At 44.0% G+C, this 144,179-nt stretch overlaps 1 protein-coding gene across 1 annotated transcript; it reads left to right on the top strand.

The window, feature by feature from the left end:
• Window positions 1–85,104: 85,104 nt before the first annotated feature.
• Window positions 85,105–137,591, top strand: LOC146008322 (serine/threonine-protein kinase 17A-like). Its single transcript, XM_083147501.1, has 7 exons — window positions 85,105–85,733; window positions 117,792–118,004; window positions 128,710–128,854; window positions 129,071–129,197; window positions 130,977–131,025; window positions 131,956–132,135; window positions 133,966–137,591. Exons 1-7 carry the CDS (start codon window positions 85,636–85,638, stop codon window positions 134,216–134,218), a joined length of 1,065 nt encoding a protein of 354 aa, XP_083003627.1. The 5' UTR covers window positions 85,105–85,635; the 3' UTR covers window positions 134,219–137,591.
• The last annotated feature ends 6,588 nt before the right edge of the window (window positions 137,592–144,179 follow it).

Genomic DNA, 144,179 nt, shown 5'->3' with positions numbered 1-144,179 from the left:
AAAGAAAGTTCTACAATAGCCAAATCTGTGTTGAAATGTCAATTCAATAGAATCCAATCTCAATCCAAACAATGTGACACTATTTAAAAATTGCCATTCACAAGCATCATCCAATTTAGCGCAAATCTGCAATAAAGAATGGGCAAAAATCACTACTATGAGAAGTGTGCCAACCTGATAGAAAATTACCCCAACAGAATTAAAACTTAAAACTTATGCGGTACTTGTTTCCTAGCACGGCCACACCGATTTACATCGGGGTGGTCGTGTCGGAAAAATCTGGTCGATCGCATCGCATGCGATTTGGTCGCATGCGATGCGATCGACGCGACCGACCGATTTTGGACCCGATTTTTTTTTTTTATCAAATGTAAATCGGGTCCCTGGGACCCGATTTTACATTGGATTCAATGTAAAATACTCCCAACCCCCCCAAATGTCACGGCGTACACCCCACCCCACGATAGACGCCAACCCGAAGCGTGGCGAGCGCAGCGAGCCCGCGAGGGGCGGCGGTGCGCGTCCTCCGACCTTTTCATTCCCCTACTATCCACGTCGGCGTGGAGTTGAGAATAGAATAGTGTGGCGAGCGCAGCGAGCCACCGAGCCCGAAGCGTGGCGAGCGCAGCGAGCCCCGCGAGGGGACGCGTATACCTGTGAAGTTATACACGTCCCCTCGCGGGGCTCGCTGCGCTCGCCGCGCTTCGGGCTCGGTGGCTCGCTGCGCTCGCCACACTATTCTATTCTCAACTCCACGCCGACGTGGATAGTAGGGGTATGAAAAGGTCGGAGGACGCGCACCGCCGCCCCTCACGGGCTCGCTGCGCTCGCCACGCTTCGGGTTGGCGTCAATAGTGGGGTGGCGTTTAAAATGTGGGGCCATATACAATGAGAAATGGCCCATATTGGCCCCTTTCCCATTGATTACTATGTTAAGATGGACTTAATCAAGTCCATTATAATGGCACAAGACCGACACGACCGACGCGATTTCAATGTTAAAAATATTTTAACATTGAAGCCTATGGAGAAATCGGGTCCATCGCGTCGGTCGCGTCGTGTGCCATGTTAAGGCACACGACGCGACCGACGCGATGGACCCGATGGACGCGATTTCTCCATAGGCTTCAATGTTAAAATATTTTTAACATTGAAGCCTATGGAGAATCGGGTCCATCGCGTCGGTCGCGTCGTGTGCCTTATTAAAGGCACACGACCGACGCGATGGACCCGATTTTCCATTTGCCGGTAAAATGGACCTGATTTGAAAGAAAATCGGGTCCATCGTGGGCATCGTGTGCCTTAAAGTTAAGGCACACGACCAAGAAGATTGTGGCCGTGCTAGGAAACAAGTACCACTTATGCAAGTAGCATTTTTCAGTTTTCACTAATAAAATAAATCTACAGACATAATTAATTATGACTTTGAAGGTTTACTTTAAGAACCTATGATTCATAATGAGTCTATGATTCACAATGTTGTCTGAAACAATCTGTCCTTTGCAGTGCGTGCTTGTAATGTATGTTTATGTGTGTGTGTGTGTGTGTGTGTGTGTGTAGTATCCAGTCAGAATGTCAACAGTCACAATAAAAACATGCACATAGTTATTTTGTAGCAGAATAAGCAGCCCCAAAAAAATGCCATCTGAATCTTTATGACACCAAGATATGAACTCTTACTTTAGTATTAATTGAGAAAGCAGCAATTAAAGTGTTCTCAAACAGTCTGTGTATCTATTATATAACTGTCTGGCATTTCACAAGTGAATCCAGGATGAGGTGACGTGTAGGAAGTAGATTGATGCAGTAAGGCAGGGATATATTTTCTGTTCTGTTTTCACAACAAAGCTATTATTATGTGCAGTGGCGTAACTATATATTTTGCGCCCCCCCGCCAAATTTTTTCGGCGCCCCCCCCCCCCATACTCTTACCTGACGGTCACTGTCCCGTCCAGTCTCCCTCAGTCACCGCTGCGCTGCTGCCCGGCCGCATCTGCATCACTGTCCCGTCACTCGCTCCCGGCGCCGGCTCCTGCTGATAATGAAAAGTGACTCTTAGAAAATGGCTGCCAAAACTGTCTGCAATACGGGGGCAGCCATTTTCTAAGTGTCACTTTTCATTATCAGCAGGAGCCGGCGCCGGGAGCGAGTGACGGGACAGTGACCGCAGATGCGGCCGGGCAGCAGCGCAGCGGGTAACTATAGCACCGCAGCCCCCCAGGCGCCCATAGTTACTCTGCGCCTCCCCGCCATGGCGGGGGCTGCGGAGGCTTAGTTACGCCCCTGATTATGTGGTACATAATGTCCTTTTCTTAAATGTTCTCCTAAACATCTAGTAAAATATGGAGACCACTAACACGACTAAACTAAGATGTAGAGTATAATGGCATATGCAGAGGACCATCTGGTCATTCAGGAATACTGGTAACAGGTAGTGTAAGGGGATATCACTGGAAATAAGTACTACAAAGCCATGCATTACATTGACGTTCACAGTAACAAGAAGACACAGCGCCTGTACAGATGCATCCTCAGCATCTTGGTAAAGAACTATTAGTGGCCTCACTGGTGAAGATGGAGGCAACACTGAAGCACACTCTTCTCCAACACAAACACAAATGTGCTTGTGTTTATAATGCCTTCATTATTAACAGTTTCTTATATAGTGCACACAGATTCCGCAGCGCTTTACAGAGAATATTTGAACATTCACATCAGTCCCTGCCCCAGTGGAGCTTACAATCTATATTCCCTCATACAGATAGTGGTAGATGCTCAAATTAGTTCAGTAAAACTTTTCAGGTGCATGCAAGGGAGGGGTTAATACTTAGTAAGTAACAAGACATTGGTTCCCCCGGCACACTGAATAGTTTTAGCAACCAATCTTGAACACTACATGATAATAGAATTCAGAGATATTGGTTACATATACCTGCGCAGGTGTAAGATATGCCCCCAAGCCGCGTCAAGGCTTCTCTGTATATTGGGGGTCCCTAGCACTATATCTAGGTGCAGGGTATATTCCCTACCACATGTACACGCACACACAGACATTCTAGGGTTAATTTTGTTAGGAGACAATTAGCCTACAAGTATATTTTTGGATTGTGGGAGTAAACTGGCAGTGGTGGAACTCCCGGAGGCAATGGAGTCATCTCCCGCCGGGCCAGCCTTACAGGGGGCACTGACTCCATTGCCTCCTGATGTTCCATTTTCACAGCTGGGCAGGAGACTCTGCAGTTAGCCTAAGTGCCCCGGGACCCAACACAAACGGCACCTGCTAATTATATGCTCAGCTGGTCCCCGGTCATTAGACATGCAGGGGCTCCAGGCTCACTGCTACCCACTCATTTCGTATGCATATCTCTGGGTTCCCGCTCATTAAATATGCATGGGCAGGGACCCAGCGCAGGGCATACTGAATAAGCGGGTCCCCTTCAGGCACAGATGTGGATGTGGGGGCGGGGTGGGGGGAAGGTCCATCCTTGTAGCGGAGTCACTGGCTTCCTGCTGCCCAGGACTTGGGAGGTGCTGCTGACTCCGTCCTGCTGCTACCGCCGCGATTACCATGACAACCGCCAGCCAGGGGGGCTGCTGCTGCAGCCACCACCAGGATGAGGGTCTCCATGCAAAGAGCGTGGAGGTAATGTGCTGAGGGTGGGGTGGATGTATACAGCAGCTCCAAGATTTGGGGATGAGGAGGACCTGGAACTTCCTCCTTCCCTAGGCTCCAGGGTCACTATATTTTCATACATGTGTAGATAGATATATGTGTGTGTTGTGTGTATATATATATATATATATATATATATATATACACACACACACATATATATTTATTTATATATATATATATATATATATATATATATATATATATATATATATATATATATATATATATATATGATGTAGTCTAGGCGGCTTCACTCAACCAAATAAAACAGGGTCCCCAAAGGAGTTAACCAACGTTTCAATGCTTTATTGCATTTTTGGCACACATATATATATATATATATCAGCCAGTTAAGGAGCTTGGAACATATACTACACTGTGGTGATTATCTGAGAGGTGATATTCGCAATTGGATCTCCCACTGGACCTATAAGGTCCATCCGTACAAATACGGCCCTGTGAGCCCAATACCCCAGGATTTCACCCTTACAGAAATTATCCAGCACATTAAGCCAGATTTACTTCCCCCAAATCCATCTCTTTATTGGCCCTGTGAGCTCGATATTCAAGGACCTCATTCCATACAGTACTTGTCTGACATACTGAGCCAGACCGGCTTCCCCCAAATCTATCATCTTATTGGCCCTGTGAGCCCAATATTCAAGAACCTCATCCCTACAGGAATTATTAAGTACACTAAGCCGGACTGGCTTTCTGAAATCTATCACCTTACTGATTTTACCTTGTCCTGAATGAATTGTTAGCTGCCATACAGGCCTAATAATAAAATTATTTTGTCACACCCCTGATGAAGTCGTTCTGACGAAACGCGTTGGGTTTTAATAAAGAACTTTGATCTTGAACGAATCTCACATATCATTCTGGAAGGGGACAAAGAATTGTCATATGAAATGTGATTGGTGTTTCATTCAATAACCAGTGTATGATTGACTAGGTGGTACTAAGTCTAGCACTCTCCAATAAATTCTTGTTCATATATATATATATATATATATATTTGTGTGTGTGTATTCATAACAGTAAGTCAGTACCAAATTAGGTATGGGGAGGGGGACACCAACATGTATCTTGCCTCCGGGCAACTGGGATGAACTTACGCCACTGTACACCGGAGTACCCGGAGTAAACCCACGCAAGTACGGGGAGAATATACAAACTCTGCACAGTTAGGGCCATGGTGGGAATCAAACCCATGACCTCAGTGCTGTGAGGCAATAATGCTAACCATTACACCATCCATACCATTATGGTGTCTTAGACATGTGAGCGCCCTGTGTGGGAAGCAGGTGAGCAGCTAGCTTCCGCTGACATCACCCACCAACCTCCCGCTTCATTGGGGAATTACCATGGGAGCTCCCTGCGTTCTCATGGGAAAGCCCCTGAAATGCTGGGCGTTCCCATAGGCCCATCGCCCCACCACGCCCAGACTTCTGTGTGCAAGTGCTGTGGGCACTGGCACACAATGGCTGCACATAAAAACCTATGCGCATGTGCAGTCGCAAACAATCGGTCCCCTGTGCGAATGCACAGGGGAAAAATTAAATTAGAATAACCCCCATGTGTACTGGCAGCCCTACTAGGTAACATCATGTAAACTAGGGAATTACAATGGTTCATTTAATAAACTATGGCAGAAAATGAACTAGAGGACTAGTATGGGACATAAAATGAAAAACTACTGCAGAGAGATGTCTCTCTAGAAGCAATGGGGCAGGAGCCCCATTCAATATTTTGCTATAGGGCCCACAAAGTTCTGGCGATGCCCCATGCAACTGAGTTGTATTTTTATTTTTGTTAATCCCGCACTGTAGCTGCTCTTAATGCCCATTGCAGCTATTCCATTTACATACCTCCCAACTTTTTCAATTGAAGAATATGGACATGAGCGAGCGCCCGCAAAGAGGGCTTGGCACATGAAAATGCGGGTGTGGCTTAGGCAAATTATGCCGTGCCCCTGTTTACGGCCACTGCGCCACTGAATAGACGCTGTGTGCGCATGCGCACAGCATCTATTCTGTCAGATTGGGGGGGGACGGCAAACTGCCTCCCCCCCCCCCCCCCGCAGCGGGACACAGGAGGGACGCCAGAACGTCCCCAAAAACCGGGATGTTCCCACGTTTAGCGGGACAGTTGGGAGGTATGCATTTAGCATATGCATGATCGTGTCCGAGCTAGGCAGTAAAGTTACAGTGTTAGATATCCCTTTGCCCTTTATTCATCACTGGGATTGTCGCTCTTCGGAGCCTGGCTGTGTCCCTTTAATGAGCTCTCAAAATATTTCAAAATTCCTCAATATGAGCATAAAAAAATGTAGTTTTGGTGGCATTTAGTGTTGAACAGACTCCTAAATGCAGATTTTAAAAAAGAGAAATCATTTTGTAAAAATCTGAAACCTGCAGAAAGTTACTTCTAGTGATATCTTGTACCAGCAGGAAAGGCTTAATAAATAGCCAGAAGCCTTATTATACACACTTACCAATAAACTGAGTTGGTTATAAGATACTGGCAGTTAGGATGCTTGCAGTGAGAATACAGATATGATATCATAACTGCTTAAAATTGAGTGGGGCTCCTTTGAACTAACCCTAACCTTCCCCCTCCTCACGTAGCCTAACCCCCACCCCTGCAGACTAACTGTGATCTCCCCCGCCACCAGCAGCCTAACTCTAACCCCAGCACAGCAGCAAAATCATATGCATACTTATGGTTGGGATTTGGGCTGTCGAAATTCTAGCTTCATCACTCTGACAGGTGTCAAGATTCCGGAGCCAGCATTAGGATCATTAGGATCCTATCCATGCGGGATGCCAACTTCATCCCCTGTACAGACATCACAACATTAAATTTGCCAGCCCAGCTGTGACATCATTGTCAGTTGTTCCTGCAGCCAGCATATGGGACTGTTGGCAGGTTGGCTGTACACACTGTCAGGCGTGTGGATGTATCTGCAAGATATATCAGCATCAGCTGTGCTGCAGGGCTTACCTGATAGATCCGTTAACAATGTCAGTCAAAGACATATAGGGTGTAAACAACTGCCAATAAACTACAAATATATAATTTGTTGATCAAACAAACAATTTATCATTCATGTGTGTACGCAACCGTAAGGAAATTTCACATAATAAATCTCCTGGCATGCAGGCAGGGAAGTACTTAGCTGCATGGTTATATATAATGTTAAACTTAAGGGAATTCTAAGAGCCAGCCAGTCTGCAGCACTGCACTCAAGTCTTCCTTCTTACAAAGAGAATACAACTGCAGGCATTATCTCAGCCTATCAGAAACAAGCTCTCACAGTCCCTACTTGAACTTTCGTGCTGATCTGGAACTGGCATTTTCCTGGCACCTAGAAATGAAGGACTCTGAATGTAGACCGGGGTTATCTTTAATAACCCATTCTTCTTGCCATTTTTTTTAACTGCAGGAAATTCCACAGAATACAAAGTGTATCACTCTTTAAAGCTGACATTGCTAATTATCCTGAAAAGGACAATAATGGGAAAATAATATTCATGGCAGGACACACCGGCAAGCTATAAAAATACAATATGCAATAGAAGGGTGATAAAGTCATCCTTTTAAATTCCTGGATTATTGTAATTAGAGCTACATTACCACTAATGTAGAACTATGCACTTGTATAAACATTTAACAATTATTCATATAGTACACACAAATTAGGATGCACTTTACATAATTCAACTTGTGGTTGAATCTTGTGGTGGTGTTCCTGGGGGAAGAGTATTTCTCACACTGAGGATCACGATAAACACTTCAGAACCATCTCTATAATGTTTAGCTAAATAGTGCTTTGCAGAACCTACTACCCGTTCTATTAAGGCCCCATACACAGGTCAGATTTGACCAGTTTTCATCCGATTTCATGAGATCGGGATGATATATCAGATGAAAATAGGCCAAATCAGATGTGTTTGACATCCGAACCAATGAGCATACCTGTGAGCATTGGATCAGAGCTTATAGAGTATATGTGCAGCACATACTATCTGTCAGATTGGATGCGCCTGCTCTGCGTGGCCAGGACCCGCCCTTTCCTTCCCCACACTGCTATGGTAGTATGAAGCGGCGTGCGGGCAGGAGATTTGAAAACTCCCATTTAAAAGAATGGGGGCCGCTGATTGGCTGAGGGAGCTCTCTTTGCTAATCAGTGCCCCCCATTCTTTTGAATGGCAGTTTTCAAATGTCCACCCTGCCGGCAGCTCCCCGGTAATCCTTTATATGCAATTAACGGCTTGCGATTTATTGCATGTATAAAATGGCACATCAAGTGCCAAATCGCATGCAACCCTTCCGGGGAAGCTGCCTGGGGAGTTGAAGGGAAATCAGTTCTGACTTGTGTATGGGGACCTTTAGTCCAATGGACTGTGGATAGCAAGGAGTGCTGGTGATGTTTGAGATGACCCATGCACTGATGAAAGTCTGGCACTCACCACTCATGGACTGCAGGGCATTGTCAGTATGTAGCTTGCATGGTATGCCATGTACAGAAAGGGTATTTTGTTGATGACTCTGGCACTTTTCAGTTTGGAAAGATAATCTATCTCTAACAATGGATTTAGTAATCCACAAGGTGCTCTTTCCGCCTACATTTAAAGAGATCTGCAACAACGATGGATTAACGGAGATCAGGAAACTCATAGAGAGTAAGTGGTTTCTTGACATGATTGGCTCATTAACCATTGCAGGTGGCATATCTCATTTTACATTTTTGCTGTTGGAGGTTTTTACTTATCTTTAGCAATTCTACAATTTCAAGATGAGAGAATGCAGTTCTAATCCACATTATCAAATTATTTAATTGGGCCAACAATTTTTTTATGCCATTTTTGGACAAGATCACAAATGTAATTAATAGAGAAGTTAGTCAGTGTCCAGCTCACTGAAGACGGAACATTCGAATTGTGGATCAGTGCCTGATCTCAGGGATCTTGGATCATGGGAACTTGGCCATCTGCAAGAAGCTCGTCAACATTCAGCTACCTAATAAATGACATCTGGGGGGATGGAATGTAAATGCTACAGGACATCTTGTCATTACATTTCACGACATATATAGAAAGCGGAGCCCAATGTGATCTTGCTGTTTGGGTCAAAGGTTCAGACCACTGAGAATTATGAAATGCTTCTCTTTTTGGCACTGTCTATATGATGACAGCCTTGACTTGTAGGGGAATCACTACACATTTGTTCTTTAATGTCAGGTTTTAAGTGCAAACATATATATCTCCATGTAGTCCAACAGATTAACACTCTGAAGTTTGGAACCCATAAAATTATAATTAAAAAAAGTGTTAAAAGATTTCAGACTTTAATTCTGCTGAAAAAAGAAAACTGAGTAGAGAAGGAAATAATATCAGCACAAATGTTACTTCGCATCAGTGAGAGTACCCATCATGATGTTAACTAGGAATACAGGGAAGGCTTATCAGAACAAGTTGGGATAAATCATATTTTCCTACTGTCTCAGAACCTCTGGGAGACTCCTGGATTTTTTGAGTCCTGCAGTCATCGGGTACATTTCCAGTAATGTAGAAAGGAACTGGCTTTCTTATATCATGAGTTTTGTGGTTTGTATAATTATTTAATGAAAACTGGGACACAGGTAACAGAAGCCATTTTTTCCATTTTCTAAAACTATTGCAGATTGGTTGCTATATGTTACACTACATTTCGTTTGGTAAGCTGTGTGGCACTTTTCATAAAAGTCCCAAGTTTGTTACATATTCATTTGTTTTTAGAAGTACAGTATTTATTTACCTGTAAATAAGTACTGTAGCTGGAAAGTTGCATATTTGTCTATAAGTGGCAATATAACCCTGATAATTATAAGTTCTTATCACATATAGCCATATGTTGCAACAAGAAGAAATGACAATGTATCAAAAAACATCTGCAGGGACAGACAAGCTCTCTTAGGATCTTCTGGTCCCATCTAAGCCTAAAGCTGGGAACACATTACGATTTGTACCCAACATAACATTGACATTGGCAAGTTTACACATACACTGTGGGGGCCATGCTGCATTCAGCAGCATGGCCCTCGCTAACAAAATCCCCCAACGGCCCTGCATGTACGGCAAAAGGAGGAAGTCAAAGACAACCGACTACAGCACGTATTATCAGCAACATAGTGGGTACACACTACACAATGCGCCAGATATGTTGGCCTGATTTGCCGAAACAGTCAACTTATCGTCTAATGTGTACCAATCAACTTATCGTCTAATGTGTACATTATACTCAAACTTAAAGTTTTTACTGCACAAGAGCAAGCTGCAGTTAACAGATCCCTCTCCTGAAAATGTTGTGTAAAAGGCTGTTTTCAGGTTTTAGTCGGCAAAATATAGTAAATGAATACATTTTCTATGGCAGTCTATAGCAGTTTTAGAAAATCAGTTATTATCATTATTTCACAATAAACCATCACTGATAATGGCTAGCAACAATAAGAGTTCTCCTAATGTTTCCCCCACCAGTCCTGGATCCATCTACAAATGCAGAAACAGACTGATCCACTCTAAGGCAAAACATTTTATACAGTATGTGTAGACAACCCACAATGCTATAGAAAAAATAACATAAAAGGTATTGGGACAAACACGTCAACTCAATCAACAGGACATTCCATCAATCATACATCTACTACTACACACACCCAAATAACATCCATATAAACTTTGCTATTGTGTAATACAAACATGTTAACGTCATCTTTTTTTTAAAGCAGGATTACTTTTAGAACAAAATGTACCTTTTTTATATTTAAAATGTTAAAATATTAATATGAAAAGAAGAAATATTCCCCCTTTTGTAAGCATTAGATAATTCCTTTCTGATGTTGCAAGAAACCCTCTGGCCTATGCCCTCAGCTCCTGACAAAGCCCAGAAGATTTCCACTAAAGATTCCAAGGGAAGGGGTGAAAATGCTACTCAGGAAATGCCTAGGAATCAGTGCAAGTCCCATATTAACTCTTTCCCTGTCCATCTGGCTTTGGACAGCTTATTATATTCTCCCCTCAAGCTCATTCCCATATGCTCTACTGACAACAAAGATGGAATAGCTTGTGGATTTATCAAAGTGTCACATTGCCTCTCAGGTGATGACAGTTATTTAAGCCATGTAGTCTCGGAGTGATAGTTTATCTAGATCAATGTTTCAGAACATCGGTCCTCGAGGCACCTCAAAAATCCAGGTTTTAGTGATATTTATGCTGTATCACAGATGATTTAATCAAAATAACCAGGGCACTAGTTAAGCCACCTGTGCTCAAGTATGGTTCACCTTTAAAGCTGGACTCTAAGGGGAAAATTTGCTAAAGCTTCCAAATATAAAAAGAGGTAATGTTGCCCATTGCAACAAATCAGATTCTCTATTGCATCCTGGAGAATGACAGACAGAATCTGATTTGTCGCCATGGAAAACATCACCTCTCTTTCATTTTTAGAAGCATTAGTAAATGTATCCATTAGTGTACCTTGAGATCTAATCTAGATCAAAGGTTCTAACACTTTTTCCTCAAGAATGCGAATAGTTCAGGTTTTCAGGCCTCCTCACAGAATCCCAAGTTAATGTGTATTACATGTGACTATTGGAAATGTAATGTGAGGGCTGATAAGCAGGAAACAGGCCTATTTATAAAATATTGAAAAATAAATTTGTGCGTGACTGAAAGTTTGCGCTGAAGCAGCTGTGCGTGGTATCTGGAACTCAATAGGACTTACACCAGAAGTCCTTACAGTAGAACAGAAACAAAAGGATTTTGAGTTCCAAACAATTTAAATACATAAAATAGTGTGAACTGGTGATAAACAATTCAATGTGCTCAAAATAAACAGGAAAGTACTTCCCTTCTGTATATTCCAAAAAAGGTAAGTATAGCGATCCTTTTTCAAATGAATAAAAGAAATCTCAAGGTGTATAGTCCGTTTTTCTCATAAGTGTCCCAATATGATCATGAAAAATGAAATAACTATACATTTGTGTGAACAAGTGAAAAAAATAAAGTAATTTCGTTCTAAGGTGTTTTGAAGTAAGAATATTCTTCTTTATCCTATAGAGTACAGATCTCTGTAGAATATTTGTGAGATATTTGTTTTATAGGAGATATACTCCAGGGGGAGTATCTCTACTCACATAGATATTATACGATAAACTCCCATAAAGGTTTCTTTCAATAAGGCCCCTTAAACTTCTCAGGCAGGGAAGATAAATAAGCGTACCCCCACTCACTGGTTGCTGGGTAGAGTAACTCCTATAAAGGTATCTTTCGTAGAGATTTTTTTGAAAGGTGTGTTCTAGATAGTAGGGACAATAATTTTATGTTGGCGTACCCCTACTCACATCCAAAGTGGCAGATGGAAACACATAAAGGTATCTTTTTATTCCTGATTCAAAAGGGTTACCCAAAGGAAATGGCGTACCACACTCACAATGTTTTAGAATGGAGCCAGACACATCAAGGTGTCTTTTAGTATCCAAAAAAAACCTTGTATAGTGAACAGGCTTAGGTCTCTCAATGTGGATTTTTTGTAGAACCCAACAAAGGAGGAAAAATGGTATGTAGACTAAAAAATTTTAATTTAACATAAAGTTCATAGTTGGACTATAGATACATTCAGAATGCATATGTACAAAAATGCATAAGAACATTCAAGATAAAAAAATCTAAAAATAAAAAATGCAAAAAGGAGCTGATAGACCCAGGGGGCAATGTGAACACTTCAAACACATTCACAAAAAACAATAGATGGTACAAGTCCGGACAGAGTAAAAGGTTAGGGTATCCAATGTTACCTCCGTAGGTCAGGCAGGTCCAAGATGCAGAGGGTCACCTAGTGTCAAAGTGTTTCGGCTCTCTAAGAGCCTTTTTCAAGGCAGGTCCAAGATGCAGAGGGTCCCCTAGTGTCAAGACATGTCTTGAAAAAGGCTCTTAGAGAGCCGAAACACGTTGACACTAGGGGACCCTCTGCATCTTGGATTTGCCTGACCTACGGAGGTAACGTTGGATACCCTAACCTTTCACTCTGTCCGGACTTGTACCATCTATTGTTTTTTGTGAATGTGTTTGAAGTGTTCACGTTGCCTCCTTTTTGCATTTTTTATTTTTTTGATTTTTTTATCTTGAATGTTCTTATGCATTTTTTGAATATGCATTCTGAATGTATGTATCTATAGTCCAACTATGGACTTTATGTTAAATTAAACATTTTTATTCTACATACCATTTTTCCTCCTTTTTTGGGTTCTACAAAAAATCCACATTGAGATACCTAAGCCTGTTCACTATACAAGGTTTTTTTTGGATACTTAAAGATACCTTGATGCTCAAAAGACACAACTTAGTCCAACTTAAGGCAGGGCTGCAGACAGCCTGAGCAGGCCCTGGTAAATCCAGGGACATGGTCTAATCAGGGATTTTTCCAAAACCCCTCTTTAAAACCACCCCAAAAATCTGAGGCCTCATATTCAGGAGGTGAGGGGGCACTATCAGTGAGAATGATAACACCCCTCAGTGGTAGATGTATGAAGCAGTGATAAAGGAGAAGTGATAAAGTACCTGGTCAGCTCCTAACTGTTAATTTACAGGTTGGATTTAAAAAGGGACAGTTACTGTAGGTGCTGATTAGCCAGTGATAAACTTTATCACTTTTCCTCCCATATCACTGCTTCATACATCTTCCCCCCAGTAACAGCAGCCTTCCTGCACCCACAGCAGCATGTGCTGGGCTAGAGAGAGAGAGAAAGAGAGAGTCAAAGAGGAGGGTGAGAGGGGATCAGGTACCCAGGCTCAGCCAGGCCCCTCCATCAAGCCTGAATAATTCGTACTGGCTCCCACCATGAACCCCCCCTCCTCTTGGCACCACTGAGTGAAGGTACAGGCCTAAGCTTTTTTCTTCCCAAGTTTTCCACAACCACACACCTCCCAACATGACCCATTCCAGGAGGGACAAAATGCTTTGTTCCTTTGATTCCTTGCCAGTTGTAGCTGCTTGCGGTGCTTGCCCAGGGGTCAGTGTGAGTGTGGGGAGCAGCTCCCTCCCCATCTCCTGTCTGCTTTTAATGTGTAGCTCCTATTAATAGCAGCAGGCTGCCTGTGACCATGGCCGAGTGGAATAGAGCAGGCAGCAATGATTTTTCATATCGCCGCAGTCCCCCTGTGCCCCCTCTCAGCATGTATCCTCCCCTCAGGACCGGCGCGGTGATACACAGCTTTGCAGCTGTCAGCACCAGGCTTGACACTTAAGCATCATAAAGCAGCCCAGTGACGCCAGCTGCGTAGCTGTATCACCGCGCCGGTCCTGAGGGGAGGATACATGCTGACAGAGGAGAGGGAACACAGGCGAGCCACGGCGATACGAAAAATCACTGCTGCCTGCTCCATTCCACTCGGCCATGGTCACAGGCAGCCTGCCGCAATTAATAAGACCCATGCCATTGCTGCGCATTTAAAAAAAAAGTGACAGCATACAGGGCGGACGGCAAAGTAGTAGGAGGACTGACTGGTGATTCAAGGGGCACATTCGTTTCCCCCAGAGATGAGGCCGCCTGGTAGTGAGTCCAGTGACTGATCTCCTACTTCAGTAATGAAGGCGCCGGAACTTGATTATCAGTTTCCGTGTGGCCGCTCCTACTTCCTGGCACCTGTCTGATCTGTCTTACGACCAATTGCATGTGCTTAAAAGCACATGCAATCAGGTCACAATCCCAACTGATCAGACGTGCTCTAGGCCCTCAGGATCTGTTGTGCTGCCATCGAGTCACTCACAATATTATGGATGTCTATGAGGAAGATATACATGTTGTACCTAATGCAGGTGCTGCTGTTGAACTTCTAAGATGCCATCCCCATACATTAACTTGAGGGACTGGAAAGTGGGCATCGGTGGACGAGATGGGTTTATGGAGGAGTAGATTGAGGTTATGCTTAAGGTTCCAGAAAGTCTTACTATGGCCCAGTATGGGTGTGTATACTAATATATTACTGATAAACCCTTTCTCCGACAAAAATAAAAAATATCTACTCTACAACTGAGACAAATAATCAGGAATGTGATCTCATAGGAAAAAGGAGACATTTTCTAGAACTCCCTTTAAATTCTTGAGATGACTTGAATGTTGTGGTTTCCCAGTTGAGCATATTCTTTATTTAAACCACTTGCAACTTAACTGCTCATAGTTTACAATCACTGTGGCAACACCAAAAAATGCTGCTTAGGTCAAACAAGTTACCTCCCTAAATGTTATTACAAAGGCAGAGAAAATAATGACTTCATTACTTTAGGAATAAACAAGGTAATCATTTTAATGAATGTTTTCATTAGAGAGAATCTCAGCATTACTTATAAATAGGAGCTGAATATATATATAGTGTTTGCCTTATTAGGTGACATGGGGCCTTATTTTGGTTCACTCTTTCTGACAAAATACTTCTTAGATGGACAAAACCATGTGCACTGCAGGGGGGGGGGGGCAGATGTAACATGTGCAGAGAGAATTAGATTTGGGTGAGTAATTTTGTTTCTGTGCAGGGAAAATACTGACTGCTTTATTCTGACACTGCAATATAGATCTCACTTTGAAGTAAAACCCCACCCAAATCTAACTCTCTCTGCACATTTTGCATATGCTCCCCTGCAGTGCACATGGTTTTGTCCATCTAAGAAGGATTTTGTCAGAAAGAGTGAACCAAAATAAGGCCCATGGTGCATTGTGAACCTGGATCTAATTAAAATGATTCAGAAACAAAGTACAGATGAAGCATATATACTAGGTGTCTAGGGAATACAATGACAGGTAGGTTATGCCAGAGAGCATGCCCTATACTTAAGTGGTGAAAGATGCCGATTTTTAACGACAAGACTCGGTACTATTGTCGGAAAGAATGGGATTAACAAATAATCTCTGTCTACATTGCTTTACTTGACATTATGGCTGGTTTAATTCTGATGAGGTTTCCTGACATGCTCTGACTCTTCTGTGCATGTTGTAGTATGGATTAAATTACTGTTAGTAAAACGAAGATTCAAATGAGAAAACACCTTTGGCATTTTACATTGTCCAGGTAGGAGAGTTCCACCTGATTACACCTAGGGCGTTGTATAACCCTAGAGCGCTAATGCATTCTCAATTTCTTTATATATAAAACTGAAACAAGAGTGATCTCTGGAAAAAGTAGAGTTGCAAAACGAAGGCCTTTTTTTTAAAGGTGTCAAACTGAAAAGCAATATATTGTCATAAAAACATAGAATTAGACGGCAGAGAAGAACTATTTAACCCATCTAGTCTGCCTCTTTTTATCATTTAAGTATTATCTCAACCCTTTTTGATCCTAAAGGCCCCCATACACTAGGGCGACTTGTCCTTAGGACAAGGACAAGTCGCCCCCGACTTCCCCCTGAGCTTCCCACGGCTGCTCCCCGGGGGAGCTTGATTAGATTGGCACTTGATGTGCCATTTTTTATATGTGATAAATCGTCTCGATTTATCACATGTAAAAAACCCGGGGAGCAGGGGGGGGGGGCTACAGAGCAGGGCTGCTGGTGGGAGAAGGGGGGGCTGGGGACGCTGCGGGGGACACAGGCGGCATAGAGCCGGGCAGAGGGAGCCGGGAGCTGTCAGTGCTAGAAAAAAAAAGCCTATACAATGAATGGGCAGCCTGTGATTGGCTGAGCGCTCTCTCAGCCAATTGCTGACTGGCTGAGAGAGCGCTCAGCCAATCACAGGCCGCCCATTCATTGTATGGGCTTTTTTTTTTTTATTCAGTACTGACAGCTCCCGGCTTCCCCTGCCCGGCTCTATGCCGCCTGTGTCCCCCACAGCGTCCCCAGCCCCCCCTGCTCCCTCCACCACCACGCTGCCCCACTAGGTCCCAAGTCGGGTGGTCAGACGTGCAGCAGGTCCGACCACCCGACGCAGATCCGATGCGCACGGGACCGCGCATCGGATCTGAGGGGACATCAAAACTAGCCGATTTTGGTTTGATTTCGGCCAGATCCGACTGATCTGGCCGAAATCGGACCAAAATCGGCTAGTGTATGGGGGCCTTTAGTTCTTTGCAAGACTCATATGCACAACCCAAGTATGTTTCATTTCCTGTACTGTCTTCCTCTACCACCTCTGATGCGAGGTTATCCACCACGCAATAGCAGCCTGATTCAGGCTTGTACAGAAGGGCCCAATTCCGATGGTGGGCATATATACGATGCCTAGCAAGCGGGTCTGAATTAAACCCTATGTGAAGTAATTTTTTTTATTAAATTTAACCTTAACCTACCACCCTCCAGTTTCAGTGCTTGTGTTTGATTTCTAATACTTATCTTCTTATAAATAATGTTCCCCTTCCTTAGCTTTTTAAAATGTTTTGTACATTTCAGTCTCTATTATTTATTTATTTATTTATTAATTAACAGCTTCTTAAACAATGCTGCAGGTTCAATTGAGCTTTACAATTGGAAATTGGGATAAAACAGGTAGTTACAGACAGTCAAAATGTCTGCCGGCAAGTTTACAATCTATAGGAAAGAAAATGCATTGATACACAAGGATAGGTGTTATCTATTGCATAATGGTCCACCAAATTGCAAAGGTTCTTGGTGGGCTAAAAGATACAGTGACCCATCCTGAGGTCAGGAGAATGGAAATGAGAGATAGAAAATAAGTGAGGATATGTTTGTTCTGTACAGTGGGGATGTAATTGAATAGGAAAGGTAGGTTATGTTGGCAGTTCTGAAATTTGTTGAGCTTGCCTGAAGAGGTGAGTTTTCAGAGAATGCTTGAAGGTTTGGGGACTATAGGATAGTCTTATTGTGTGTGGGAGGGCATTCTACAGAGAAAGACCTGCCATTATGAATGGGAGCAAATAATGCGTGTGGGTGCGAGACGTAGATCTCGTGAAGAGCGAAGAGGTCAGGTTGGAAGATATTTTGAGAAAAGAGAAGAGGTGTATTTTTGGTTTATGGCTTTGTGCGTAATTAAAATTATTTTATATTGAATACTTTAGAAAACAGGTAATCACTGGAGGGACTGACAGAGCAGATTTGCAGACGCTGAATGTCTGGTTAGGAAGATTAGCCTTGCAGCTGAGATGGATTGTAGTAGTGAGAGTCTGTATTGGGGAAGACCAGTATGGTAACCATTGCAATAATCAATGTAGGAGATGATGAGAGTATGGATTAGAGTTTTAGCAGTGTCTTATGTAAGGTATGGTTGTGTTTTGTATATTATTTTAGATGTATGTGATAAGATTTTGAGACTGATTGAATGTGTGATGTCCCCACTTTTCTTTCTCCTTTCTCTGCTACAAACAATGCATATCAACCCTTTGCAGTGCAAACTATTCTTTTGTTTGCAATTCAAACAGTCTGGTTTAAATGTTTAAATTAATTGTAATTGTTTTTTTTATTCAAAATTGGTCTACATGGAATGTTGAATGAGGTTAATGTTCTTATTTTAAAGTGGCTCACCATTGAATCCGGTGCTAGGGCTGTTGTGCCTGACTAGACATTGGACCTGATCTTTTAGTCTTTCCTGGTAAGTTTTGTGGTATAGGCTATGCAACAATTTCGTTGACCTTCTTTGTATGCTCGCTAATGGATTCATATCCCCTTGGAGATATGGGCACCAGAACTTTATACAGTAATTTAGATGAGGTCATACCAATGACCGGGTATGGATTGTTTGGTCTACAACAACTAGGTTGACAAGCATTGGGTCGACACTACTAGGTCGACATGCAGTAATGTCGACATGGATTAAGGTCAACATGGCTCAAGGTCAACATGGAACTAGGTCGACATGGGTCTAGGTCGATATGACATTAGGTCAATACAAGCGTTAGGTCGACATGGGTCTAGGTCGACAGTGAAAAGGTCGACATGGGGTTTTTCACTGTTAGCATTCTGCAAAGTATACTCATGCTGTTTGGGATCCTGTAACCGTTGCTTGATTTAAGATATTCCACAACTCTTTCTTTTAAGGGTGTTGCCATGACTTTCCCTACTACTGGTCATGCCGGTCAGTGCACATACTGCAGGCTTCATTTGTGCATACTTCCCTGAGACAGTGGTGATCTGCCATTGCTCTTATTTGTGCGTTGAAATGTAATTACACATAAACACAAACAATAAATACAACTCAGATATCTCATGGTTGCCAACACATATTAAACATTCTAAAACTTATAGCCAATTATCAGCATTTTACAAGATGAAAAGGAGAATGGTAGTTAAGAAGAATGGTTCAACATTGATTGTAAGCATTATAAAGAGACCTCTTAACTTTTTCTGATTATGGACCACAATAACACACGTTGTAAGGATCAGCATCCTCCTAGGAACACTGAAATGGGGGGTAGAGGGTAATTAGGCAAATGTGCTCAAAAATAGGCTCTGTGCCTCGTTGTTTTTCATTACAACCATGGCCCCCAGGGGAGCAAAGAACTGCATGTTCAGGGAGTTCCATAACAACTGGCTTAGTTTTGTGATGGTACATGGAATGCTCACACCAAATCTGGAAATAGAAGTCAGGGCACAGCATCCAAAGTTGTGTCATTGTTGTTCCATGGATTCCAGGAAACAAGTGCAGGGGATCACTGAAATAAACCTACCGCTACCACAACAATAAGAATAAGCACAAAAAACACTTCATGAGGTCCCTTGGGAAAACCGCTGTACAGTTCCTCAGAGAGTCATTAGAGGAGATCTGTTATATAAGACACATTCTGTGCCAATTAAGGCCTGCCTTACACAGCGAACAAACCGTTCTTAGTAACTTCACTGCGCTCCATGGGTCAAGTCATGTTCCTTTTTTATTATGAGGAACATAGTTGCAAGATTCCAGGATGAAGTTTGCCAAGAGATGTTTTTTGAGATGAATACAAGTGTATATCTGCCTAAATCAATATTAGGACTCACAGATAAAATAAACATTGTCAAAAGTCATTTTCGGAAAATGATTTCTTTGTTTAAATGTTTTGATCACTTTAATTGTTATGACAGGTTTTCCAGTATTATTTACCATAGAGGGAAACAAAATGTTGCTGTTGAGTTCTCCTACTTTTAGCTGTCAGTGGTTCTCAACCTCGGTCCTCAGACCCCCCCCAACAGTTCACGTTTTCCAGGTCACCCTGTAGGTGAACAGGTGCACTCATTATTCACTGACACATTTAAAAAAACTCTATTACAAGATGTTGGAGAATTACAGTCAGTGGCTTAATGTAGCTCATGTAGTACAGTACCCATTTTATATCCAAATGATAGTAGAGGCAAGTGCAGCAGGGATGGATTTTTGCAGGAGGCAGCTAGGTGGCATGTGAGGTACTGCTAATTTGACAAGTGTGTTTGGAGATATTTATGTAAACGAAAGAGAAATATTCCATGGATTTTGGGAGAAGCGTGTCTCTAAGCACTTTGCCAACAGAATCAGGAACAGGTTACAAACACCAACTATCCTTCACGGCAACCCCAGAGCGCTAGCACCACCCAAAAACTTGTACAACAGAGGTTGAGAAGACTTGGATCCTGGTGGAGAACATAAACAATTTAAGTAAAGTTTGAAACTTGAAGCTTATCAGCTCTGGATGTGGTAATAATCCAGTTCTACTTCTTCAGAATCAAAGAACAAATAAACGACAGTTGCAGCATATGTTTAACCTGAGACAGCAATGACTTACAAATATGTTAGAACTTGCCGCTAGGGACAGATTGGGGCTGTAATTTGGCCTACAAGCTTGCCCATGGAGGGATGTCATCAAGCCTTACAGGGCGAGTCATGGGGGCAGAGCGCCATGACAGATTCCATCTCTCGTTCTGCATGCTTGCCCAGCAGAGCACCAGAAAGTGGAGTTGTTCGGCCAGGCTTTTGAGTTGGGCTGGCTCACCGGGACATCAGCTCTTCTGTCATGAATCCCTATAATTCAGAAACCATAATCAAAATCAACCATAACTAGATCCCATCTTCCATGATACATTAACTGTTTTCTACAAAAAATCTCTATTGAAAGACTCTGCTCTTTTCTCACAGCACTCTATGGGGTAAATTTACTAATATGGAAGTTCTATCGAAGATGAGATGTTGCCCATAGCAACCAATCAAATACTACTTCTTATTTATGTACCATCTTCTAGAAGATATTAGATAGAATATGATTTGTTGTCATCCCATTTTCAATAGAACTCCCATCTTAGTAAATTAACCCCTAATTGTCTGGATAGTGCAGGTGTTGGAGTTCGGTGTGGCATGTGGTAAAAAGCCCATAGGTTTCTATAGGGTAACGCAAGAAAAATCTGGTGTTACCTTCCGCACCAAAAATGCAGCGGTCCTGTGTTGCTACATTTGAACATGCAATAAAAGTTTTTTACAGCACTTTTCATTTTATACATCCCGGTGTGTGTGCCTGCAGGTGTCCGATGATACATCTGATGTAATCGCATATTGCAATGTGATCCTGAGAGCTACTACAGCACCCAGAACACATTGAATATGTGATCAATAACACTGGTCAACAAAAAAATATTTTTGAGCATTTATTTAATGACTATTTTCTGATTCTCTATATTGAAAAAAATAACATAAGCCTTCATTTGTATATTTTTAAAACTTTGCTTTTGGCCCTTTTAAAATAATCAATAAGTATTATGTTTTTGAATGACCATACAAGGAGAAGTGTGTTTTAGTAAGTAAGGGAGGGGACGAGCAGGGTGAAAGCAAGGTGAACGTTTTCATCAAGATGTGATGGACTTTGAACGTCGTTATCAGAGGCAATACAAAGAGAGTATGATGGGGATTATACTATATTTGGGGGCTAATATGAGAAAGTCTATACAATCACAAAAGAAATATGAACAATATTCAACTTGTTTTATATATTCTGGTACAGTAGGTGTTTGCTTTTAAAAAATTGAAAATAAAAGTAATTAAAATTCATAACAAAGTTTGTGTTATTTTTACATACAATAAAGGTATGAAAACAGGGACATTTTCTTTAAAAGCCGCAATTTCATTCTGTTAGCTACAAAAGCAAACTTTTACCTGTACATTTTTTTTTCTTTAATTGGTAATGTGTGGGAAAAAAATCAGATATGCAGAACCCAGACTCAAAATTTGTGTTGACCATTTAGGGAGTATGGACCCCTAAAGCTGAAACAATACAGTACAGCACCTCTAAATCACAGCAGCACAATAAAGGCCAGGGCTGCCATCAGAAATTGTGGGGCCCGGGACTGACAAAATCCCCCCCCCCCCCTTCCCCTTCCACCACCACCAGCGCGCTTCCCGACATGTATTATAATGATACCTGTGGCGGTAGCAGCGGCTTCTTAGCTTCTTCTCCCGAGTCCTCCGTCATCTGGCATGCTGGGCGCCCGCAATGTAAGCTGCGCAATGTCATGCACGGCTTACAGTGTGGGCGCCCAGCATTCCTGCTTTCTGATGCACTTCCTGTGTATGTGTACAAGCAGCGGGCAGCAGGAGGATCCAGCCGGGCCTGGGGACTATCTATGTGTGGCGGGCTGCGGAGGACCTGCGGCCCATCACTGTGTAATGGGGGAGGGCGGCTGCAGTGAATGGGGGTGCTGGCTGCTGCCCGGGCCCTACCTCTGTCAGTGTGGCCGGGACAGTTGTACCCATAGCACCACCCTGTCAGCGGCCTTGATAAAGGTTAAATATATATATATATATATATACTCTAAACATCGGCACTCACCTTTCCTAGTTTTGGGGTGCTCTATGGCTTGTGACCACATTGTTTAAATAGACATTGTAGGGGCTCTGCACACACTAAATTAACTGATAATAAATAGTGGAGATTTGGTTCATGAATTGATCAATGCATTTAAGCCTGCAGCCCCCTTCACGGGACCCCACTTTTCTGCAGGTCCTAACACTATCGCTCACCTAAAACTAGGAAAGGTGAGTGCCGATGTTTAGTGTATATATTGTTTATTAGACTAATTTTTTTAATTAGTCTTATTGTGGTCACATTCTCTCATGCACCCTGTTTTAACCTATAGTGCAAAGCTTATGTTAACCAGTTCTGTAAATGATTAGTGGCAGGTGTGTTGGTAACTGCTCACCTATAAAAGCATAGTCTGCTGTGAGCTTTAGACCAGATAGCATGCCTGGAATCAAGCATTAATATGATAGCTGTGTGTATTGTAGCCATTTTGAGCGATAGTGTTAGGACCTGCAGAAAAGTGGGGTCCCGTGAAGGGGGCTGCAGGCTTAAATGCATTGATCAATTCATGAACCAAATCTCCACTATTTATTATCAGTTAATTTAGTGTGTGCAGATCCCCTACAATGTCTATATATATATATATATATATATATATATATATATATATATATATATATATATATATATAAATACAAAGAGCTTTGGCACTCTGGAGGAAGGGTATCAGCTGTGGCGGTGCCTTACTGACAAAGTCAATATACAGGGAAGATGTTTCTGCGTGAGCAAAAAATCAGAGTCGGCACTCTCCAATAAAGGTATAAATTCTTTAGTAAAAGGAATACATCACAAATGCTCCAAAGATCATCAACGTTTCATGGCCCAACCGGCCATTTCTTCAGGATGTGGGCTGCGGGTAGAGGGTGTGCAGGTGCCAGGGTGGTGTGCACCACCCTGGCACCTGCACACCCTCTACCCGCAGCCCACATCCTGAAGAAATGGCCGGTTGGGCCATGAAACGTTGATGATCTTTGGAGCATTTGTGATGTATTCCTTTTACTAAAGAATTTATACCTTTATTGGAGAGTGCCGACTCTGATTTTTTGCTCACGCAGAAACATCTTCCCTGTATATATATATATATATATATATATATATATATATATATATATATATATATATATATATATATATATATATATATATATATATATATATATATATATGGTAGTGGGGGTGACGGCGGCACTCTGAAAAAAACGACAGAACTGCAGCGGTGTATACCGATGTTTCAAGGCTGTGAGCCTTTTTATCAAGGTGCTGGATATCCAGCACCTTGATAAAAAGGCTCACAGCCTTGAAACATCGGTATACACCGCTGCAGTCCTGTCGTTTTTTTCAGAGTGCCGCCGTCACCCCCACTACCATACATAGGGTGGTCGACATCGGCCACTTCTCAGGAAGGCACCTGATATAGATTGTCTCCGGACATACTGCACCTCTCCTGGAGTGCCACCCTACATCTCTCTCTCTCTCTCTCTCTCTCTCTCTCTCTCTCTCTCTCTCTCTATATATATATATGGAACATATCAACAAACTAGAATTTTGATTCTACAGAGACCTGCATATCTACTATTCCAAGTCAGATAACGAGTAAACTTGTTAGCTGAGATTCTTTCTGGAACTCAATACAATATACTTCAGTTATACTAATTGTCTGGAAAGTTAGAAAGTAACAATAGTGTCTGCCTGGGAGCTGCAAAATGGTTACTTTTCAATGAAGGGGAATGTGCATTGCAAACTTGTGATCTTTAATATATAACTTTGAAAAACCCAGGCAATACACCAAGGAATACTACAACTGGATTTATTCAGTGGACCTATGTACCTGTCCATACACACTGGGTGATTTTGGCCAGCGTGTATGAACAGGGATAATGTGAAAATCACTGGGCCGAAAATTGCTCAGTGCATACACACTGAGAGATTTCCCCCCTAGCCAGCGATTTTCACAAGGGGGGACTTCTTTCCATAGCAGGACAAAATGGAAAGCCATCAATACCATCTTATATCTGCTGGCAATGCTGCTGGCAATGATGTGGGAGCGCACATCACCGCACATCTCTGGCCTATACACACTTTTGTAACGCAGCTCGAATTACAAAACTAAGCTGCTTTCAGAACAAAATCACGCAGTGTGTATGGGCCTTTACTGTAATGCCTGTAATAGTTTGTCAAATTGACATGTGCTTAATAAAAATTGTATTTCTTTTTTTAATTAACTAAACACTGTTGTCATTTTAATCCAGTTGGTTAGTGAAAGACTCAGAAACCTGTTTGAAAGTCTACTCAAACCTGATTGTAGTCAAGAAAGCAAGCCATCATCTAAATGGATTAGTCATAACAATTGTGAGTCATGGGAGGCCATTCTGGTTGATTCGCTCCCCGGGCACTTGGGGAGCGATGCTTTGCTTCTGCGCATGTGCATAACCATTTATACGCATGTGCATGCTATGTTTGCGACCAGATGTGGCGACTTGCATAGCCGCAGGCCCGTTCACATGGAGCAATGCAGGTGTGGGGTGGGGGGCAAGGCTTGGGCCCATGGGAACACCCAGTGTTTCAAGGGCATCCCATGCAAACGCTTGGTGATTCCATGCAAATAGCGGCATGATGCAGTTGCCGGATGTCAGCTGCCCGCCCTGTTCATGCTGCAAATCTGAGTCATTAGAGAGTAACTTAGATTCGCTTAAGAAATCATTTGGCCCCGCACGCAAGGCTGCAAATGGATCTTTGTGCAAAACATCCATTTACATGCCTACAGGGACATCGCCGTGAGAGCAGGGGGCGGGTCTTCCTTCCAGTGGCGTTTAGTTGGCTCGTAGAGCTGAGAAATGTGCAGCTTTGCGAGTCAACCAGAATGACCTCCATGGTATAACTTGTCCCCTCTCTGAGAGGGAGCAGTGAACCCATGGCGGACTATACAGCCAGTTCTGGTAAGGAGTACGTTGGATATCCTACGCTTTCCCATACTTACCTGGGTATCACATATGGAATATACACTGCTATACTGATTTCTGTTTGTCAAGTCACCGGGTTAAGTATATGTTATTGGCTGCGAGTGCTAGTTCAAGTGTATTATATTTAATCCATTCATGGCCCAAGTTGTTCCATGGAAGTAATCTGGGAGCTAAAATAATATTTATAGACAACTTTCCATTTGCTCTAAACAAAAGTGGAACATTTCCTTCCTGGTAGAGTGTGGATTCCTTTAAACGTTTCCTGCTGTGATATTTTCTCTATAATCAAGATATTAATTTGGAACTGTAAGTGTTACAGACCACTCCTTTCTGTACTATGGTGGTTTTATCTAGAGAAAAACAGCACTGAATTGATTTATGAACTAAGGAGAATAACTCTCTTTCCCTGCAATAGGTAAAGCGGCAATTGCTATCACCATCACCACCACTGGCACCTAACAAGAGTTACAGCAGCAATTGCTATCACTACCACCACCAAGAATTACAGCGGCAATTACTATCACCACCACCACTGGCACCTAACAAGAATTACAAGTAGCAGATATTATAAAAAGAACCATTACGGCATTCAGAAAACCAATGCTGGCATCCTGATGAAGGGAAACCTGCCAGGGCTCAGGTCAGGGCCTGTTAAAGCCCAAAGGTCAACACACCCAAAAAGTCAACATGCATGCAAACTGTAGATACGTGGAAAAGGTCGACATGGAAAATGTTGATATGAGGTTTTTTATATTTTCGCTGTGTCTATGTCGACAAACGTTGACATGAATACTGTGTAAGTGTACTGCCATGCTTCCGGCACTATTATATTCCCCCTCTATATACACTGGGATGGTAAAGTATGAACAAGTCTTTAAAAAAAAAAACTCATGTAAAGTTCATGTCGACTTTTTTTTAATGTCAACCTTTTGCTTGTGTCTACATTGATCTAATGCATGTCGACTATTTTGATGTATCAACCTTTGGCCTGTCGACCAATAGTGGTCAACCTAACGACTATTAACCTTTTTGATGTTGACCATATGACTGCATCCCCTGCTCACGGTAGAATGCCATGAGTCATGGGTCTGGTCTCACAGCACACTCCCATCTTTCTTCAGTACATGCATCTAGGGCAGGAGAGTGGACAAATAGAGAGGCAGCAGGCTGTGTAGAATTGTGAAGTGGAGATAGCCAATGGCAATGCATCCAGCAGCTCTAACTGTTCTAGGATTGACCCCTTGGCCCTCTGGACTCACCACTGATCACGGGCACCAGAATGTTTTCAGGTTGGGGAGGGGTGGAGTCTCTGTCCATGCGCTGCCACAGAGGGAGATTGTGTGTTAGGGTGTTATGGTGATTACTATGAGTATGAGGCAAGGGTGAAACAAGACTGGAAGCCATTCACGTCTACCATCAATCCTGGGTTGTCCATTGTGGCAAGGTAGTGAACCTCTCGATAGTTCACAATGGGGAATGGTAAGCAAGTAATGGTGAGACAGGAATAGATAATGATGAGAAGGTGGGACGGTCAATAACTTGCTACACATACGGGCCCATATAGTGTACTGAAAAACCGTAGAGTACATAAAATGGATGATGAATAAAAAATGCTCAAACTGTATATAAAATGAACAGAACCAGAGCAGAACCATAAAAGTTTATATTTAGAACAGAGCGAAGTATACAGCAGTGATACCAGATGTCTGCTGCAGCAGAGGATGTTTATATTGCTTAAAGCATCTTTCTAATCAAATTATCACTGTAATAAAACCAGATTTGGTATTTTCAGCTTGTTGATCATTCCTCCCAAATAAAATCCAGCTTCAGGAGCTTTACACTGACATATTAAGGGCTTCTGATTAATCGTGCATCACGCTTGCATAATCTCCAGAGGACAGCTTTGCTATGTAAGTGAAAGTGAGAGGCGGCAATCCCAGATCCATTGTACAGTACTTGCGCAACTACAGTATCTCACTTTTAGGTTATTTTCCAATACATCCCGAGATAGAATCTTTTTTAGTATTAGTTCCTGTTACATGGGCTACTGACATTGGGGGGTAATTCAGATGTGGTTGTATTAGAGTTGCACGCGGCAAAGTACTGATTATCGGTACTTTGTGCATGTGCAGGACCCATTCTGTGCATGCAGTGGCGTAACTACATTTTGGGCGCCCCCCCGCCGTTAAAGGGAGGGCGCCCAGCCACTCACCCGCCCCTCCGCCCGCTGCACCAACCCCCGCAGTCTAGATGTTCAGATCCGATATATCTGTGGGTACCTGGGGGAGCGGCAGGCGAGGACCGCAGGCGGCGCAGATGGAGACCGGGGGCGCGGCGGGAGAATAGGAAGAAATCCTATTCAAAAGACCGGGCGGCCGCTGATTGGCTGAGCTCTCAGCCAATCAGCGGCCGCCCGGTCTTTTGAATAAGATTTCTTTATATTCTCCCGCCGCGCCCCCGGTCTCCATCTGCGCCGCCTGCCGCTCCCCCAGGTAGCCATCAATGCAGGTGGGGGGGACTCTGCGAGGCGGCTGGGGGGACGGACGCTGCGGGGGACGGACGCTGCGGGGGACACAGAGGCGGCAATTTCTTACAGCTGAGCCGGGCAGGGGGAGCCGGGAGCTGTCACTGTCAGTACGGAAGAAAAAAAAAAAAAGCCCATACAATGAATCGGCAGCCTGTGATTGGCTGAGCATTCTCTCAGCCAGTCAGCAATTGGCTGAGAGAGCGCTCAACAGCCAATCACAGGCTGCCCATTCATTGTATGGGCTTTTTTTCTTCAGTACAGACAGCTCCCGGCTCCCCCTGCCCGGCTCAGCTGTAAGTAATTGCCGCCTCTGTGTCCCCCGCAGCTTCCGTCCCCCGCAGCGTCCGTCCCCCCAGCCGCCTCAATGCCCCCCTGCCCCCTGCTCCCTTCACATTGCAGCTAACGTAACTATAGCACTGCAGCCCCCGGCGCCCGCACATGCATAGCGCCCCCTGCGGTCGCGGGGGCTGCGGTGCTATAATTACGCCCCTGTGTGCATGTGCAGAGAGCCACAGATGACAGACACAAGGCGACATCGGACTGTCAATAATTGACAGTCTCAAGCTTCCGTTCCTCCAATTGAGGCATGAGAGTTAGATTTGTGTGAGTTATTTTGTTTCTGTGCAGGGTAAATACTGGCTGCATTATTTTCACACTGCAATTTAGGGCAGTATTCAATGAGGTCAATTCGCCATGTTTCACGGCGAATTTGTGCTATTTTCACGTTGGAAGGTGATTTTTTGTATCAGAAACTGAATCACCCTATTCAACGTGCACTTTGCGCCATCTGCAAACAGTGAATGACGGACAATTCGCCGTCTGATAGTCTCCGCTGTGGTTTTTCAATGGGTTTTTCAATGTGATTCGCCGTGACTGTATTCAATGAGAAGATGGCGAATTGCTTTCTAAGTGATTTTCGCCGTGTGTCACCATGTAGCAATCACCATCTTTTCATGTTGAAGTGGAATGGGAACTTTTAAGGTTTTTTTTTTTTAATTTGGTGTACAAAAATCAGGAATTATATTATCTGAAGGGGGATGCCATTTTTATTCATGTACTTTTACACATAACAGCCAGCAGGAGGCCGGGAGCCGAGAGCCGCTCATTACATATTCATATATTCACTGCTCCCGATCATTACATATGCACGATCAGAAGCAGTGTTAGCGACTCCTATCCAGTCCCCTGCTAGCTCTCCCGGGGTGCAGCTTTTGCTGCCTGGGTCCCGGGTAGCCCTACTACCCCCACATACATTCTGGGGCAGGCAGGGAGACTTCCATCTCCCTGCCTGCCGCCGTCCCCCAGCTGCCTGCGGGGTTAAGATTCGCCATCAGGGGCAGCGAGCCCCTGCGGCATTGAATACTGGGACAGCGAAGGCTGGCTGCGAAGGCTCCAGCCCTCCGGAACACGGCAACAGTGCCGAATTTTGACATTGACTACTGCCCTTAGATTTCAGTTTCAACACACCAAACCCAAATGTAACTCTCTCTGCACGTTACATCTGCCCCACCTGCAGTGCACATGGTTTTTCCCATTTTGAGACCAAATTTGTACTGCGATCAGATCTGAATAAGGGCCTATGTCCTAGGACACAAATTGGATCAGAAATGCATGCGGAAGGCATGAGACCTGCCGCACTACCACAGTAGAGCTATCACTGCTGTTTCCAATAGCTATATTAACTTAAGCAAATGATGAATGTTATATTATTTTTCCAGTGTAGAATACAGCTGATATTCTTTACTGAGAGACCGTTGGCAGTCAGTGCCATTATGACTAATTACTCAATAGTTGTCTTTTGCAATCCAATTCCAGTATATATTAAGTAAAGTGTAGCTTTTTCTTTCTTGGCCATATGTGTGTCTACTGTCAAGGGCGTAACTACCATAGGTGCAGCTGCTATGGGGCCCAGAGCTGAGAGGGGCCCGCCCTGCCTGTCAAAGTATCATGTGCTATATACATATTTCAGCCTTAGGTGATGAATAGGGGCCCTTACACACTTTTGCTATGGGGCCCACATGTATATAGTTACGCCACTGTCTACGGTATATAATTATTGTAATTTCTAATACTGTACCTATTACTTAATGTGATGTACTCTGGTCTGCATGTGTTTTCACCATTACATAAATTCCTAGATTACAGTATAGCATATTATAAATAAAGAACATTACAAGCTTCATGGGAGAAATGTACATTGTGATGCACTGGAAGGATACAGTACATGCCTGGAGCAGGCAATCACACTGTACAAGGCGTTTCATAATGTCATCACCTGTCTCCTCCTCACACCCCAGGAAGTGTCAGCCAGGTGGCATCTTACTCTATTATTACACTGTTAATAGTATTTCCTGGATTAGTCACCATGACTTATAAACCAACATCTTGGATTCCATTTTACTGACATGTCAAAACCGTATGGTATTTGTTTCATATCACTTCATGAAAACAACACTTTTTTATATCAGTAATATCTTTTTATAGCTGCCCATCTGCTTTTTATAACAGCAAACATATTTTGATGAGTGGAGTGTTCTGTGAAATGCCAGTGTTTCGTATCAAACCCTCAAATATGATTAAGACGTTCTAAGTATGTTTAACTATGTAAGAAGCGGGCTGCTGCCTTGTATCTTTCCATTTAGATATTATATACTGGAGTAAACAGAGTAGTATGAACTAAATATTCCTGAGTTGGATCATAGCGTGTGTGGAGAACAGGGCTTAAAGTGGTCATGGATGTTGAGAAAACTACATCAGATGAGACTTAAGCTGCAATTACACTGGAGGGACAGCAGGCGGTGCTGTCACATTTGTGTTTGTGTGTCTTACAGTCTGTGATGTATGTATATACTTGTTTGTTGTTGTTTCCTGTGTCTGAAGGTTACATGAAGGAGAAAGACAGATGCAGCATGCAGTGAATGCACAGTTACCTTGTTCTCATTACAAGTTCATGTTATGACCAGTTCCAGTTTATATAAAACCAATCATACCACAAAGACCTTTCCAGTGTGTGTCTACTGAATGAAGCTTGATACAGAAGGTGATCCTGACTGCGTGGGTAAAACTCAATTGCCAACAGGTTATGGGCCCAGACACAGACAAGAGGATCCCAGTTACCAGGAGTAAAGCTTACAAGGATTAAGGCACCAGAAACATCTGGTGCCTGTGAGTAAACCCAGTATTACAGTATAACTCAAGGGGAATAGCAGATAAGCAGAAGAGATGGCAAGCAGCACAGATCTTAGACTTGCAGTAACCAAGCTGTCTAATGATAACTACCAACTGTGGAAATTTAAAGTTGAAATGCTGCTGACTAAAGATGATTTGTGGGAAGTCATAACTACAGACAGGCCAAGTGATAATTACCAGGAATGGGACAAGAAGAACAGACAAGCACGTGCAACTATAGGCTTATTAGTTGAGGATGATCAATTAGTCCATTTAAATGGAGAAAACACTTGGCAAAGGGCAGACTATGCAAGAGCATATAAGTAAACTGCTGGAAATGGTAGCAAAGCTCAGATCTATAGGAGAAGAGCTGAAATGCAGTCACATAGTAGCCATACTCCTGTGCAGTCTTCCAGACACATACAGTGCACTGATAAATGCCTTGGAAACAAGACCTGAAACAGAACTTACACTAGACTTTGTGAAAAATAGGCTTATAGATGAATATCAGCGCAGGAAAGAAATCACACAGGATTGTATGGACAGTGACTCTGAAAAATCTCTCAAAGTTACAGACATCAGGGTGCATAACAAAGAAACAAGAGCATGTTTTAGATGTAAGAAAATCGGGCATTTAAAAAGACAGTGTTCCATATGGAAAGAAGAACAGCAGAAACTACTTTTAAAAGGGTCCAAGCAGAAAGTGAAAGCTGCACTCACAGATATATGCACAGATAAGTGGAATGGAACTTTTAAAGCGACAGTAACACATACAAACTTTAGTTGGTTCATAGATTCAGGAGCAACAAGTCACATGACAAGCGACAGAGATTTCTTCACCGAGATTGACACAAGTCATAGAGAAGCAATCTATCTTGCAGATGGTACCAATATCACTGCAGAAGGTAAAGGGCATGGTATGCTCATATGCTCCAGTACTAATGAAAGTGACAAAACAATACCAATTAAAGATGTACTATATGTTCCCAGATTGGAAGGCGGATTAATATCTGTAAAGTGCTTAACGGATAAAGGACTTACTGTTAAATTCCAAGACAAGATGTGTCTTATCCAGAATGGAACAGAAACAGTAGCCACAGCCAAAGCAGAGAAACACCTGTATCGCTTAGACACGACAGTACAACAGGTGAGATTAAGCACACACGAACACAACGACTGTATTCACATGTGGCACAGACGACTAGGACATAGGCATCCAGACAGCATTAAGGAACTACAAAAGAGAGGTCTAACGAAGGATCTCACAGTATCAGACTGTTCAACAACCATGAGGTGTGAATGCTGTATAAAAGCCAAAGCCACAAGAATGACAGTTCCAAAACAAAGTGAGAACAGAGCCCAGAGACCTCTAGATCTCATACACAGCGACGTGTGTGGCCCAATGAAAGTACATACACCAAGCGGTAACAGATATATAGTGACTTTCACTGATGACTACTCCAGATACACAGTCACTTATCTCATCAAAAGCAAAGATGAAGTACTGGACAAGTTAAAGGATTATATAACAATGGCTACAAATAAATTTCAAAGAAATCCACTAGTGTTTCGTAGCGACAATGGAGGTGAATTCACAGGTCACAGAATAGAACACTTCCTGAGACAGCTCGGTATAGAGCACCACAAGACCGTACCCTATTCACCGGAACAGAATGGGGTAGCTGAAAGGAAGAATAGGACTCTGACAGAAATGATCAGATGCATGTTAACAGATTCAGGACTACCTGACAAATACTGGGGTGAAGCCGTAATGACAGCCACGTACTTACAAAACAGATTATTCTCAAGAACAGTGGAGAAAACACCATATGAGTTGTGGCATGGCAAGAAACCAAATGTGAAACACATAAGAGTCTTTGGATGTAAAGCATTTATGTACATTCCAGCAGAAAAACGAAGTAAACTGCAGAATCGCGCAGTAGAAGGAATCTTCGTTGGATACAGTGAATGTTCCAAAGGATACAGAATTCTGAACCCAAAGACAGATAAGATAACCATAAGCAACAGCGTGACCTTTGTGGAGGAACTAAGAAATGAAGTAATGATTCCAGCCGATCTGGATAAAGAAGACAACGCTGACTCTAGTGACACCACCACAACAGATACTATCAAAGAGGTTGAAGTCGGTCTGGAACCAATTACCAAAGTTATGGAAGAGTGCACAACAGGTGAAGTAAGGCGCTCGAGCAGAGAGAACAAAGGCAAACCACCAGTGCGTCTCTCATATAAAGCTAGCACCACTAGTATATGTGAACCCACATCCTGGGAAGAAATATCTAACTTACCAGAAAGGGAAGCTGAGAAATGGATAGAAGCAGCAAAAGAAGAAATTAAATCCATGCATGACAATCAGACATGGATACTAACAGAACTGCCATCAGGAAGGAAAACCATAGGCAGCAAATGGACATTCAAAGTTAAATACAACACAGATGGAAAAGTGGAGCGATACAAGGCCAGACTAGTAGCCAAAGGATACTCACAAAAATATGGAGAGGACTATGATGAGACATTTGCTCCAGTAGTAAAGCACACAACCATCAGGACATTGCTTACAGTAGCAGCCGCAAAGGATATGCAAGTAAGACACTTCGATGTAAAGACAGCGTTCTTACATGGGGAGCTAAAAGAGGATATTTACATGGAACAGCCACCGGGTTTCAAAGACCCTGAAAGTCCAGACCTAGTGTGCAAGCTCCAGAAAAGTATATATGGTCTGAAGCAGGCGGCAAGAGCCTGGAACACAAAACTAAACAAAATCCTCATACAGGAAGACTTCGTGAGAAGCAAAGCAGATCCCTGCCTATATGTCAAGAAGATAACTGACAGGTGGATCTACCTGTTAATCTATGTGGACGATCTTCTAGTATGTTTCGAGCAAGAAGGGGATAAAGTGGAATTACTGCAGATCCTGAATAAGGAATTTGAAACAAAAGACCTAGGAAATATAACACACTATTTAGGTATTCAAATATCAAGAGAAGAAAACGGCGACTTTACCTTAAACCAGAAACAAAAGATACAGGAAGCCATTGAAGAGTTTGGGATGCAAGATGCAAAACCGGCAAGTACTCCCATGGAAACCAACTACATAAAGGAAATGTACAATGAAGGTACATCATTACCAGATAATCACCAATACAGAAAGGCAATAGGAAAATTGCTGTACATTGCCACTATTACCAGACCTGACATCGCTACAGCAGTATCAACTCTAAGCAGAAAGGTCTCCAAGCCAAGTCAGATGGACTGGAATGCTGTGAAAAGGGTAATACGTTATTTAAAGGGAACCATTAACTTAGTGCTTAATCTTCCAGCAAGCAGAAATTGTGATCTGATTGGATACGTGGATGCAGATTGGGCTGGAGACTCTAATGACAGAAAGTCTACAAGTGGACACATATTTCTACTTGGTGAAGGACCGATCAGTTGGACAAGTAGGAAGCAATCATGCGTTGCACTTTCTTCAACAGAAGCAGAGTATGTTTCAGCAGCTCAAGCAAGTCAAGAGCTAATATGGCTGAGACAATTGTTAGCTGATTTGGGACAGAAACAAGTAGAATCTACAAAAATCTTTGAAGATAATCAAGGATGTCTCGCATTAGCTCAAACAGAACGGGTAAATCCAAGGACCAAGCACATCGATGTGAAATACCATTTCTTGAAGGATCTACAGGAACAAGGTCTTCTTAACTTGGAATATTGCCCAACAGAAGAGATGACTGCAGACATTCTCACCAAGCCATTGGTTGGAGAAAGACATCACAGACTATCCAGAAAGATGGGTCTCGTGGATCAAGCCTCATCTGTTGAGAAGGGGTGTTGAGAAAACTACATCAGATGAGACTTAAGCTGCAATTACACTGGAGGGACAGCAGGCGGTGCTGTCACATTTGTGTTTGTGTGTCTTACAGTCTGTGATGTATGTATATACTTGTTTGTTGTTGTTTCCTGTGTCTGAAGGTTACATGAAGGAGAAAGACAGATGCAGCATGCAGTGAATGCACAGTTACCTTGTTCTCATTACAAGTTCATGTTATGACCAGTTCCAGTTTATATAAAACCAATCATACCACAAAGACCTTTCCAGTGTGTGTCTACTGAATGAAGCTTGATACAGAAGGTGATCCTGACTGCGTGGGTAAAACTCAATTGCCAACAATGGAGAGGTGGTGGAACTCATTTCCCCTGCCATAGACACCCCCCCCCACCACCACCACCCCCCTGGGCCAGTGCTGGAGTTTTTGGCACCTACCTTCAAACTATAAGTTTATGCCTTACCTCCTGTACTTTATAAAGGGACAGTGGTCATACAATTGTACCCCCAATTTAAATTATTTCACACAGTAGCACAATCTCATTCACATTACACATTGCACCACATGTAGTGCCCCTTACTCACTTTTTCATGTTACCCTACACAGTAGTACTCTGTATACATGTATGCAACACAGCAGCATTGCTTATACACAATGCCCACAGTAGTAATGCCCCTTGCACCTAATGCCCACAGCAGTAGTACCTTGTGACAGCTTGAAATCTTATATGCTGTGCCAGAAAAGAAAGTTGCTGGGACAGTCTTTCCTGTTGGAATTACTGTTCAGGGCTGCAGTGGAGGTGGAACTAGTTCCCCCTTCCATTAGAGGTGGTGGAACTCAGTTCCCCCCAGTTCCCCCTCACTTTAACCCCTGGTGGAGAATGAGCTCTGGGCGCTGCTAGAGATGCGGGGGAGGCCAGAAAAACTAAAATGGGACCTGTGATCACCGCATAGATTCCCAGCTCCAGCAGCAGGGGATTATGGGTGTTACAGGGACAGAGACTAGAGGATCCATCTGCAAGAACTTGACATCGGAAATCCCACCATCAAATGAGGGCTGGGATTCAACCATGAAAAATTGGTCATGCTTTTTTCATGTTCAAAAGCGACACGTGGCTATTCTCAATTTTATGTATCTGAACTCAGCTGTATTTTAACAGTGAATGGGATCGCTTCAACACTATTTGGTGGCGACTACTATCAGAATGAAAGCCATAGTATAAAACACTACAATCACAAGAAAACATTGATGGTTTAAGACCATCCAACATCGATGTTCATCTCTACTTCCTGCTTCTGAGTCCTCCCTGGTGTTTTTCGTCACGTTGCTTCCTGCTACTGCATGTTATCCATCAATGAGATCCGGTCATCAACAGGTACTACAGTATATCTATCAGCCTCCCAAATCTACTTAGCACAGGCAGAGGATTTGTTCATTCCAGCATTCCTGAGGGTATGCTGTAAGGGATTATGGCATGCTAGTTCGAAATGCAACCGATCGACATCACTGAAAGGTCAACATACTCATGGTCGACAGGGTCTAAAGTTCGACACAAGCTTTAGGTCGATTGGGGATGGTCGACAGTCAAAAGGTCAACACTAAAGGTCGACACTACAAAAGTGCACAGCGTCTTCTCTCCATGCTTCGGGCACGGTGCCTCGCTACATACGGCACACTATTTTATTCTCCCACTATGCTCTAGTGAATGGTACGGCATGACATACCGCCTGTTGGCACATTTCAGCTAAAAAAAAGTGAACATTTCGTGTCAACTTTTGACTGTCGAACATCCCATGGTTCACCTAAAGCTGGTCCCTGTCGACCATGAGTATGTTGACCATTCAGTGGTGTCGACCTACTGACTGTCGACCATAGGGTGTCAATCTAATGAATGTCAACCCAGGCATTATTGACCTAGGGTTCGGATACCCCTGTAGGGAGTGTTGTGTGATGTGCTGCAGACTGTATGGAGAGTTTATCTGTTATGTGCTATACATGGGCGAACTTAGGAGTCAGGCCATCCCTAGGCACAACATTATTGTCTGCCCCATTATGTCACTGTCCCTTTTCCCTATTCATGTTGGGGTCAGTTCCGATGCCCAATTACCACCTAAGTAGACCACACCTACTGCCCATTGCCCCACAATCACCTGCCAATAGTCAGGATTCCGATGGTCATTAGACAGACGGAATTCTGACTGCCGGTACTCCAGCAGTGGGATGAGTACAAAGAAGTCCCTATGGGCTTCTATCACCGCCCGCCGTCCGCGTGTCACAGCCGGCAGGACATCTGGCTGCAGGGGGGAGGAGGAGACGCAGGGGGACACTGGCAGCTGACGGGATGTGACGGAGACCCCCGCAGACCACATCAAAGTTATCGTGGGGGTCTCCGTCACCGCACCCCGATGCTAGCCGCATATGTTAGTACATATGCGGCAGCATCGCGGCGGCTGTCAGGCGAAGGTCGGAGATGTATATTAATACATCCCGCCCTCAATGTTGGTCTGAAATTATAGTTCAAGTGTAAGATCACTACTGATCACTACTGTCAACTCCTCATCCGTCTATTGACATTTAAGCAGGACAAAAGAATGTGGCCCATTCATTGCTGAGTAGAGAGGAGGACATTCCCAGCTGATAAAACACCAGTACTGGCAGTCCAGTCTTCCTCCTCCTTGTCTCCCGAAGTCAGAGACTGCATGCTCTCAATGAAAAGAGAATGTGACAGAGTGGCACTGGCAGCATACACAGGAGGCCACACACTTGGCAGAACTATGTTCACACAGTTGGGAATGAGGCCATATGCAAAGTCTCATCAGCTCACCCCTATGCAGTCCCCGTACATTTGTTTGGTAGGCTGTTAATGTCAGTTTAAGGGCTAGATGTACTAAGCTTGAAAAGTGATAAAACGGAGAGTGATAATGCACCAGTCAATCAGCTCCTACCTGTCATTTTTTAAACCCAGTCTGTTACATAAGTAATTAGCTGATTGGTTGGTGGTTTATCACTCTCCTTTTTATCACTTTTCAAGGCTTAGTACATTTCCCCTTCAGTATGTAAATGAGGGCACAGTCACTGAGCATACATATGTATTTACACATACACATATGATGATATAATGTAGGATAACATGGTACCAATTTCAGTTACAGGAGTGACAAATGAGTGACCTTCTCTATAAGCAACATTATTCTAATGCACAGCCCCCATTGCCTCTTAATCAGTTTCTAGTCTTTTGGCCTCCAGACTCAATATAAATGCTCAAACTTTAGCTCAACCTGAAACTAACCTCCTGGGCAAACATCGCACACTCTACAGAGCACAACTATGCTCCTCAGTAGTAGACGTTACAGCTGCAGAGACATCTCATTGGCAGAGGCGCAAGTTCATCTCAGTCGCCCCGAGGCAAGTTGGAGTTGGTGACCACCACCCCAAATATATTGTGTGTCAAAATTTACCTGTGTATATCATCTCAGAGTCCGGCAGGATTGTTTGCTGCAGCACAGGCCGAGTGGTACCAGACAGGGCCATCCTGTCCCCTATTGCAGATGTTAGCATAGCTCCTGGTATAGAGCCAATTAACTGCAGGATTGCAACACAGTGCTGCTTTACATGCAGGTGCCCCTTTCAAGGCTTGGAGCCCAGAGGCTGGAGCTTCCATTGCCTCTGAGAGTTATGCTCCTGCTCATAGGCAGCAGCAGAGGTCATAACGTCCATAAGTATGTTCTCACTGCTGCCAGATATGGCTCCGGTTATTGGCAAAATATTTGGCTCTATATCTACATTAGTATAATTGAATGATGTTTGTGTGTGTGTGTGTGTGTGTGTGTGTGTGTGTGTGTGTGTGTGTATGGATGTGCCACAATAACTCTTGAACGCTTTAACTAGTCATCTTCAAACTTTGCACATTACCATATCATCTTAATGGTCAATATAATTTCGGAGATGGGTTTAATCGGATGATTACCAGGGCAGGTTTGTCCTGCCCCAGAAATACTCACCACAGAAGAGGCAGCTGCCTTCTGCAGCAGCCCCTGCTCCCTTGGGGCTGCTGCTACCGGCTTTGGCTGTTTACGGCCCCTTGGAGATGATTGGGGCCACTTTGGGAGGCTTGGGAGCACTTGGGTGCTCGGACATTCCTGTGTATGGATGCACACAACTTCGTCAGAGGGAGGTAACGGGTTGTGGTGTGGTAGCCAAAAAAAGAGGCATTTCATAGCGTTCTTTTTTGAAGTATCTGATCACGTATGTACAAAATCATGGTGCCACGGTTGCTAGTGTCATTTCCAGTGCATAGCCATAGGTCTACCCTGGCAGATGATGTTCCTCGTTATTGCGTATAAGCAGCATATGTGTACGTAGCTGCGAATGAGTTTGTGATGGTCCTGGTGGTGATTTATCTTCTGTCCTGGGTGGCAATTTCACTTGCAGTGATTAGAAATTCCTAACTGCAGTAGGCCCTATTTGCAGTTAGCATATTATTCTTGGTACCACATGGGGCAAAAGGGTATCACATATGGCTCAGAATATATTTCCATACACCTTACTGGAATTGCATATACTTTTTGGCAATATATATATGGTTCAAAATATAAATACCTTACGGCAGTGCATGAAATTGGGAGAGGGGATATACCAGTTTTCCTGCACATCTGTGAATCTGACTGATGAAAGGCTGTTCAAGAACCACCCTGGCCCATAGGCCAGTTGCCAGGACCTGAGACTGATACCCCTTTCACACCAGCCCAAATATCTGGGTTGGACACAGTGTGCAAGGATTTCCATGCCTAATTCCCAGGAAAATCAGCCTGGGTTACTGGCTGGTGTGAAAGGAACTTACCCGGGCAACGGGGTCCTGGTGGCCGGCAGCGGGGTCTGGGGTCCAGACTGCGGGGATCTGGGCAGCGGCAGCTGCGCGCTTGTAGCTCTATTTGCCGGGCAGCAGGGTGGGAAGGGCTGCTGGATTTGAAAACATATAGAAAAGACTGGCCGGATGCTCTCAGTCAATAGCGCTGCAAGCGCCCAGCCACCACTGACCAGATAACCACAGTGTGGACCCCGCTGCCCGCCACCCACTGTCCGGACCACGCTGCTTTGACATCGCTGCCCCCCTCACACTAGAAAATGCAGGGACTAAGCCGGCGTGAAAGGGGCCAACCCGGGAATGTCCCTGCTTGAGCCCTGGACTGTATTCCAGGGTAAATCCCTGCATTTTCTGGTGTGAAAGGGGTATGACAGGTGAGAGATTACACTTGAATCCTCACCCATCCCACCCCTATCCCCCACCTAACATACACCTGCCTGTCCATTAGAATAACTGAGCCAGCAGCTCTGCATAGTGATACAGTGGTTGGCTGTTAGAAAGGGGAAATAGTGATGGAGGCTATGAGAGGTGCAGGGCATAAGGAAGGAAAGAAAGTAGGAGCAAGATGTGCAGGGATGAGGGGAGGAGTTAGTGAGAGGTGAGAGATGGAAGGGGGAAGTGAGAGGTGTGGGTGGGCCGGGGTGAGAGGGAAGGAGAAGTGTGGGATGAGCAGGGCCGGCAACAGAAATCTTGGGGCCCGGTACACTGATATCTCTTTCGCGCCCCCCCCACCCTAACCACATCACCTTGAGCAGAACATTTTTAGTATACATTATTAGTATACTGCATATTATTAATGTGTTTTTTTATTGTTTCAAAATAAACTTAATTCATAATCACTAGGGGTGTCAAACTCAAATTCATCGGAGGCCGCATCAGCAGTTTGGTCACCCTCAAAGGGCCGCTGTATAATAATAATGCAATGACACCACAGGCTGCTCCCGCTGTATAATAATAATGCAATGACAGCACAGGCTGCTCCCGCTGTATAATATAACAATAGTAATGCCATGACACAAATTATTATACAAGGGGAGCAGCCTGTGGTGTCATTGCATTATTATTATACAGAGGCAGCAGCCTGTGGTGTCATGGCATTACTTTTATATTATACAGGGGGAGCAGCCTGTGGTGTCATGGCATTATTTTTATACAGGCTGCTCCCCCTGTACAATAATAATGACACCACAGGCTGCTCCCCCTGTATAATATAAAAGTAATGCCATGACACCACCACCAGATATATTGTTTTTTTTATGTAACTTACTGTATTTTATTCCTCAGGCTCCTTTACTGCTACTGCTGCTGCTGCTGCGGCTCCAGTAATTTCAATTCCACTCTCTGCGCCGCGGCCTGTCCTGCTGCGGCCCCCCGACTCGGCCTGCCTTCCTTCCTCTCTGCAGACGTGTGGGTGGGAGGCGTCATCGTCATAACGTCCCCACCCAGCATCTGCCACTGCCTCGATAAGAGGGAACAGGCTGCCGGGCCCTCCTCCACGTAGCCGTGGAGGCCGGCGGCCATGTTCCTGTGGCCGCAGACATCTTAAAAGACCACAGGAACATGGCCGCCGGCAGTGCAAAAAAAACCTCTCAAAAAAGATCTCAAAAAAGAGAATAAAAGGTGAAGGCTGGCGGCGGCGGCTGCGCGGGCCACATGACGAGGTCTGTCGGGCCGGATTTGGCCCGCGGGCCTTGTGTTTGACACCCGTGCCTTACAGGAATCCAGTCGGTGCCTTTATAAACCATTGCCAGGCACTGCACTGCCACAGCAATGCTTACAGCCCCATAGCCACTCAAAACTTTGGGGCCCCTCACAAGCTTGGGGCCGGTACAGGTGTCCCCTTTGACCCCCCTGTCGCCTGCCATGGGGAAGGAGAGGTGTAGTTGTTAGATAGGGAACGAGAGGTGTGGGGTGAGATAAGGTAGGAGAGGTGTAGTGATGAGATAGGGAAGGAGAGGTGTAGTGCTGAGATAGGGAAGGAGAGGTGTAGTACTGAGATAGGGAAGGAGAGGTGTAGTGGTGAGATAGGGAAGGAGAGGTGTAGTGATGAGATAGGGAAGGAGAGGTGTAGTGCTGAGATAGGGAAGGAGAGGTGCAGTGGTGAGATAGGGAAGGAGAGGTGTAGTGGTGAGATAGGGAAGGAGAGGTGTAGTGGTGAGATAGGGAAGGAGAGGTGCAGTGGTGAGATAGGGAAGGAGAGGTGTAGTGGTGAGATAGGGAAGGAGAGGTGTAGTGGTGAGATAGGGAAGGAGAGGTGCAGTGGTGAGATAGGGAAGGAGAGGTGTAGTGGTGAGATAGGGAAGGAGAGGCGCAGTGGTGAGATAGGGAAGGAGAGGTGTAGTGGTAAGATAGGGAAGGAGAGGTGCAGTGGTGAGATAGGGAAGGAGAGGTGTAGTGCTGAGATAGGGAAGAAGAGGTGCAGTGGTGAGATAGGGAAGGAGAGGTGCAGTGGTGAGATAGGGAAGGAGAGGTGCAGTGGTGAGATAGGGAAGGAGAGGTGTAGTGGTGAGATAGGGAAGGAGAGGTGCAGTGGTGAGATAGGGAAGGAGAGGTGTAGTGGTGAGATAGGGAAGGAGAGGTGTAGTGGTGAGATAGGGAAGGAGAGGTGCAGTGGTGAGATAGGGAAGGAGAGGTGTAGTGGTGAGATAGGGAAGGAGAGGTGCAGTGGTGAGATAGGGAAGTAGAGGTGTAGTGCTGAGATAGGGAAGGAGAGGTGCAGTGGTGAGAGAAGGAAGGAGAGGTATAGGGGTGATAGAGGGAATGCAGGAGTGAAACATTCAGGGGTAAAGAGGAATTAGAGGTATTAGAGTAGCAGAGCAGGAGTGTTCAAAAACTTTGTACCATATAATATATTTTTTTATAATGTGTAATGTTAAAAAGTATCTAACATTTATTGGTACTTAGGGGCTCTACGGGTCAAATGGACCGAAGATATCCCCCAGATTGATGAGAACGGATGGAGGGTGGCTCTGGCAAGTCCTCGGCAGTCAACTAATCTAATGCGGACACAACAGGTCCAATTTTATATTCTCCACAGGATATATATCACTCCGGTCAAATTAAAGAAATTTTCAGGGTCAGCATCAGACGGTTGCCCTAAGTGTGGGGCGGGGCTGGCCACATTTGACCACTTACTGTGGAGCTGTCGGGATGTTGCCAGGTTCTGGGGTGTGATAATGGAAACCTTAGTTCAGATAGGGGTCCAGAGAGCAGCTTTAACTAAAATAAACTTGGTCTTGGGTATTTGGAAGGAAGCAGTAATTAGTTGTGAGATGAGGCAGCTGGTAAGAAGTATTGTGGCCCTAGCTAAGGTGATAATAGCTCGACGGTGGATGTCCCCCCTGGCTCCGCAGTATGAAGAATGGGTCAACCTTGTAAACCAGACAAGTGAGCATGAAAAATATGTATATGCTTCTAGAGGCTCGTATGTTAAGTACCAGGCAATTTGGAGCCCCTGGAACAGGTCAGGCTACTTTAAAGTTCGTAGTAGTGAGAGGGCAAATATGTAAGGAAGAGGGGAAAAGTTAATTTTTTTTTTTTTTCTTTGACACTTTAGCTTAAAAGAGCACAGAAGGACACGATAGAGTACATGACCATTTTGAAATTAGGTTAGGGACACTCTTATAGGCTCTGCACTGAGCCATTGACAATATAGGCACTTGTACACTCAGGGTTCGAAGGGTCTGTAGGAGGATTAATATGGATGGATAGGGGAATGGGGGTCCCTTTCGGACCGTATGGAAAGGGGTAGGATGTCACGTATAGTTATTTTTTTATGATTCGCACGTTATCCCATACTAGTAGGAGTGGGAATAGGTATGGCTACACAAGAGACACTTGGGTACAGAGAGCTCTGAAGGTTTAGAATAGAAGGCTCTCGGAGAGGATACTGATCACACGTCCACATAGGGTTTGTAAGTAAAGGCCGACTCAAAATTAGCGTCAGGCTTTGACACACACGATTATTATTGTTTTTTTTTTTTTTTTTTTTAATCTCTCTTCTTTCTCTCCCTCTCTTCCTTCTTTTGTGGAGTCTAATCCTTTTGTATGGTGGGAAACTAAAATAAACTGGGCCTCAAAGGGCATTTGGTATGAAAAAGGTGAGGTTGGGGAGCCACATGGAACTAGAGGAACAAGGCGGTTCTATGATAGGGGGTCAAATTGGAAGAAGGAGGAATCTAGCAAAGAGTTGGGATGGCATGGAGTAAGGTGTAGGAGAAAAAAAAGAGGAGAAGGAGGGGGAAAGGGGGTAATCTTCTGGGCAGAGGGGATTCGAATAGAAATCCCGATAGCATAACGTAGTCAAGTAAACGGGGCGAGGGAGAAAGGGGGGTAGAGATGTTAAATTGGAGCTGTGAGTGTAAAAAACAGCTGGCGTGAACATTTTATGCTGTGATGTGTTATGTATGTATGTAGTGTGATGTATGTATTGTACTCTGTTTTCTGTGGTAAAAAAAGTAAATAAAAACGAAATTTAAAAAAAAACATTTATTGGTACTTGTTTCCTAGCACGGCGCCCCTGACTTTGATCGAAATGCATCTTATTGCATCGCTTGCAATATAGCGGCATGCGATGCATGCAATGCGATAAGATGCAATGCTATTTTTAATTGTACAAGCACCCTGATGGGTGCTTACAATGTTAAATGCACCCCCATTGTCAACGCCACCCGCACTATCAACGCCAACCCGAAGCGCGGCTAGCACAGCGAGCCCACGAGGGGCGGCTATACACATCCTCTGACCTTTTCATACCCTCACCAAGCCCGAAGCGTGTCGAGCGCAGCGAGCCCCGCAAATTACTTTACATTTATTCCGCATCCCCACACGGGGCTCGCTGCGCTTGCCACGCTTCGGGCTCATATTCCGCGTCCCCTCGTGGGGAAAGAGAGGTGCAGTGGTGAGATAGGGAAGGACTCGGACTCGAACTTGGTGGCTCGCTGCGCTCGGCACACTATGTAAAATCAACTCCACGTAACGTGGATAGTGGGGGTATGAAAAGGTTGGAGGACGCGTACCGCCACCCCTCGCGGGCTCGCTGCACTCGCCACGCTTTGGATTGGCGTTGATAGTGGGGGTGGCGTTGACAATGGGAGTGCATTTAACATTGTAAGCACCCATCAGGGTGCTTGTACAATTAAAAATCACATCGCATCGAATGCCATTTCATTGTACAAGCACTCCTGTTAATTTAACAGTAAGATGGTATCACATCGCACACCACTAAATACGGTATGCGATGGGCGCCATGCTAGGAAACAAGTACCCATTTATTTTACATGATCAAAATTCCTAAATCTTCCAGAGTTCTCGGTACCCCAGGATCCACAGCCATTCAGTTTCATTTTCCACACTCGCAATTCTAAATTCCAACTTCAAGCACTGCCTTGCTGTGGATCTGCTAAAACATTAAGCATGCTAACAAATATGGCTCATCTTTTAATAATATCTCCAGAACTGCCCCTACTATCGGAGTCATCCATCTATTTGTGGCTGTTCATCTTGTATCCCTATTACTCAGCTGTGTTTCTTTTTTTAATGTTTTTATCAGGCTGTGACTATTGGCATAGCTGGTAATGGGCATTACGGAGCACTGCATAATGTGTATGGCGCCTTGCGGTGTGTCGCACAATGTGTAAGGGTATTATGGTGTGTCGCATATTCTAAAAGGGGCATTACAGTGTGTCACATAATGTGTAATAGGCATTGCCAGGGGGCCCCATTATACATTTTGCTATGGTGCCCGCAAAGTTCTAGATACGCCTCTGGCAATATGCATAACAGTACTGACACCAACTTGAGCAAATCTTGCTGTTTCTGTGATAAGAAAATCTAGGCTACAGATGTCCAGTACTTCCATATTCCCTGCACCTAGTGTATAGTACATGCAAGGTAAGGGCTCTGCTTTCACTTCTTTATCCCTGGCTGATCTCATTTGGTAGAAATGCATGGCATGTGAGCTGATAACATTCTTAATCGGATTATAGGATAGCAATCATAGAAGGCTGACTATGGTCCTATCTGGGGCCTCAGATATGTATCAGGCTCTCTCACTGTTGCTGTGTAGAGCTGGTAAATAGTTCTTTGTTGGCATTAGTTACATACAATGTGTTACTACTGGTCCACAATGATCCAAAACATCACTTAAAAGTTTCCTTGTATGGCCATGCATTACCAAGATATTTTTTGTTACATGCAGTAAGGGTGACTGCTTTGTGGCTTAAGCCAATTAGTGTTTATTGCATGTTTTATATTGGAATATTTAACACTAAACTCATATTTAATATGGTATGACACTAGAAACCATTATTGGTCATCATTAACAATACTGCATTTTCTAGCATTGCGTGGTGCTCTGTATCCAGAACACACCATACCTGATGTGTAATCTTGTGAGTGTTGGATATTTTTTCTATAGGCCGCAGAACTGTAGACTACCACCAACCCCCCAGGTAAAATCCGCCAGTGAAGCCTAGAGATGGGCAACTCGGCTCTTTTCCGTGAGCATCTCTCAATGGCTCCACTCACGGAAAAGAGACTGTTCTTTTGGGCGTGGTGGATGAGGGTGATGGGCAGTGGGTGACAGCAGGGTGAAGGTGATGGGCAGTGGGTGATTATAATGGATTTTTGGTGACGGCAGCGTAAGGGTGGTCGTGTTGGTGACGGATAGTGGGTGACAGCAGCGTGAGGGTGATGGTAAGTGAGTGAGGGTGACTGGTAGTAGGTGAAAGCAGCACGAGGGTGATGGGCAGTGGATTATACTACACATATATACAGAATATGTACTGCAGTCCCAACTCCCAGTCTCCTCCCCCACCAGCTGCGATTACCTTGTTGAATGTTAGTAACAGTAACTTGTAACAGCGGGCTTCGGTGAGGACGGCACAAGGCTCAGGCTGGAGGTGAAGGAGATGCCGCGCAGGAGGGGGTAGTCAGCCAGCATTCTTTTCCTCCTGCGTGTGTGGCTCCCGGACATAGCTTGTGTTCAAGTTTGGCGGCAGCGGCGGTGCAGGGAGGAGTGAGCAGTGGTAACACACTCCCTGAATTTGCACCCTTCCCTGGCTGGTGCTCTGCACGGCACCCTCTGCAATTTTTGGCATCTGGAGAGTGCGTGCGCTCCACTGGAGCCACCCTCCACATGCTTCTCTGGAGCAGCTCACTGAAGCTGCTGACAGCTGCCGGCATCTAGTGAGTAATTATTGCATTAAGACGGCCCTGAATATATACATTGCTGGCCTGTGCCAGCAATGTATATATTACTGGCTAATACATAATCATTGGTGCCCAGTGGTACCAATAATATATACATTGCTGGTCTGTGCCAGCAATGTATATATTACTGGCTAATACATAATCATTGGTGCCCAGTGGTACCAATAATATATACATTGCTGGCCTGTGCCAGCAATGTATATATTACTGGCTAATACATAATCATTGGTGCCCAGTGGTACCAATAATATATACATTGCTGGTCTGTGCCAGCAATGTATACATTACTGGCTTAAAAATAAAACATTGGTGGCCAGGGTACGCTCCCTTCTGTGTTGAGCAGGCGGAGGGCGGGGAGAGCAGGCCGGGAGGGGCGGAGCCACAGGTTGTATCTGTGGCTGGGCGGGGAAGCAGTGCTGATTATCCGACCATGGGATGAGTGACAGCGGGAGCAGCAGTGGTGAATATGACGCTGCAGGCGGGGATTGGGAGGGCCGAGGAGGGAGGGGGCGGTGAGCCAGGCTGAAAGCTCCGCATCTTTCAGCCCGGCTGCTGTACACATTCAGCGATGATGGCTCAAATATGAGCCATCATCGCTACATCTGCTGGTAAAACCAGCAGATGGACCACCTCGTTGGCAATGATGCAGGAGCGCGCATTATCGCTAGTCGGGGATTGTTGGACCATACACACTAATCGATTTTCAGCTGAAAATCGGTCAAAACGGCAAAAATCGGTCAAAATCGCATATAGACAGGGAGGGCCACACAATTGATTGTATTCGTAATAAATTTAATTTATTAATAAACAAATGTATATAGTATAAAACTATACCAACAATATAGACTTTTGAAAAATATTAAAAAGAAAAGGTAACATACACATACAGTACATACACTCCTTTGAAATAATTTCAATTTGCGGTTGTCTTGTTAGTAGGCAGCACACATAAACGGCAGATTAGTTTCAGGCAAATGCAGATGGTTACACTGGCACAACCAGGGATAAATGTAGATGGGAGTATATGCCTCTTGGCACTCTCACAAGCTCTACCTCCAATAGCCCCATTTTCCCTGCGAAAAATGATCAGCAGACCTATTTTACTGGGTGTCCACTTGGTCCTGAAGTCCCTCAACCTTATCCCTGCAGAACTGGCTGGTGTCCACAGGGCATACAGTATTTACATTCTCTTTCGGATCCTGCAGGGGACTCTGACTTTTTAATGTAGTCCCCTGCATGCCCAGAACAGTGCTCTTCCTAGTGAAGTTGACAGAATGGGGAGCTTAATATCAGTGCAGAGGAGGAAGTCTGATGTCACAATTATATGATTATTGTCACATTTTAGCGCCGTCTCTATGCAAACTTGACTCAACTGCTGCATTTTCTTTGCAGAGGGGTGTGGCTTAATGATGCTATTCTCCAAGCCCCACCCCTCCAAACCAAACACAAGGAAACACTTGTGATTAGTGGACCTATGGTGATGGGCAGAGGTAAAAGAATGTCATTTATCCCCTCCCTTTTCGAGTAGCACCATGATTGCTGGTGAGTAAAATACAAGCTTCCTACCTTACCAGGACTGTAGGTGACCCCAAAATTAGGAGACTCCCACAGCTTCTGGGAAGCTAGGCAAGTATGCTTTAGGGCAGTGATTTTCAACCTTTTTACCTTGCGGCACACTAAATAAGATTTTAAAATTGCCAAGGCACACCATGAGATCCCCACAGGGCAAAACACATTGGCCCCCACAGAAAAAACCCAAACCCATTTCCCCCATATAAAAAAACAATCACACTGGTCCCCACAGGTAACAAATATAAAATACATTTGCACTTTAAATGAAAAGAAGAGACCAGTAAATAACACTTGAACTGGTGGTGGCTGTAAACTAGTTTTTGCATCTGTAGATCTGGGGGCACACTTGAGAACAGCTCAAGGCACACTAGTGTGCCACGGCACAGTGGTTGAAAAACACTGCTTTATGGTATCCACAAATGTCCAGATGCACCAAGCTTGAAAAAGTGATAAAGAGGAGAGTGATAAACCAACAGTCAACCAAATGCCCTGTGACAGGCTGCGTTTAAACAATGACAGCCAGGAGCTGATTGGCTGGTGGTTTGTCACTCTCCAGTTATCACTTGTTGTAGTTTGGTGCCAGTGGCGGAAATTGTGGTAAGCCCATGTGCAAATTCATAATTTGGGCCCTCCTCCTTCACCCCAACCCAAGTTCACAATATGCAACATGGCAGTAGGTGACAGGGAGAGGTAGGTGAAGGCAGAGAGTGACAGGGAAAACAGTGGGTGTCAGGGAAAGGGCGATAGGGGGAGCAGTATGCCTCTTAGTCCTCAGGTGCTGTGGTGCACTGGTGTAAAGTCCTTTTATGATGTGAAAATGCCTGTGTGCCCCACCTATTCAATACTATGTCATTTATTTTTATTAATCTTGCTGTGCAGAAATAAATATTGTGTCAACATTGCTCGACAAAGCAAAGCACAAAGGTTTCCCTTTGAAATGAACATGTTCACTCTGCCCTAATCTTCCCCTCTGCCTGTGCAAACTGCTGCTCCCTCCTTAGTAAACGTCTAGACGTATTTCTGCAAACCAGCGTGCACTGGACGTCCACAACTGCTTTTGCACAACACACCGGGTGTCAATGGCCTCTAATGTAATTGCTTTATTATCACTATCTAAAAGCTATTTTAAAAATGGAAAGTTTTCTTTAAAACCAAAAGCTTTTATTCTGAGAAACTGATGGAATCCAACTTAAATGAAAATAAATTTGCCCTTAAGGACTTGTAAGGCATCCTTTTTCCAAAACACATTTTATTTCTAAAAGTTTTCCTTGAATTCTGTGCTGGGGAACCACGTGCCTGGATGTTATGAAGAGCCAGCGCAGATCCAGAAATACTTGTATAACTCTGGATAACACACTTCCAGCTATTTGATCCTTCTCTGAAAAGTATGCAGCCTGGGCAGCAGGAACGCTGCAACAAAAGGGGAAGGAGATTTATTCCTCTGTGGTTAGTGAGCCTGCTGTCTATGCCGTGGCAGTGTTTAAAAATAAGGATTTCAGGATTCCTGTGGTTTGCAATAGGGTTGCATTCATCCCTGTCCTTTCATCCCTCTGATCATGAGATATAAAGCAAAAATAGCCTCAAAGCCTATTATAGGTGGAATGAAGACTGTGATGTGACAGCAGATAAGACCCTCACTCTCCTCGCCAATCATTTCTCCCATAACTTCTGCTTGAGTATCTTTGTTGACTTTATGGTCTATATTTGGAAACATTTTCTCAAAAACATATTATGTTGTACTCTACAATAAAAGGGAAGATGTTAGCGAACAATGAACCCTATTCAGGTCCCTTTGCTACCCTGTGCAATCGCACGGGGGAGCAAGGTTTGCCTAATTTCTGTGCATGCGCTGGGTGTGAACAGGCACGGAACGCTGGGCGTTTCCATGGTAATGCGGCCGTGACATGGCTGCCGGGGGCGGGCAGCTGAGATCACCGGATGTCAGCTGCCCGCCCTATCCTTGCACTGGGCTCAAGCAAAGCTAAGACACCTCAGAGTGTCTTAGTTTTGCAAGCTCGTTCCACATCAGTCCATGGTCGGTGGCCATGGACTGATGTGGTACTTGACCCTGAGGCTGCAAATGGATGTTTATGCAAAACATCCACTCGGCGAACTTGTGCGATGGGAGGCGGATGGCCGTGCGAGGGGAGGCAGATGGCCGTGCGAGAGGATGCGGATGGCTGTGCGAGGGGAGGCGGGCAGCGTTTAATCCACAGGATTTCGTGTGGATCAGAATAACCTCCAACAGCAACAGCACTGCAGGCAGAATCCCAGGATGGGGGTCTCATGAGAAGAATACATTGATGTGAATGTAGCAGTACAGAATGTGTAAATGCATTGACAAAATGATGCTGTTCTCAGCAATGAATGTCAGTTGCATCATATGAAAGCAAACACAGCAAAAAAAATGTATTACAGTTTTAAGAAAGTGTGCCTGTTGATTCATATTCGGAGACTACTGCGTTGTATACAAAAAGTAAAATATTTTGAAAATTCAAGTTCAATTGCTATAATTGTCACAAGATAGGTCATAAAGTATTTAAGTGCTGGAAAAAAATGTGAATCCTATACAAAGGCCAAAAAATTCAACAAAAAAGATGAATCAGCACCAAGTCTCACAGTTACTGTAGCTGCAGTTTTCTAGTATATTAAATCTATGGGGTCCGACCGCTTGGGGGGGGGGGGGGCAAAGGCAATCCCCTGCAACCTTTTAAATTATTTTTTAAAAAGGGACAGTTAACACTTGGCCGGCCGGCTAGGTGGGGGAACACAGATGTTGCTGCTTGAGCTCTCTCTATAGAAAGAGGGCAGGCCGGGGACACGTAAAGTCAGCAGCCGCTCTCTGCATGTCGCTGAATGATACTGTCGGCAGCTGTCTCTAGACCTGTGGCCGCAATAGTGGGAGTTGAAGGGAGCCAGGGCTCACACAGGTCAGTGTAAAGTAGTACAGGGGTGGAGCTACCTGTAGTGAGGGCGGAACTACCTGTACTGCATTGGGCATATTGTATACTATACCCCATATGGTCACACTACCAGCCCGAGCATGCACAAAAACATATACTGTGCCCCATGTGTGCACAAGGCCATTCTCCTGTACACCCCATACATATACTGTGCCTTATGTATGCACCATACCAGCCCTGGCATGCACATACATATACTGTGCTCTATATGGACATACTGCCAGTCGATTTCATATAATATATGTAGTCAATACAGCTAGAGCTGCTTCGCTCCTGCTTCTAACCCAGAGAGTGGCTGGGTGGGACACTGGGTGTGGTGGGAGATGGCTGCTTCTATGTGAAGGAAGCCATTCAGCTCACCATAGAGATTGCTGCAGTTAATGAGATGAGAGGGTTGGCGAGTTGGGGATTCAGTAACACGGGCTGGATATGTGTGAGTGCAGTAAGATGGTTGAACAGTGACATTGGGGTGCTAGCTTTGCATCCCAAATAGGCCCTTCTCCTTGAGCCTGTGTAATATGTATAGTTATATCTGGTGTGCAAGTGGTATGTGTACATCTATGCCCCACATTGTGCTCTGTCTGTCTATCTCCCCCTGTCTGTCTGTTTATGCCCTTCTTGTCCGGCCTTCTTTCCATCTAAGCCCCCCTTCCATCTGCCCATCCATGCTCCCATATTGTGCTATGTCCATCCGCTTGTCTATGCTCCCTCCTCCATCCTTCCGTTTATGCCCCATATGGTGCTCTGTCCTTCTGCCCATCTATGCCCCCCATATGGTGCTCTGTCTGTCCATCTATCCTTCTGTCCCCCAATCATCCATCCGTTTCTCCTTCCTCTCTCTCTCTCTCTCTCTCTCCCGCTGACACCCTCTCTCTGTCTCACATTCACCCTCTTTCTCCTTGACACCCTCTTACTCTTTTTCTCAATCCCTCATTTTTTTTAAACCCCCCTCTCTCTTCCCCCCTCTATCTTGCTCCACTCTCTCTTACTATACTTTTCCAACAGACACCATCTCTCTCACTCTTCTGCACCCCTGAACGGTATTGTAGTGACAAGGAGGGGTGGGGGGCTTTCAAGATTTTGCTATGGGGCCCACAAAGTTGTAGTTACGCCCCTGGTTGGTATTCTCCCTGATCTATTTTTGCAATCAGGTTATGGAGGGACAAAATAGCTACTTGAATGAGGGGCCAGGATTCATCATAGATAGTCAGCTCTTTTGTTATGACAAAAACAACCAATTAGTTTGTCATTTTTCTCTGTATCACAGTGCCACATTCATGCTTTCATGGGATAATGTATTTATAACACAAGACCAAATGGAAACTGAATTAACCCAGTGTCTTGGGTATAACATAATGTCAAATTATGTCTAGGTTTTATGCAAGCCACAAGGCTTGGTCAATAGTCCAATTGTCCATGACTTTTGAAGAACATGCTTACTCAGAGGAAAAATAAGGTTGTAGAGAGCTACAATGCATTGAAAAGACAGACGGGATGACGGTAGTTGGGTAAGAGGAAGTGTTTCAGCTGTATCATTTCATATTCCAAGAGATGTTTCAGTAATAGCTTTAAAGATTGAGGGGTAGATTTATTAAGCTCGTGAAGTGATAAACTGTCTGGGTTTTATCACTGGCCAATCAGCTCCTACCTGTGAAGGTACACGCTTGGTTTGAAAAATGACAGGTAGGAACTGATTGGCCGGTGATAAAAACCAGACAGTTTATCACTTCACCGAGCTTAATAAATCTGCCCCACAGTATCTAGATAAGCACTGCTATACAAAAATAAAATAAATAAAAAAACTCATTGATTCTAGATTGATGGTTTGTAAACCAATACCTTACTACAGTTGTTCTATTAGGGAATGCTAAAACTATGGCAAGGCATACTGGGATGTGTAGTTTCACAACAGCTGGAGGGCCACAGGTTGGATATACTGTACCTGCCTTACTACATACCTCCCAAATTCTTGGGATGTTACTGATAAAAAAGAAAAAAGTCAAAAAGACAGAGGGGGTTATATGAATGAAGAGTTGTTATGGGGGAGAAGCAGTAACATCAACGTTATCTGTGCTGATACAGCTTCTCCCCAATGTATGAAGGAGGAGAAGTGTGGCAAGTGACAACTGTCTATATTGGCGCTGCTATCTAGAAGATAGCTCCCAGTGGAGATGGCTGTGAGTGAGACACAGTGCATCAGCATGGGGGGGAGGGGTTGCCCTGGGAGGTTGCTGAAGGGGGATATTTTCACTCCTACGCTTCAATAAAGCTGGAAGCATTATACCCACAATAACGCGCGGATATAATACATCCAACCCAGAGTTCCTAAACAATTGACTCACACCATACATCATTCTGTTTAATCTGCTACTTTATATCAGTTTCTTTGTAACAAAAATTGCTAATCCTTGCTACATTATTGCTGAATTAAGACGTTGAATTTGGGAAAATTACTCAAGCATGAAAATCGCTATATGGCGCAAAAAGAATAGTGGTATGAGGTCTCATCTGTATATACACAAACAGGAATACTAAAGTTATGGGCAAGACCATTGCTGGTGTTAAACTAAAGATGTCAAAGTCATTTAGTAAGGTTAGTTTGATAGATAATATTATTCTGACTGAATGGTCAAAGATGGATAATGTCCCATACATTAAGGTATGAACTTCAACTGAGAGTAAATAAAGCTGAAGAAACAATTCTGTTTGCAGTAATAGTTTGCTTGACAGACAGTGGTGTTAAACAAAGCACAAAAGCATCAATTAGTGCTGGTCTAGATTCCACTCCTGCTGCATTCACTGTTTGTTGCTGAATTTAAACCAGATAAATAAAGCTGTGCACCGGTGGCCACCTGGATGGTGATGAAAGGGTTAAGCGGCTCCTGGCTTGGTTAGCACTCCAATTCTTGCCTGACCTGGATGCCGATGTGCTTCGTTTAACACTACTAATTAATACTAGTTTAACACTAATTAACACTATTACTACTACTACTACTACTTGAGTAAACTGTCAAAAGCCGTTGCAGGCCTAAAGTTTAGGACAATGGGAAAGCAGAACTGATCTAATTGCAGGTTACTAAAGGTGCATACACACTGTGCGTCATACCAGCAGATAAGAGGTGGCCGGCAGCAATGATGTGGGAGTGCGTATCAGCGCTCATCGCTGCCCCATACACACTGGGCGTTTTCATGCTGAAAGCTGCTCAGATGAATAAACTGAGTGGCTTTCAGGTGAAAGTCGACCATTGTGTACGGGGCTTTAAAGTGCTAGGTAGCCTATGTAAATTATTGTGGGCAGGGCCGGCGCCACCACTAGGCAGCTCTAGGTATTTGCCTAGGGCGCCGGCACCTGGAGGGCGGCAGTTCGCCCCTCACCCCCAGCGAACTGTATAAAAAAATTGCTGCCCCGGCGTCCCTGCAGTGCTGGGGCGGTCAGGGGTGTCCGTGCCGTAGGGGTACCTGCGGCACCGTCATGTGTATAAAGCTGGCTGCGGCCGGCGGGGTCCCTGTAGTGAATAGCAAATAACTAGCGCTATGCGCGCGGCGGCGCGGGAAGTGCTAGTTATTTGCTATTCACTACAGGGACCCCGCCGGCCGCAGCCAGCTTTATACACATGACGGTGCCGCAGCCAGCTTTATACACATGACAGCGCCGCAGGTACCCCTACGGCACGGACACCCCTGACCACCCCTTCACTGTAGGGACGCCGGGGCAGCAATTTTTTTACACAGTACCCCCCCCTCCCTCCCCCCGGCATCGGGCGCCCCCACCCCGACTCGCCTGGGGCGCTCCAGTGCCTTGCACCGGCCCTGATTGTGGGCCAGGCACCAGCCAGAGCAATTCAACATTGCTCCACAATGGAAACAGATGATCTGAAGATCAGATACCCCCCAGCCTCCCCACTAATCTATTCACTGGTACAGCACTTTAATAGCGGTGAAACTTGTCACTGTGGAGTCTGTATCGGCAGTGCTACTGTATATTCGTGAATTTAGGTTCAAGTATATAAGATTCAACAGAAGTAGCCGAGCAGTGATGAAGGAATCCAAACGGATATCTCTGTGACCAGGACTCCTTCTAATAGGTAAGCAGCAAGAGTGAGGGAACAAACACAGGAGCAGATGTATTACGGTAAAGGCCCCCATACACTACGCGATTTGGCGAATAGGTCTGAATCAGGCTCTTAATCTCAGTCAATTTGATTTAACCATCTTCGCTGACCCACGGATATATCTGAAACCTGCACCGTTGGGGTGCCTTGAGGACAGCATTAAATAAAGTGATGATGAATAACCCAATAATAAATCTACAGTGTTATCTTCTGTAAAACTAAACAAAAAAAGGGACAGGATGGAAAGTTTCATTCTCTCTGGAACCTGTTCATGACAGTGTCTGCTGTCTCACTTGGATGTTCAGGATGTCCTGGAAATCTAATAAATACTAATTGCCAAATCTAGGCTTATGCACATGACTGAGTATGACTGGGTACTTTGTGGGTCTTCCTTTTCCACTAGATGCCTGATTACTGGCAAAGCGAGCCAAGATGTGCCTCTTCCTAAACGCATTCATTATACTTCTTTAAACTTGGCTCTTTCCTTCATTTCAGCAGATCTGTATCTGTATAAACTGCTGTCGCAGGAAATGAGCTACAATTATGAACTTTTCTAGCGATGTAATGCACAATTATTGAGAATGATAATCACACGCCTTGCCAGTGGAGATAATCAGGTTTTCAGGGAGCAGTGCCAGGACAATCCCTCACCTTGAATTTAGGACATTACAATTATTTACTGTGTTGCTTATTATGACCTACATTTCTCCACAGCCCTGGTTCTTATTATGCTGCGCCAAGCTGCAATCTCATAAGTTCTTTATTTGGGCAATGTTTTCCTAACTCTGAGATGACATTTGCTTAATGAAACAAAGGTTTAACAGATATTTGTACTTTATTGTAAGATAATATATCTGGCTTATGCTTAAGCTCATACTTATCTTTCTGGAGACATTATTTGACCATGACCTATGTTAGTGATGTGCATATCCGGATTTACCCAGATCTCAAAACGGGCTCTCATTGGCTATCTGGCTGTCACATTTTTTAGGGCAAAAACATGTGACAGCTGATAGCCAATAAGATCCCAGTTTGAGATCATGGTAAATCCGGATCTGCACATCACTAAGCTATGTGTGTTTCACTTGTACTCACATGCATGTAATAATGCCAGTGTCCGCTTTATCTTAAGGCAGCTGCCTAGGGCACTGGGATCTGGGGTGGGCGCCACCACCTGGGCTGGGCACCTATATCACAAAATAGAGGATGTCTACGAGGAAGACATCCTTGCTGTACGAAAGGCAGGTGGCGGCTTTGGAACTTCTAAGAATCCACGTTTTCACTTGTAAGGCTGGAAAGTGGTTGGCAGTGTGGGGTTGGCGGGGGGGGGGCAGTAATTTTAAGTTTTGTATAGGGTGTCAAGAAGCCTACACTGGCTCTAAATAAAATCCTTAATGTTTTATATAATAATTATATATACATACATATGAAGTAATTATAAGTCATGAAAAGTAGGGATGGCCATCGTTGCCTTTGTCATTGATGTTTACCATCTATGGCAAAAGTGCAACTGGCCATCAATAGTGCATAATAATTATAATATAATTAACAATAACAATAACATATAATAATAACATAATTATTATAATAATAATAATTATGCAATGGATGACCATCAATGTTTTTATATATCGATGGTCATCCATTGTTTTTGACTGATTGGCCTGTGGGCCAATCAGCATACAGGGGTGGGGCTTCACAGGTGTCCTGGGCGGAGCCATGCTCCGTGTCCCAGGAAAAAGCAAAACAAAACTATTCCTTTAAGCTTGACATCGATGGTTCTCCCCCATTGATGTCAAAACTATTCGACATTGGCCATAAACCAGCAATGTTTTTTACGAATCAATGGTGGATGGCCATCCCTAATGAAAAGGTGCCAAATTTTATGTAAATTAAGTAATACAACTTGGATGAATGGAACAGGACTAGAGGCATGATTCTCCACTAATACATTATGTTATATGAGATAGTTCTAGTTGTCTTAAAATTCATGATTTTCCCAGTAAATTTATTATAGCACATTTTCACAATGTCAGGTATTGAATGGATAATGTATTTTGAGATTTAATTAGTTGTTCTCAGTCTAGCAGCCCATGTTTTGTGGCTCTCCTCACAATATCATACTGTAGTTACAAGAGCATATCTATAATGACTGTAGGTCGTAGGCTGCAACCTGCAGACTAAGCCCCACTGTGTTCAGAGCAGCAATCTCCATATATACCTGCTGCCTGAGGCCATCTTTTGTGTCAATAATTTAGTAAAATGGTGATGGCCATTCTACATTAATTCACCTTAGCATAGTTGTCAATGTTTTAAAATTACCTCCAGGAGATTCTCTATGCTTCCTGTAGGAGATAACTTATTTAGTTATGCCTATACTGTATTTAACTTCAGGAGAACACATACTGTAACTCAGATATCATTGTGCTTCTTACTAGGGACACATTTCATCCTATCAGTTTTCATATGTCCTAGGTAGAATGAAAGAAATGACAACCCCCCCCCGCCAAAAAAAAAAAAAAAACATTGAAAGCTCATTTAGGACTCACATTCACACATTAGGTACGTATGAGGCATAACTTGGATCCGTGCATTCCCAGAACATCTACCCTGTAGACACAGCATACATACCCATAATTATATCCATGATTACTCTGGAGACTTATGTAATGGTGGCTTATGTACACACACTACTTGTACCCATGATTTATTATTTTTTAACAGCTATTTATACATGTATTCTGAGCAGTACGTTACAGAGATTATTTCAGTCACCAACGCATGCATTTTGTGCTATATCGCATCGCATGCGATTTGCGTGCAATGCGATATGAAGTTAGTTCAAAAGTATGTGCAGCACATACTTTTTGAACTGTACGATGGAATGCCTTTAGTAAATGCTAAATGGCATAAGTTTTTTGAACTCATGAATCCTGTGCTCACATATAAACATATAGCTTAAACAACCTGATATATATAGGGAGAGACAGAGATAGATATAGATAGCATACCTCCCAACTGTCCCGCTTATCGGGGGAACTTCCTGTTTTTTTGGGACGTTCCTGCGTCCCTCTGTCCCTCCCACGGCCGGCATTGTCCCGCAGCATGGTGGGGCAGTTGGGAGTCGTCGTCCCCCCCCTGTCACCCTGAATAGACGCTGAGGGGCTGGGGACATAGCCAGCAGCTCATGTTGAAAATGGGATAGATAGATAGATAGATAGATAGATAGATAGATAGATAGATAGATAGATAGATAGATAGATAGATAGATAGATAGATAGACAGATAGACAGATAGACAGATATCCTTTTTTAGTCCCAATGCTCTGACTCACCTGAAAATCATATAAAATATCTTTCACCCATCTGGAGACATTCCAAGAGCTACACCTATTTTCCATCTGCATAATTGCCTCGCAGCATCTCAAAATATGCTATAAGACACTAGTGTTACAGTAATAACTTCTTTCCTGATTATAAACTTTTTTATTTATGACTATTCCATTAATCAACAAAGAATAAATACATATACAGTAGTTATTTCCAAGGCTAGAGGGTAAAATGTGTCAATGACTACTTTTTATCAATGAGTGTAGTTATTTCCATTTTTTACTGTGCTATGAAAGCAAGGAAGGAGGACCTGTACTCCCCATTTATCAGACTGCGGGGTTCCTTATTATTATTGTATTAATAATAACAACATTTCTTTATATAGCGCACTACAGAACACCTCCCTACACTTTGGTATATAAAACATAAAAAGTACTATGCTATACTGCTATACTATACTGCTATACTATACTGCTATACTATACTGCTATACTATACTATCTAACTGTTTTGCTGCCAGCGTGATAGTCCCAGAAAAACATAAGAATATGGAAGTATGGTATAAACCAGCAGCATTCCTGATGGTAAAAAAGGGTATGCCTTCATGGGTACAGGTGTGTCCTCATGGGTAGGGACATGGCCTCATGTAAAAAAATAAAATAAAACATTTTGTAACTACAGGGATTCCGATGATGCATTCTTACACAGTGACAAGAGTCGGGTGCTGAACACAATGTTACAGTGCTTGCACCCTGTGACATATAATGCTAAGGGGATTCCAGAGCCACTCAGAGCTGTATGCACTGTGTGCATACAGGATACATTGCTAGAAGGATTGAAGAAGAGCCACCAGTAATACGAATACTTGTGAGCATTAGGGGTGGGGGCACTATAGAGCATATTGGGGGCCACTATGGGGCCTAATGTGGGGGAGTTTATAGTATACAGAGAACACTGTGGGGGGAAATTGGTGGGGAACTGTGTGGCATACATTGGGGTGCCACAGGTCCGCTAAAAATGCCCTAATGTTGACCAGTCTGCACCCTCCATGGCTGGGGACAGAGTGGCAATTTTATTGGAGGGAGCCCCACAGCTTAGTAGCCCCGGGGCACTCACAATCTTTAATCCGGTGCTGCCTATGTATTATTTTTATCCCGCATATTACTGCCGTGAAAAAGTGCTGACGGAACATCACGTATCTATTCATCTGATAACACACTGGCATGAGGTCTTGTCTCTCAGCACAAACAGCTGCAGGAGGAATGGAAGTAGTAATTGGCACCCATGGCATACATGGGCTGACTCACTACTATTTCCTTTTACGCCTTGCAGAAAGTTAAAATCAAAGTTACTGTTATTGTGTGGACTCTTTACTACTTAAAAAGTTTATTTTCTTGATAAGATAACTTAATAATAATAATAATAAGATAAATGTTGGAGAAATGAAGAATGTGTGTTTTGTTACTGTTTGCTGTTAACTTTCCTTAATAAAACGTTTTCTGATCCTATTTTTTTTAATATGATTATGTTTGTAGTACATATTAAACATGGTACAAACTATATTGACAGCATTACACAGCAATATTTACCAAGAGGAGAAGTCACACAAGTGTGTGGCCAGCCTAGACATAGATGCATGCACACAAGAACTAAAAAAAAAAGTGTACTGGTTCTAAATTGGCAACATGTGCAACTCAGGCCCATAGTGATATAAAACAAGGTCCCCACTGAAGAATATTCAGACTATATTATTTTAATATATATGCGCATATGAGATGAAAAACAAAATCACAAGTTTTATGCTAGAGGGTATAGTTGAATATCAGATTGTTTAAGCTACATGATTATATGTTTCCACAGGATTCATGAGTTCAAACAAACGTATGCTATTTAGCATTTACTAACCTTACCTTCTTATTATTATAAAAAGTATTTTCAGAAGCAAAACATGTCAGATGACCCTTTTGCAGATGAAGGTTACATGGTTAGGATTAGGAATCAGGATACCAGAAAATCCATCCCATATAAACAGAGTTCTGTGGAGACATACATCTCAACCTCTCAATTTAGGCTTAACCTCATTCATCCAGAATTTCTGAAACCACAGATTGACAGGCTAAACTCCATCGGGGCTAGTGCTTATGTGAGTGACTGAAATAATCTCTGTAAGTTACTGCTCAGAATACATGTATAAATAGCTGTTAGAAAATAATAAATCATGGGTACAAGTGGTGTGTGTACATAAGCCACCATTACATCAGTCTCCAGAGTATGGGTATAATCCTGGGTATGCATGCTGTGTCTACAGGGTACATGTTCTGGGAATGCATGGATCCAAGTTATGCCTCATACATAAAGTGTGAATGTGAGTCCCAATGTAGCTTTGAATGTTTGTATCCTGGGTAGATGTGTTGCATGAAAAGATACTATGCAGGAAATTTACTAAGCTCGAATGGCTACGAATGCCCGTATTCGTAGCCATTCAATGCCATATACTGTATGGCTGTTTGGATTCTTTGTATAAAAAATTGTATGAATAACTAGTGGATTAAGTTGTGGAACTACAAGTCCCAGCAAGCCTCCCCCACATGCAGGAATTTGGAGAACCAAAAGTCACAGCATGCAGGGCATTAAAGGACCCTCTGGGTCTCGTAGTTCCACAACTTAACCAATAGCCAAATAAATGACATGCACACCCAGTAAGATAAAACTTTGGTACTTGTTTCCTAGCACCGCCACACCGATTTGCATCGGGGTGGTCGTGTCGGAAAAATCGCGTCACGATGCGACCGACCCGATTTTTTAATTGAATCAAATGTGAATAGGGTCCCTGGGACCCGATTTTACATTGGATTCAATGTAAAATATTCCCTAGACCCCCAATTTTACACCCTCAACGCCACCCCACGATTGACGCGAACCCGAAGCGTGGCGAGCGCAGCGAGCCCGCGTGGGGCGGCGGTGCGCGTCCTCCGACCTTTTCATACCCCTACTATCCACGTCGGCGTGGAGTTGAGAATATAAAGTGTGGTGAGCGTATACGCGTCCCCTCGTGGGGCTCGCTGCGCTCGCCACGATTCAGGCTCGGTGGCTCGCTGCGTTCGCCACACTTTATATTTTCAACTCCACGCCGACATGGATAGTAGCTGCGCTCGCCAATATTCGGGTTCGCGTCAATCGTGGGGTGACGACGGGGCCATATACAATGTGAAATGGGTCATATTGGCCCATTTCACATTGTTTCCTATGTGAGATGGACTTAATCAAGTCCATCTCATCTTGTGCCATTATAATGGCACAAGACCGACGCGATGGTCCCGATTTCAATGTTAAAAAATATTTTAACATTGAAGCCTATGGCAAAATTGCGGCCATCGCGTCGGGGGCCATGTTAATGGCCGCGACCGATGCGATGCCCGCGATTTTGCCTTTGCCGGCAAAATGGACCTGATTTCAAAGGAAATCGGGTCCATCGCGGGCATTGTGTACCTTAACTTTAAGGTACACGATACCCGCGATTGTGGCCGTGGTAGGAAACAAGTACCAAAACTTTAATACACACTTCATTCCTCCATACATACTTACCTATAGGCTCCACCTTAGGCCAGTCCACTTTTCCTGTAGAAATCCATTAGAGTACCTGTGAAAGGAAATTATACTCACCATGTCGTATGGCGGAGATTGCGTTCTCTTCATTGCAAAGTAGGCAATCCACAGCTATAAAATAAGAAACAGACAGTCCGACAACATGACGGACTGAGGACCCCAATATGGGTGGGGCCGGTGCTGAAGTATGAAGTGTTTTCAATAACACTACCTAGCCTCCCACTGCTGCCTGTCATACAGCGGGTGGGAGAAGAGGGTGGGTGGGAGAGAAGGGTGGGTGGGACCCAAGGACAAATGCAGGATTCAGTGTGTGTGGGGCGATTTACAAAAAATATTACTGTGCACTCAAAAGATTTGTATACAATCCAAAAAACTGCTTGCCACCGCCTGAGTTAATATCAATAATTCGGCATGTAATCTTTCATTTGGATAAGATATCCTGTTGAAAGATTAAACTCTGAAATGTCGAATAACAGTAAGCTGAAGTGGGGGCTAGCAGTTTATTGAATTTAATACAAGTCCTTTGAGTACCGTCTATATCTTTGTCTTGAGTAACTACCATTTTAAGAAAGCACTGGGGCACTCCGTCTGCAATAGCTTGCAGCAGCAGGCATGCATCCCTTCACTGCCCCCCCCCCCCCCCACCACCACCACCACCACATAAACACACGCCACTTACATCCCTACCATTGGATTTAAGTCAAAAGAAGGTAGAGAAGTAGTTTCTTTACAAAAACAGTAATATTGAACTAACTTACAGAAACAGGGGTGTAACACGCAAAGGTAATGGAGTTGCTTGCCTCTAGGCTCCAAGCCCTAAAGTGGTGCCTGCATGTAAAATAGCACCTGTGTGGTTCACAGTGGTATCCAAGTGTTACCACTGTGGTGCACCTGCTTCTGTGGCATAGTTAATTGGCTCTATCACAGATGCCTTGCTAACACCCACACCACTCAACCCGTGCTGTTTCTAGCAACTGTTCCCCCGCCATTGCTGCTGGACTGTGAGATGGGTTCCACCAATAAGCACAGATTCTGCATGCTGCAGAAGGCTGAATCGCATAAGTCTAACCCTGACCCACTGCCAATTATCTCATAGCATAGCTAGAGCTCGGACAGTTCACTGCGGGCTCCTGTCTCAGTAGCCTTTCTGAGAGTCCATACACATAATAAATGGGTAGAAATCAAACTCCAACTTTCTTCTGGTGACTGGGATGAACTTACGCCTCTGCACAGAAATGCAGAATTTCACAGCAGATAAGAACCACTTGGCCGATCTAGTCTGCCCCTTTACACGCACTCCCTTACACATTAGGGTTCATTTTTGTCTGGAGCCAAGTTACCTACCGTATATCTGTAACGATACTGGTGGTATTACCTGAAGTCCAATGGTCGAGCAGATATACCAGGGAATAGCCAAATCTTAGCCGGTGCAGTACTCAGGTGGGTAGTCAGACATAAGCCGGTTCGCTACACAGGAGGGTAGTCAAACATAAGCCAGTTCAGTACACAGGAGGGTAGTCAGACCTAAGCCGGTTCAGTACACAGGAGAGTAGTCGGACGTAAGCCGGTTCGGTACACAGGAGGGTATCAGACCTAAGCCGGTTCGGTACACAGGAGAGTAGTTAGTTGTAAGCTGGTTCAGTACACAGGAGAGTAGTTAGACGTAAGGCGGTTCGGTACACAGTGGGTAGTCAGACCTAAGCCGGTTCGGTACACAGGAGAGTAGTTAGATGTAAGCCGGTTCGGTACACAGGAGAGTAGTTAGTTGTAAGCTGGTTCAGTACACAGGAGAGTAGTTAGATGTAAGGCGGTTCGGTACACAGTGGGTAGTCAGACCTAAGCCGGTTCGGTACACAGGAGAGTAGTTAGATGTAAGCCGGTTCGGTACACAGGAGAGTAGTTAGTTGTAAGCCGGTTCAGTACACAGGAGAGTAGTTAGATGTAAGGCGGTTCGGTACACAGTGGGTAGTCAGACCTAAGCCGGTTCGGTACACAGGAGAGTAGTTAGATGTAAGCCGGTTTGGTACACAGGAGAGTAGTTAGATGTAAGCTGGTTCAGTACACAGGAGAGTAGTTAGATGTAAGGCGGTTCGGTACAGAGTGGGTAGTCAGACCTAAGCCGGTTCGGTACACAGGAGAGTAGTTAGATAAAAGCCGGTTTGGTACACAGGAGAGTAGTTAGATGTAAGCTGGTTCAGTACACAGGAGAGTAGTTAGATGTAAGGCGGTTCGGTACAGAGTGGGTAGTCAGACCTAAGTTGGTTCGGTACACAGGAGAGTAGTTAGATGTAAGCCGGTTTGGTACACAGGAGAGTAGTTAGATGTAAGCTGGTTCAGTACACAGGAGAGTAGTTAGATGTAAGGCGGTTCGGTACAGAGTGGGTAGTCAGACCTAAGTCGGTTCAGTACACAGGAGAGTAGTTAGATGGTTCAGGACTCAGGAGAGTAGTTAGATGTAAGTCAGTTCAGTACACAGGAGGGTAGTTAGATGTAAGCCAGTTCGGTACAAAGGTTTTTTCACCAGGATGGCCTCGCTCCATCATTACCGATCTACTACCAAGATCATTTTACTAAATTCCAGTAAAAATGCAAAATTTCACATTGCGAATTTAGGCATAACATAATTATCACAATTGCATTTAAAATTGTGATTTATATGTCCCTAATAATCATCATGCACAGGCACCAGGATAAAGTGATGCAAAGGACTCTCAAATAATAAATCACTGTAGCCTTAAAAAGATATATTGCATAGAATTTGTCTGTAATGGTTAGAAGCTATTATGAATTTAGGAGACAAAAAGATAATTTTTAAGAGCTAAAGTTTATATAAAGTTTATTTTAGAGGTGAATTAAAGACTGGAAGACAATTTGGCCTTTTGGTAAACTGCCTTATCACAATTAAGTTTTATGCTGTAATGATTTCCAGCATAACCATACAGCTCAAAGCAACTAACTATTTCTGCTGGAGACAGTAGGCTCTGATAGTGCAGCGGATATGAAACGAAGCAGGATAAATGGAATAACAGCTGTTTAGCTCAGGCATCTGCCTGCTTTATCCCAGACTGACACACAGCTGCATCATAGCAGAATAATGAGAAAGTCACCTCAGCTCAGAACATACAGGCTATAACCTGACTGGCCGACTCACACACTTACATGCCAAATACATTGTGCCGTGTGCCAAAGCAGTGACTTCATCCTGCCAGCCTTCCTCTGGCATGATAGAGGAGAGATTAACAAGTAACAAGTCATTACCCTATTAACCCTTGCGAGAAGGATAAGAAAAAGGATGTGTATTGAAGACTGTATTATAGTAATTCATCGGTTGTTTAGGTGATATCTATGGTTACTATTATGGTGTCCGGATAAAAAGTACATTTCTAGGTACAGTACGTTCAATAATCACAGATGTGTGCAATCACAAAATATGTAGAAACAGTAAATTCCACAGAATGTGTCTCAAGATTATTCACTATTTACCGTTCAAAAGTTTGGGGTCACCCAGACAATTTTGTGGTTTTATATGAAAACTGACTTTTATTTATCAGAGGAGTTACAAAATTAATAGAACATATGGTCAAGACATTGGAAATGTTAAAATATTAGAATTAATCATTCTTATTTGAAATAATAAATATTGTCCTTCAAAGTTTGGTTTCGTCAAAGAATGCTCCTTCAGTCCCTGCCCCAGTGGAGCTTACAATCTATGTTCCCTACCACGCGTACATGTGCACACAGACATTCTAGTGTTAATTTTGTTGGGAGCCAATTAGCCTACCAGTATATTTTTGTATTGTGGGAAGAAACCGGAGTACCCGGAGGAAACCTACGTAAGTACGGGGAGAATATACAAACACCACACAGTTAGAGCCATGATGGGAATCAAACCCATGAGTGCCAGTGGTGCAAGTAGAAAAAATGTCTCAGTGGTACTGTGCCGCGCGTCAATGGGAGTGGTTAGGGGCATGGTCATATGACACGAGGGGGAATGGCTACATGACAAAACTTTAAAACACAATGACATTTCTGTTTGGGCTTGTGCATTGCACACAAAATGTAGGCGCCAGATAAACTACAAACAGGGATATTGCGTGCCGAAATGTACACAGCAATGCCTGTTACGCGTCACACACCCAATACATAATACCCATGCCACACATATGCCCCCACAGTACTAGGTATGGCCCAAGTGCCGGATATGCCCCCACAGTGCCGCACATTAATGCCCCCACAGTGCCAGAATAAGCGAGCGATGCGCTCCCCTCCCCTCCAAAGGGAATCATCTGTGGCTGAGGCCACGCCCCGCCACTTACATATATGCGCATGCACAGTAAGCAATTTGGGGGGTATTTGTTATGGCAGTACGGGATACCGGCACAATATGTTTTACTGATACGCCGTACCACCCCATACCGTCATACTTGCACCCCTGATGAGTGCTAACATAATTGCACAAGGTTTTTCTAATCATTCATTAGTCTTTTAACACAAGTAGCAAACACAATGTACAATTAGAACACTAGAGTGATGGTTGCTGGAAATGGGCCTCTATACACCTATGTAGATATTCCTTTAAAAACCAGACATTTGCAGCTAGTATAGTCATTTACAACATTAACAATGTATGAAGTGTATTTCTGATTATTTTATGTTAACTTCATTGAAAAAAACTGTGCATTTCTGTCAAAAATAAGGACATTTCTTAGTGACCCCAAACTGTTGAACGGTGGTGTATATACTGTATGAGTCCGGTTGGTCTGAATGAAACCATGGGTTTGCAATGTTACTTATGAAATCATGATCCTATTGCTTTTGCTAATACGTGTATGTATGAAATTATGTGTCTTTCCATATAGGATGTATGGATATTTAGTGCCTTTGTCAATACTTGTATTACATACCCCTCTGTATTTCCCTTAAGCATCATGGCGGTGAGGGTTTCACTGGGTGACAACTTCCGGGCGCCTGTACGGTGGAAGGCCGGTTTCCGGCACCGGGCGGAAGTGTGGTGAAGGCGAGCACTGCAAGATGGGTGAGTTTCTTGTATTCTTATGCTGCCCTGGCGAAAATGTGATAATAAAAAGATTGAAACATTGGCATCTATATGACGTTCATCTTGTCTTCATTTGTTACTGAGTGCCGTGGTGGGATCCGTTATTGTTAGGCAAGCTTGTTAAACAACCTGCTGGGGAAGGCACCAGGTCAGATATTTAATTAAGCAGTGAGTGCCGGAGATTTATGCTATATATATATATATATATATATATATATATATATATATATATATATATATATATACATATATATATATATATACATATATATATATATATATATACATATATATATATATATATACGGACCAGCAACTTCATTGGAAAGACCAAAATCTTCTGTGAAATTAATATCTTGTATACTGACTATTGTACCGTGTATGTAGTCTAGCCCCTGAGGCACTGTTTTATTAAATACAGTCATTTTTAATTGCATGTTCATTTATAAGCGCACTCTGTACTCCTTTCTATATATATATAGCAGTAGGAAAGAAGCAGTGATATGAAAATCAGAGATTTGCACCTGCACAGTAGGGTCTGAGTGTTGTAGTGCTTAGGCCCTAATATACAGTGCTGCCTCCGGCAGAGAGGAGGAGGCCCGGCCATAGGAGGCTGCACATGGGCCACCTTCATTCATACTTACAGTATACCTTTTTCAAACCACCAAAGCAACCAAGTTATTGCCGTGTCAACCTGCTGCTTCCTCCCCTGCCTGCTCCTCCCCCCTGCCTCCTAACCTACTTATTGCCGTGTCGCTCCCGAGACGGACTGGTGTCCAAATCCTGGTTGTGGCACAGCCTTTGCGGTATGAAAGGGATATTACAGTCATCCCTCCCTCCTCCAACACACACACCTTGCCTTGTAGATTTATTTATTTTGATGCCTGATGATGCAATTGATCACTATTTTGCATCCTTCCCTGTAGCTCACCATCGGTACCGATTAAGAGTGGGCAACGGGTAGATATTTTCACTTTTTTTTCACCATTGCTTATGCCAATGAGGAGTGAGACAATTGTAATGAATGTGTGGATGTCCAATTCCTCTTGTCATCTCCGTTGAAGGGGTTACCCATGCTCTAGTGCTTTGTGTCCATGAGTTACTGTTGGAAAATGGAGGAGACCAAGATACCAGGCACTTTCTTTAGGGGTAATATATGATGAAAGTATTGGAGCGCTCTATGTATTAAAATAAAAATAAATGTGAAATACAAATTAAATAAAAATAAAAATTACGAGTGGACACCTGTAAAAGAATAGTGCATTAAGAATTGGGTTATACCAATGTTTACACTCTTTAATGAAAAGGTGGAGTTGCCCGTGACCCTGTCTAACCCTATCTATAGACAGGGTCACGGGCAACAGAGCCAGTGTAGGGTGATCTGTATCGTAATTGCCCCAGCAAGTCAGCGAAAGATCGGGCCAAATGAGTGAGGAGGAGATTCACTTGGGCCTGAAACTATTCCCATAATTCTTTACTTGTGCCCGCTACCATTGCATATGGAGGGGTTAGTTTTAGCTGCTCGTCCTTTATTGATAGCGGAGCAGCTGGTAATTTCTTGGATGCTGCCCTGGCTGAAAGACTCGGTATCCCTTCAATTCCATTGAGGGAATGAATTACCATGAGAGGGCTTCATGGAAGTTCATTGCCTAATGGTATTATTTCGTCCCAAACCCCGTTACTGTGTCTCACTGTTGGTCTTCTTCACACTGAAGACATCTACTTTATTTTGGTGTCTTGTCCTGCTGTCCCGTTAGTCCTAGGTAATCCCTGGTTGGTACAACATAATCTGCAGATTGATTTGAGGGATGGAGATATCGTTCAGTGGAATTCTCGTTGTCTCTGACGATGTTTAAGCACTTCCATTCTCCAGGCTTCGGTCTCATTGTCCAAAATTCCCACTGCCTATTCAGATTACGCGGACATGTTTACCAAAGGAAAAGCGGATAACCTACCACCCCATCGTCCTTATTATTGTGCTATCCAGCTTGTTCCTGACGCTCCGCTATCCAAGGGTAGGCTATATGCCTTGTCTATTCCCGAGACCAAAGCCATGGATGAGCACAAGCAGGAGAGTCTGGACAAGGGGTTTATCCATCCAAGTCGCCACTTAATGTTTTTTGGGATGTTTTTTGGTCAGTCAGGTGGCAAAACTGCAGGGACAGGAACAGTGAAAACAACCAGCAGTGGATATCTGTCTTCATTTTATTGGATAAGAAGTCTAAGAACCTCTGAGATATGCCACATTCAAGTTGACAAAGAGTGAGTACCCGATATCATTTTGACCATTTCTGTAGGATAAAAGTTTCCGTGTACACATGATCTGTCTGATATTAGTTGACACGCTGCATTAAAGCTGATTAGACAGATATGTGCATGCTCCAAGCCTCAAGAGGAGGTTCTTTCAGGAATTCCCTCATAAGCCTGGGGGTAGAGGTTTCAAAACCTCTCCTCAATAGGGGGTACTGTCAGCAGTGCAGACACAGTTCAGTTGTCCGCTGCTGCTGCTGGTGCAGAGTCCCTGTGCCCGGAGCAGGGCCGTCCGGGTACTTCTTTCCCGGCGACGCCAGCTCCCTAGACGTCATGCCCGCCCAGCCGGGTCGCATCACTTCTGCCCAGCCAGGGGAGCTGTTACTACACAGGCCGTGCTGCCCAGCAGTTGCTTAACAATGGGGGGACGCTGGGCGGCATGCGCTCAGCCACCTGAATTTAATAGTAATTATAGGGGTCCTGTCTCACGGCGGGGGCTGATTGGCCAGAGGATCCCTTTTAAGGAATCTGGCCCAGCTCAGCCCCGCTGGTGATATTGCTTTCTAGTAGTGTGTCCTGGCCACGCTGCAGTCCAGTCTTGGTCCGGTCTCGTCTTGGCCTTGTCCTGGTCCAGTTACATCTTGGTCCTGTCCTGGTCCTGTCCTGGTTAGCGTTCTTGTCTTGTCTAGTCCTGCCAGACGTTCCCTGCTTGCACTCCTTCATCTTGTACTGCTGGGTGTCGCGGTCTGGTCGCTGTGTCCGTTCAGGTCACGTAAGTGCTCCAGTGGAGCTTGGTTCTGTTGCTTTCTTTATTATGGTGGGAAAGCTGCCCTTTGTCCGTGGTTCTTATTATTTGCTTTGGTTTGGCTCTCCCAGGTGCGGAGAGGACTGTGGGTTGAAGCCTGTTTTGGGGTACTGTAGGTTATTGTGTAATCAGTATTTACTTAGGCGTGATTTGAATTGGTGGCACCCCGGTACAACCATGTCTGGTGTCTGTGACTGGGTCACACTCCCCGTCCTTGGCCTGGTGCCGCTAGGCAGGGTGTTCCTCCCAGATAGCGCCTGTTAGCTAGATCTCCTTTTGGCACTACAGTGTACCTTTGATGATCGCCATAGTTTTGTCACCTCTTAAGACCTGGTTGCATCAGCGTTGGAGCGGGCCTAACTCGCTCCTTCGAATGCGGCGATTAAAGGTGAAGTCCAGCTAACTGCAGACTACGGTCATCTGCCCGAGGAGGTCAACAGAGCCAGTTTAGGGTGCGCCGTGGCCGTTCTGAACAGTGGTCCTGGCTGAGGGCTCTGCTCACCACCACACGCGTGTACCCACCTTGTTACACTGACAGCATTAAAAGCTGTCAGATTCAACTTTTTTTATAAATCTATTTCGATCAATTCACGGCTGTTTTCACCGTTTTCAAAACTTTCAGACACTTGACTGTAGGTACATTGCATATCAACAGTCGAATTGGTGTCGGAAGCTGGCAGACATGGCTGGGATTCCAACTGTCGGGACGGTCCAACAGTCAGAATCCTGGATTGAATTCCCCTCTTTGTTCTTTCATTTAAACTGTAAATTTTTTTAAATTAAGTATTTTTATATATAAAGTATATTTATAAATATGTAAATATAAGGACAGGCTATACACATTTACCAATTCTGTGTTTCTCTTATTTATATCTAGTAAGCCTGCTCGAAGCAAAAGCTTTGAAAGCTAGTCTGCTACCTTGTGATTGCTTCTGTGTTTGCAGGGCCGGATTTGTGCCTAGGCCCATGAGGCACGGGCCCCCAAGCGGCACCAATTTAGGGCGGCACGGCAGGCTAACTGAATAAATGAATAGCAGCTGGCGGAGTTGAGCTGTCAGCGGCGAGTGACGAGCAGCACCGTCGACGACATAATTCATCATATGTCGGGGGCAGTGGCGCTCATCACCCCCCGCTGCCCACCCGCACTGTCATGCACATTACATAACCATCGGAGCGGTCCCACTGCGCGTTCGGACTCCGGAGGGCTCTGCCTCTTGGTGCGCTGAATGGCTGAGCTCATGCTCACTGCTGCTGGCGCCCATTGGCTTCTCTAAACACACAGCCTATTGGCTGCTTTGTATACAATGGGCGGGTACAGCAGCTGAGCAGCGCGCCCGTCCCTGCCCTGCTGTGGTGTGACAGACTGTCGGTGTGTGCTAAGCTTAATCCTCCACCTCCCAGCCTCCCTCCCTCCAGGTCCTCAGTACACTGAGCAGCAGTCCAGACTGCTTGAAAAAAATATTGAGGTGGGCTAAAGTTACATTTTATTTAAATATAATATATATATATATAGACAACTTGCCAAGTTAGGACTTATCATTTAATAATGATGATATTAAAATAGGGGGGGGCAAAAATGTTGTGCCTAGGGGTGGCCTGACCCCTAAATTCGCCCCTGTGTGTTTATGCATGTGGGAGAGAGAAAGAGATCTAGTTTCACTTGCTGCTAACAGATGACAGTGTTTCTGAGACATACAAAAGGACCCTAGAAGCCTTTAAAATGCGATGCGATGTAATTTTTCACTGAAATCATGGACATGTGTTAAAATCATGTACAATGCACCCCAAATGTCATTTTTCACACTGTACCACCCCCACTAACAACGCCAATCCGAAGCGTGGCGAGCGCAGCGAGCCCGCGAGGGTCGGCGGTACGTGTCCTACGACCTTTTCATACCCCCACTATCCACGTCGGCGTGGAGAATAGAAAGTGTGGCGAGCGCAGCGAGCCACCGAGCCCGAAGCGTGGCGAGCGCAGCGAGCCCCGCGAGGGGACACGGATACCTGTGAAGCCCGCAAGGGGACACGGATACCTGTGAATGTATCCGCGTCCACTCGCCACGCTTTGGGCTCGGTGGCTCGCTGCGCTCGCCACACTTTCTATTCTCAACTCCACGCCGACGTGGATAGTGGGGGTATGAAAAGGTTGTAGGACGCGTACCGCCGCCCCTCGTGGGCTCGCTGTGCTTGCCACGCTTCGGGTTGGCGTTGATAGTGGAGGTGGTACAGTGTGAAAAATGACATTTGGGGTGCATTTCACATGTTTGCTACTAATTTAAATGCATCGGGATGCATTTGTGATCAAAATTGCATGCCATCGCATGGCATGCCATCGCATGGCATGCAATGGCATGCGATTTTTATCACAAATGCATAAAAACCCCGGTAAAATCGCATCGCATCGCATGCCATCGCATGCCACTACATATGGCATGCGATGGGAGCCGTGAAGGTATACAAGTACCTAATGTTGCCCTATTGATTTTCAAATTATACTTTTATGATGGGTTTCACTGCGCAGATCTCTCTGTAGATCAGGTAATCCCTCTGATCCTTGGACTGATTATCCAAACAGTATACACCTTGTACAGTCTCAGATATATTTAGCTCAGTGTGTACGTTCTCAAGGGTAACTATCGGTAGTTCGGGCATTTTATTTTTAAACAGCTCCTATGATGCGTCTCCCTGAACTGGCCATTGTAGGAGCATTTGAAGCATGATGTGTAGCATGCCTCTATTCAGAGTGTGACTGTGGCTATTTCTGTATAAGAAATGTAACTTTACAGTTTCCTCCAGGACAACACTGTAACATAGCATACTGTATGCAGATACAGCTGCAGTTGCACAAAGAATATATGCATGCCACACATCATTGTGCGTCCTATAAGCTCCGTTTTGTGAATAAGATGCAATTTAATGGAAAACATTGCAAAAAGATACCCGGCGCTACCACGCTAGTAAGATTAAAATACATTTTGGTAAATATCTTTCCCAGGCGCATGAGGTTCAATTTTCAATGCCTTCTTTTTTCTCCCAGAAAAAAGGAGACATTGAAAATTGAACCTCATGTGCCTATGAAAGATACAGTATGTACCAAAATTTCTTTTAATCTGTATGCACTGGAGCAGGGTTAAGGAAAACCTTTCTTAGGTACTAAACTTTACAGGCAGCAAGTGCGCATGGATTGGTGATCACAAATATTTGTCTTGTATACACGCTAGTAAGATTGTTTACAGCGAAAGGAGGATAGATTTAAGTGGACACATCTGTATTGGTCCGATCAATCAATAGTTGTCTAATTAACCAGATTATTTTATAGGTGTGTATGCAGGTGCAATGTGTTTGCTGATAAATGGCTTAAACCGCTCCCACAAATTGTTGGATGGGGAGGTCAAATCTTATGAGCACAACTGATCTAACCGACCCCATTTAAAAGATCAAAGAAATCTACACACTGAGCAGCAAATTTCACACTGATCCAATAATCACTCCACCGGATCGGAGCATTTTATCGATTGGCAACACTCGTCAAATGGTGTGTACCCAGCTTAACATGTCTATTATCTTTGCTGAATGGACAGACATAGATAATTGCAAAAATATAGTTAAAGTAAAAAAAAATGGGTACTTGTGACTTATCTGGGCGCTCAATTTTCTTCATTGCACCTAAAAATCGCGTCAAATCGCATCACATACAATCAGATTGCATGCGATGCGATTTGCCGCGATTTGCCGCGATTTTAATATGTGAAGGCACCCAGATGCCTGTTTCATATGTGAAATGGCCCCCCAGACCCCATTTTTAATTGTATACCCACCCTGATGGCTAAATGCCCCCCATTGTTAACACCACCCCACTATCAACGGCAACCCGAAGCGTGGCGAGCGCAGCGAGTCCGCGAGGGGCGGCGGTACACGTCCTCCGAGCTTTTCATACTCCCACTATCCACGTCGGCGTGGAGTTAATTTTATATAGCCACCGAGCCCGAAGCGTGGCGAGCGCAGCGAGCCCCGCGAGGGGACACGGATACCTGTGAAGCCCGCAAGGGGACACGGATACCTGTGAATGTATCCGCGTCCACTCGCCACGGTTTGGGCTCGGTGGCTCGCTGCGCTCGCCACACTTTCTATTCTCAACTCCACGCCGACGTGGATAGTGGGGGTATGAAAAGGTTGTAGGACGCGTACCGCCGCCCCTCGTGGGCTCGCTGTGCTTGCCACGCTTCGGGTTGGCGTTGATAGTGGAGGTGGTACAGTGTGAAAAATGACATTTGGGGTGCATTTCACATGTTTGCTACTAATTTAAATGCATCGGGATGCATTTGTGATCAAAATTGCATGCCATCGCATGGCATGCCATCGCATGGCATGCAATGGCATGCGATTTTTATCACAAATGCATAAAAACCCCGGTAAAATCGCATCGCATCGCATGCCATCGCATGCCACTACATATGGCATGCGATGGGAGCCGTGAAGGTATACAAGTACCTAATGTTGCCCTATTGATTTTCAAATTATACTTTTATGATGGGTTTCACTGCGCAGATCTCTCTGTAGATCAGGTAATCCCTCTGATCCTTGGACTGATTATCCAAACAGTATACACCTTGTACAGTCTCAGATATATTTAGCTCAGTGTGTACGTTCTCAAGGGTAACTATCGGTAGTTCGGGCATTTTATTTTTAAACAGCTCCTATGATGCGTCTCCCTGAACTGGCCATTGTAGGAGCATTTGAAGCATGATGTGTAGCATGCCTCTATTCAGAGTGTGACTGTGGCTATTTCTGTATAAGAAATGTAACTTTACAGTTTCCTCCAGGACAACACTGTAACATAGCATACTGTATGCAGATACAGCTGCAGTTGCACAAAGAATATATGCATGCCACACATCATTGTGCGTCCTATAAGCTCCGTTTTGTGAATAAGATGCAATTTAATGGAAAACATTGCAAAAAGATACCCGGCGCTACCACGCTAGTAAGATTAAAATACATTTTGGTAAATATCTTTCCCAGGCGCATGAGGTTCAATTTTCAATGCCTTCTTTTTTCTCCCAGAAAAAAGGAGACATTGAAAATTGAACCTCATGTGCCTATGAAAGATACAGTATGTACCAAAATTTCTTTTAATCTGTATGCACTGGAGCAGGGTTAAGGAAAACCTTTCTTAGGTACTAAACTTTACAGGCAGCAAGTGCGCATGGATTGGTGATCACAAATATTTGTCTTGTATACACGCTAGTAAGATTGTTTACAGCGAAAGGAGGATAGATTTAAGTGGACACATCTGTATTGGTCCGATCAATCAATAGTTGTCTAATTAACCAGATTATTTTATAGGTGTGTATGCAGGTGCAATGTGTTTGCTGATAAATGGCTTAAACCGCTCCCACAAATTGTTGGATGGGGAGGTCAAATCTTATGAGCACAACTGATCTAACCGACCCCATTTAAAAGATCAAAGAAATCTACACACTGAGCAGCAAATTTCACACTGATCCAATAATCACTCCACCGGATCGGAGCATTTTATCGATTGGCAACACTCGTCAAATGGTGTGTACCCAGCTTAACATGTCTATTATCTTTGCTGAATGGACAGACATAGATAATTGCAAAAATATAGTTAAAGTAAAAAAAAATGGGTACTTGTGACTTATCTGGGCGCTCAATTTTCTTCATTGCACCTAAAAATCGCGTCAAATCGCATCACATACAATCAGATTGCATGCGATGCGATTTGCCGCGATTTGCCGCGATTTTAATATGTGAAGGCACCCAGATGCCTGTTTCATATGTGAAATGGCCCCCCAGACCCCATTTTTAATTGTATACCCACCCTGATGGCTAAATGCCCCCCATTGTTAACACCACCCCACTATCAACGGCAACCCGAAGCGTGGCGAGCGCAGCGAGTCCGCGAGGGGCGGCGGTACACGTCCTCCGAGCTTTTCATACTCCCACTATCCACGTCGGCGTGGAGTTAATTTTATATAGCCACCGAGCCCGAAGCGTGGCGAGCGCAGCGAGCCCCGCGAGGGGACACGGATACCTGTGAAGCCCGCAAGGGGACACGGATACCTGTGAATGTATCCGCGTCCACTCGCCACGCTTTGGGCTCGGTGGCTCGCTGCGCTCGCCACACTTTCTATTCTCAACTCCACGCCGACGTGGATAGTGGGGGTATGAAAAGGTTGTAGGACGCGTACCGCCGCCCCTCGTGGGCTCGCTGTGCTTGCCACGCTTCGGGTTGGCGTTGATAGTGGAGGTGGTACAGTGTGAAAAATGACATTTGGGGTGCATTTCACATGTTTGCTACTAATTTAAATGCATCGGGATGCATTTGTGATCAAAATTGCATGCCATCGCATGGCATGCCATCGCATGGCATGCAATGGCATGCGATTTTTATCACAAATGCATAAAAACCCCGGTAAAATCGCATCGCATCGCATGCCATCGCATGCCACTACATATGGCATGCGATGGGAGCCGTGAAGGTATACAAGTACCTAATGTTGCCCTATTGATTTTCAAATTATACTTTTATGATGGGTTTCACTGCGCAGATCTCTCTGTAGATCAGGTAATCCCTCTGATCCTTGGACTGATTATCCAAACAGTATACACCTTGTACAGTCTCAGATATATTTAGCTCAGTGTGTACGTTCTCAAGGGTAACTATCGGTAGTTCGGGCATTTTATTTTTAAACAGCTCCTATGATGCGTCTCCCTGAACTGGCCATTGTAGGAGCATTTGAAGCATGATGTGTAGCATGCCTCTATTCAGAGTGTGACTGTGGCTATTTCTGTATAAGAAATGTAACTTTACAGTTTCCTCCAGGACAACACTGTAACATAGCATACTGTATGCAGATACAGCTGCAGTTGCACAAAGAATATATGCATGCCACACATCATTGTGCGTCCTATAAGCTCCGTTTTGTGAATAAGATGCAATTTAATGGAAAACATTGCAAAAAGATACCCGGCGCTACCACGCTAGTAAGATTAAAATACATTTTGGTAAATATCTTTCCCAGGCGCATGAGGTTCAATTTTCAATGCCTTCTTTTTTCTCCCAGAAAAAAGGAGACATTGAAAATTGAACCTCATGTGCCTATGAAAGATACAGTATGTACCAAAATTTCTTTTAATCTGTATGCACTGGAGCAGGGTTAAGGAAAACCTTTCTTAGGTACTAAACTTTACAGGCAGCAAGTGCGCATGGATTGGTGATCACAAATATTTGTCTTGTATACACGCTAGTAAGATTGTTTACAGCGAAAGGAGGATAGATTTAAGTGGACACATCTGTATTGGTCCGATCAATCAATAGTTGTCTAATTAACCAGATTATTTTATAGGTGTGTATGCAGGTGCAATGTGTTTGCTGATAAATGGCTTAAACCGCTCCCACAAATTGTTGGATGGGGAGGTCAAATCTTATGAGCACAACTGATCTAACCGACCCCATTTAAAAGATCAAAGAAATCTACACACTGAGCAGCAAATTTCACACTGATCCAATAATCACTCCACCGGATCGGAGCATTTTATCGATTGGCAACACTCGTCAAATGGTGTGTACCCAGCTTAACATGTCTATTATCTTTGCTGAATGGACAGACATAGATAATTGCAAAAATATAGTTAAAGTAAAAAAAAATGGGTACTTGTGACTTATCTGGGCGCTCAATTTTCTTCATTGCACCTAAAAATCGCGTCAAATCGCATCACATACAATCAGATTGCATGCGATGCGATTTGCCGCGATTTGCCGCGATTTTAATATGTGAAGGCACCCAGATGCCTGTTTCATATGTGAAATGGCCCCCCAGACCCCATTTTTAATTGTATACCCACCCTGATGGCTAAATGCCCCCCATTGTTAACACCACCCCACTATCAACGGCAACCCGAAGCGTGGCGAGCGCAGCGAGTCCGCGAGGGGCGGCGGTACACGTCCTCCGAGCTTTTCATACTCCCACTATCCACGTCGGCGTGGAGTTAATTTTATATAGCCACCGAGCCCGAAGCGTGGCGAGCGCACGCGGATACCTGTGAAGCCCGCGAGGGGACGCGTATAGCTGTGAAGGTATCCACGTCCGCTCGCCACGCTTCAGGCTCGCCACACTATATAAAATAAACTTCACGCCGACGTGGATAGTGGGGGTATGAAAAGGTCGGAGGACGCGTACCGCCGCCCCTCGCGGGCTTGCTGCGCTCGCCACGCTTCGGGTTGGCGTTGATAGTGGGGTGGCTTTAACAATGGGGGTCATTTAGCCATCAGGGTGGGTATACAATTAAAAATGGGGTATGGGGGCCATTTCACATATGAAACAGGCATCTGGGTGCCTGTACATATTAAAATCTCATCAAATCGCATCAAATCGCGTCGCATGCAATACAATAGCATACAATGCAATGCGATTTTCTCTTCAAGGGAATTTCAAGGGAAATCGCGTCAAATCGCATCAAATCGCATCAAATCGCATGCTTAGGGTACTGGCATACAATTTCAACATCGGGCGCCCAGATAAGTCACAAGTACCAAAAAATGATATAATAACTTCCGAAAATGTCTCATTATTGATGACTTTTGAGATGAATGTGAAACATGTGTAATTAGCTTGTAAACGCCAAACCCAGTCATACAGTTCAACCTCACCTGGAGCTAAGTACAGAGCTTACGGGTTAATTGAAGGACATGTAGTCTGTAAATGGGCTCCATTCTCTCCAATGTCCTCCTATAGGCAACTACCCTGACCAGGGGTCCCTTTTGTTTGCTAATTGTTTCCTGCAATTTCCATGGAAAACACAGAGGAATCTGGAGAATCTGTGATGGCTGTACCCAGGCTAGCGTGGTTAATTGAGACTGCCCAGGACCTTTGCTGTATACAAAGAGAAGAGACAGAGATCCAACATCCACTTATGTCTTTAAATTATTTCAGCATTCACCCCATTAGATGGACATATTGTGTAATGCATTTCGTGCAGAGAGGCAGACACTCACTGTAGCACAAATTGTAATAGACTAAAATCAATTCCACCAGGTCACTGAGATTGTAGTGCACAAGTCATTATGTCTAGTAAAACTGTATTGATACTGCCATGTAAATAATGGAATTACTTGTGTGCTATAAAAGAGACTTTTTACAATAAAGATAATAGCATCTCCGTGTCCTGACTTTCTGGGTTGTATATACACTATAAAACATTACTCCTGAGAATGAAGATACTATAATTTGACAATAATGACCCTGAGTTTTGTAGTTCAAGACACATGCAGCATACCTCCCAATGTCTAGGAGGGACACAATGCTCCTCCACTTTAATCTAAGTTTGCCGTCACCTGTGTTGAACTAGTTTATTAATATGAAAGGTGTTTAAACACAGGTGACAGTTATCATAAATTAAGAGGTAAGTCCAGGAACAGAGCATCTTGTCCCTCCTGGATTGGGTCATGTTGGGAGGTATGCATACAGTAAATTTGTTGCATACAATGATTAACTTCCAGGGACACAAAGAGAAATGGTACGTCTGAGTGATGGGGAGGTGTGACCAAATCATGGGAATGTGGCCACACCGCCTCGAAAAATAAGACAAATAAAATGTACAACAGTAAGACATACTTGCCTACCTGACCCTCTCCATGTGGAAGAAAATGCTCTGCTCCTGGACTTACCTGGTAATGTATGATTGCCATCACCTGTGGTGAAACACCTTTACCTAGCTCCCCACAGGTGATTGCAATCATACATTACTAGGGAAGTCCAGAGACAGAGCATTTTCTCCCGCATGGAGAGGGTCAGGTAGGCAAGTATGCAGTAAGGAGGGGGCAATCTTCCCCTAACCTGTGCCCAGGTAGTTAGTATGAGCCTGCCTCTATGGATGCCTAGGGGGCGGAGCAGGGTTCTTTACAGAAAAAAAGTGCTGTGGGACACCATTGGCCCAATTATTATTATCCACTATTATACTACTAATTAAAGGAATGAAAAAGTGTAGGACACATCATTTTGTTGTAATCAATTAATCAATACCATTAAGTAACAATTACCAATGACTTCATTTTGTAGGGAAATTACTGCAACATCTGCACTCTAGCACTGCAGCAATATAAATATATATAGAGAGAGAGAGAGAGAGACTATACTAACTAAGACCACTCAAAGCAAAAGCTTTGAAAGCTAGTCTGCAATCTTGTGATTGCCTCTGTGTTTCTGTATGTATGATTGCTTCTGTGTTTCTGTATGTGTGAAAGAGAAAGAGATGCAGTTTCACATGCTGTCAGCAGATGGCAGTGTTTCAGGTTACTACACACCAACACTAGACGTACATATGAAATTAGAATTTCTAATAGTCTATATACTCTAAATGCATAAAATTTGCAAAACTCTTTTGCAAATTCAGGGATGAGAGGTGAGGCAACAGGCCCAGACTCCCCTCTTATGATTACAAACTGCCTGGAACGTAACAATAATACTACTGCATTCAGCGCATTGCAGTAATTGCAATGTAAAAGCACCAATGAAGGCAGCTATCTAGAATCCTCCTTACCATTCCCCTGTCCCAACCACCCTGGACACTGACTCCTCTCCTTCAAGTGTCCCTCCACTGGCTGGCTTGGTCAGGTCAGATGGTGTCTCCCACCACCATTAAGGATGGTAAGTCAACTGAACAGCGAGGACACCAAAGAAGCTGGATATTCAAAGCCTGGGGGAGAGCAGCACTAGTAGAGTCCACAGCAACAGTTCAGACAGGAGATGAATGATGATCCAGACATACAGTAGAGATGGGAAAGGATGCAGCAGGCTCCCATGCAGGATAATAACACACGGGTTATCCTTCTTTTCCCAGTGTTACCCAACACATATATCAGATGAATTAGTCCGTTGTGGCCAGTGTCTCCCACAGTCACTGCCAATAACCCTGGATCGATACCTAAAACTGCACAGTTGGCTTTGTGGACAGGATAACAGCACTGTGGTTTGGGGTTTAATTCTTACTTAGACCCTTAGTGCCGGGGATTTCCCATTCTATGGGGGGCACAAAGACAATACAATATTATTTGTATAAGATATGTATTAATGTATTCAATTATGGATATCTATGGATAATAGGGGTACTATCAAGTTATTGTATATTGGGGCACAGTTTGCGGTACACGGCTCCGGCGCCCTGTCATCTTGCGGCGCCCGGACCTCAGGCTCTGCCCTCTCTGTGCCTAGGGGGACCCACACTGCGGACCCTGCATCGGGTTCTCTAACACTTGCCTTAACACTGCACACATCACAGTGAAAATGTGCAGCATCCATTTACCTGTGTTTTGTACAATATGAAAATCACTGAATAAGTAATCACAGAACCATTTTCACAGTGACTGATGCAGTAAACTATGGCACAGTTTACTAGTGCCAGTTAGAGAGGAGGGGCAGGCAGGCAAAGACTGTAGTCACATGGGCCCTTTTCTCTCCTAGGGGCCCATTCAGTGGTGCAAGTAGAAAAAATGTCTTAGTGGTACTGTGACGCGCGGCGAAGGTGCACGCTGAAAAATGAGCATGTCAGGCTGTGGCCATATGACATGAGGGGGAGTGGCTACATGACAAAAGGGGCATAACCAAATTTGCAGCCCCTTAATGACTTAGTTAAAACAAAAAGTTGAGTTTTGGAGACTATATTGCATTACTTGGGACTTCTGAGAAAATAGACCTTATTTGTACACAAAAACGGACATATACCAGTACACACACTACCGTGTTACGTTACATTATACACAGCCACCCCACCCCACCCCCCTCATATAATATCCAGTACAAACAGCACTACAGTACATTATACACGGCCCCCATCCCCATATTACACCCATCACATTATACACAGCCCCTCTCTCCCATTTAACATCCAGTACACAGAGCACTTTAGCATATTATACACAGCACCCCCCATCCCCATATTACATCCAGTAACACGTTGTATACAGGCCCTTCCCCAATGGGATTGATATGAAATCCCGGCGGTCAGAATCCCGGCGTTCAAAATCCTGACCCTGGAATCTTGACAAGGGGGAGACGTGGATCGCCACGCAGCGGGCTCGGTGCCTCGCTATGCTCGGTACACCGATTTATTCTTGCTCTATGGGTGTCGTGGACACCCACGGAGGGAGAAAGTGTCTGGATTTCGGTGGTCGGGATTTCGGCGTCTGGATTTTGAACACCAGGATTCCGACCGCCGAGATTTGAACTGCATCCCTCCCCAAGTACACAGAGCACTGTAGCACATTATACAGAGCACCCCCACCCCCATATTACACCGGGTAACACATTAATTATACACAGCCCCCTCCTCAAGGTTGCCATCTATGTTAGTTTTGGATATTGATGATTACCCATTATCTTTCAGTGAATGGCCCAGGACCCTGGGGCGGAATTTCCGGGTGTCGGGCCCCATGAAAAAAAAAAGGAAACATCGGTTCTTCTTTGCCATCGTGTAGGAAAACCATCTGGTTCTCCCACATCAAAGGCAAAAGTTTTCAACATTGCCCATAAACCATCGATGATTTCAAACCATCGTTGGTCATTGGCCATCCCTAGGCAGACAGCATACTGCAGGCAGAGGAACAGAGAGAACAGGGCTGGTTATGGTATATTAGATCTACAATGTCTAGGTCTACAGTCAAAAGGTTGACAGGGTCAAAAGGTGAACAGGGTCCAAAGCTCAACAGTGAAAAGTGTGACAGGGTCAAAAAAGTCGACAGTGAAAAGGTTGACATGGTCAAAATGTTCCCATTCAAAAGGTCGACATAGAAAAGGTCGACATTGCGGTGTGTGGCATAATGTGTCGGGCATTACAGTGTGCAACATAGTATCAGGGGCATTGGGCAAATTTTAGTAGCTCTTCGGGAGGTTTTTTTTTGTCATGAGTAGCTCACGCTCCATTAAGGTTGGAGACCACTGGTATAGAAGATCTACAATGTCTACAGTCATATGGTTGACCACTAATAATCGACAGTCAAAAGGTCGATAGGGTCCAAAGGTCGACAGTGAATAGGTGGACAGGGTCCAAAGGTTGGCAGTTAAAATGTTGAAAGGTTCAAAAGGTTTTTCATGTTATTGGGTGTCTATGTCGACATAGTTCGAAGTGGACACCGTCCAGGTCTATCGTCTCCCTTCGCATGGTTCGTTACGCTCACCATGCTTCGAGCTCAGTGCCTCACTGCGTTCAGAACACTATTATATTCTCCCTCTATGCCATAGTCAATGGTAGGGTATGAAATACCACCTGTCGGCACATATCGCCTCAACATTTAGTTAAAAAATGCATGTCAGACTTTTTTATCTCAACCTTTTGACCATGTCATCCTTTTGACAGTTGACTGTTGGACCCTCAGTAGCGCACGCAGGGGGGGTTTCTGAGTACCCAGAAACCCCCCTAAGAGTCTAAGGGCCCTAGTCTGAAAGCTGAGGGTCCCCTCTTTCCATGGGTACAAGAATTTTAAAAATCGGCCCTTGGGAACCGGAGATATCTGACTTCAAAGCAGTGGTCCACATCCAAGCCTCTTAATTGCTCTTCCCAGTCAGATATTTCAGGTTCTGTCTGACTTAGAGTTTTTCCGAGGGTATATTCCAAAAGCTGGGACTCTCATCCATTGATGGACTCTAGCAGCTTGTCTCTACTGTTTCCAGAACCAGAGATATCAGCCTTCCAGCAGCTGGTTACTGCTCCAGCTCCACACACCTGGTATGTAGTATTATATACTCGTTGGCAGATTGCTCTGCCTCCTGAACTCTGATCCCCTAGTCCCCAGTACCATTTGGTAGGTGGGATTCTCTAGTTTTTAATTCCATTAAAATCTAAGAAATCTATTTTCGGGAACTGGAGATATCTGCAGTCAAGCAAGCTGTCCTCCCACCACAAAATTATGAATAATAAGCCCACTCCACTATATATATATATATATATATATATATAGTTATTATTATTATTATTATTTATATACATTTGGTCTATCTATAATACTTTAACTGACCTGGCTTTGCTCGGCCCCTCTGAAAACCCCCTTCTGAAAATCCTGCGTTTGCCCCTGACCCTGTTGACCTTTTGACTGTCGACCTTTTGACCCTGTCAACCTTTTGACTGTCAACCAATAGTGGTCGACTTATGACTGTCGACCTACAGTCAATCTATCATGAGTCCGAATACCAGGCAGCTTATGGAACTGCAAGTGCCAAAACGCTGGTACATTCAGGCGACAATAAGGAAACGTCTGCCTTTTTTCACACACGTGGAAGCGTTCCAAACAAGTGGCTGCAATATCCAATATCGCCACAAGGAGTGCTGCGCTATGCTGTGTGATTGGCTGCCGCCCGGCCCTTGCCCTAGCTCAGCCCAGACGGCAGACAGATGTGATCTCTGTTTCTACACACAGTACAAGTCATTGCAGCCTGAGACGCTCTCAGAAGCAGCAGTTGTAGGAAAGGAAACGCTATTCAGCTGTAACTCATCATAACCAGCACAGGAAACCACACAGCACTGGTGCCGCTCATCTACATAATGCTTCTGGCTCCTGCTTTATCAGTGCCTACAGTACTCGCACGGGCAGGCTGGAAGCACACTGCCACTAGAAGTCGCTAGGATCACACTGCCACAAGGACTACTAAGGGCACACTCACATCCACAAGGACTATCTAAGGACTCGTTTTAAGAATTAACATGCTGCTTTCCAAAAATATATGTAAACTTTTTGCATAAAACCCTTTTTTTCTTCTTGTGAAGGATTTCAGGACTTTTTTTGTCTTGTATTTTTAGCATTAGATTGATTATTTTTTAGCATAATCCCGGATAAATCACTTTTATTAGAAGACTTCTGTGATTCTACATTACAAAGGAACATTTTGGGACTGCTGCTTTTGGAATGATGGATAAAGGTAGCCTGGTCACTCACACGCAAACTCTGCTCATGACAACCCCGTTTACTGACAACTACAGCATAGTGGGAAAGGAGCTGGGCAGGTAAGAGAGACAAGACGGCTACATTTAGCCTTTAATGGAATGTGACATATTTTGTGACATACTTCTAACTGTTAAATTAGCATAACAAGAATGTATTCTCATATAGACATATATCATATCATATTGCCAACCTTTAGTTGATGATGATGAAATTGCTATTATTGTTATTTTTTATTATATCAAACTAACAACTTCTAGAAAGGTAAGTGTCTAACAGTTGTAAAACTACAAGTTCCAGCATGACCTGCATCCACATACTTTTTTTTCATACAGTAGTTTCCTCATTACGTTACATTTCACAGTTTAAAGCCAGGTACACATCACATTTCACAGTCAAATGGTGTGTACACACGGCAGATCAGATCGCATCGGGACTCGCATCTCACGGCATGACACAGGGGCACAATTTACACTATATCGTGCAGATCTGCTCTATATAGTGTTGCCTGCCCTCTCTATCTGGCTGCCGATATGCGCTCACACGGGAGCGCGCATCGGCATCGCATTGGGCTCGCAAGCCCATAAAAAGCATGCGATTTGGCTTCCGATGTTCCCTATATCGGGAACATCGGAAGCCAAATCTAACCGTGTGTACACACTATAAAGCCAGGTATTGGCCGATATTGGTGACGCCAGGGACCTATCACAGCACCGGCATCAGCAAGTGCATACACACTTGCTAATGCTGGCAGGGGTGAGTGATGGCATGACCTCATTGTCTATACTGAACAGGGGGTCATTAACGATGTGCGCTCCGATGTTGAGTGTACACACTAGACGAGAAAGTAAAATATATCATTCAGAAGGGCCACATACACTAAGCTTCAAAAGTGATAACATGAAGAGTGATAAACAACCAATGAATCAAATCCTGCCTGGCATTTTTCGAACACAGTCTGTGACATGACAGATAGAAGCTGATTGGCTGGCTGATTTTCACGATTTTATCACTTTTGAAGCTTAGTGCATATGGCCCTTAGTGTGAAAGGGGCTTAAGATACGAGGGTAACTATGTTTGGCACAATATGCTGTTCTCATTCATTTTGGGCAATTACAGTAGTACCAGCAGTGCAAGTTTTCCCACACACCCCACCGAGCAAAAATTTGTGGTAATCAAAGGATGTTATGTGCCATTCCTGGGACAGAACATCTTATTAGGGATTGGGTAAAAACTAGAACGGTCCAGATCCCAGAAAGCAGGACCAGACTGTCTCTCTGTAGCAAACTGGAGCTTGTGGTGCTTGTCCCCATCTGTGGGGTGTCCTGTCTGGGGAGCTGTCAGTGACAGCTGTCACCTGAAGGCAGAGAGGGAGACATTACAGCCACCTTGTATGGTCTGGGGATGAGGTAATAACCAGAACATTATGGGTCAAACGTGGAGACTTTAATCTGTTCCTTCTCGCCTCCCTGGTAACTGTCACAGGCACCCACCTGGATAGGACAGACCCGTATAGGAACAGATGGAGACTAGCACTAAAAGCTACAGAATTTGCCTGCTAGCATTTGTGTTGTATACTATTGTCTCCAGCGTCAGGCACTGCTGCAGGTTATTTGTGGGCTGTGGCTGTAAATGCCCTTGGAATGATGAATGGTAAATGTTTGCATTAATTATCCTTCTTTATAACCTTACAGTATGTGCGCATGTAAAAGGACAACAGTGTTCGTCTGATAAAACAAACATAACACTGTGTCAGTGAGATGTTTTAGTTAGTTTTAGGAGCTTGGTAAACCAAACTTCATTTTCTAGCCATTTCATCATAATTAGACAGTGCACTGCTACAAGGAATATATATAAAAAGCACGTGCACCTAAATAGTTTCTACCTAATGACCGTATCCCATTGCCATAACCTGTCAAAGCAGGTGCCACTTTCACATCATACTTCCAACCTATTGACATTGTTTGATTTGACCCAGTCCTTCCATGTGGTTGCCAGCTCTGCAGTTATTGAACCACTGACCGTAAGCTAAAGGAAAATGTCCCCAATAGAAATTTCGTTTCAGATGGAGATTTCATCTAGTAACACAAAAGTGTCCAGCAGAGATAATGGCCATTATGTAATAGGTTCTGGTGAGTTAAAGGTGCGTACACACGGGGCAATATGATCGCTGGCAATATATTGCTCAGCAATCACATTGCTCAGTGTCCCTTTTTCATCTGCGACCAGCAGATGAAAATGTCACACTGCCGGGAGAAGAGGCAAGGGAAGTCGCTGGTCGGAAGAGCATGCTCCTCCGACCAGCGACCATTCAGGGGCTGAAAACGGGAGTGCGCACCCAGCGATTTATCGCTGGTGCACACTCCAATAACTGACAATAAGGTTGCTCAGCGACCATATTTCCAGCGATATTTGCAATAATCGCCCCTGTGTGTGTGCACCTTTAGAATGTATTTTTAAAGTGGCAATAATTTTAAAGGAAAGACCAAACTGCTTCTGCCTTTAAAACTATTAGTGCTTTAAGTAATCCTGCCAGAATTGTGCCCATGTCTGCAACCTCTAGGCAATTATATAAGCCCAGCTATTTGTGTACAAAGACCCTGCTTCATAACTCTTTCTAGACAAATGAGTGAAAATCCTTCAGTAATTGCTGCTATATTTAAACTAAACAGATCTCCTGCTAATACAACAAACTTGTCTATCAATAACAAACAGCACAACATGCAGGTTACACTCTGCCACATACTGCGGGTCTATAGATCTGTTTGAAAGGTATCAAATACCCACTGTGTGTTTCACAACAGATCATTAACAATCATTGTAACCTGTTTACTTAAGTGCTCTGCCCAATTATACCCTTTGTTCATATGGGTTAAGATAATAGTGATGCTTCTCTTCCCATGCATTCTTTTAGAATTGCAGTCAAAACAGATGTATATTCTGGTATCCCCCAGATTCTTGTAATAATACTATTGTAACCTAGAATGTACATGATTGATACTTGTGTAGTTAAAACCTATCATTACTGTATGTAAAACATCAGTACTTAGGTGATATTTCATCATTACAAATAATGTAGACACTAGTAACATGTTCTCTGCAGTGCGGAGTTTGTACTGTTTATCAGAGACCTGCATCCTGCTAAAAAGATATTAACAACATTAGCTATAATTGTCCTTATCTGGGATAAGGGGTGTACACACGGAGCCATAGGATGGTACACACGGAGCGATTTTGACTACATAGCCAATATTGCTTAGAAGGTTAGTAAAGATTGCTGTTAAGGTTAGACAAATCGCCCTATAATATCGCCTAGTAAACAAGAGTTGCCAGGCAACAATATTTTGACTAGATCGCTGGCTGTCTAGTCAAAATCGCTGGTATTCACTGCTGAGGGAGATATTCACTAGGCGATCTGCAATGACTACCAACCAAGTATGTTAATTCTAGCATAGTCAAAATCGCCCATAGACAAAATCACTTAGTTAAAATCGCTGGTGCATTTAGTCAAATCGCTTAGTCAAAATCGCTGTTGTATCTAGTAAAATCGCTTTGTCAAAATTGCTTAGTCAAAATCGCTCCCTAGCAAAAATCGCTCCATGTGTACACCCCTTATACTATTACCACTACCTTAAGTCCCCTTTTACACTTAGTACCTGGTATATTGCCAAAGGAACCCAAGTCGTGTTTGTGTGAAGGGCTCATCCCGGATTTCATTAATACAGTGTAAAGGCCTGATGCACTAAGCCAAGGTATTGCATGCACCTCAGCAACTAGCATTGGGCTCCCGGCATGTCATATGCGATGCCACTCACTGCCCCAGGATTATTATTATTATTATTATTATTATTAATCCTGGATGCAATGTAACCTTGTGGCAGCCATGATGATCCCTGGATCCGATCTGCACACGATATGACACTTTTCACATGATTTATTGGCCTGATGGGAGGCAATTGTGTGAAAAAGGATCATACTGGTGCATGGGGCCTTAACTTTATCCCAGGTCCATCCTATTCACATCGACACATGGCCAGGGTGCACCAGCAACATCAGACTGGTGAAAACCAGGTCTTTGCCTCAGTATGTAAAGGTCTGAAATGGTTATCAACAGGGTGTGAAACTGTTGATAATCCTGGATCAGAACCAGGATTTAGGTGTGAAAATGGAATAACTAAAGGTTACTTCTAATATACAAATCTGAACATATGAGACTTATATTCTGCTTTATAGAAGAATGATTACCTGTCAGTGTATGTTCTTAAATGATAATCATTCACAACCTGCAAGCTTCTGAAAAACAGTTTGGATCACTTGGTTTGGTTATAACACCTGTCTTATCCTCCATCCAACCGAATCCATTCCGTGATATGAAGATCAATTTTATTTATCTATATATAACGATGACCACGGCGGCGCCACTCAGAACTTCCAAAGTAAAACTCAAGACAGCGGTTTAAATAAATATATATATATATATATATATATACTGTATATATTACACTTAACACAATAAACTTTGTAGGCCATATCTTGCACCAGATGGCAGCTGTGGTGTGAGCAAACCATAAAGCTTTCATTAGCATCCCTTTTTTGACTGATAAAGATAGTGATTGTACATTCTTTCATCACAAGAGACATCTGTTGCAGCCTTTGCTCTTCTACTTCAAGTGGCAAGCCTACTATTCCTCTAATTCGGTGTCTGCTCTGCTGTGAGAACATTTGTGCTGTGACCAGTAGTGCATAACCAGCTTGTTTGCTGGGAAACAAGAAGAAGCATGGGTTAATTACTGAGATCACGTGCACTTCACACCACTATGCTAGTACTCACGTAGACGGTAACTTTATGATTAACACTAACCTTACACATTCAAATCCAGGCTTATATTTACGGAACTATCGCCAATACGTTTTACATGACTACTAAGGTGAACTAAGCTCATAAAAATAAAATTGACGCAACAAGGAGATACTTTCTCCTGCTGGTATTTTTTTTTTATCTTCAATAACTCTATATGCTGATATATACGAGCATACCTAACTGTGTGGTGACTGCATAGCAGTTGTTCTGGTTTACTTTAAATGAGTCAAGGAAGGTTATAGCCTAGCCCAGTGGTTCCCAAACTGTGTGCCGTGGCTCCCTGGGGTGCCTCAGGACACATGCAGGGGTGCCGCGGCTTGGTGGTGCAGGACCAACTCAAATTATTAATGGTTAATTATTTATGAGCAAAACCAGTGCTGGTGGCTGCCAATGATAGAATGTGTACAAACAGAAACAAATCCTGCCCTTTACCACATAACTGCCGCTAAGAATCGCATATAAACCCAATCTAAATATATTTTTTTGGACCTAGGGGTGCCATGAAAAAAATTCTGATTCTCTAGGGTGCCCTGAATCAAAAAAGATTGGGAACCCCTGGCCTAGCCTGTCTTTCTCCTTACATAATAAGGGGTATGGGTAAAAACCGGACCAGGACAAGACCCCGGACCGCCGGACCAGACATCAAAATCTGCAGTCTGGAGCTTGTAGCATCCGGTCCGGGGGGTGTCCTGTCCGGGGGTGTGCTGATGGGGGGCTCCCTTTGACACCTGTCACCAGGGAGAGGAGGAGGGGAGAATAAAGCCTCCATGTATGGTCCGGACATGTAGCAAAAACCGGACGGTCCGGACCACACGGGGAGGCTGTAATCTCCCCTTCCCCATGTCCCTGATGATAGCTATCTCAGGGGTACTCAGTACGTAAATCCTGTAGATATGGTGTGGAGATAATGAAATAGCCACTTGAAGTAAAGCTTTAAAACCTTGTGCCCACACTTACAGGGTTTCCACCTGTTTAAATTTGTTCTGCAACAATCAACAATTACTTTGTATTTGTAAAGACTGATTTACAGCTAATGTGCAACCTCCCAACATAATGACCTCGTAGCAGCTGATTAAGTGGTCCAAAGCATTATGGGTACTTTCTTATGTCAATAAAAGCATAGCAGACATTTTGTGGCTGTATGATCCTGAGTATTCTAGTTAGACAAGGAATCAAGTAACCTGTGTAGTTGTGACAATCTGCTGTAGGTTATATATTAAGTTACAGGTAAATGTGTCTGAGCAGAAAAGTAGATGCAACAAATCCTTTACTATACAAATGGTCATAGCGGTTATATAGTATGTTTAGTGTATTTCTTGTTACGCATTTCCAACCTTCCTCATAAAATAAGAAGTAGACTTCCTCATTCGAGGTGCCTGCGGTTTTGCTGGAGCCACACTGAATTTATTATTATGCCACACAATGAAAGAATGTGACAGGCCGTCTGGGAATGCTAGCACGGGATCTGAGCGTAGTCAGGTGCTCTGAAAGTGTGCGAAAGAGTTCTAGCTATACATTTACAGGACAAACTTAACCTGATCAGTTGATATCAGAGCTGTGAGGAGAAGGATTGGAACTCCAAGCAGCTTGTCCAGGTCAAACATTGCTTATGTGGCCATTAATCATGTTTACTATTAGAAACTGATTCCCCTTTTTCTTGTAAGGCTTTGGTACATGTGGAAGTGGCACTGTCTTTCTTGAAACTAGATCATTATGGGTAAATTTACTAAGATGGGAGTTCTATTGAAGATGTTGCTCATAGCAACCAATCAGATTCTACTTATTTAGCACCTTCTTAAGTATGGATTGTGTAATGGTTAGCATTACTGCCTCACAGCACTGAGGTCATGGGTTCGATTCCCACCATGGCTCTAGCTGTGCGGAGTTTGTATATTCTCCCCGTGCTTGCATGGGTTTCCTCCGGGTACTCCGGTTTCCTCCCACAATCCAAAAATATACTGGTAGGTTAATTGGCTCCCAAAAAATTAACCCTAGAATGTGTGTGTGTGTGGGCGTGTATATGTGGTAGGGAATATAGGGGCAGATGTATCATAGCGGCGCGATAAGCGCCGCTATAATACTTCCTGCTTCGCCTCAATAGCGAGGCGAAGCAGGAAGGGACATCGACAAGATGTATTAACATCTTGTCTGCCGAAGCGGGGGAGCGTTAACTCCCCCCTCCGGCAATGTCCCTTTCTGGAGATAGCGCATCAGTTAATACTGATGCGCTATCTCCTGTCCCCCGGCCGGCTGCACTGGGCATGCGCGGGATCTCACTGTTCACGCACAGCACCGATGACTGCCTAGGTGCTGTGCAGCTCGGCGGGTATATGTTTCCCGGTGTGAGAAATGTACTGTCCCTGCTTATATTGCTACCATACCTGGCTGCCGCAACGACCACTGGCGCCGCTGATGGCTGCCTAGGCGCTGTGCAGCTCGGCAGGTACATGTTCCTTATGTGATAAAGGTACTGTCCCTGCTTATATTGCTACCTACCTGGCTGCTGCAACGACCAGTGGCGCCGCTGATGGCTGCCTAGGCGCTGTGCAGCTCGGCGGGCATGTGATGTGATCCCCGCAAGTGATGTCTAAATGCTCTCAATGTAATGCGTATAATGTCTCAATGGAATGCATGTAATGCCCCCCCCCATTTCATCCCTGCTTGATGCTGCACTGTAATCCACAAAAAATTCTGCACACATAGCCAATAAAGTTGATTCTGATTCTGATATGTTAGAGCATATGTGGTTATTAATAATGCGATGCCCGGCGATAATGGGCAGCGGATGTTACAACATCCCGCCCATTTTGTGAAAGCTATTTTTGCCATTGTCAGGAGCCAGCCAGGAGGAGAGCCGGGACGGCAGACAACTTCAAGTAGATCTGCGGGTCCCGGTCACACACCCGGCGGCATCAAACAGCAAGCAGTGCCAGCAGGGTAAGGCAGGGCTATGGAAGCGCATCAATAGCCCTGCAGCCCCCTGGCGCCCACACATACTCAGCGCCTCTCCGTGACCGCGGGGTCTGCGGGGCTATTGTTACGCCACTGTAAAAGGTATTGCTGATATTGCAAGCGGCAGGGAGGTGTTCATAAGGGTGGGCACAGCCTAACACTCAATGTGAACAGTACACTGAGCAGTATATTTCTGTGCAATATATTGCTGAGAGATATTGCCAGTATACTGAGCAATATATTGCTGAACAATATATTGCTGAGCTATTTTAAGCCAAAATCGTTCAGCGACCAAATTGCACCGTGTGTACACAGCTTAAAGCAATATATTGCTCAGTGTCCAGTTTTCATCAGTGACCAGAGATGGTCGCTGATGAACAGGAGACTCTACCGGGGGAGCCAAAGAGGGAAACAGGTGATCGCAAGAGCAAGCTCCTGCGACCAGCGACCATGAGGAGTCAGAACACGGGTGCACGCACCCGGCTATTTATTGCTGTAGCACGCTCAGCGACCATATTGCCAGCGATATTGCACCGCATGTACACAGCTTTAGAGAGATTTTTGCTGTGGGTTTTGTGATATAAAAAAATGGAATTTAAGTATAGTTACTGCTAATGTTATCCGACACAACCAGTCGATATCTCCACATCGATTTCAGGTCACAAACATCAACTTATCTTTTCAAGGAGTGTTTAACACACCCATTTCTAGTTGCTGAAGGCAACTGAATAGCAGGCCACTTGCTGAAGGCAACTGAATAGCAGGCCACTTGAATAAAAGGAGTTGCAGATTTTATTTTTAATGGCCAGTGATCGAGTTCCATATGCCCATTATTTGGTTTCCATACTCAAAGGGGTATGGATACCCCCAGTTAGGCCCAATATCACATGTGTTATTAAAAATATGCTGTAAATGTAGTTGAGTAATCTGTAACTTCCAGACCATGATTTACACACGCTCCATTATTTATCCCGTTTTCTGCTAGGACAGAATGTGGCCTCTTAATTCTTGATCACGTTTGTACAGCCTATCTTATGTTTGTGGAATGATGTATACTGTACATCTGCTACTTTAGAATGCCATTTGGCCAAAGGTGGCTTGGAATTCTTCAGGACTATACTGTGAAGTTCCTGAAGGTATGACATAAAAAAAAAAAAAAGATCATTTGAGCCTGTAAACATTTACTGTAGCTGTCCACAGTACATTTCTGTCCATCAGTCGCTCTGTAATGTGTCTGCACTTATTCTCCCGATGGAGATGTAGAACCCTATACTGACAGAATTGCTTTGACAGGCATAATTTGCTTGGGGCCCTTTTTTCCTTGTTTCCCTTGTTCTTCTGGGGAGGAAGGGGGGGTCTATTTTTTTTCAAGATAAAAAAGGTTTTCAGCTACCAACTCATGGATTATTAGGGGTCTTTAGACGTGTCTAGGTGATGACTTATTTAATATGCTTTCCATGCACTTTTGATGCATTGCACATTTATCAGAATAGTCCACTGTGCTAGAAGTGGGTGTTTACAATCAGTTATAGGCTGTGGCGCATTCTAAGGTTCTAAAACACAGCACTAACATTTTACAACACTAGGATGGAGACTAAAGGCCCCCATACTGTACACTAGGGTGATTCACATGCAATTTGGGCTCTTTTCATGTGATTGCGGCAATCAGTCGCATTAAAGTGTCCAAATCGCATGTGATTGACAGCAGATCTGATAAAATTCACAGTCCTGTGCCCATCGCACTGGAGGCTGCAAGTTGCATCAGCTTCAAAAGCGATCTGAGGAGGTTTAGCTGGAATTGCGACTGTGATCCTGCCGCCCAGGAAGATAAAATGGTGTAAATGAGGTATCATGGGCAATTTCCCATAGGGAAGAAGTCGCCCTAGTGTACGGCCTGGTGCACAATAGACACAATGTCGATTACAAGTTCGCTTGACCTCAATGAAATTTCTGGAGGAACGATATTGTGTGTACACACAGAGTGATTTTATAAACAACCAAATGATATATGTGAGTCGTACGACAATTCCAAATTGTTGGGTTTCTGGCTAATTTAAATATGTGAAGACTTCTCATTCATCATTGGTAGCCTCCACACAATTTTGCTTCTAGTCATTGGTAATATTTTCCAATTTGCGATGCATGTACAGATGACAAAGGATGTCGCTAGCAACCAATGGGAGCGCACATCGATAGTGATATAGTGTGCGACACACTGAATGATTTTAAGAATGTGTCGTAGCTAATGGCCATTAATGGCAAATTCCTTTAAAATGTTGTCTAATATGTACCCAGCCATTATCTTATTATTTTATGCATTTTCAGTCATTAACAGCAGAGGCTGTAATGGGGCTAGATCACTTGGGAAATGCCCCTACATCACCATAGCGATAGTGATGCACGGCCCAGCACTTCGCTATCGCCCTGCGATTAATACCCAGCATGCTGGATAATAATCTGTCAGGGCCACTATTCTCACCTGAAAACACGGACCCTGACAGATCATTCAGCACACAGCGCTGACACATCGCTGAGTACTGAGCGATCATGCTGAAGCGTTCTGAGTGATCAGGACGCTTCAGCATTGCTACACCCCATAACACATTGCATGTGTTGTAAGCTCTTCAGGCAACAGCCAGATGTCTTACTGAATAACAGGAATAAATGGAAAGTACTGCTGGCTGAATATGTACAGTATGTAATATAGTCTACTTTGGCAAGTCAAGGGACTTGCCAAAGTCAACATGCCCTCCTGCTGCCTCTGCAAGTTTTCCTGATTATCCAATTAGATTTTGTAGTCAGAATGGAGCTGTGTTGCATTTGTACATATATGGGTGTTTAAGTTTGCTGGTGATAACATTAAAAACACAGCAGTAAAGATACATTTTTCAGCAGGAGTGCTATCAGTAGGTACTCTGGAGTAGATGTATGAAGTGATAAGGGAAGAGAAGTTATAGGCCAGATGTATCAAGCTTTAAAAGTGATAAAATGGAGAGTGATAAACAACCAGCCAATCAGCTCCTAGCTGTCATGTCACAGGCTGGGTTTGAAAAATAACAGGTAAGAGATGATTGGCTGGCTGTTTATCACTCTTCACTTTAACACTTTTTGAAGCTTGATACATCTGGCCCTCTGTGTCTGGTACTTTATCACCAGCCAATCAGCTACTAAATGTCCCTTTTTAAACCCAGCCTGTAACTTAACAGTGATTGGCTGGGAATAAATTGTTTATCACTTCTCCCTTTTCATTGCTTCATACATCTACCCCTTTGTGCCTTGTGCCTCAGGGTTATGCTGGCCACACATCAGACCAACTTCAGACCAACTTTTTTCCAACCCTTCAAACTTCCAACCATCCCACTTGGCTGTCCAACTAAAACAGTTCTCCACACATCTAACCAACTTTTCTTCCAACCAGCAAACTTTTTTTTTTTTTTTTTAGTCCAGTCAACTTCTGTCCAACTTCTGATGTCACAGAAGTGGGCGGGCATGTCTGCCTGTGTTGAACATTTAAAAAAAAAAATGTCTGTTTATTTCAGTGAACTGAAGCCTCTTTTCCAAACAATTGTCTTTTTTGGGGGTTAACTACAGTTCCAAACATGGTTGGCCTGTCTAGGAAAGTTTGTTCTTGTAGATCCACAAATAAAAGCTTGACATGGTACCTGTATTGATTTTTTGTTTAATTTATTTTATTTATTGTTAACATGGTAAATGACAGTGTAATGTTTTAATTATTTTACACACACAGATGTACATGTAGGCTATACATTGGTGGGTTGTGGGTGTATGCATGCTAAAATTGGTGGGCAGGGGGTGCATGCTACAAACATTGATGGCCAGTGGCCAATGAAACATGCATGCTAAAATGTTGGTGGGGAGTGGGGAGAACAAACTATTAACACATTGGTGGGCAGGGGGGGGGAATGTAATAAATAATCGGTGGCCAATGGCCGGAGCTCACACTACAACTGTGTGGAGCACCGACGTCAGTGCGTGGCTGTGCTGCTGCTACCATCTAATGCCAAACGACATGAAACTCGGGAAGCTGCCGGGTGATGGGGAGCAATGTCTGGGTCCCCCCCACCCAGGATGCTGGCTGCTGCTGGGGACAGGCTCATTGAATCTTTCCCCCATTTTCCTGCTGGGGTAGAAGCCCCAAGTGCAACTGGAGGGCTTTGGCAGGCATGTGTGAGCGCCGTGTCCCGGGAGAGTCTCTGCAGCTTCCAGCACACGAGAGAGCCCCAGTACCACCTTCCACACCCCTGGCATCCCCAGCCGCTCTACCCCATCCCCCGCAACTAAAGGAACTTGCGCCTGGGCACCTCTACTTGCAGCCGCTGCACCTATTGCCCGGGACACGGCTCTCACAAAAGCCTGCCGGTGCCCTTCAGTTGCACCTGGGGCTTCTCCCCCAGCAGGAACCTGGGGGGAAGATTCGCTGAGCCCATCCCCAGCAGCGGCCGGCATTCCCCATCACCCGGCAGCTTCCCTGCAGCAGCAGAGTTGGTGCAGCCACCCGACCTGGCAGCTGGACGGATGGCGTGGTGAGGGGACGGCAGTGCAGGCTCACCTGGACCCGGCTGGAGGCTGCAGAGGTAACGTAGAGGACACTGCTGGTCAGTGTCCGCCTACTTAGTGTTGGGAGAGGTTTCATTTTTCCCAGCTAGTTGGAATGACAGTTTGGGGACATTTTTCTACGCTTTTGGCAGTGTGGGAGTAAACGGCTGATAATCGTTTGCTCCCACACACTAGAAAGACCAGGCTGGTTGGAACGATATCGTTCTGATGTGTGGCCAGCATTAGATGTATGAAACAGTGGTAAGGGAGGAGAAGTGATAGAGTGCCTGGTACTTCATCCCCGGCCTATCAGCTCCTAACTGTCCCTTTTTAAACCCAGCATGTAACTTAACACTCAGGAGCTGATTGGCCGGTGATAAAGTACCAGGCACTCTATCACTTCTCCTCCCTTATCACTGCTTCATACATCTGCACCTAGGCCCTTATTCTGATCGGTGCGGCCGGAGCCGATTATGCGGCCAGGACCGTGCGTGCGAAACCCCGCCTTCCATACGGATCGCCAACTCCGTCCGTATGCTGTAAGAAGCTGTCCGGACGGACCGCACGTGTATTTTTCACGGAATACGCCTCCTCCATCTAAGGGAACCTCCCCCATCATTCGATGGTCGCAGACCATCGAATGCAGGACCGAGTGCTCCACCAGCACCCGCAACCTCAGACCACACGGACATTTTTCCGTGCAAAAGCAGAGATCTGGGCGGGCAGCTGACATCCGGCGATGTCATATGTCCGCCCCCTACACGTGCGTCACGGCCGCATTACCATACGTACGCCCAGCGTTTTCATGGGAACTCCCATGAAACGCGGGGCGTATGCATATGGTAATGAGCCCAAATAGCCCTTCACGCCCCTCTCCACCCCCTGTTCGGAGTGTTCACATATCATGCGGAATTTGGCCGTACGCCCCGCTCGCACATGCGCAGAGACGCCTCTGCACATGCGCAGACACAAAACATCGGCGGGCCGAACGCACGCGGATATATCCGCACCGATCAGAATAAGGGCCCTAGTGACATCACTAGTTCCTAGTGAATATATTGGCTGTATTCTTATGACTATTGGTTCAGCCCACAAAATTGCTAAACCATTAAATTGTACCCTACACCAGTATTTCCCAAACTGTGTGCCATGGCACCCTTGCAGGACTTTCAAGTTGCCCAATAAAATAGTCAAATTGTGCACAAATAGAAGTGAATCCTGTCCATTTCCACATAACTGATCCTAAGGATGAGATATAAAGACAAATTATTAAAATTAATATTTGTTTATAACTTTCTTAATAAGAAATCTTTAGCCTAGGGGTGCCTCAAAATAATTCTGATGCTTCAGGGTACCGTGATTAAAAAAAGATTGGGAACCCCTGCCCTAAACACTCATGTAGGATGTGTATCATAAATAAAATTCAATGAAAATGAAAGATTGTGAACAGCATGTAAAACTCTGACCATGTTTTCCACCAACATGTATTTCCTTTTGAGGCAAAATCTATTCAAAGACTTTGCTAATTTTGCACCAAAAGGAAATTCCAGAAACAAACCAGTTAATTTGGCTGATGGTAAACAATGTAGAAATGGTGGGGTCTTAGGTCAGGGGTAGTGGGCACATTTGTTGTGAACCCATTGCTTCATCTCATCTGTAGTTACATTTTGGTGGACTAAATACTATTCCTAACAATTCACTTAAAATAAATGATATCAGAGCAACACAGGCAATGTTACTTTCTCCTCCTGAATTTAATCTATATTACATTATTAGTTTCATCAGTATCCTCAATTATCACACTATGCAAGAGGATTTCAGGTCCTTTAACCTTATTATATATGCTTTATTTTATTTTTTATCAAGATGAAGAATAACGTCTACATACAGGGTGGCGAGCTTCATTGTTTTGGTTAACAAAAGTAGATTTTAGCGCCCCTTACTGTGGCTATCAATTGATACTTAAAAAAACTCGATGCCACAGGGATAACATGCTCATTGATATGGGGGATTACATGCTCGTTTCCACAGGGGATTAAAATGTTTGTTGCCACAGGGGAGTTAAATGCTCGTTACCACAGGGGGAGTTAAATGCTCATTGCCAAGATAGGTTTAATTGCTTGTTACAAGGGGGCGTTCAGTTCTTGTGAGCGTGGACAGCCAGGTGGGAGCGATGGGCAGACAGCTGTATTCAGGTTAGGTCTGTGTCTATTTCTAGTCTTGTACCGGCTCGCCAGCCAATTGGAGCTTGCGGTCTGGCAGCCTATTAGGAGCGGCAATGGTGGCTCCTGATTGGCTGCTGGACAGCGAGCTCTGATTGGCTGGCGAGCTGATGCAAGACTAGAAATAGACCTGCTCTGAATACAGCTGGGCTGCCCACCACTCCCTGCTTGGATGTAACTGCTTTCTTCCCGGCTGGTGGCCACCCCCGTTACTGCGAGCGGCAGCAAACAGTAAGGCACCATAGTAATCAGGTCGTTGACAGCAAAGAAGAAGACAGTGTCAGCTCCCTGATTAATATGGCCCCTTACTCAGCTGCATAGTCTCCGTAACGGGCGGGCCAGCCCTGTCTATATATAATACTAGTACAAGGCTTTACTTGTGTTGGGTGCTGGGTGTCAAAGGTCAGCAAGTAATTTTGCTAATAACACACTCACAGAATGAACTGATTTGTTTTCAAGCACTTTTAAAATCTAGACGAGAGGGAGCGTAAGAGAAAAAGAGGTAGGTAACCAGAGGGATAAAAAGAGGCTGACAGAACAGGGGGATGGTGGCGTTCAGTGATATGCGAGATAAACCTTTCATGACCTAAAAAGTATTCACCTTATCAAGAAATTGGAACATCTGTATACACAGCCTGTCTTGTGGCCCTGCATCAAAGACCAAAAGGCAGACATGGTGAGTATCATCACTAAGTGCACACCATAATTCCTCACAAGCAGACAAATCTATATTGGAAAGCACTTCCTGCATGTATTATTGCTGCCAACTGCACTGCTGGTGCCTCTGAAATCACTGCTCATACCATTTACCTGCGCAGTAGACTCCCAGATCTGACCCATTATTTGAAACACGATTCCCATCCAGGTCAAATCTGGGTTACACCATTTACACTGTGGTGCCGACCCGGGATATTCCCCAGGATATTTTTTTGACTATACGATATATATATTTAAATATATATCGTATATATACATGGTGACTATAGTGCCCTATTCACTGCATAGCAATCGGTGTGTCCCCCCCCATCACAGGACACTGCTGCCCGTGGGTGGGATAACGGGACCGTGCCAAAAAAAGGGAGGGACAGTCCTACAAAAATTGGGGCAGGTAGGAGGTATGATTACATGTTATGCAGCAATGCAAACACATTGATGCATATTTTATCTCCTTCAATAAATGTCATATTGAATAAGAACATACTACAATATTTATTTTACATTAATCCAAAGCTGCTATGTAAAGTTACACGTCTACTTGTGTTAAACTTGATTTATAATAATGTGCTTGTACAGTATTTTTTGTATGTTGTGTGTGTGTGTGTGTGTGTGTGTGTGTGTGTGTGTGTGTGTGTGTGGTATTGGCAGCGGAACTGGAAGCCCAGGCTTGGAGTTCTGGTCATCAACAAGAGAATTTTGTGATAAGTGTTGCTAACATGTTTGTTACACTTTTTACTGCATTAAGTGGAAATGTAATACATAAGCCCCATAGTAATTAATTAGCAATGCACAGCAAATACTAAATCAGCTGCTAATGTAAATACATTTATGAATAACCCTGCGGACTCCAAATCTTAAACATACATTTCACAATTTTCCATAACCTCAAAATACTGTTCTCTGGTTTAGATTACTGCTAAATATTTTTGCTGATATGGATACAGCTAACCAGTATCATATGAATTGAAGAAACAAGTCTATATACTGTAAGTCATGGTGAATTTCTTGTGGGCTGAAAACAACTAATCTGACAAGTGTCAGCAGCAGATCCTAAATCATGCATACATAAATCTGTCGAGAAGGGTAGAACCTGAAGCAGTTTGTGACTTAACATTCTTATGTAAATGTAGTTCCCTGGTAAAAACAAAGGTGGGAAGTCTTTGTAGTCCACTGCGTTCCAACAAAGCATGTGAAAGCTATATTTAATAATAATTGGCAGCAAACCATGAAAACTGCTTCTGTGTGAATAACCTGACATTTTCACGTGTTATAAAATGTAATGTTCGCTTCTTGTCTGAGATTCAAGCACAGCCAACCCCTAAATCTGAGCTATTTGCTTGGTTTCACCACCTCTGCCAGGATGGAATTCAAAGAATCCCACCCTTTTTGTAGCATCGGTTTGGACTGTCCCCCTGGCTCACCTCCTTCCAGTTTCTAACAATGGACCTCCTGTTTTAGAACTTCTCTTTTGTCCGAATTAGGCATCCTTCCCCAACATTGCTGAATTCCTAACTATATGTGCAGGGCTGTATAATAGTATTACCCTCATGTCCTCAACCATCATGGAGACACATTGGGCTCATTTATTAGCATTGCATTTAGGTGGAACATTTGCACTATACCATAGCAACAAAGCGGACCCTTGTCATTTGGTTAGCATAGATAAAAGCTACATGCTGATCAGTGGTGTCATTTTGCATCTATATACTGTAAAAGCACTTATTTTCGCGAGGCTTTAATTTTCGCGTTATCACGAAAATTTAAGCCTCGCGAAATATCCCCCCCCTCCTCAATTACTACAGTAATAAAAAATCAGAAACTTTTCACTTACAGTATCCACATTTTAATGATTTTCTCTCCGTTATCCGTCAACTTGTACAAGTTGAGTATCCCTTATCCGAAATGCTCGGGACCACGAGCATTCCGGATAAGGGAATATTCCGGTTTTTGGAATAATTTTTTTTTTGTCATACTTACCTGCCCCTGGTGGGTCCCCGATGGTCCCACGGCGTCCATGGAGTCCTCCGACGTCCACAGCAGGCCACCAGCACCGTCTCCGGCGTCTCCAGCGGTCCCAGGAGTGCTTTGCGCAAGTTCCCAGGCGCGCCGGTGACGTCACCGGCACTCGCGCAAAGCACTCCTGGGACCGCTGGAGACGCCGGAGAGGATGCTGAAGGCCTGCCGTGGACGCCGGAGGACTTGGTAAGTATTAAAAGAGGGTTAGGGAGTGAAAAAAAAAAAACAAAAAAAAAAATTTGAATTATTCCAAAAAACCACGTTTTTTGGAATAATTCGGATACGGGATGCCCGGATACGGGATACCCGACCTGTACAGGTATTTCCATATTTTTTACAGCACTGATGGTACGTTCTCTCCCACTTGTTTGGGGTGGAATGCGTGCATTGAGCCAAGGTCAAAGTTAATACAGTAAGCACCGCGGGTTGTTTTTAGAGCGATGGGGAGAGGGGGGGATTTTCAGACAAAAGGATGTTTCTTAAAATGCCTTACTGTATGCAACAGAGGTTCTATTTAGGTACAGTAGTTATTCGCAAAATTTTTAGCTCGCGAAATCACCGATATCGTCATTATCGCGAAAATTACGGCTTGCGAAATTAAGTGCTTAAACAGTACAACGTTAGTATACATTTATATATATCAGAATGATGATGTTGACAATTAGTATCATAATAGCAATCATAATTATCATCATGGTCATGGTGTATTGTATGAGGATACCTACAAACATTTCATGATAACCTTAGTTGTACAAAAGAGCTTCCCATGGATTGGACCACCCTCATGCAGGGGTTAAAGTGAGGGGGAACGGGGTGGAACTGAGTTCTACCACCTCTAATGGTGAGGTGGAACATTTTAACGTCTACATTGGCCCTGCACAGTAATTCTCACAGAAAAGCATTCTATTTTGTACGGTATGCCAAAAACCCTACCATTGGCCCTGTCTCTGCATAATGGGGGGATGGGAGGGGGTGTAATTAGGTGGCATAGAGAAAGGAGTTCCCCCACCTCTGCCTGACCACTTTAGGTCCTGCCCTCATGTCATGTTTTCTTACTTCTGAATGCCTGCTCTACTATGCAAAGCAGCAGTGAATGGTATGTACTGTACAGTATATACCTAACTGCCCGGCTGAAATATGTATGCTAGGACAGTACAGAAAGTGTAATGGTTAGCATTACTGCCTCACAGCACTAAGGTCATGGGTTTGATTTTCACCATGGACCTAACTGTGCGGAGTTTGTATATTCTCCCCGTATTTGTGTAGGTTTCCTCCGGGTACTCCGGTTTCCTACCACAATCCAAAAATATACAGGTAAGCTAAAATATACTGGTGGGTTATTTGGCTCCCAACAAATGAACCCTAGAATGTCTGTGTGTGCATGTACATGTGGTAGGGAATATAGATTGTAAGCTCCACTGGGGCAGGGACTGATGTGATGGTTCAAATAGACTCTGTAAAGCGCTGCGGAATATGTGTGTGCTATATAAGAAAATGCTCATAAAATAATAGGGAAGTATGTATTGCTGCAAAATGTATTTGAAGATTTTAGTGCAGATAACTTATGATTTGACTATCCAGTCTGGTCAAATCTTTTATACATACAAGCACCACTTTCATTTTTATCCTCAGGACACTACAGTACATGCTGACACTAATATTACTTAGAAGGCTGCTGGGATTTGAATTATACTTTACTGTATATAGACAAATCACAAGTCATTGGTTTCATACAGATGCTCATGGTGTACTTGGCATTTGACCATGGAGATATCTTTGACATGTAGTTCCAGACCATTGCAACCACTTCTAAATATCATAGATTTATGGAACTGTCATTATAACGGATGTGGTTTGCAATTCCTTTTTAGTTAACCTTATAAAAACGCAAAAGACATAGTCATGCTCCACGGCAAATTAGAGCTGCAGCTGGTGGGCATCAGGGTAGACAGCTTGATCATTTCGCAGCCCCTACTGCCTAGCATCCACTACTAAACCAGGCCCACAGTCCCTACCTATTTTGTAATAATTGCAAACATTAGCCATGAGCAATAATGAGTTTGTTCCTCAATAGAACAGCTCCACAAATGTATAGAATGGTTCATCCAACAGCTTTATTATAGTAGGCAATCATTTTGTAATCCCCTATTCACACCAAAATGCCAGGTCTGACACGGGATATGCTTCCAATACGGTTCATACCTTAGACAAACCTCTTTCACAGCCTGCGAGCTGTTTACACTGTACACAGGAGCAGTGTTATGTCTTCTGTTGGAGCTTGGAGATGACATTGTCTCCAAGCGCTGGGGATACGGTTCTTCCTTTACTCTGAACATGACCCTGGTCAGATGATCTGGGTCGGACCGGTCACACAAACCCTTTACACGTGTCATGCCTGTGTCCAACCCAGGTGATCATCTGGATTGGATTGTTGGATCACCCAACCCCGTTTTTTGGCCCTGTTTGGCCTGTTTTTTGACCCTGTCATGCTGCAGCTGCCCTGACCTGGGTTGAGACAACAATTACCTGGGACAAAGTGGTGGTACTAAAGGGGTTTAATTGTTCATGTTCATTTCATGTTCATTGTTCATGTTATATGGTTGGTTCTTGGTGGTGCTTTTTTGTTCAACTGATATACATGGACAGCACAATTATAGAGAATATATACAAGTATACAAGTAAGTAGAAAATCAGATGCACAAAACATTGCTTTATGTCTTGTTAACAATGTACACAGGGCCGGTAAGGCTTCACAGCACCTTATGCAAAACTTCAACTTACTGCACCCCCCTCTCCCCCATACTGCCACCAATACCCACTTTCCAACCCCCTTAAGGCATACTTGACAATACTTCTGGAATGGCAGGGAGACTCTCAAAAAATTGGGTGGTCCTCCCAGCCCCACCTCAGGAAGGTGGGTAAGTCCCCTGCTTTCCCTGGAGGCCCTCGTTTGCCACCCACAACAGAGTACAATGAGGAGGGGCAGCAAAGTAGGTAAGTATGCCTCAAGGGAAAGTATGGAGGTGAGGTCTTACAAGTTCCGCAGCAGCCACCTGCATTAAGTACAAAAAGAATCCTCATAGACATCCTTAATTTTTGATAGACAGACTTGGTGGCGCCCCCCAGAGCCTGGCGCCCTAGACAGTGGCCTAAAGCTACCTAATGGTAGAGCCGTCTCTGAATATACAGCATATTTCCCTATAGTTTGCATTAAATGTGATTGTTGGCAAATAAGTAAATTACACTGGATTATTACATGACATTAAAACCAGGTACTCAAAAGAGTCACTGTCATTGAAGTATATCCTTGTCTTATAATCTTAATTGTGTCAGGTTACTTTAAAACCAGAGAGAAATAATACACTGTAGTTTGTTTATCCCCATATATTGACATCAAATAAGATATACTTGCTGCTATTCCATTTGGTGAATTTGAGGGCAAAGTCTTTTCTTTGGTCACTAGACAAATTGCACATTAAATGCTTCTAATCTTATGTGCAGGAGTGAAACAAACATGTCTCTCTGCAGTCAGTAAAACCATCTGAGTTATGACCTCCTAACCTCCTGGGAGCCAAAGATAAGACACCTGGCCAATACTAACACAGACTGGCCCCTGCATGGGAACAAAAGAATATAGTCTGGAATCCTTGATAGAGTGGTTTGTCAGCTTATATCTTCTATATGTAAAAAAGAATGCTACTGAAAAATGCTTTTAGCCAGAAGAACTATACATATATACATACATAGTCATACACATAATACCTGTCATGCATAACCTAGGGGACATTTATGTATTCATTTTATACAGATAACTGTGACCCAGAAAAATCAGTTGAAATGGCAAAATTTGAGTGTAGCTGTGTTATATGTTGTACACAGGGGGTTATTTAGCACCAAGCACACAGCTGCAAATTCGAAGGCCAGGCGATCATCGGTAGACTACACATGCGTGAGGCCCATAGTACACAAGTGCAATGCTTTCCTACAATAAAATACAGAAAAAAAAATTGGTACTTGTTTCCTATCTGGGCGCCCACTAAGTTAATTGAGCACCATGCTATTCTCCGTAGTGAAATCTGATCGCATCGCATCGTACACATACACGATATTGAACGATGCGATGCGATGCGATGCGATGCGATTCGATTTCCCATAGGAAACAATGTTAAATGGCTCAATTTAGCCAAATTAGCATAGGAACAATAGTAAATGGGCCAAAAACACCCCTGAACATTGAAATGTCCCCCCAAAAGTAGTTGACGCCACCCCGCCATCAACGTGAACCCGAAGCGTGGCGAGCGCAGCGAGCCCGCGAGGGGCGGCGGTACGCGTCCTCCGACCTTTTCATGCCCTACTATCCACTAGGGCGTGGAGTGAGAATAGAATAGTGTGGCGAGCGCAGCGAGCCACCGAGCCCGAAGCGTGGCGAGCGCAGCGAGCCCCGCGAGGGGACGCGGATACCTTCACAGGTAAACGCGTCCCTTTGCGGGCTTTCCAGGTGTCCGCGTCGCCATGGACACCTGGGAAGCCCGCGAGGGGACGCGTATAACTGTGAAGGTATCCGCGTCCCCTCGCGGGGCTCGCTGCGCTCGCCACGCTTCGGGCTCGGTGGCTCGCTGCGCTCGCCACACTATTCTATTCTCACTCCACGCCCTAGTGGATAGTAGGGCATGAAAAGGTCGGAGGACGCGTACCGCCGCCCCTCGCGGGCTCGCTGCGCTCGCCACGCTTCGGGTTCACGTTGATGGCGGGGTGGCGTCAACTACTTTTGGGGGGACATTTCAATGTTCAGGGGTGTTTTTGGCCCATTTACTATTGTTCCTATGATAATTTGGCTAAATTGAGCCATTTAACATTGTTTCCTATGGGAAATCGGATCGCATCGCATCGCATCGCATCGCATCGTTCAATATCGTGTATGTATACGATGCGATGCGATCCGATTTCAGTACGGTGCCGTACGTAGAAAACCTGGGCGCCCAGATAGGAAACAAGTACCAAAAAATTAATCATTGTCGTTATGTAAGTTGATTGACAGAAAGCCGTCATTTGGGAATGGCGACCTCCTGTTTACTGGGAGTGTCAGGAAAAATGCAGGCATGCCCAGGCGTTTGAAGGGAAGTCGTTTGACGTCAGTTCCAGCCCTGATCAGCCTGTTTCTATTGCACCCACCAAGTCACACAGACTGCACACATTGAAAAAAATTATTCGATTGGTGAGCATCTTGCATATGGATTAGCTTCTGATTGCCAATCGGTGTAATTTTCACAAGCCATGCACATTGATTGGCATGCATAGGGCGGGATTTCACTCTGGCTCCGGTGTGATTACCTGACTGCAGGGCACTGCAAATTAGCAGAGAACCAATTAGGTTCGGTTCGACTGCAGCAATAGTGCACAAGGACACCGCTGTAGATTGGTATCTAAGTCTCATTCTAGGTCTTATTGATGCATATATCAAGGCCATGGAAGTAGACGAGAGATTAGAGCAGGTCAACAACCAAGCATTGTCGTTACCATCAAACATTATGATAATTCCTGAAGTAGGTCTGGAGTCCTCTAGAAGCAGTCTAGAAAATGGCAGCAGTGGCCCTGGCACCTTCTCCCAGCTTTAGAAGATAAGTGAAGTGTCTTTCCTTTTTTCCTTCCCCAGTGAAGTCAGGAGAGTTGTAGATCTACCCACCAGTGATTACTAGGTGGCAAGCCTCTCAACAAACAAATTATTTGTTCTGCTACTTTGTAATGAACTACAGTCAATTTATAAAAGTGACCATTTTATGGACACTGTCCTACCAGGAATTGTCCCCTCAGTTAGCATTGAACTATTTGTGCATCATACATCATGGAAATAGCTGAAGGCTGCTGTATTCTCTGCAAAAAGAATAACACTTTTCACACGGCTGTAATGCCTTGAAAAAATTGTTAGTAGACAACGAAACGCATCAGAACACACTCCGAATTGTTGGACTTTGGGATATAGTGATTACAATTTGTCTTGGACCAGCTCCAGACTAACTTTTGGTACTCCATGCTCCGTCTGGATTAACACCATTCGGGACACCACTACCTGCTCAATTTTGGGACCCCTCATTTGGGAGAGCCTCTTTCCAGCTTTTAGATTAACAGCAAAGACTTCAACCCATCCAGGTTTATGGACACCCACCACTACCCAGCATAACCCATATATAGATGCAAAAATTGGAGTAAAATTATTTACCATCAAAGGAGCACCATAGGAACAAGCAGCACTGCCTAAGTATACCATCTTTCACTCCTAGTCCTTCAATAACTGAACATATTGGGAGTTTATTTAAAACTTTTATTTTTGCTAATAGCAATATTATGTAGTATATGCATCAATTTTTAACCATATGTTTTATATTGATTTAATGCATATTTTTATATTTAATAACGTATTAATTTAATAGCCAATTGATCTTCATTATATTTAGCGCTCCACCATTTATTTTTCAGTCTCATGAAATATATGGTTCAGTTGCTCCTGTAGCAGTACAGAGGAATTCCAAACTCTATAGAATAGGTATAAAAAGTTTGTTCTATTCTACATTCCTGTGTATCTAACCTTGATGATGAAGGTCTTGGAGTGGGCACCTACAGGGCACAGGTGGAAAACATTAGCACTTGTTAGCATTCCGTGCAATTCTGTCAAGTATGTTACACCCATCTGTGAATCTGCAGATGGCTCCTGTTAACCTAGGTCTATAATTTGTTTAGTTAGCTGCCAATTTCAAACAAATACTTTTCTTTCTCCATTGTAAACAGTAAAACTAAGGAAAGGCATTGTTTACCAGCTGAGGTGGTGCCAGCAATGCACAAGCAAAGTAAAACAATTGTTTATAACCTGAGAAACCACTGGAGTAACCTGCCCTGTTTCAAGAGGACCGTCGCCCAGGGATATTAAATGTGTAAAAATCCTGATTCTGTTGAGATTGCAGAATTGCAAAATTTTAACATGCTAAATATCCCGATCCCCCGACGAAACGCTGATTTGCGTATCTGGTCGAAGGGAACTGATGATTAATAGGTGTGTGGACCCCTTAAGAGACAAAAATGTAAGCAGATTGTATTCTGTAACAGTCATAACACACATTAACAACATGTAAAATCTGAATTGGACACGTTGGATCTGGAATATCTTTGGTTGGAGCCAATATAATACAGGTTTAGTATCCCATATCCAGATATCCGTTATCCAAATTATTCAGAAAACCATAGTTTCCAGAATGTACTTTTTTTTGGGGGGGGGGGCTAAAAGCACTACTTGGAACATCTGTATCTGCCACTACTGGGTATACTGTCACTGCCACTACTGGGAACATGATATGCAGTACTGGGGACATGATATATAACTGGCACTACTGGGGACATCTGTAATACCCCTTTTATACCTACAGCGCTGGCTTTTATTTATTTATGTATTATTTATTAACAGTTTCTTATATAGCATACACATTCCACAGCGCTTTAAAGAGAATATTTGTACATTCACATCAGTCCCTGCCCCAGTGGAGTTTACAATCTATATTCCCTACCACATGTACATGCACACACAGACATTCTAGGGCTCATTTTGTTAGGAGCCAAATAACCCACCAGTATATTTTTGGATTGTGGGAGGAAACCAGTGTACCCGGAGGAAACTCACACAAGCACAGGGAGAATATACAAACTCCGCACAGTTAGGGCCATGGGACGAATCGAACCCATGACCTCAGTGCTGTGAGGCAGTAATGCTAATCATTACACCATCCGTACTGCCCCGTTTTCATTGCAGTGAACGGGTCCCGGGTCCCATCGACCCGGGTTACCCGTTTACACTGCAATAGATCCCTCACACACGGATCCCTCACACAGCGATGCGGTAAGAAGCCCATAGGCTTCTGCAGGGAATCACCAGCTTTGGTGATTCCCTCCGCAGCCATGACACTGCGGAGGGGGGTTCCTGCATACAGAAATGCGGTAAAAACATAAGCTGGCTGATAATATTGAGTTCTCTTTGCTCACATTTTAATAATATAACATTTTTCATCAGATTCAGATCTGCATATGTGCTGTGCAACAAATGGTGCCATAAGCAGCTCCCAAAATCTCACATGTGACAAACCTAAAGAGCTATATACCTCAGTTAAAGAGGAATGTGTCAGCCTGACACATGCAGCAAAGCCTAATTTATAACAGGACATACTTGAACATTTGTCTGATCAGCTAAACATGTGCTATGAGACAACAGTGTAACCCCAGCAGGGTATTTCCTTGAAGCACTGTACAATAGGGGAAAGAGGGCATTATGGGGCCTACACACAGGGAGATGCTGAAGGGTCTTCAGAAAGATCGCTCAGCACACAGGGGTATGTCAACGCTGTGTGCTGGAAAATCTGTCAGGTCCAGTGTTCTCCTGTGAGAACGCAGGTCCTGACACCAGTGATTATAGATTTATCCTGCATGCTGGATATAAATCGTCAGGCGTCGCTATGGGCCCTACAAAAGGCACAATGTGGGGGCATTTTCTAAGCGATCTAGGGCGAGATGTAGGAAAATACACCCTCGCCTTGCCGCCGCAGCGATGCTAGCGCATATGAATTAACATATACACCATGCATCGCAAAGCGGTGATGGAGGCCCCCGTGATACCTGTGAAACTAGTAGTCCCATCCTCCACCAAACTCCTCCTTTTCCTAACAGCATGTCACAGCCAGATGTTCTTCCGGCACCACCTCCTCCCCCCTACAGCCGGAAGAACATCTGGCTGTGACATGCTGTTAGGAAAAGGAGGAGTTTGGTGGAGGATGGGACTACTAGTTTCTGCAGCGGGCTTCTATAGGGTGACGATACCCTGCCCAGCGAAGACAGGGCGGGCAGGTTTTAGTACATTTGAAAATGCGGTAAAACTCCGGAAAACGGTGGTTTTACTGCATTTTCCCCTTAAAACATAGTGAGATCTCTTCGAAAATGCCCTCAAATTGACCCATGTGTTGGCCCCATTAGACATTAGCGCCCATGTGATTTTAGAATTGTCCACAGCTGGGGTTCTTATCTGGAGATATCTGACCCTTGGGGGTATGGGAACCAGATAATGGTGGTATGGAACTCAATCTTTAAATATATTTTTTAAGGTGTTGCTGAAGTTATGTGTTCCAATTCTTAACCCTTTCATTTCTGTACAGTAGTGTGATATTCTTTTTCTTATGCCATTACACAATGTGTGAGTGTGCTACGCTACAGCTTCCTGAAAGGTAAGTTGATTTGAAGTATTGGCCAAAAAACAATAGCAAAATAAGTTCTCAATAGTTGTAGCTAACAAGTGTAATTGATGGCATTTCTATAAATATAATAATCTTGCATGGCCTCATGCCTAACTACATACTGGTTGGTATAAACAACTCCTGGCGGTAGTCTGGGGGGGCACCCAGTACAGGGCAAGGCCATCACTCTCTCCGGGTCATGCCAAGCAATGTGTCTGCAAAAATTTGCACACACATCGCTTTAGTGCAAACACTTCACTCCACAGCGAAGTGCTTGCACATGACTAGCAGCTCCCTAGCTGCGCAGGCCAGTCATATGACATCACGCAGCCATCGTGGTCCTCCTCGGAATGGCCCGGACGAGCCTCCCACAAGAACTGCCGTGTCCTGACGCCACAACGTCACATCTTCTCCATTGTAACATAAATTGTGATCACAAGTTGAAGTTGCGCATGAGCACTGGCACGTGTGTGCATGTGCAGATCTCTGAAAATCAAGATCTGTGATTTTCAGAGATCTGCATTTGCATCTACATTAGGCCCTTTGTCTTCCAGCATGTCATTGACAATAATTAACGGTACTAATGTTTTTACTAGGGAACAAATTGAAACTAATGGAAGCCTGCTGTAGAAATCTTAATCAAAGGGTTGATAAGCATGTGATAAGGTGCGAGATTGGAACAGGGAGTGATAATGGAAAATGAAGTTTTACAGTTAATTACAGTTTATCAAGTTTCACCTGGTGTTTGTCTCAGTCACAGAGATAAAGAGGTATTCTAACATTATTATTTGGGAGTATCCTTTTTTATTGCTAATACCACGTGTGACACCCTTTTAAAGGATTACAGCTCTTAATTAACAGGCTCAAACCACATTGTATGAAGGGGGAAAATAATCTAAACACCTTGATTGTGTGGAGTAATTATTTAGTACACTGAAAAATGTAATTAGACTTGCAAAAGTACCAACTTCCTGCCATGTGACTTTTCTTTCTTCTGCCCAGACTATTCAAACCACATGGAGCCAGTCCTTATGATAACCGACTTTTGATGGTTACATATTGTTTTTAAATATAGAGTTCATACAGACTGTACTTTTGATTTACCAATGTTTATTTTGTAGATTTATGGACGGCCAAGCACTTACCTAATCAGTGCTGCCATTAGCCACAGATTTGAAGGGTGTCAGATCTGACTTTTTTTTTTTAAGTTGGATCTGATTTTGTTGGAAACAGCCTTAGATTTTCGACAATCCATGGGCATTTTCATCGATTCATGGACTCGGAACATGGAGTACTGTTGGATCAAAGAAAGGCCTGGGATTCTGACTTTTTGCTAACCAAATTTCAGATAGGCTGTCCCAAGGGACGGTGTTTTCTCCCACTTGGTGCCCGGTGAGAACACTGGCCCTGACACTGGTGAATATAGATTTATCCAGCAAGTTGGATAGCAACGTGCGGGGCCACATATCGATATGGCCTGTACACACGGAGCAATGTAGGGGCATTTTTATTAAGCGATCTAGTGAGAAACATTAATTTCTTGTCATGTGGAATGCTTTAACATGAAATGCTTCATACCACAAGGTTAATTGCTCTCTCAATTACTAGCAGATTCTTGATATCTCAGTGCTTTTGTTTGGTGAAAAAAGGTTCTGACACTCCTAAGTTACTGTTTCATCCAAGACTTATTTTTTCCTGTTTCTGGAACTATTTGCATTTATTTTTTAAAGCGTCTTATACTGCATACCTCCGAGTACCATCACAAAAATCACTGCTCACACACCATTAATTTTAGATCAAACTAGTAATCCACAAACGAGCTGAAAACGTTACCCATCATACACATTGTTTAACCCTTTCAGTCATAGTTGCCTACCCTCCTGCATTCTGCAGGAGACTCCCTGAAATAGCAACAATCTCCCTCTCTCCCTCATTAGTCTAGCAACCTCCCTCATTTCACCTAGCCCACATTACACTGTTACATTTTGGGGGGAAAAGGGAATAAGAGACAGATACATTTACTGTACATTGAATCATCAGCAACATTTCCAAGCACTTTACCAAGTATAGTAGCTCTTACTAACTGCTTTGGGGCTCATCTACATTTGGATATGTTATTTTACAAGATTCCTCTAAGATGTAGCAGTACACAAACACGCTTCTAGGTGCCACGTTCACAATCTCTTTTCACAATCTTTCCATATATGAAACTAGACACGCCTTTTAAGTGGTGCATGACACGCCCCCTCAATGAGGCGCTGTGCAAAATTCTATTTCCAACTATAATCTCCCTGAAACTAGTTTTCAAAAGTAGGCACGTATGCTTTCAGTAAATTTGTCAAAATTGGTGTGACAGTTGCCAAGCAAAGATTTTTATTCATCATAATGACCTGTAATGTTTACTTTATATAGGAAATATAATCTTTTTTTTACACGTTTTTAACATTACATAACAAATGTGAGCGACGCTGGCATTATGGTTATTTTGCACATCTCTCACAGAGATGTTGTCACTCAAAGGATTAAATAAAATGTATACACTGTCTGATGTGAGTAGCACTTTAGTACTACCATGGACTATCCCAGGGTAATGTTTGCTTTTTGCATTTAGTGACAAATGACTGAAGATGTGTGTGGTATGCGTATGCTTGACTGAAGACAATCTGACTTCCTCTCTGATTATGTGAAAGCTGTATAACAGGGTTGCCGACTTTCTTTTTCTCCTCTCCGGGAGAAGCCCGGAGAGATTCAGTAGCCACCCAGGGGGTGGGGCTTAAGTGTGACATCACTAAGCCCCGCCCCATGCTGTTAAACCAGCTAATTCAGTGATCTCCGTGGAGGGGGCGGGGCTAAAATGACGCGATTGTGTCATTTTAGCTCCGCCCCCTCCTCTGAGACCCGAGGATTGCGGCATTTTGATGCCGCGATCCGGGGGACAGCGGGGGTCCCCCCTGAATCCGGGAGGGTTGCCCACCCTTCCGGGGGGCCGGGAGGGAGCCCCGATTTTCGGGAGACTCCCGGAAATTTCGGGAGGGTCGGCAACCCTGCTGTATAATGGATTTCAGTGGCACTTTCTTGATTGAAGATAATTGTACTTTACTAACATAACCAGTGTTGTTATCAGAGGAGCTAGTAACATGCATTCTGACTGCAGGTGTCCATCGACCTCATGTTAAATGGGAAATTGTTTAAATCTTTGATAGAACATAATTTAAGAACATTAAATGATGCTGTCACCTAGATACAGTGGACAATTTTATCATTAATGTACAAGTATACATGGCAATACACGTTATTCAATCACTAGGAATTAGCGGAATACCTTAGGCTATGGGTCTTCAACCTATGGCCCTCCAGATGTTGTGAAACTACATGTTCCAACATGCATTGCCACATTTTTTTCCTATAACAGCATGCCAAAACTGTCAGGGTATGCTGGGATATGTAGTTCCACAACATCTGGAGGGCCACAGGTTGAAGACCTGTGCCTTAGGCTATGCCAACATCAAAATGTAACCTCATGGTCTCTCTGGAGTGCTCCTAGATATTCCTCATAGTCTAGATAGTTTTGTAGAGAGATGTTAAGGGCCAAATGTATCAAGCTTCAAAAAGTGATAAAGTGGAGAGAGAGTCATTTTTCGGGATACGGTCATTGGGTCCACAGCATGCTGGTCGACAAGCGTTGGGTCGACACCATTAGGTCGACATGGTTCTAGGTTGACATGTCATTATGTCGACACAAGCATTTGGTCAACAGGGTCTAGATCGCCAGTCAAAAGGTTGACATGGATTTTTCACAGTTTTTTGAGCCGACAGGTGCCGACACGGTGGTATTTCATGCCCTACCATCCACCAGGCTGTGGTGGGAGAATAAAATAATGTGCCGAGCGCAGTGAGCGATGCGGTGCATTGGAAACAGTGTCCATGTTGACTGTGTCGACAGTCGGGTCAAAAAACAGTGAAAACCCCATGTTAACTTTTTGACTGTCGACCTAGATCCTGTCGACGCTAATGCTTGTGTCAACTATTCAATGAGCTGGGGGGAAAAATGTCTTGTTTTATTTACTTAGTATTAACCCCTCCCTCATGCACCTGAGTAATATTACTGAACTAATTGAGCATCTACCACTATCTGTATGTAGCTTGTGTCAACCTATTGACCTGTCGACCTAAGCCCATGTTAACCTAGATCCAAGTCGACCTAGACCCATGTCAACCTTGAACCATGTCGACCTAACGTTGACGGTCTAAAGCTTCCACCAACTTGTTGTAGACCAAACAAACCCAACCTCATTTTTCAAACCCAGCCTGTAACATGGCAGTTTGAAGCTGACTGGCTGACTGTTCAGCACTCTACATTTTATAAGGTAAAGAAAAAGGAATGGTGGGAGGTGCGCTACTAATAGGCAGCTGGTACTGGGATTGTCAGACCCTAAATAGATATAGCAAAAAGAAAGGATGTGTGTACCAACGCCGGCTGCACTGTAATAAATTGAACGGTTTTTCTAAAGGTATATAGTTTATTACAACATAAAAGGAGGTACCCGCGCGGCAAGGACACCACTGCAGGCTTCTGTCAGAAGCCGGCATGGACCCCCTTTGCACGGGAAACGGTCATCTGTCAGACCAGACTTAGGTCGACAGTCATTAGCTCGACCCCGGAAGGTCGACTGTCTGCAAGGTCGACAGGGTTAAAGGTCGACATGGCTCAAGGTGGACATGACTTAAGGTCGACATGGGCCAAGGTCGACATGGTTTCAGGTCGACAGTCATTAGGTTGACATGAGTTTTTCACTGTTTTTTGAGCCGACATGTGCCGACAGGCGGTATTTCATGCCCTACCATCCACTAGGGCGTGGTGGGAGAATAAAATAGTGTGCCCGAAGCATTGCGAGCAATGCGAGGGGCTGCGGTTCAACTCCAACTGTGTCCATGTCGACTGTGTCGACATTCGGGTAAAAAAAAACAGTGAAAAACTCATGTCGACCTAATGACTGTCGACCTAAAACCATGTCGACCTTGGCCCATGTCGACCTTAAGTCATGTCGACACTGAGCCATGCCGACCTTTAACCCTGTTGACCTTGGGGACAGTCGACCTTCCGGGGTCGACCTAATGACTGTAGACCTAAGTCTGTTCTGACAGATGTACCGCTTCCCTTTGCACGGGGGGCGAGGGGCGAACTGTCGCCCTCCAGTGGCCGGCATCCTAGGCAAATGCCTAGACCTGCCTAGTGGTGGCGCCGGCCCTGCCTCCGGATAGGATAGGAGTTGTGCGGAATATAGTCCAGAATGAGTCCCACAGTTGGATCCAACAATAGTGGCAAGTGGTATATGTTCAAAAATTAGGGCTCAACGTGTTTCCCTGTAGCAATACCTCCAGCTTCTGGTCTGCCTGTGTAATATGAATGGATTATTTAATAGCAATAATTCACAGTAGATATCCAGAAGTCTCTGTAAAAACAAAAAAAAAAACTAATTAGAAAGAGTTTAAAATTCACAATTGATGTTTATTTTCTACCATCTATCCTAGGGGAAAGTTTGCAGTGGTAAAGAAATGTGTGGAATTATTGACTGGAAAAGAATACGCAGCAAAATTTCTGAGAAAACGCAGAAAGGGAGAAGACTGCCGCTGTGACATCATCAATGAAATCGCCATCCTGGAAATGGCACGGTACTCCCCCTATGTTGTGGATCTGCATGAGGTCTATGAGACGAATCATGAAATCATCCTTGTTATGGAATAGTAAGTGTCAGGATGTTCCTGGTCTGTTATGGTTATTTATGGAAGAGGACACAGTGTTATTTAATAATATAGCTCAAAGGTCCAAATACAGGCCCTTATTCTGATCGGTGCGGCCGGATCCGATTATGCGGCCAGGACCGTGCGTGCGAAACCCCGCCTTCCATACGGATCGCCAACTCCGTCCGTACGCGGTAAGAAGGTGGCCGAACGGACCGCACATGTATTTTTCACGGAATACGCCTCCTCCATCTAAGGGAACCTCCCCCATCATTTGATGGTCGCAGACCATCGAATGCAGGACCGAGTGGTCCACCAGCTCCCGCAACCTCAGACCACACGGACATTTTTCCGTGCAAAAGCAGGATTCTGGGCGGGCAGCTGACATCCGGCGATGTCATATGTCCGCCCCCTACACGTGCGTCACGGCCGCATTACCATACGTACGCCCAGCATTTGCATGGGAACGCCCATGAAACGCGGGGCGTATGCATATGGTAATGAGCACAAATAGCCCTTCACGCCCCTCTCCACCCCCTGTTCGGAGTGTTCACATATCATGTGGGATTTGGCCGTACGCCCCGCTCGCACATGCGCAGAGACGCCTCTGCACATGCGCAGACACAAAACATCGGCGGCCCGAACGCACGCGGATATATCTGCACCGACCAGAATAAGGGCCACAGCATGCATTAAATTCACCCTACCCGCCAGTGCTTATCTACCCAGAGCAAGCTGGGCAATGAAAGCACATGTGCAATTAGTATGATTTTAGCACATATTTTCCATTCTGAGCAATTATAGCAAATAATCCCATTCATATTGGAGACATCACACGCTATGTGATCTTTTCAATGGAAATGCTCCCTGAGATCCAGACAGGTGCTACAGGCCAATGTGTACATACTGCCGTGACTACAAATTGCAAGCAACCTCAAAACACATCTATCAGAAATTGTCGTAGTTCCTTTCTGGGAACCTTACATATGTACCTCTGTCAGATGCTCACAGGTAACCACATCCTGCCCAGTTCACAGACATTGTCTAGAAAATTGCAATAAGCACCTTATTTGGAAATCATAAAGTACTGTATGTCTGTAAAGCATATGTGCCACTATTTTCATAAAAATAATACCACATCTGACCCCATTTTTGTCAAACAGTTATTTTTATCTGCCAGTGAAAATAGAGTTTAAGGTGGTATTTATCCAAGTTTAAAGAGAGATACAATTAAGAGAGATAAAGTACCAACCAATCCGCTTCTGTCATCTTTCAAACCTAGCCAGTAAAATGTAAGGTTGAAGCTGATTAGCTAGTACTACCCCTTTCACACCGTACAAATAACCCAGGTCTGACGTGGGTTGTTGTAGGGTCATTGTGCAGTTTGAAAGGGCCTTTTGAAAAATTCTGTGTCCAACAACCCGACAATCTGACCTGGGTTAAAAGAAGGGTTTTACCAGGGTCGGACCTGGGCTGCGGGGCAGTGTGCATAGATAACCCGGGTCAAGGGATCCGAATCCCATTCACACTATAGGGAGGAGGCCAACGTCAGCTCCAAATGCTGCCTTCTCCCCCACCACCCAGTGACATGACGCTGCTCTGCCCCTCCCTCCCAAAGACGTCACTGGCTTACTGCTGGGTGGCTGTGGAATCTTCACCTCTCAAATGCCGGGTTGCTCCTGGGACGGACCCGTGACCAAATCCCAGGTGCGACCCAGAATTTGCTGTGTGAAAGGGGTAGAATTGACTGTTGCCTTCTTACAGTGGTGGAGGCAGTTTGTTTCCTGACTGACGTAGCATATTAATTATTTTGGTTCAGTATCCCAACAGTCAGATTAATGGCAGCAGGATACCGAGGGCCAGAATACCTCTGGATCCCAAAAGTACGTACTGTCCTTGGGGTTAGGACTAGGCACCAGGACGAGGGTTGGGCTGTTGGGATTGGGATGCTAGGGTAAGGAAGGAAGTTATTAGGATGCAGACGGAGGAGTGGGTTTGGGGTAGAATTAGGGGTAAGGTAAAAATTCCAAGATCCGTTGGGATTCTGACTGTCAGCATCCCGATGCCTGCATTCTGACTGCCGGGATCCCGACAGCTGGGATTTCATACCCAACCCATTATTTAGATGCCTTTTTTAATACATCTATCTCTATGTACATAGTCATTTAACTGTTAGCATCCATAAGGTGTGTTTTGATGTGGTCATGAGAAGTGTCATTCTTTTGACCATGTTACCATATAACCTTGCAGATACATGCTTTGATTGGCCTAGTAATGAGCAAGTTGAAAGTTTATACAATTGAAGAAAAAGGATCATCAAGGATAAAGCTGTAAAAATATGACATAATCAGGAAACAAAAAGCTAGATTATAGGTAAATACAATTATAAAATTCCTTTTAAAAACCACAGAGTGGATATTTAGCGCAACTTGCATAGTTGACTTGATGTTCTAAATGGAAATCCAGGTGCTGTGTAAATTGTACTGGAGATTACCTACCAAAAGAATTTCTGGCTTATTATTTGATATTTTTTTGCCATGACGTATATAAACCATCTGGTGGTACAGATGAGAGGGACTGTGAGGAAATGATGTTTTTAGTTATTTCTTTGTCAGTAGGCCTTCTGAGCTCGTTAGTCGCTTGTGTGGATAGTAAATGGGACTTACAGGCCCCTGAACATGGAATGCGCTGAGACAATAAATTCTCATAAATGCATCTTATCGCAGCCAGGAAGCAGATTAACCCATTCATTTCTTGCTGTTTGAGGGTCTTTCACTTGAAAGACTGCAATAGCAGTGAAATAAATTGTTGTACTAGGCCATAGACAAACAGCTTACAGTGTTTCCAAGAAGATGTTTTGTCTGGAATCCCACACATGGAAACTCTCAGACAAGTGTCACTTTGGTGGGAAACATACAATAAACAATTTCAATGCAGTAGTAGTAAAGACTTGTCCACAAGAGTGACAGAGAGAGACAGCAGGGATAGAGAGACAGAGGGCAGTATTCAATGAAAAAAGTTCTCCGTGTTTTATGGAGAATTTGTGCTTTGTTCGCCTTGGACGGAGCATTTTGCTCTCCAAAAGCGAGCAACCCTATTCAATGTGAAATATTCTCCGTCTTTCTAAGTGATTTTCTCCGTCTCTCTCCGTCTCTCTCCGTGTAGCAATTCTCCATCTTTTGATGGAGAGCTGGAATGTGAACTTTTAAACTAAAAGGTTTTTTTTTTTATTTTGGTGTAAAAAAAATCAGGGTTTTTTTTCTGTGAAGGGGCATGTTATTTTTATTCATGTGCTTATAGCACATGAATATATATTTAATTTTAAAAAAAATATTTTTTTTAATTTTTTTTTTTTTTACACAGTGCAGCCAGCAGGGGGCCGGAGCGCTCGAGCCGCTCATTAGATATTCATATATTCACTGCACCCGATCGTTAATATGCACGATCGGGTGCAGGGAATACTGGGTCCCCCGCTGGCTATAGGGGGGGGCAGCCTGTGCTGCCTGGGTCCAGGGGAGCCCCCCTACCCTCCACATTCCTCTGGAGCAGCCAGGGAGACTTTAATCTCTCTGGCTGCTTCCGTCCCCCGGCTCCCTGAAAGCTCCCTGCCGCGGACGCTCGTCCGCTGCAGGGGTTAAGACTCGCCGCGAGTGGCGGCGAGCATCAGCCACATTGAATAGTGGGAGCAGGAGGCTCCGGAACACGGAGAATCTCCGCTAAAACACGGAGAGTGCATGGAGAGCGAAATAAAACGCTCTCCATGCACAGAGAACTTTCACATTGAATACTGCCCAGAGAGGGAGAGTGGCAGCACGGACATTGAGGGAGAGTTACAGCACAGACAGAGAGGGGGACAGGCAGCTTAAACAGAGGGAATCTGGCAGCAAGGACAGAGAGGGAGAGAGAGAGAGAGAGAGTGGCAGCAGCAGGGACAGAGAAAGTGCCATAAGGGACAATGGGGCAGATGTATTAAGCCTTAACAAGAGATAAATGCAATGGTGATAAAGTGACATAAACGTCCAGCCAATACCCAGTTTTGTTCACTATATATATGTCTGTATTCTTAAGTCTTGATAAAAGGGCTGAAGCCCTGAAACGTTGGCTATAGACGCTTGCTTTGTCTGTTTTTTATTCTGAGTGACATCCGCCCTGGGATACTATATCAATATATATATATATAGATATAGAGATAGATATTGTGAAAAATGTTAAGAACCCGGCGACTACAGTAAAAGATTTATATAAATATTTACTGCCTCTTAATATTTCTATCCGTCTAATGGTGCATATATATATTTTTTAGCATATATATATTTTTTTTTGGGTACTCTTTACTTAGTTGGGCGCCCATCGCGGTGATCGCGGGCATCGCGGGCAGTACATTAACGGCCGCGACGCGATGCCCGCGATCACCGCAAATTCCCATAGGGTTCAATGTTAAATTTAGTGCTGCCCGCGATTTTACATTCAATGCTTCAATGGCCGCGATTTGGCCATAGGAATCAATGTTAAACGGGCTACAGAGCCCAAATAGGCACAATTAACACTTAAATGTCCCCCCAAATTTGTAACGCCACCCCACGATCCACGCCAACCCGAAGCGTGGCGAGCGCAGCGAGCCCGCGAGGGGCGGCGTGACGCCCCTTTCGACCTTTTCATACCCCCACTATCCACGTCGGCGTGGAGTTGAGAATAGAATAGTGTGGCGAGCGCAGCGAGCCAACGAGCCCGAAGCGTGGCGAGCGCAGCGAGCCCCGCGAGGGTACGTGGATACACGTGAAGCCCGCGTAGGGCCACGTTTACCTGTGAAGGTATCCGCGTCCCCTCGCGGGGCGCGCTGCGCTCGCCACGCTTCGGGCTCGCTGCGCTCGCCACACTATTCTATTCTCAACTCCACGCCGACGTGGATAGTGGGGGTATGAAAAGGTCGGAGGACGCGTACCGACGCCCCTCGCGGGCTCGCTGCGCTCGCCACGCTTCGGGTTGGCGTGGATCGTGGGGTGGCGTAACAAATTTGGGGGGACATTTAAGTTTTAATTGTGCCTATTTGGGCTCTGTAGCCCGTTTAACATTGATTCCTATGGCCAAATCGCGGCCATTGAAGCATTGAATGTAAAATCGCGGGCAGCACTAAATTAAACATTGAACCCTATGGGAGATCGCGGGCATCGCGTTTTCTTTACCCACGACGCCCGCGATCACCGCGATTTCTTTACCCACGACGCCCGCGATGGAGATCGTGGGCGCCCAACTAAGTAAAGAGTACCTTTTTTTGTCCTTTTTTTTATATATCTAGCACTTCATTGTTTATGAAATTTTTTTTTTTAGAGATATCCCGACCCTTATTCTATTGATTGTTGTATTTTCCTGTGTAAAATAAATGTAACATTTTTTTTATCAGAAAGCCTATTCATATATATATATCTTTTACTGTAGTCGCCGGGTTCTTAACATTTTTCACAATAACTCTTCTCCGATAGAGACAGTACACCACTGTCTCTCTAGGACCCGTGCAGACACCCCTAAACAGTAGTAGGGGGAGTATCTCTTAGATTAGGCACCCAGCTCTTCCTCCTGTTATATTATTTGGCACTGACCTCCCTTTCTTTTCTGTATATATATAGATAGATATATATATGGATATATATATATAAATATATATATATATATATATATATATATATATATATATATATATATATAAAACAAACAATATAACAGTCTAATCCAAGCAAGCAGCGGCACTCCTCAGGATTGGTGAAAGATAATCAAACTTTTAATGTCAAAAGAGACCAACATTTCGGGGCCACAAAACCCCTTTATCAAGGTGTTTTGAGATATATATATATATATATATATATATATATATATATATATATATATATATATATATATATATATAGACACACAAAAGGTCTGGCACTGCACCACTTTTATCCATGTGGGCACTAATATAAAACATTAAAAAAGCTAGAGGAGTTTCAAAAAGCCTTTCTATGTAACACAAAATGAAACAAACAAATGTTTCCACTAGAAGACTGTGGGGTTCTGCAAGCAAAGCTGAGGAAGTAATTCAGCCTGAAGGGCAGGGTTAAATGTAATCCTTCTGAGAAAAATATTTGGCAGTTCACCAACAAAAAAAAATGAAAAAAACTTCAAACTGCAGCATATGTCATAGATTGTGGTATAGGGTTCTGACAGTCGGGATCCCGACAGTCATTAGCCCAACGTCGGGATCCCAACTGGCTGGACCCAGACAGCATGGCGAGAGCAACAAAGCCCCGTGTGGGCTCGCTGTGCTCGCCACGCTGCGTGCACGGTGATGTCACCTGCCCGCCCACTTCACGCATATGTAAAGTTGCTCAGAGCATCGAAAGATGTGGGTGCCCCCCCTGGCCTGCAAATGGATATTACTGTGTAACATCCATTCGCGTGCCCTGTGAGCGAATCAACCAGAATAACCCCCAAACCCATAAATATGAATACACTGCAGAAAAAAGAATACTACAAAGGCTCACTTCTGAGAGTTCAGAGGCTTTGAAGAATATTGTTAGGTGTATCGTTCCTCAAGCAATTATTGGAATGTACCTTGGTGTCAGAGGCATGCTAAGTTCCCTGGAGGTATAATGCAGTAGGTTAGGTGTAAGGAGGCCTTTGTTTGACATTTGTAACTGTGACATTGGAAAATTACGGTATAGTTGTTCAGTAACTTTGCAGAGGGAGCAGTGAATACTAAAGCAGTCACCCTATGGAGAGCCCTGAGGTCACCGTGACTGCTCTCCACAGTCAAAACTCTCTTTGTAATACTGCCCATACACTTGTGAGATATTGCATGCAATCATTCGATTTTGACCACATCTGGCCGATAAATCAAATGATTATATGCATTTTAAAGGGACCATTCAACACAATGCGTGGGCCCACCATCGATTGTCATGTTGATAGATAGTATGTGCTGCACATAATATCTTTTGAATTGCAGGAGCGATTGCATGTGGTTTTTAACCACATCCGATTGCACAACTGCAATCTGCGGGTGGAGGGAATGCTTTCGGCAGCATGGGGTTTGGGGAGAGGGGGCCGAAGGGACTGCTGGCGGCATAGAAGAGGGCGGACAGAGGGCCGTGGAGTTGGCTAGTGCTAGAAATAAATAAAAAATAAATTAAAAATCAGCAGTGGTGGAACAATTGTTTAAAACACTGGGCAGCCCTCTGAGCTCTCCCAGCAAATCAGAGCCTGCCCAGTTTAAAAAAAAAACAACATTTTTGGAATTCTGACGCTGTTCTGACCCCCTATCGGCCGCTAATGTTACTTCTAGCACAACCCTACTTCACTGCCCTCTGCCCGCCCTCTTCCAGAACCTGATGTGCCACAGCAAGATCGCATGCAACATCGGGTGCTGAAAAGGGGCAAATTCTGCACTATGAGATGCGATCCAATTCGATGGACATCGCACTTCGATGTCGCATCGAATCCTATCACATAAGTATATGGGTAGCATAAGCTGCAAAGCACTTCTTCATTATTTATTTATAATCAGTTTCTTATATAGCGCTCACATATTTCACAGCGCTTTACAGAGAATATTTGAATACTCACATCAGTCCCTGCCCCAGTGGAGCTTACCATCTATATTCCCTACCACATGAACACGCACACACATTCACTCTTGGTTTAATTTTGTTGGAAGACAGTTAACCTACCAGTATATATTTTTGGATTGTGGGATTTAACCGGAGTACCCGGAGGAAACTCACGTAAGTACGGGGAGAATATACAAACTCCAAACAGTTAGGGCCATGGTGGGAATGACACCCATTACCTCAGTTCTATGAGGCAGTATTGCTGGGATGCGGTCATTTGGTCTACAGCATGATGGTCGACAGTCATTAGGTCGACATCATTATGTCGACATGGGAAGAGGTCGACATGGGAAAAGCTTGCCATGGTTCTAGGTCGAAAGGTAATTTCTTCGACAGGTCGTTAGTTCGACAGGTCATTAGTTCGACAATGTCTAGGTCGACAGTCAAAAGGTCGAAATGGGGTTTGCACTGTTTTTTTAGCCGACATGTACCGACAGGCAGTATTTCATGCCCTACTATCCACTAGGGCGTGGTGGGAGAATAAAATGGTGTGCCTGATGCATTGCGAGCGATGCGAGGGGATGCGGTGCACTTTAAACTGTGTCGAAGTTGACTGTGTTGACATTGAAAAACAGTGAAAAACCCTATGTCGACCTTTTCACTGTCGACCTAGACATTGTCGAACTAATGATCTGTCGAACTAACGAGCTGTCAAACTAATGACTATTCGACCTAGAACCATGTTGACCTTTTCTCATGTCGACCCAGACCCCTGTCGACCTTTTCCCATGTCGACCTAATGATCCCAACCCGTATTGCTAACCATTACACCTTCCTTGCTGCCCTTCATGATCAAAATATAATTTACTTTAATCATACGGCATATTTACCTGGTGTAAGCCTGATAAATTGAAGCCTTTATAGCTAAATTAATACTGTACTATATAGTAAAAAAAATATATGTTTTTTCCTTGGGCTAAGGAGTACTAATAACAGTGACATATACAATTAAATGGCTCTCGAGACTTCATTTGCCTGTTTAACCCATGGGGTCCGTTGATCAGAGATATACCCTAAAAACATCCATTTTCACTGGGTTCTTACAAATAATAAGCCTTAAATACCCAAATTTTGCAATGAACAGCAATATCTCTTCATGTTCCGTATATAGCAAACTGCTCATCCCACACTCAACTTATCATTTATTTTTGTTCTATTTGCAACTCTGATTTTGAAAGAGGAAGACCTGGGACAGTTTACAGCCCTGGGCTAGCTTCTCATATGCATTTATTATTCCCCGAATTGATGGGGAGCTTATGATGCAGTTTATATATCTGCCAGGTGACACAGAACTGTTCACTACATATTACAGCCCATGGCAAAACCGAGTGACAAGACTGAACGTGTTTGTGTTAGTTAGGAATTGTAAAGTCACAGATTGTTCTGTACTCACCCTCCCCAATCTGTTTACACTGTCATTTCAAAAGGTGTACAACCTGTATTAGTAGCCAAAGGCTATATGTTTTCAAGAAAGAGATGATCATTCTGTGTATCAAAACTGCAAGCTGCTCCCATAACAATAATGTAACCTTAGCTATAGTCTAGTTTGTACTTTACAATCCTTGTTACATATTATCTATAAGCATATACAATACATGTGATCAGCTCCCCGCCGGAAAAAAAAACACCCACATTTCTTTTATTTGGTTAATTGCACATGAGGAAGCTCCTTTATCAACGAGTGATAAAACGCATGGCGGATGATAAAACTCATTGCGTATGTTAAATGAGCCTCCTAACTGTAATGTGTTCACCGGTACTCTTTACTTAGAACGGCGCCCACGATTTTGATCGTGGGCATCGTTAGTAAAAAATCTCGGGCATTGAATGCACTAAAAAATCGGGTGCGATGCGACCGACGAGATGCCCGCGATTTCCCATAGGGAACAATGTTAAATGTCTCAATTGACCCAATTTTCCTGTTCAATGCCTCAATTGACCAGATTTTTCCATAGGAAACAATGTTAAATGGGCCACAGAGGCCAAATAGGCACCCTGAAGTGTATAATGGCCACCCGAATTGTTAACGCCACCCCACGATCAACGTCAACCCGAAGCGTGGCGAGCGCAGCGAGCCCGCGAGGGGCGGCGGTACGTGTCCTACGACCTTTTCATACCCCCACTATCCACGTCGGCGTGGAGTTGAGAATAGAAAGTGTGGCGAGCGCAGCGAGCCACCGAGCCCGAAGCGTGGCGAGCCCCGCGAGGGTACGCGGACAGCTGTGAAGCCCGCGAGGGGACGCGGATACCTGTGAAGGTATCCGCGCGTCCGCTCGCCGCGCTTCGGGCTTGGTGGCTCGCTGCGCTCGCCACACTTTCTATTCTCAACTCCACGCCGACGTGGATAGTGGGGGTATGAAAAGGTCGTAGGACGCGTACCGCTGCGCTCGCCACGCTTCGGGTTGACGTTGATCGTGGGGTGGCGTTAACAATTCGGGTGGCCATTATTCACTTCAGGGTGCCTATTTGGCCTCTGTGGCCCATTTAACATTGTTTCCTATGGAAAAATTGGGTCAATTGAGGCATTGAACAGGAAAATCGGGTCAATTGAGACATTTAACATTGTTCCCTATGGGAAATCTCGGGCATCTCGTCGGTCGCATCGCACCCGATTTTTTAGTGCATTCAATGCCCGAGATGGCCATGATGTGCGCCCTTCTAAGTAAAGAGTACCTGTTCACCTCCTAACTGTCATGTTCACAATGAGTTTTATCGCTTGTTGATAAATGGGCCTCTTAATATGGTAAAATAGTGCAGATGTACATTTTGTTCATTGTTTTATAAATATGCAGAGCGCTATTATTTATGCTGGTTTTGGAAAGTGTTCTTGTTTTTTTTTTTAAATATACAGTATATTAGCCCAGGGAATGACACCCTGTGGTTGTCCAAACTGTTGTAAACTGTAGGGCATTCTAGGACTGTCTTTTCACAAGAGCTGGGCAGCTCCATGGTGCCTCCGCCTGTACAAGGTGACCATTATAGCACATTGTCATCATCATCTGATAACCGTTATAATAATAATAGCTATATGTGGTTATTTCACTATTCCATATGTTCTCTCTCAGTGCGGCAGGTGGAGAAATCTTTAATCAGTGTGTGGCAGATCAAGATGAAGCTTTCACAGAGAAGGATGTCATTCGGCTCATCCAACAAATCCTGCATGGGGTGTTGTACCTGCACCGAAACAATGTAGTTCATCTGGACTTAAAGGTAAAGGTGTTTGATAGTGCAGAAACTAACTTGAGTATGAGTGATGGTCAAAAGAAGCTGATTATCTTATTGTCTGGTTATAGATCTGATCACGGACTTGTTGATAATGTGTTAGGAATAGGAATAATGAATAGGAATGGAGGATCCGTTCTATGCATGTCTGTCTTTACCCATTTGATTCTGTATTTTCTAATCCTGGAATCATTTCCGTTACAGCCACAGAATATCCTGCTCACGAGCAGTAATCCACTGGGTGAGATCCGTATTGTAGACTTTGGCCTGTCCAGGCAGGTAGACAGCATTAAAGAGGTGCGAGAAATTCTGGGGACCCCAGAGTATGTAGGTAAGTGTAAAACAGTTACAGGTGACATAGCCAGCATCGGGTATGGGTTATAGGGTCCACACTAATAAGGTTGACAATCAGTAGGTCAACCACATGGAAAAGGTGGACATGGTCAAAAGGTCGACATGGAAAAAGTCACAGTGGGGTTTTCACGTTTTTTTTTGGGTGGCTATGTCAACATAGTTTGGCAGGGACACCGTATAAGTGTACCGCATCCCTAATCTATCACAGAGACTGTATCCAACCACATATACAAAATACTCACTGGAGTATCGTACACAACACCAAGGTGAATAAACCTATTCCTAGATAAGCTACAAGCCTAGACCACTTGCCAATTATCAGCCCCTGAGAACCAAGGCCTACCCTTGTTGAGTACAGGGGCCACTACACAATACCTGACTCCCCCAGTGCCTGATGTGTCTAGATTAAAAGAGGTGGTGGGTAATCGGTGCTGAACCTGTATTTGATTTATTACACATATGCAAGATTGCACAAGATGAGGGCGTAAGTAAATATGTTGTCAACAACAGATGATTCATTTATTATAATACAAGCTCATGCTGCCATTTGCTGCCATTTTTTTATATAGCCTATCACATGAATACTGCCATGAACTCTATTACTCCATGAAAAAATGATAGTGCAAAAACACTATACATATATCTGCTTTATATGTGCAATGCATATTGGGGCATACACAGAGTTGTGAGCATAGCAAAAAGGAGCAGATTTGCTACCGTGTAAGCTGCTTTTGCATATAACCCACAAATACTGGACAGTGAAATTTAGGCTTGAGCTATGACATTCCCCTCAGAAATATAAAAATATCTGCTCCTTTTATATTTCCCCATCTGCAGTGCAGCATGGTGTTGTTGGGCAGATTTGCTCTTTTATTGCTTTGCTCCAACTCTGCATAAGCTCCAATCATCTGTACAGACAAGTGCATAGGTGGCGATTATGTGGGTGCTCAAAGGCCCGAGCACACACGGAAATTGATGAGCACCCACGGGCCCGAGTCGCGCTGCTGGGCCAGAATATTACGTTTCTAATTTGCGGCTGCAGCACCCACATCGCTGGACCCACCACCTGGTAAACAGTATGTATTCTGTCCGCGGAGTACCTGCACTGTGGGGGCATTTATGTACAGATGGGGCAGGTCCCATCTTGGCAGGGGATGGTGATGGCGACGCCAGCCGCCATCCCCCGCCAGCGGCATCTGCATAGCGAGAAGGCGACGCGCGCGCACGAGAGTTGCGCGCGTCCCCTTCCGACGGCGCTTCCAGCCGCTCCCCTGGGTCACCGCCGGCTTGTCGGCGGTAACCCGGGGTCCCCACCGCCTGCCCGCACCCCCCCCCTAACCCTGTCCGTCTCCCTGAGATTGAGACGCGCGTGCGCGTGAGACGCACGCGCGTCTCAGTCAGACGGTGAGGCAGGCTGCTGGCTGATCACCAGCGCTGACGTTCTGGCGATTCACCAGCAAGGAAGAGGCCTGCCCCATCTGTATGTGGAACTGTGTTGCCGTAATTTGAGTATTGGAGATAACTGTGCTCCATAATATAAATTGGTATTATTTTGTGGCCACACCCCTTCCCCATGAAGCCACTATTTTTGGCTTGAGCAGCTACCAGCAAAAACATAAATCAGCACCTATGGACAAGTGTACTGTATAGGGAAATGGACCATGGACTTTTCATGTGATAGTGATAAATTAGATGGTGACAGCTTTGTTGTGTTACACATTTGAAAATCATCAATAATTTCTTCTATTAACTTTAGCTCCTGAGGTGCTCAACTATGAACCGATCAGCACAGCAACAGACATGTGGTAAGTGTAAACAAAGTCTTCTTTAATGTAGGAATATCTCTGAACTAAACCAGCACTATGAGCCCCTGTATATTAGAATCAGGAGACATAATGGTTAATGTATCAAGCAGTGAAAATAGCAAAATGGACCAGTGGAGAAGATGCCCAGAGCAACCATTCAGCTTTCAGGTAGCAGTTATCAAGTGCATTCTATAAAATGATAAGTAGAAGCTGATTAGTTGCAATAGGAATCTTCACCACTGATCCGCTCCTCCACTTTCATCACTGATTAATACGTCAACCCCATAGTTTTCAGGGGCCAATGGAAACATTGCAATTCTTTTTATCATAGGGCAAAGGAGGAAGGCATGTTATCACACTCGTACAGGGAAGGAAGTTAAGATGAATTGCATTATATACTATAAATTGGTGCAATATAGCTGAATATAAGCAGTGTACAATATATACACTGGAGCACTGATTACTTTTAGCAGTGGGCAAGTTTTTTAACACACATTCGTTCTGTTTTTCTTTAAATTATTATTTTGCTTCATTTTCGTCTGCAAACTATTAGGAAACCTCAAAAATAAGGGACTATTTTTTCCTTCAAATAATATATTTAATAAAAATTCAATGTAGTTCTTTTTAGCGAATGAATATAGGAAAGATCTGTACATTTTATTATCCATATTACTAATACTGCAATGTGCATATCATCTATATATATGTCTAGTGTCCGTGAGTCTCTGAAACACTGCCATCTGCTGGCAGAGAGTAAAACTACATCTCTTTCTCACACATGCACAAACACAAAAGGTAGCAGACTAGCTTTCGAAGTTACCGATATTCAGATCAATTTAAATGGTTGAATTAATACTGCTCTAGCTTGTATAAACATATCAGCTTGTTGGGTTAAGATTTTTTAACTTATTGTATGGGTTTGTGGCACAGGAGCATCGGTGTCCTGACATACGTCATGCTTACTGGAGTGTCACCATTCCTGGGAGACACTAAGCAAGAGACATTCCTGAACATCTCCCAAGTGGACATTCAGTACTCCCAGGAAGAGTTTGAGGGGATCTCTGATCAGGCTGTGGACTTCATCAAGTCTCTGCTCATTAAGAACCCCAGGTAAGTAGTTCAAAGGACTGGTGTGATAAGAGATAACTTTCACTTCTGGAGATGTCTATTTGCAGTGTAGAATATTAGGTAAATCTGAGTTACTTGTCTGAATTCCTAGAAAGATTTATACTTGACAGTTCATATTTAGCAGACCAGAACACATGGCACGCAACTATAAAGCATGCCCTAACACCAAATGTTGCCAACTGAAAGCACTTCTCACATATGTAATTGTACAGAAGAAAGGTTAGGGGTATAGGAGCAACGTTCTTAATATTTTAATATATCTTATTAAAATTTACCAGAGTATTCTAGAACAAAGGCATAATGGCCCTTATTCTGATTGAGTCGGACCGCTGAGTGTGCGTTCGGACGGCCGATGTTTGGTGTTTGCGCATGTGCAGAGGCGTTTCTGCACATGTGTGAATTCCTCGCATGTCCGAACACGGTGTGAATACCATGCAGAAAATGATTGGTCGGACCCATCCGAGCAGGGGGTGGAGAGGGGCGTGAAGGGCTGTTTTGGCTCATTACCATATGCGTACGCCCCGCGTTTCATGGGCGTTCCCATGAAAATGCTGGGCATACGTGTGGTAATGTGGCCGTGATGCACGTGTGGGGGGGTGGACTGCTGACATAGCCGGATGTCAGCTGCCCGCCCATATCCCTGCTTTCATACAGAAAAATGTCCGAATGGTCTGGAGCACTCGGTGCTGGCTGACCGCTCGGTCCATCATTCGAGGGTCAGCGACCATCGGAGGATGGGGGAGGTTCCCACAGATGGAGGAGGTGTTCACATGAAACAACCACTCGCGGTCCGTTTGCTCAGCATCTTACCACATTCGGACGGTGTGAGCGATCCGTATGGTAGGTGGGATTAAGAACACTTGATTCTTGTTCGAAATATGCATCCATCCAAATCAACTAGAAGAAGGGCCAATGTGACAACAGCTGGAAGCCAATAAACTGGTTACATATAGATGGCCACATCAGATGGATCATTAAGTTAAAATTATTATGTGAGGTCATTCTTTTGACCACGTTAACAGGCCCCAGTATAAAACTAAAAGTAATACTGTAAAAAAGGAAAGTGACGTTGATGCTCCGTACTGGAGTCCTGGAGCAGATTCCTTCTGTGTATGGCCAACATTACTGTTTTCTGCTCTGGGTAAAAGCTATTTGACAAAGGATTAACTTAAAAAGTGTAAAGGTTTATTTTTTATTTTCTATACATTTATAGTGGAAATAATCCAATGAAAGTACTGTACTGAATACAGTTAATACTTTAGTACAGGTTGAGTATCCCGTATCCAAAATGCTCGGGACCAGGAGAATTTTGGATAACGGATTATTCCGTATTTCGGAATATTTTAATATTTCAATGATGTATTTTGAAGTATCTTGCATGTATGCTGTATAAACACATAATATACACACAAATATATTTTATTACCACATAAAATACACACAAATATATTTTAATTGTTCAAAAAACAAGGTTTCAAAACGTGAAACAAAATGTGTGTACTATCTCAGCACTGAATTTGAATGCCAAGCAATCATTGTCTTGCACATATATAGTGCCAGTTACATATCATGTCCCCAGTGATGCTGTTACAAATGTCCCCAGTGAGTTTTTAGCAAAAAAAAATTTTTTTTTCACTTTCTGGAATGTCCGTATTTCGGAATAATTCGGATAACGGATACTCGGATACGGGATACTCGACCTGTACTAACATACAGTTAGTACTTTAACATGATGATAGTACATTTTGAAATGTAATTTAAAATATATGTAGTGCTGTGTCATTAATCTTATTAAACCACCTCTCTATGCAGGAAGCGTGCTCATGCTGATCAGTGTCTTAAGCACGCATGGTTATCCACATACCAAGAGCCTGAGTCTCTGCAGAACAAGAAATTTGAGCAGAAGGAAAGCGATTTGGAGACCTCTGAGGCTACAGAAGAAATTGTGTTGTTGGCCTCCTACACTGTGCACTGTCCATGTCGGGAAACCATAGAGACTGAGCTCAAAGGTGTAAGAAATCAGTTTGCAGCACTGACAGAAATTCAGCCTGAAGTTGTGTGTTAACCGAGAGACACTTACTGGTGAAAACCAAAGCGGGTTCAATTCATCAATGCTTCCTTTGGAGATACACTTATTAAGTGTCTATCTGTCAAGAACTGATACGGGTCCCTTCAAGAAGCTTGGTTTAGTTGTCTTAATGGCTTTTTTTTAGCCAAGACTTTACAGCTTTTTTTCTGCCTTGTTGCCTGTGGAAAATATCTGATGCTTTTCTGTTTATAGGGTGACCTGTTAGCTACGGATACGGAGCCTGATATTTGTCCATTTTCATGAGTGTAAAAGGAGGCTAAAGCAGGCCCCCATATGTATTTTTCATTCATCTTAAAATGTAATGGAAACCTCTGTCAACATATTGTTACAGCTACCTGTGGACAGCACTGAAACCTAAACATAGTTCCCAATATCTGCATCCTGGACTGTGCATATTCATGGTTATGGATCCAGCTGGCTCTTTATTTCAGATTGATCAGTCAGATCCATCTGAATCTAAAGAAAACAGGCCAAATCGGGACAGTGGATGCAGGCTTAAACATCTCCGTATCTAGTCCTTCATTCTATCTGTTTTAAAGTCCCACAAGGACATACATGCTGACTTTTTTAAACTCCTCTCCGGGAAAAGCCTGGAGAGGAGTGAAAGGAGGGTGGGAAGAGGCTTTGTTTTGGGGGAGGGGCAAGGCTGACATCACCAAGCTCCGTCCCACAACAGACAGCCGCATCAATTTGCGGGTCCGTGGATGGGGGGAGGGGCTAAAATGCCGCAAATTGCATCATTTTAGCCCCGACCCCTCCCCACAGACCCGCGAAATTCGTAGTTTTATACCGCGGGGAAGGGAGGAGCAGGGGCTGTGGGGAAAATGCGGGAGATTTGCCCACTTCCCGGGGGGCCAGGAGGGGGACCTGATTTGCGGGACCCTCCCGGCCATTCCGAGAGGGTAGGCAAGTATGCAAAAGGATTTACTAAGATGTTTATTGCACTTGGAAAGTTTCTGTAACATGCAGGTATTCTACAGTAGGAAAGCCTGTACAAACAATAAGAATATTGCTAAAAAGAATGTCATTTACTGCATGTGTTAAAACAATATATTTAACTTTCATGTGCCAACTACAGAACAAGCCTTTCATTGTTTTGTGTGGCAATTATACAGTTCCACTTTAAAAAGCAAAGCTTTGTTCTATGGTCAGTGTTTATAATAGAAGCCATAAATAATTCAATAGTTTATCACCGTATATGTACACAAGGACAGCATACAGTTTCTGCTCCAGACCACGGTTTCTCTGGGTATCGGTGGATGTGAATGGCTAATCTGACAAGGGAGTTCATGATTGGACAGTACAAGGCAAGATACTTCATGAGTTCTGACCACATTTATACAGTACATACAGAATGCTTCCAAACATTCCAAGACTAGAGATAAGGACAGGAAAACATTACAGTATAGAGCGTGCTACAGGTGGATGGGCAGAAAATCCATCCAACATATGTCCGTTACTGTTGTAAGGGGATTGTTTTATCATTTATGATGAAAAATATTCCTTTTTCAATATACTTCTGCTAGAGATGTGCAGGCTCTGATTTACTCTGATTTCAATGCAGGATATTATTGGCTATCCCAAATCACATGACAGTTGTTGACAGTTAATAGCCAACTGTCCTGCCTGCTTTGAAATCAGAGTAAATCAGAGCCTGCACATCTCTAACTTTTACATGTAATGGAATAAAGGGCATCCATACACAGTAGAGGAAGTAATTGTTTAGCCTGAGAATATTCATAAGAATACAGTCTATTCATTTACTAGTAAACAGCCACAATTTGGCACCAGTTCCTAGTAATTTGATGGGCTGCATTCTCATAAATTGGTTCACCCACATACAATGTCTGCCTTCAGTATTTGTAAGTGACAGTTTTACTCATTCTCTAATAGTAAATAGCAATGCCAACAGCATCATTTTTCAGTTTCTGCAATATTGCAATCACTCATGTGTAAGGACCGTGTATTGCAGGCTTACTCCTATGTATTCTTATAGGAAACACACAAATATTTTATTTGTCTACACAATTGCATGTAGTGTCATGAGCGGCAACTCTAATATTCATTGTTCCGTCTTGGTCAGAGTAAGGGCGAAATGCAATAAGCTTTAAAAGTGATAAAAGGGAGAGTGATAAAAAACCAACCAATCAGCTCCTGCCTGATATTTTCCAAACACAGTCTGTGACATGACAGGTAGGAGCTGATTGTCTGGCTGTTTATCACTCTCCATTTTATCACTTTTGAAGCTTAGTGCAACTGGCCCTAAGTGATATCTATTAATCATAAAAGAACACTTCTACGAGTTAAAGTGTCATGCAGCAGTGATATAACAGTTCTATATTAGGTTCAAATGAAATAGTCTGCAAGTGCCATACAATACAATACATTTAGGCAGTGTCAGCACAGATTATGTGAAGCTGAAATCATTTTACAACAAATAATCTACCAAAAGTCATATAAAACAGGCTAATTTTCAATTAAATGACCACAAGAAGGTCCACGTAGCTGCAGATTTATCACTCACTCACTTTCACATTACATACTATAAATAAGCTTACATTGTTTCTCAGAGTTACACTGGCATTACAGGGTTTTAAAGACCGGATATTATACACATACTACTGTAGAACAACCTAATCACTGTACAGTAGTATTCCAAACCTATTTACCTTGTCTTTTATTGTCCCAATAATTTTGTTTATAGTTGTGCAATCTCTTGGGGAAATTCAGTTACCCACATTGTATTTGCAAGTGCAACTGCAACCCGCACTTACAGTATCACTGACTCGCACAAAACTAAGCAAGTCCAGCGCTAAGAGGGACTGCAAGGGGTGCTAGTTCGGATGCTGGTGTCTACAAACCACTGCAACGACAACTCTCACCTTTCCTAAGAAATAGGATTCCCAACTGAAAAATTTGAACATACCTATTCAATGCGGCCGGCTCTTCTGGCAATGCAGGTTTAAGTCGAATCTGCGGCGGAAAACAGTGGAAAATGGCCGCACTTATGACTAAAACGCGTGTATCTGTGAATTACACGTGTTTACCGACGTGCCGATTTTCCTGACAGTCAAACATTTGGCACTTGAATTGAATATGTCAAATGTACATGCAATCGAAAATCGTTGAAAAAGTTCTGATTTTCTGTCGGTGAGAAAAATCAGCATGGATTGAATACCCTCATATTTTGGAATTTATGTCTTTAAAAAACGTTATCTGTTATTGTATAATAGAATTATTATATTTGTTTTGCCCGTGTGCAATAATGTCACTTTGTTAATAATGCATTTTTTGTAAGTAAAATCTTGTATATTTATGTATGTCTGCTTTTGTGATCATTAAAGCCACCACAGTTGTGGGAAAGAGATCTGTGACATAAATGATAAACTTCCCACAACTTCAAGGACAAGAAAGCATAAAAATGGGAATTCTATATTTTTGTTCCAAATCTGAAATTCCTGTATTCCCACTGCAGTTTTGTGTGGGAGAAAAACAAATACTTAAAATAGCCTGCAGTAAAGGACTAGCTGCTGGAATGGATCAAAGCCAAATAACTTTGGTTTTCCCTTTCAGACTAACAGTGACTATTGATATGCTTATACAGTATGGCAGGCATTCCCAATTACGGTCCTCAAGGCACACCAACAGTGCAGGTTTTCTAGAAATCCAGGCTTGAGCAGAGGTGACTTAATTAGTACCTGAGGGATTCTGATTAAACGATCTGTGCTGAAGCCTGGATATCTCTAAATCCTGCACTGTTGGTGTGCCTTGAGGACCGTGGTTGGGAATGCCTGCAGTATGGGGTACATTTATTAAGATGTCCATTCTATTGAAGATGGGATGTTGCCCATAGCAACCAATCATATTCTGTCTACTATCTTCTAACGTGCTAAATAAATAAGAAGGTCAATCTGATTGGTTGCTATGGACAACATCCCATCTTAGTAAACGTACCACTATGTGTGCACCCAACAATCTAACTTGGGGACTGTTGTGTAAAATAATGCTCTGTTCATTAACCAAGACTGAATGTTGTGATATATTCCAGCATACGAAAAATAATACTATGCAGCGGTCAACAAAAAATAAAAATATACAGGTGCTCAAACCCAGCCATATTTGTTGATCATATAATGTAGAGCCATATCTAATGAGGAGTATACAATACTGACACACATATGATAGATAGTACACAAAGGTGTACTCATTCTGGTAGCTAATTAATAACATTTGTACAATGTATTAGCTGCTGCACAAAGTGGACCCCAATCTGGTTATAATATCTATTTTTTCTGAATATCTAACGAATTACTGAAAAGAAATGCACTCAAACTGCAGTGAACCAAATTGCGGCGAACAACTTATTAGGCCCCATACACCATGGCGTGTCAAGAAAACATTAAAGCTGGGTCATTAGGCTTACAGTGTATATATATAGGCATGTGCAGCACATTTTATTAGGAGGTGCCCCATTAAAGGGGTGTGTCTAACACCACCTATTGGGTTTGTCTAACACTGCCCAGTGGGTGTGTCTAACACCGCCAATCAGGCGTGTCTATATCATCTATTGGCACTCACTACAATATAAAACGTCTCTCAGCCACACCATAATCTCCTGCCTATTTCAGTTTTAATCTTATTACTCTGTGTAACAGTATATGCAAAAAAAAGTCAAAAACATATATGGATGACATACATAGGTGTGCGCACATAGAGTGTTAGGGGTGCACAGGCACCCCCTAATGCTGTGCCCACCCTTATATACTTTTGCTTTTAAGAACTGGTATTACATTAAAACAAGCACCCATCAATCAATTATGTGTGTTTTGCATTGTTACTTGTACTAGACCATTGTCATATCACTACATACCTGCATCATCCATATATGTTTGTGACTTTATTGGCATATACTGTTACACAGAGTAATTAGAAGATTAAGGGCGAGATGTATCAAATGGAAAATGCGGTAAAACCCCGGTTTTACCGCATTTTCCAATGTATCAAAAATGATACCGCATTGAAGGGTATCGCCACCTTTGGGTGGCGATACCCTATAGAAGCCTATGGGCTTCTTTTCGCCGCCCGCCGCAACCCCGCCGCCTCGCCGACCCCCCCTCTCCCCCTCCCTTGGGCTTACCTTCTTGCAGGTCCTCCTGGACCCCGGAAGGTAAGCCCTTCCTCCCCCTATCAACGCAGCCGGACGTCCTTCCGGCTGCAGGGGGGAGGAGGAAGCGCCGGGGACAGCCTGCTTAGCTGTCCCCGGCGTGAAAGCAGCAGAAGCCGGCTGGGAGGTGACGGAGACCCCTCGCAGACCACAGTACAGGTATCGCGGGGCCTCCGTCACCGCATCGCGATGCCAGCCGCATATGTTAGTACATATGCGGCTGCATCGCGGCGGGGGGGGGGGGCGCGAAGGGCGGCGATGTATTTTAATACATCCCGCCCTAAAACTGAACTAGGCAGAAGATTATGGTGTGGCTGAGAGATGTTTTATATTGTAGCGAGTGCGAATAGCTGATGGTACACACGTCTGATTGGTGGTGTTAGACGCACCAAATGGGTGTCTAAGACACCCCCTAATGAAATGTGCTGCGCACACCTATGATGACACAGGTATGTAGTGATATGCCAAAGGTCTAGTACAATTAATACTGCAAAATACACGCTCTGATTGGCTCATGAGTTGGTACCACATTTCAAATGGACGAGGGCTGCCAGAGACCCTGTAGCTGAAGCGTCATAGCGGCAAGGAGGTGTTCATTAGGGTGTGCACAGCATTTGGGTGTGCCTGTGCACACCTAACACTCAGTGTGTGCACACCAATGAGTGTATATAATTCATTGTGAATTATATATATATATATATATATATATATATATATATATATATATAGATATATCAGCTAGAATGCTCTAATGGGTACAGGGGCTTAAAATAAAGGCAGTCTCTGTACAGTGCTGTCTAAATTGGTGCTTTATTAAAAGACAACTTGTATCTTAGTTTCTTCAGTTTTTTGAGCTGCTAGTTCTAAACACAAATAACACCTCAAATGTTGTCATCTATCTAAAAAGTAGAGATGGGCAGGTTCGTTTCTCAGGCTTCTCAATCCTTTGCGCCATTTCCGGATTCAAATCGAGGCGGAGCGTCATCATCCTGCTGTCAGATTCTTGCAAGACTCCAACTCTATATAAGTCCCAGTGATCGGCACCATCTTCATTGCCACAGTTTAATTCAGACAGAAGAACATGTTGCTCCTAGGGAGGCACTACTATGGCATTGTGGGGCACTACTATGGCTGCTATGGGGGCACTACTATGGTATTATAGGAGTACTGCTGTGGGGGACTACTAATGGGCTGTGGGGGACTACTAAGGGGTTGAATTAAAAAAAATATGTACCATTTAAGTCCAGCGGTGCTGCTTTATAATTTTTCCATATAAATTCATCAGTGCTGCTGTATAAGTCTTCTGTATTATTCTAGTGGTGGTTTCATGTGCTGTCAAATAATTCCAGCAGTGTTGCCACATATGTATTCCGTATAAATCCAGCTGTGCTGCAATATGAGTTTGCCTTATAAGTCCAAAGGTGCTGCCCTGTGCTGCCTTATAAGGCTGCTGTATAAGTCCAGTGGCGGTGTCCTGTGCTGCCATATAAGTCCAGCAGTGCTGCTCTGTGTTGCCATATAAGTCTACCGTATAAGTCCAGTGTGCTGTCCTTTGCTGTGGTAAAAGTCTCCGTATAGGTCTAGCAGTGCTGCTGCCGTATAAGTCCAGTAGTGTCCTGTGCTGCCATTTAAGTCCAGTAGTGCTGTCCTGTGCTGCCTTATAAGTCTGCCATAAAAGTCCAGTAGTGGTGTCCTGTGCTGCCAGATAAGTCCAGCAGTGCTGCCCCGTGCTGTTGTATAAGTCCAGTGGTGGTGTCCATCTGCCCTATCAGTCGATGGGTGCTGCTGCCTTTCTGGTGTGCTGTGTAAAAAAAGTAGTTAGCTGGTGAAGACAGACTGGAGTATACTCCTAACAACTGTGGGATGAAGGGAGACAGTCAACTTAAGATGCAGTCTGTAACCCTAGAGGAAGACCAAAGGCATAATCACAGGTAGGGTTGTGCCACCTTACTCATTATCGATTCCTGGAGATTCCCCCCCTATCACCCTAATGCACACGTCAAAGGCGTGCGTGCTCCCGGGAAAGTGGGCGCGGTCTCATAAATGGGCGTGGGGCTGGCCCGGAGGCTTTTTAAGAGACCCAGATTCCGGGAGAATCCCGGAATCCGGGAGACTAGAAAAGCCTCCGGGAGGGTTGCCACCAAACACGGAAGAATCCCCGAAATCCGGGAGAGGTGGCAACCCTAATCACAGGCCAAGCATTTCCTTGCTACTTGGTGTCATTTGCAGTTTTTTTGTCCGCATTGTCCTCTTTCTTTTGCCTCTTCTCATAATGTGAAAAGTCATCAAATATGGAGGTAGTATGTTTGTAGCTAGCTGTGATTCATAGAACTTGGCGAGCTTTTACCATGGGGACCACCACACTGAAATAATGGGTTTATTAAACTGGGCATGTCCTGTTTAAAACACATAGTCCCAAGGAGAATTCCATCTTGAACCTCTTTTCTTTGCATTCTTTGGAGCATTGACATCTTGTTTTGTGAGGCCCAAACAAACCAACAACACTACAGTGCTGTGACCTAATCTCACACCTTCCCTATTATACTCAGCCTACCATGAGCATCCATTTTCTTCCTCTGCTCCTAATCTTTTCCATTATCTCACACATGCCTGTATCATACTCCAGTATGTCTTCATTAGCTTAGCTATGTGCTTCTATTTTTCTTCCACTGCGCCTCCTCACATTTGCCAGCTCCTACTACGTCCCGGTTTTTGGGGATGTTTCCACATCCCGTCTGGGGTCGTCAGTGTCCCGCAGCGGGTTGCAGTTGGGAGTCCTCCCAGCCTGAAGGGAAAAGGTGCTGTGTGCATACACACACGATGCAGAGGGGGGGGGATGGGGGTGTGGTCTGAGGACACAACATCCTGCGAGGCTATGCCCCCTCTCCATAGGTCATGCCCCTTTTTACTTGTGAGTGTCCCGATTAGTGAGTCACAGATGTTGGGCGGTATGCTACTACGATGCAGTGACATTATCTCACACCTGCCCATATCATACTCCAGTATGTCTTCATCAGCTCACTCTGCAATGAGCATACATTTTTCTTTAGCTCCTCCTCCGCGAAGTCTTTGCCAGCTCATACAAAGACAAAGTGACATTATCTCCTGCCTAGCACCTGCAATCTCCACCGACAACATTGTTTTTTCAGAAGGATAATTCTATCCTACACGTCTTTCCATTATGTGCTCTTTAGAGCATTGGCAGCTTGTTTTGTGGGGGCCCAAACAGACCAATCATTTCAGCCACAGTTGTTTGGTAGATCCTGTCGCTCAAATGATTGCTTTGTTAATGTGTGCATGTCCTATTTATACAACATAAGGGTGTGCGGGAGGGCCCAAGGACAATTCCATCTTGCTGCTCTTTTATTTGTGTTATGTGCACTTTGGAGCATTTTTAGGGACAGTGTTTAAAACTGCCATCTTGTTTTAGGGCCACTCCTAGATGTGACACATGTTTGTGCTACTAAGCTTAGTCATCCAGTTACCCGATGCAACCTTTTGGCCTAAAAACAATATTATGGGCAGTGAGGTTGTCACAACTGAAGGGCTGGATGAAGTCGTGTGGTGTGTAGCAACCGGAGGCGGACCAGAGGAGGAAGGATTAAATCGTGCAGGTTTAATAATAGAATTCATAAATGGAAAACAATACACACTTGAATACTTTCTTTAAGTGGCAGTTAGTGGTAAATAATACTTGAGCCAGCACGGCACTTTGGAAGAAGAAAGTTCATTTAAATAATGACAGTTCAAAAGCACTGAGGACGACAGGCTGGGGTCTTGAAGAATAAGAAGATCCGGAAAAAGAATGTACTTGATGGTAAATGAAGGATCCTTGAAGACTGGAAGAAGATGAATGATGAATGAAGAATCGCTTGGAAGCAGGAGACTTGAAGAGCTAGACCAGGAAGCTCAGGGATACAGGCAGAGACCAGACTGCGGACAGGACTGGCAGCGATGGGGTTAAGCAGTAACCTAGACCAGCCACAGAGCACAGAAGCAAGGCACCAGAGTCAGGAGAGGTGAGTCAGAGAGCCAGAGTCGGGCGCGAGCGGGTGAGTAATAAGCCCGCTGCGCACCGCCACGGCTGCGTATGACAGTACCCCCCCTTTCTGGGTGACCCCAGGACACCTACGCACCTTGTGTGGGTTCCTTTGGATGAATTGTCTCACCAGTCGGGGAGCATGGAGATCTGCAGCATCAACCCAGGAATTCTCTTCAGGACCTAATCTAAGCCACTCTACCAGATACTGAAGATGGGTATTACGACAACGTGAGTCGATGATGCGCCTCACCTCGAACTCTGTCTCTCTCTCTGAGCCAATTTTGGGCACCTTCTTCTGATATAAGTTCAATCTCAAGGGCTTTAGAAGAGACACATGGAAAGAATTTGAGATCTTCAGGGAAGAAGGAAGCTGTAGTCTGTAGGCAACCGGGTTAATAACTTGAGTAATTGGGAATGGCCCGATGAACCGGGGAGCCAGCTTCATAGACAGTAACCGAAGGCGTATATGGCAGGTAGACAGCCACACTCGATCCCCAACCTTCAATTTAGGAGCCGCTCTTCTTTTCCTGTCCGCCATCCTTTTGTATCGAGCAGATGCTTTGAGGAGAGCAGTATGAACGTCTGACCAGATTTTTGCAAACCGTTGTAGGGAAGAAGCAGCTGCAGGGACATCGGGCGGAGATAAGTCTGAGAACTCTTGAGATCGGGATGTTTGCCAAAAACATTAAAAAAGGGAGTGGTGCCGGAGGATGAATGATAGGAGTTATTGT

The sequence above is a fragment of the Crinia signifera genome, chromosome 6 (genome assembly GCF_055691185.1).
Source record: "Crinia signifera chromosome 6, ASM5569118v1, whole genome shotgun sequence".
Classification (NCBI taxonomy): Eukaryota; Metazoa; Chordata; class Amphibia; order Anura; family Myobatrachidae; genus Crinia; species Crinia signifera.
The sequence above is the reverse complement of the archived record's forward strand: the minus strand, read 5'-3'. Positions and strand labels throughout refer to the sequence as shown.

What these genes read in the sequence shown, in the direction of transcription:
- LOC146008322 (XM_083147501.1), top strand. Translation starts at nt 85,636, where the DNA reads ATGATGGATAAAGGTAGCCTGGTCACTCACACGCAAACTCTGCTCATG. An exon ending in GTGGGAAAGGAGCTGGGCAG is followed by an intron (nt 85,734 to 117,791) that starts GTAAGAGAGACA and finishes CATCTATCCTAG; the next exon opens with GGGAAAGTTTGCAGTGGTAA. An exon ending in AGCACAGCAACAGACATGTG is followed by an intron (nt 131,026 to 131,955) that starts GTAAGTGTAAAC and finishes TTTGTGGCACAG; the next exon opens with GAGCATCGGTGTCCTGACAT.